Source organism: Emydura macquarii, unplaced genomic scaffold (genome assembly GCF_026122565.2).
Source record: "Emydura macquarii macquarii isolate MOO-44397 ecotype Brisbane River unplaced genomic scaffold, CSIRO-AGI_Emac_v2 contig_1790, whole genome shotgun sequence".
In the NCBI taxonomy this organism is placed as follows: Eukaryota; Metazoa; Chordata; order Testudines; family Chelidae; genus Emydura; species Emydura macquarii.
Genome location: NW_027131927.1, coordinates 6,317,349 through 6,459,444, shown reverse-complemented (window position 1 = coordinate 6,459,444; position 142,096 = coordinate 6,317,349). Strand labels below are relative to the sequence as shown.

At 50.9% G+C, this 142,096-nt stretch overlaps 3 protein-coding genes across 9 annotated transcripts; 2 read left to right on the top strand and 1 right to left on the bottom strand.

The window, feature by feature from the left end:
* Positions 1-24,526: 24,526 nt before the first annotated feature.
* Positions 24,527-25,483, bottom strand: LOC137159074 (forkhead box protein G1-like). The gene has a single exon (XM_067557258.1). The coding sequence runs from the start codon at positions 25,481-25,483 to the stop codon at positions 24,527-24,529; it is 957 nt and encodes a 318-aa protein (XP_067413359.1).
* A 12,012-nt stretch (positions 25,484-37,495) lies between these two features.
* Positions 37,496-64,137, top strand: HIF3A (hypoxia inducible factor 3 subunit alpha). 7 transcript variants are annotated; one of them, XM_067556802.1, is made up of 15 exons: positions 37,496-37,557; positions 51,836-52,029; positions 52,536-52,672; positions 52,988-53,072; positions 53,496-53,605; positions 54,329-54,540; positions 55,179-55,285; positions 55,759-55,906; positions 56,513-56,673; positions 57,241-57,473; positions 57,772-57,849; positions 58,216-58,598; positions 58,927-59,038; positions 59,249-59,345; positions 59,869-64,137. In XM_067556802.1, the coding sequence occupies exons 1-15, from the start codon at positions 37,547-37,549 to the stop codon at positions 60,018-60,020; spliced, it is 2,220 nt and encodes a 739-aa protein (XP_067412903.1). In that variant the 5' UTR covers positions 37,496-37,546; the 3' UTR covers positions 60,021-64,137. The 7 variants fall into 7 exon arrangements, with proteins under 7 accessions (XP_067412903.1, XP_067412898.1, XP_067412902.1 ...); XM_067556797.1 differs by lacking the exon at positions 37,496-37,557 and adding an exon at positions 42,893-42,995; XM_067556801.1 differs by lacking the exon at positions 37,496-37,557 and adding an exon at positions 42,917-42,995 and having other exon boundaries at positions 51,839-52,029.
* A 6,120-nt stretch (positions 64,138-70,257) lies between these two features.
* Positions 70,258-135,556, top strand: PPP5C (protein phosphatase 5 catalytic subunit). Its single transcript, XM_067556796.1, has 13 exons — positions 70,258-70,457; positions 76,305-76,546; positions 78,035-78,182; positions 86,991-87,112; positions 87,532-87,597; positions 90,365-90,463; positions 90,878-90,983; positions 91,586-91,728; positions 92,082-92,169; positions 128,290-128,330; positions 129,847-130,025; positions 131,378-131,459; positions 133,815-135,556. The coding sequence occupies exons 1-13, from the start codon at positions 70,334-70,336 to the stop codon at positions 133,875-133,877; spliced, it is 1,503 nt and encodes a 500-aa protein (XP_067412897.1). The 5' UTR covers positions 70,258-70,333; the 3' UTR covers positions 133,878-135,556.
* Positions 135,557-142,096: the final 6,540 nt, after the last annotated feature.

Sequence of the window (142,096 nt, the reverse complement as noted above, 5' to 3'; positions counted from 1 at the left end):
GTTTAAATTAGCCCATATACATTACTAGGGAATTATATTCCTACTGTACAATTCTCTAGGCTGGTTTAAAAGAATATAGAAAGTTTAGCATTCTATAGTACATTCTATAGCAGTGTTCCATGAAGGATCATGATGGGCATATGGGAAATCCACCAGTACCAACTGTGGAAAGGAAACAATTGTTCATTTCTGAAAAGTTAAGACTCATGGGAGTAAAATACCTTCTAGTTCATGCACGCAGAGTCTATCCGGGGGAATTGCAACGCAGCACTTTGGTGTGCACAGCTGTTCACACACCCCTAGTCTAAGGTGACCACCTGTCCCAAATTGGATGGGACAGTCCCAACATGTAGACTTCAAGTCCTGGTCCCACTCTGGGACAGCATTTGTCCTGGATGCGCCCCAGAGTGCAGGGACACAGGCCGGGGCTGCTCTTGGGCCTTCCAGCCCCCTGCCCAGGGCAAGTGGAGAGCCTGGGGCTCCCCACAGTGGCCTGGACTCCCTAGGCACCTGTTACCACAGCCTGGTTCTAGCTTCTGGCCTGGCCAGGGGTCAGGCCTTCAGGGGAAGAGGAGGGGCAGGGGTAGGGCCACATAGCGGGTGGGTCTTCTTTGCCTGTGTCCCATTTTCACAGTTTGAAAAGGTGGTCACCCTATCTTAGTCCAAACTGCAGGGCAGTGTAGACATGCCCTTAGTTGGCAGAAGAGAATATAATTCTTCAAAAGAGATTATTTTTTTCATGAAGGATCCTGGCATACTGTATTAAACAGTGCCAAAGCAATGAAAAACACGAAGGATTCTTTCTCCAAGAATCAGGCAGCACAGACAATACTGAAGAGGTTTATTCACGATACCAGGAAGTCTGATAAATCAGCTTCAACTTCACGGTGTTACAGTGGTCAATTATAGACGCTTTCTTATCGATTACATAGTATGTTTTAAATTTTTTATCTGTTCACTTATAAATACAGACATTGTCCCATCCGGAGAGAACAACAGTGATAATGGTCGTTACATACATGCAGAGACACTTTAATCACTCTACTTACATCAAGGATGGTAGGAGGGCTACACTCGGGTTGGGGGTAGGGTGGAGGAAGAAAGGGGGGTGGTCCTTACAGATAGGTGGCAGGTGGGACAGAAATTCTAAAAGCAAATGTGCTGTTCTCATTGGAATTAGAATCACTAAGAGGACATCTGGCTTCCCGAGCCATCAGATGCTTACACTAGGCATTGTCCTTGAGGATCAGGTATGCTCGTTAGCCATTTAAATGAGTTTCAACCTACAACTTGTTAACTGAAAACAACCTCAAGTCTTACAGTTCCCTCCTGTTTGACAAATCGAACCCATAAGTGAGATATGATCAATTCTTTAGATACTTTGATATTAATGATCTACTTTAGGATTATACAGGGGAGGCGTTATGGAGGGGCGAGGAAAACAGGGTTGGGGCAAGAGTAGAGAGCATAGTAAAGTTGAAAACAGGTCAAGAAGAGAAGCAGCAGCGGAAGCTATTTGCAGGATAGTCTACCAGGTGATGAGGCTGTAAGACAGGCCAGAAGTTGAATCTTCCAAATGGGTTACAATCTGGGTGGAGAGTTGGACCGTCACATGGCCCATAGCAGTGTTCTTATGAACGGTGGCAAACACAGAGGCAGCAGCAAGGACCACTTTAGCCAGCAGCTCCTTTGCTATTTGGGCAGGGGTATTGTCCAGATATAGATTGCCATACCACCAAGGAAGTGTTGTCATTCCAGTGAAGATGCGGCCGGGCAAATGAATGTCACCCAGAGTGAAGGAGTCTGTAATCTGTAGACACATGGAGGAGTTGGCTAGACACTGTAGCAGGCCGTAGTTGTAATATGATGCAGTGGTGATAAAACACCACTGCGGGGCAGACACTTGAACAGCAGTCTCAGCATCCAGGAGAGGAAGGATGGTAACAACCACAGCAGAAGAAGTATCCAAAGGGCGGAGGATAGAACAAGAGCAAATGATATAGTCAGCAGTTTCTGTACAACAGTCCAAAGTTGTTATGAGCATGCCGCCACTGGGGGAGGGAGACATAAAGCCAGAAAGTCCTATTCGATAGACAGTGTTGTTAGACACATACCCAATAGATTTAAAATAAAAAAAGGAAGGAAAAACATGGGTGGGGATAACAAAAGGGTATGTAAGAAGAAAATCAAAAGAGGGGGTGGATGAGGTTTCAGGGCATAGCGGAGAGGCAACAATTAACTGAGCAGATATATTTGCCAAGTTTGCAAGGGCAGAGGAAGAGAGGGTGTGGGAGGGGGGAAAGCCATGGTGTATATCTAACATATCTTCTTTTAACGTATTGAATAAATCACGAGCTAGCATATCACAAGCACGTCCCTTAGATTGGGATATAGTCAAATTGATTATGATATCGGAGGATTTTTTAATTGTTGTATAGAATCCATCCATGGCTGCATCAATAGCAGTGAAAGAGTATAATAAGCCAGCAATGGTGTATTTTAGGGCCTGGGTAGTCTGGCTTTTAACCCAGGCATCGAAAAATTTATCTGGTGAGTTTATCATGGAATTTGAGCTTCAAATAGTCCCCCAGTGTCACCTAGGATGCCTCGCTTTTGTCTTTTTACTGCATGGGTGCGGACAGTATATTGTAACTTTAACTAGTAACTTTAACTGTTCCTGTAGCCATTGTAAAGAATTAGGGTGGTCGAAACATACATTTTGTAATGATACAGTAAACGTAGACAAATCATATTTAACTTTAACAGAAACCATAATTACATCATGTAGAAGTGTCTTATTAGATCCCAAATGCATAATACCATCAGGAGGGGTGGAGTGGAGCACAGGGCAGGTGGTAGAGGTGATATAACCACATTTTCACCTGAAAAGACAAAATTAGTGCACAGAACGCATATTAGATAAACTTATGTATACAGCTTAATTCTGGTTTTGTGAACCCATGTTGGGATTTCTTGTACCTTCACAGATGTGTCTGTATGGGCCATTACCATATGCGGACCCGAGTATTTTGGTTGGAGTACTCCAGGATTGTATGTTTTTACCATGACCTGATCTCCCTCCTGTATGTCCACCCAGGAGGAGGATTCTGCGGAGTCCTGAGTTTCCTGTCTGTCTTTGGCAGTCAGTCTCAAAGGCTGCAAAACTTCATTTAAACATTTGATGTATTCCCATGCAGTATCAGAAACCAGAGGGAGGGGAGCCGGAATTATACATCCTCCCTGCAAAGACATGGTCATTTCAGTAGAGTCTGAAGGGTGAGACTCCTGTAGTGGGCATTAGGAGTTGCCCTCATCGAGAGGAGAGCCACGGGTAGTTGAACCACCCAGCTAGTTCTTGTGAAAGTAAGGCTCTTGTGATTTTCTTTTTCAGTGTTTGTTTGGCTCGTTTCACTAGCCCAGAGCTCTCAGGGTGATATGGACAGTGAAATTTTTGTTTAATGCCTAGAGCAGAGCAGACTTCCTTCATGATTCGTCCTGTAAAGTGGGTTCCCTGATCTGAGTCCACTGAACATGGTAAGCCCCATCAAGGGCAGAATTCATTGGCCAGCAAGCGGGCCACTGTGCTGACATCATTTTTAGAAGCGGGGAAAGCGTCAATCCATTGGGTAAAATGATCAGTTATGACCAGGCAATATTTTTTTTCCCTCTTACAGGTGGCAGGGGACCTATAAAGTCGATTTGAATCTTTTTCATAGGACCCGTGTGTCGAGGCTGGTGTCTCATTGCCACTTTAAGCTTTTTGCCTTCATTACATTTAGCACATACAAGACACTGCCGACAGTAGTCATGTATGTCTGTTGTCATCTTGGGCCACCACCACTTTCCCTTGATGTGGTACAGCATAGCTTTTGGGTTCTGGTGGGTTGGTAGGTGATAGAGATCACAAAGGTGAGCCACAATTGATTTAGGGGCTACAAATTGCTGATCCTTTGTGAGCCAAGTGTTGGCATTATCAATTTTAAAAGCATTTTCAATCCATGGCCATGTTTCCTCTCTGGTGCATTGTTCTTGTATTTCAGGTGGTGAAATTTGGGTGGCTACCACTTGGAGATTTTCCTGTGGAATTGTTGCAACCTTTTTAACAGCCTCATCTACAGCTGCATTTGCAAGTGAAAGGGGGTCATTGTTTCTGGTATGTGCCTTGATCTTAACCACAGCCAGCTTAGAAGGTTTTTGAACAGCTTCCAATAAGCCTTTAATGTACCCCCCCATTTTTAAGAGGGGTACCAAATGAAGTGAGGTAACCCCTATTAGTCCAAGAATCAAGATAGTCATGAACCACCCCAAATGCATAGCAGCTGTCTGTATAAATGGTAACAGCCTGGCCTTCAGATCACTATCGGAGCTTTCTGAGGGTTGGCCTTTAAACCTGCATCAGCTAAGGTCCGGAACAGCATTTGAAGGGCATGTAAGTGGTCAGAGACAGTGGAGGAAGTAAGCAGTAAATCATCATCATCATACTGCAAACAAGTAGACTTGGTAGAAGCCCGGTCTACTGAAGAGAGGCCTTTGCCATAACCCGGTGAAAGAGGGTGGGAGAATTATGGTGTCCCTGGGGCAAACGAGTCCAGCTGAACTGGGTGGGGCCAAAGGTAAACGCAAACCAGTGTTGTGACTCTGGATGCATGGGGAGGCTCCAAAAGCCATTCGCAATGTCTAACACAGTGAAGATGCAGTAAGAATGATCAAGACCCGAAAGGGCGACTGATGGGTCAGCTACAATGGGGGCAAGTTTATTTGCATATTGATTAATGGTGTGGTAGTTGATGGTAAGGCGCCAGGAGCCATCCGGTTTTTTAACTGGCCAGATAGGAGAGTTGGTGGGGGAGGAACAGGGAACAAGTATGCCTCATTGGAATGAATGAATAATGTCACCTACCGCTTGAGAGGTTATTGTTTGGTAGGTGTGGGAAGTTGACCAGTAACCTGGATGGGTGGGCAGAGATGAGCAGGCACCAAGCCGCAAGATAACATGTCCTCAGCCCAGATGGAAGGAAACCTGGAACATAATTCTTGAAAAGGATTAGAGGTATTCCAGGTGAAAGTCACAGATTTAGCAGTGGCAGTAGAAGAAAGAGACTTGCTGCTGTGAAGGGGAATGGTGTGAGTGTGCATGAGTTTATCAGTAAATGTAACTGTGATCTGAGCGAGATTAAGGGTAGCTGCAAGATTGCGGAGGGCATCCATGCCTAAAACAGTTCTGTCAGCATTTGGAGCTACATAAAAAGATTGAGTCCAGACAAATAGGTTGGATTCTATAAGAACGAGGTGGCTCCTGTAGGCAGTGATGTGCATGCCTCCTCCCCCTGAAATAGGAATGTATTGTTTAGTAATGGGGAGGGGGAGGTCAGTAAGGGAAACGGATGCTCCCATGTCCACAAGAATTGTGCATGGCCAGCCCCTTATCCATGCTTGCAAATGTGGTCTCGAGAGGTTTATATCCGCCTCCATAGCACTGATGAATGAGGGGGCCGCTGAATCCTAGCAGGTCATAGAATTCAAAAGTCTAGCCATTTCTTCCCTGCTCAGGTGTGGGTAGGGGCTGGCAGTGGGCTGAGCTGCCGGCTGGGGTTGGTTACCCGGGGCCATCCGGATTGGGCATCCAGCTGCCCAATGTCCAGCCCACCCACAGATAAAACATGGCAAAGCAGGGGGGCGAAGGGGAGAGTGGAGAAGCGGGGCCAGGACCGGATTGAAAAGGCAGAGTACTGCGGGGATTCAATTGGCCGTGGTCCCGTCCCTGACTAGGGTTTTGGGCTTTATGCCAGCAGGTTTTCTGGGTATGTCCAACACCCCCACAGTTATGACAAGTTATTTTACTTTTTGCTGTTACCACAGAAATGCGGGCAGGTTTTTCTTTCTTATCTTTGGCTTGTCTAGCTTCACATTCAGAAGCCCACAGGCAGATAGATTCATAATCGGAGCCTGGGTTTACTCCCAAATTAAGGGCGGTTTGCAGATGGGAGCTGAAACCTTCCTTCAACATTTTTAAGAATGCCTCATCAGTCTTTTTGGGCTCCGAGATGCCTGCATTACTTGAACACACTTCCCATTTTCGCTCACAGGACTTGATAGCGGGCTCATTCTTGCCTTGCACGGATTCCACTATCAGTCCCCAGTTACCGGCTCCATTGCCCAGGGCATTTTGAACGGCTTCTTTAAAATCAGTACAAGCAAGGGTCATATCAACTTCTGATTTAAACTTAACAGAGGCCCAATTGCCATTTTGATGTTCCTCTAAAAGGACCTTGACCCATGAAAGGTCAGGGCATTTAGCTTTAGTAAGGATATGGAGATCCCTAGGATGTAACGTATATGTTGTAACCATCTGATTTATTTTTTTCCCCAAAATATCAAGTTTGGGTCTTTAGGCTTTAGATCTGGGAGATCCTTTAATAAGCCCTTCATTTCCTCGGTACTGAGAGGAGTATACTTATAAGTATGCTGAGCTGTTCTGTTACCTCCCTGTCCCATCCATTTTTATATTTGTTTTGTGAGCTGTTTCCAATTAATTTCTTTTTGGTTATTTTCATTATCATTGTCTGAACCAAAATCGGTGTGATCCTCCTGTTGCATGACATCAGCAATATGATTTTAACCTTTAAAGCACTGTTCTCCGTTTGGAGTTCATTAAATTTATGGTTCAGAGCTGCCTTTTGGCTCTGTACCGATGTGAAAGCCTTTTGAAGTTCCTCTAACTTTTTTACCTTTCTTTCATATTCACAGTAAAGTATCACAACTCCTTTCTCTAGCTTGCCTTTTGATTGACCAGACCACCACCACAAGCTGTCTTTTACACTTACACCAGTCCATTCATCTTTTACCGTAGCCTCCTGAACCTTTGCATGCTTTTATTTTAGAAATTCAATGGTTTTTCCACCCAATGAGGGCATCATTGATGCACTCTGGAGCAATTTGTACGACATTGTCACCCAGCTTCCTAAAACCCACTTAAATGGTGTTTCAGGGGAATCAGCCCAGCACACCCTTGTACTCAGCACTACTGAAGCACACTCTGGTGCTCAGTACTTGGCGTTGCAGCCTTCGCTGGAGCGATCCCTGCACCCCAAAAACCCTGGCAGTGCAGCCTTCACCGAAGCGATCTCTGCACCCCGAAAACGTGGTCAAAACTACAACCCCAAAACCCAATCCCTGTTCAGTCCTCTTGTCTGTGCCTTATGCGTGGTTCGTTTTATTAAAAAAAGGGTGCAAAGGGGTATCTCAGGGAGACTCAGACCAAGGTGCGCGCCAGAGGTGGTAAGTATAAAAGGTACTCACCTCTGTCCTTGGTCGTGGGAAGCACTCCGAGGATCCCAGTCGCACCCTGATCGCTGTGCCAAATTGTAAAGCACAAAGGATTCTTTCTCCAAGAATCAGGCAGCACAGACAATACTGAAGAGGTTTATTCATGATACCGGGAAGCCTGATAAATCAGCTTCAACTTCACGGTGTTACAGTGGTCAATTATAGACCACTTTTCTTCTCGATTACATAGTATGTTTTAAATTGTTTATCTATTCACTTACAAATACAGACATTGTCTCATCCGGAGAGAACAACAGTGATAATGGTCGTTACATACATGCAGAGACACTTTAATCACTCTACTTACATCAAGGATGCTAGTAGGGCTACACTCGGGGTGGGGATAGGGTGGAGGAAGAAGGGGGTGGTCCTTACAGATAGGTGGCAGATGAGACAGAAATTCTAAAAGCAAATGTGCTGTTCTCATTGGAATTAGAATCACTAAGAGGACATCTGGCTTCCCGAGCCATCAGATACTTACACTAGGCATTGTCCTTGAAGATCAGGTATGCTCGTTAGCCATTTAAATGAGTTTCGACCTACAACTTGTTAGCTGAAAACAACCTCAAGCCTTACAGCAAGCTCAGCTTCCTTGCCTGTTTCTCCAAAAGCAAATGCATTCTGCAGACTCAGTTGAGGAACAAAGCAGGCGTAATCATTTTTCAATATTTTATGAACTAAGTGGAATTAATATTATCATTCTAACAGATACTTACTGTGGCAATTAGAAAATGTGTTGATATTTACAGACGCTGGCACAAATAAATAACATCACCTTCTAAAACTGAGTAGGACATTGTGCTGCTATTGGTTATCTACATCAGTCACTTAAATGCCGCATCCCTATCGTTATAATATCTGAGCACCGCACAGTCTTTAATGTATTTATCCTCACAACACACCATGCGATAGGGAAGTGCTATTACCCCCATTTTGCAGAACTGAAGCGCAGAGACTAAATGACTTACCCAAGCTCACACAATGGCAAAACAGGAAACTGAAAGCAAGGTGCCTCCCATAGCCTAAGCTAGTGCTATAACCACTAGACCACCCTTCCTCTTGGTGGATTTGTGTTAAGCACTGCTAATTTTGGTCTTACAAATATATGCCCTGAAGCCCATTGAAATCTATGGAAAAGCTCCCATGACATTAAATGTGAATACTTCCCTGTGGAATGTGAGCAGCATTTGGCCCTAAATTTCAGTTGTCTACGAAGTACTCACAGCCTCAGCTTATTCATATAGGTTGTATATGTCGTATGGGGATTTAATTCAAATTATAACCAGAATTTTGAAATCTGCAGGAATATTCAAATGTCTCTTTGCCTTCCTACTGGTTTTATTATGATTTTTTGGGGGGGAGGGGCAGGGGGTGTAAAATATCATATATTGAACATTTGATTTTAGAGGGAAAATGGCCTTTGTAGATATCTTTTCCTGTGTGTTTTGCTCTCAAGATAGCTGTTACCAAATAGCTCATTACTGAGTTGGGCTCTGTGACATACAAAATTTATGGTGCCATTTTCAAAAGGGCCTGTGTGACGTAGGGGCTTAAATCCTGTTTTCAGAAGTGACAGAGGCACATGAAGCCTGGATCTTGTAAACCCTTTTCCACATTCTTAACTCGACTGTGGGGTGTAGACCTAGAGAACTCATGGGGCTCCTCATGGACACAAAGCTAAGCTTGTGTGTAAGTGTTTGTAGCGTCAGGGCCTTATCTACCTAAATCCCATGGACTTTCAATGAGTCTTGTGCTTCTAAGGCACTTCGTGCTTTTGAAAAGCTGATTTGAGATTATTAACCCTTTGCATTCTTATTGGTTAAAATCCTGTCAGGTCTCTTAAGTTTTCTCACGCTTGTATGATGCCCTAGTACAAAGCTATGGGCCTGGTCCTGCTTGTTCAATATGAGTTGAAGGCACACAGCACCTCATTGCTGCTGCTCTGCATCTGGAAGGATTGGCCCATATGAGTTATAACCAGAGTTATTAATATGTGCTCTGCCAACATCATGCGATGTTATTTTTTTGTTTCCTAGTGGGAGATGGGATACTTGCTACATTTTTTCTGATAGACATTTGTTGGCCCAATCCTGTTTTCATGAAATACATGAAAGAACAGAGCCACAAACACCCCCACCTCTTCCTACCAAGAGGCACTGTTACATTGTTAAATCAAAAGTTAAAACTCAACTGACCCTTATTGTTTTACCCTTTGAAATGTTCACTTCAGCCTTTTTAAAATATCCATTTACTGCAGAATAATTCAAGTCTGTCTGTACTTTGTATCTATTTATTTTAAGATTGGTAGTAAAACCATGCCACTGGCCATTTTATCTGGTAATTTTACCCACTTTCAATATATTTGTAAAAACCCTATTTTAAGTATAAGAAGCCACACTGTGAAATGTAATTACATATACCTACCTAATTGTGAAAGACACTGGCAAAAACTAAATAATGTTTTCTTTAAAAATAATATGTGAATTCTTCAGCTAGGAGTTGGCATTGAGTGATTGAAGTGTGAATGGCTGAGCAATTGAGGTGGGTGTAGACAGGGAGAGTGATTGAACAATTGGTCTGAGTAAGGGATGTTGAAACAGACAGAGAAAACACCAGCCTCACCTAAAAGGGAGGAAGAAAGGCCCGAAGATAATAACTTTTACCACTCAACTGGCCGAAGAGGAGCTCATCCTGATAACTTTGGAGTCAGCCCACTTTGAAGAACAAAATCTGATCAGGCTTGCAACAGTGTGGGTGATTAAGGATCACACCAAATGCAGATGCAGCATGACAGAGCAAAAAACCCATAGACTTACATAGGGTCTTTTCCCTATAAAATGGGACAGAAAGATGAAGGCTGGAGGTTCGGGTCTACATCACCACACCAGCCAGGAGTACCGGTGCGCATCGGCAGAACCTTGCTCCTCACCCTCGTGCTACAGTCATCTGGCCAGTGACTACCAAGAAGCTGGTAACTATAACATCTGTGAGACCCCTATGTATGTTGTCTGTCTCCCTGTCAGTGTGTGTGAGTGTGAATGAAAGTACCAACTGAAACATGTGTCAACAAAGTATATTTTATTAACAAGAATCTCTGTAATTGTAGAACTGATTCAATGTTGATACTGTTTTCCTAATATTTATGTTATTTATACTATTTCACTAAGTAAAGAACAATATTGATGTTGTTACAGTGTTGATACATTTTTATTGATACTATTTACCAAATTTCTGTATTCACAATAAATGTGGCTTGTGGCCTTATCCCCTGAAAAAAATCCTGTGATATTTGTTATTTGAATAACACATTTTTGTCACCATTAATATATTCACCATAGGGTAAATTCTTCTCTCAGTTATACCAGCGTAAAACTAATCTAATTCCCTTGTAGTTGGTGGAGTTCCTTCATTGCACCTGAGTGCAAATTTAAGCTCACTGTGATTAATGTCAGTCGTAGACACTGAAAAATCAGTCAGTGAGTGATTTAAAAAGCACTTGTGATGGGGGGACGACGGGGGAAGAACTGTTTGAAACTTTCCAAATTCAGATTGCTGCCTGACACATTTTAAAGAAATGTGACATTCTTTACATCCTTTAATCCTTCTCTATATGAACAAAATCTCTTTGTATGGTTCATTTTACTGAGAGGTCTCACCAACTTGTGTCTGTACTGCTAAAAATGGCAACAGACACACAATTTGCTAGGAGCACTTGGCGGCATGGACCACACAGATGCAATTCATACAGACAGAAAAGTAATGAAAGTGTAGGAGGGTAGAGTTAAAGCTGGATAAGTGGTCAGGCCTAAGCTACAGGGAATGGGGTCACGGCATGGGCAAACCTTGCTTCTGTTAATTGGTGTGAATTCTAGCTAGAGTCTGTTATCTTTTTCTTCTTTTCCTCCCTTCCTGGCCATCTGTGCTGAGAATGAGGTTAATAAAATACCTGTTGCTATTTCTGTGCAAGGCCTTTTGGTGGGCAGAAAGCATTATCTTCCTTCTCCCCCCGGCTTGCCTTTACTTCAGAGAATGTTAGTGTAAAATGTATAGTGTAAAATTTAAGGTGATGTGCCTGACCTCTGTATGGTAATCCTGGAAACAACAAACAGGGGTGGGTATAATTATATTCATTATGTAGTTGTTAATATTCATTTTATAGGTGTCAATGTAACTAAATAAGGGTTTATGGGGAGTTGCTGAAAATGTATACATTTACATACTGTTATGGATAAAAGAATTGTAAAGTAACTCCCTCGTTGCTCACTCGTGGCGAGGTGGAACGAGCAGGCAAAAAAGGGTTCCATCTCCCCAATCCATCCCCAGGACAACCTGTTTGATTATTTCTAACATCTGGCATCATGAACAGGATCCCAGGGTAGAGAAGTGTCTGATCACCACGCCTCGCCATGGATATGGGTATGTTGGATGGGCCCTTTACAGTAACCATGGTTAGGGAATATATTAATAAGTTGGTGGGAAAATGGGGGGGACCGTATGCAGGGGCCCCCAGGAGACGTCTGGACTGGCCAGTCATCCAGGGGTGGGTGGAAGCCTCCCTCACGTCCAGGTCTTCCCAGGATAAAAGAAAGGCTATTTTGCTGCAGGCCATTTGTGAGGGTTTGTCTGGGTTATGGGAGGAAAATGCAAATCTTAGGAGCAAGGTTGAAACCTTGCAACAAATCATGGCGGATCAGTGCACAATTAATCATCATAGTGTACTTGCGGTTAGAATGGCTGAGAGCCACATGGAAGAGTTTAACTGCCTTAAGTCAGAGAACCTGGCCCTGAAGGGTCAAGTGGATGCCTTAAAGCAAACTTCTGTTGCCCCATCCCCTGTTTATCCTCCCCTTCCGTCTGGTCCCTCTGCCCTCCCAGCCTATGAGGATAAACTCGGTCCTAATGACCCTACCCCTGTTTGTCCTATCGTGACTCGGACAGTTGTCCATGTTCCCAATGCCTCTCCTGATGCGAATCTTATCTGTTGATCTGGTATCCAAATTCCTGCTGGTCCCCGCCAGGAAGGAGAAGAGGGCCCCACCGTCCATCATGAAGTTACACTCACCTCCTTGACGGACAGTGACTGTGAAAGTTTGTATAGAGAACTGGGTCCCCCGCCACAGGAGTGGGATTTATTTTTGTAATGATTAGCACGGGTAGTGAGCCAGTTGATCCATTATACTGGGCAAGGTTTAGAGCTAGCCTGGGAAACCCTTTTAGGCCCCCTGGCAGCAGATGTGTGTCTCCAGGGCAAGAATTACCAAAACATCATCCTAGATATGGCTAGAATTTTATTTGGGGTGTACTCACAAGCGGCGGATCTGTTGAAACTTGCCCCACTCCCCGGGGAGTATCCCCAAGCTGCTATACAGCATATTCAAGCATGGATCTGTGCCTTTGAGGATCCTCTCCCAGAGGGGTGGCGAATGCCTCCTGGTGTGGGTTTCAGTACATCTTTACTGGACTCTTGGCTTCAGTGCCCAAGCCCACCAGTTCACGACTGGCTTGAGCTACAGGCGGGACCCTTTCGTGCTGACAGCCTAGTTTTGCTGGTGGAAAAGGCTTCCCCCGCTATGCGCCAGCACAGTAATGCTCAAAACACCCCCGTTGAGCCCAATGGACCCTCCAGCAAGGGCACTGCTGCTCAAAGCCATCAGCTGGAGGAGCGCCTAGATGCCCTCCTTAGGGATCGTGGGTCAAAGCCCCAGGGGTCCCGGTCTGGCCCTTCAACCTCCCTGAACCCCAAGGCCGGCCCTGCAATAAACACAGGAGACTGGCCATGCTCAGGATGCCAAGATAATAATTTTGCCCGCAGGGGTGTGTGCTATAAATGTGGACAGGCCCGGCTCCCAGGGGTGGCTGCTATTGACTAGGGAAGCCCTGAGGCCGGTCCACCGAGCTGGCCCCTGTCCATGGATCAGTTCGGCTGCCTGGTAATTCGGGGGCGGGTGAACGGTGGGCCTGAGGGGGAAAAACCTTTTGGATTCCGGATCAAGTTTAAATTTGGCAATCTCATGTGGGGGAGCTACGGGAGGTCAAAATTGGGGAGTCGAACAAACTGGAGTATTCCCTCCTGCCCAGGGAGAACCCTTTGATGCCGCCCCGTGGGTCATTGGACCCAATATCCAACTAAACATAATAGGGGTGCCAAGTTCAAAACATGTGATTATTGATTTGTGTAATTGCCAGCTGTGGTCCATCCCTAACGGACAGGGCCAAGTGCTCCCCATGGGACTGGTGAGCAGTGTAGCAAAAGGACCTAAGCAAGGGGCTTTTCCCTCTGGCTGGGAGGATTTGGCTGCATGGGCAGCTGACAGTCTGGATGCTGGGCAGCTTCAAACATCAGTGAGCATAGTAGGGGGGTCACCTCCGGCAGTCAAGCAGTATCCCATTCCCCGTGCAGCCATCCCAGCCCTCTCTATTACTATAAAAACCCTGGAACAGCGAGGACTCATTGAGCCCGCAGCCTCCTGTGCCAATGTCCCGGTATGGCCCGTACGTAAGCCGGATGGGTCCTGGAAATTCACCATTGACTATCGGGAATTAAATCGGGTTACCGCTCTCCTTATCCCACTGGTAGCCTGCCTCCCTGAAATGATTGCCCGGATCCAACCGGGGGCCCGGTGGTTTTCTGTACTAGATGTCTCGAATGGATTTTGGTCCATTCCACTTGCCCAGGGTAGTCGTTGGAAAACTGCCTTTACCTGGCAGGGGTCTCAATTCCAGTGGTGCGTCTTACCCCAGAGTTATTGTAATGCTCTTCCCCTGTTTCACCAGGAGCTCAAGCAGGTTCTGGAGGCACTAAGACCTGTGAGCCTGCAGTGTATTCAGTATGTAGATGATATTCTCAGGAGGGAGCAGGAAGAAGTTGCCTCAGCTACTCTGGAAATTGTTCAGGGTCTGGGGAAGGCAGGATTAAAACGAAATGGAAGGAAAGCTCAGCTGGTTCAGACGTCAGTAACTTTTCTAGGGGTAACTATTGAACCAGGCAGGCAGTCCATTGACTCAAATCGGGCGGCAGTGATTGGCTAAGTGCCCAGACCCACAGATGCAAAGGCTGTAGCCTCATTCATTGGGCTAACTGGGTTCTGGGTACCCTGCTGCGACCCTTACAAGCCCAGCTCCGAGCCCCAGATTGGGAGTGGACCCCTGAGTGCGAAAAAGCCTCCACGGCATTAAAGCAGCACATTGCCTCTGCCCCCAGCTTGGCCAGCCCTGACCCCAAAAAATCTTTTATTCTGTACCCAGAGGTTTTTGGGGAAGAAATTGGGGTGGTGGCATGTCAGCAGTCAGGATCTGATCTGCGACCGGTGGCTTTGCCTCCTGCCGCTTGTCAGCTGTGAAAGCAAGTATAGTCCCTGTGAAAGAATGGTGTTAGCCTGCTACTGGGCTCTTCAAAAAATAAAATTCTGGGCTGGGTCTCTCTCTTCTTCATTTTTCCCCAAGAGCTCTTTGTGTCATTCCACAACAGAACACAATCAAATGCTGAAAATTCATTTTTCATCAAATGGAATTCTTATTTTCTGGCGAGCCCTAATATTTATATCAGAGTGTGGTATGGATTAAAGGACTTTACACCCCATGAATTTTCATTGTCCAAATAGTTCTGATGAATGGTGAAGTTATGAATGAGTCATGCAGGTCATCCCAAAATTGATCCCGGTAAAGCCTTTATGGCACCAACATGTGACCATGTATTTTGTTTTCTACATTTTAGAGAAAATATTTAAGATTATACATTTAGTATGTTTAGGCTCCAATCCTTCAGTGAGGAAAGTTTAAAAAAACTGGGCTTGTTTAGTCTTGAGAGAAGAAAAGGTGGGACCTGAAAACAGTCTTCAAATAGGTTAAGAGCTGCTATAAAGATGGTGATCAATTGTTCTCCATGTCCATTTAAGACATAATCAGTTTAATCTATAGCAAGGGAGATTTAGGTTAGATATTAGGACAAATTTTCTAATGATAAGGGTCATTAAGCTCAGGAATAGGTTTCCAAGTGAAGTTGTGGAATCCTTGTCCCTGGCAGTTTTTTAAAACAGGTTGGACAAACACCTGTCAAAGATCGTCTAGGTTTACTGGATCCTGCCACAGCACAGAGGGCTGGACTTGATGACTTTCTGAGGTCCCTTCCAGCCCTACATTTCTATGATTCTACAAAACATACAAGAGGATCCCTACTCCTGCAGAGTCCCAGTGACTTTCCAACATGCTGTTCCCATTGCAGATCAGGGTGTTTAACTAGAAGGCCTTAGTTACTAGGTACAGGCCTCCTGAAGTGACAGAAAAAGGAGTGTTAACATGTTTTCATAGTCTGTACACATTCTTTAAAATGTATTTGCTAACAGTCATATTGTTGAGATTTTAGGAGCTAATATCTCTCAATATGCTGGCACTACACATGGATGTTGTCACTGCAAACAGAGCCAGGCTCTCCCTCGGTGGGTGGGATTTTGAAACAATATTTTGCTCTCTCTCCCCTCAGAACATAAATAGCTCTCGTCCACGGGGATGACACCACTGTACAAGGGGTCTGAAGATTTATGGTTAGGAAGATGATGCATTGGGGCACCCACAAACTTATTGACTTATTTTATCTGTTATGTGCATCTAGTTTTATACACTGTAGGACAGTAAAGAATCAAAAGCTGGACAAGTAATCAGGCCTAAGCTACAGGGAATGGAGTCATGGCACAGGAAAAACCTTGTTTCTGTTACTTGGTGTGAAGTTTAGCTAGAGTCTGTTATCTCTCTTCTTTCCCTCCCTTCCTAGCCATTTGCGCAAGGAATGAGACTAACGAATAACTATTCTCCCTTCTGTTCAGGGTCTTTCGTGGGAATACAGCATTAGCTTCTTTCCCTCCCTTGCATACAGTATATTTTAAAGAATGTTAGTAAGTTTCAAGGTGATGTGCCCGCCGTCTGTATGGTAATCCTGTAAACAACAAACAGGGGAGGGTATAATTGTATTCATTATGTAGTTGTTAATATTCATTTTATTGGTGTCAATGTAACCAAATAAGGGTCTATGGGGCGTTGTTGGAAATGTATACATTTACATACTGTTATGGATAAAAGGATTGTAAAGTAACCCCCTCATTGCTCACTCACGGCGTCGAGGTGGAATGAGCAGGCAAAAAAGGGTTCCATCTCCCCAATCCGCCCCCGGGACAACCTGTTTGGTTATTTCTAACATATATATAATTTGTGTTTGTTTATTTCTGGCCAGGGTTCTCAGCCTTTCCCACATGGTGCCACCTTCGTATTTATCTGGGATCCCTCTGCCACGTGGATCCCAGGCAGGATCGGGGCCTGGCTAAGCCACGTGGATCCCATGCAGGGTCAGGGTCTGGCTATGGTCCCGCTCCTGCAGGCACTTCTCACCAAGCGCTGCAGCAGTGCTGGGGCTGCTGGCCGGGGAGGCCTCACTTCAGCAAAGCACCAGTGCACGTGCCTGTGTTGCAATGAGCTTTAAGCACGTGTTTGGCCAAACAGGGATGTTTTGCTGAACCCTGGCCCTGAACCCCTGGGAGTCAGGACTGGGACAACGCTCTCTGCCACACACTCACTCCTGCCTGGGGGCTGGCCTCCCTCCTGGCAGCAAGCTGGGCCTCAGGCCCCATAGACCTTTCCCACCTCCAACTCCTCTCCTCCTCCTGTCCATGCTGCTGGTTTGGCCTGACAGCCTGGTGAGACCGATGACTGGAGGGGCCTTGGATTGGGCCCTAGTGGCCCAGCCCCATAGCCCTGGGATTGGGGCTGCTGTCCTCCTCATGTTCCCTCTCTCCTCCAGTGGGACCCCCGCCCCATTGTGGTGTGTAGGGGTGTGAGGACATGGGGTCTCCCTGGCCTGGCAGAGCCAAGAGCTCCACAGGACACACATCTGAGCTCCTAAATGTCAACAGGCAACTCTGCAGGCAGCTGTTCGGACCCACGTTCAATCAACAGCGGCCTGCGGTTACAGCCAGCTGCCTGCCTGTCTCGCCTGGCTCTCCGGCTCCCTGCGCACCCCAGGCGGCTCCAGGGTACTTTGGATTGTTGCCCTGGGCCCCGGGCGGGTGAGGGGAGCAGGGCAGGCACTAGGGGCCAAGTGTGCTCAGCTTTCCCGCTCGCTTCTCCCGTCCTGTCGCTGCCCACTTTGGACTTGGACAAGAGCCTGATTAGACAGACAGACAGACAGATAGATGGGGGTGCCTCTGTAGCTAGCTAGATTGGATTAAACAAACCCAGTAAAACTCTCTGCAAGTGTCTGACTTCTCTTTGGAGATGCCCCTTTGATGCCCTCGAAGGCAGCGACGAGCCATGTCCTGATCTGGTGCCCGACCTGGCGAGGATCGTGCGCCCTCAGCGCCTTGCCGGTTCGGGCCTCACACGGCTCTTTGCTTGTCCACAGACAGCCGTTCACATGGCAATGGCCAGCCCCTCCGCTGGTGTCCATTTCCCTCGCTGTGCCCCAGCTGTTAGAGCAGCGGCGCTTTGCACCAGCAGAGAACTGGGCCCCAAGCTCAGGGCTGGGGACAGCTCCCCATTAGCTGCCCTCTATGGATGAAGACTGGGTGTCAGCCCTGGCCGGATGGAGGGAGGAAGAGGAGGAGGCTGGGGGAAGGAGAAGTGCGGGGCCAGGAGGCAGGGATGTGGATTGGGTCTGGATCCTTTTTTGTTTTTAGTTGAGAACCCTGGCTACTGAATCTCCCAGTCTCACCCCATTGCCTCCCACCGCCGCACCCCTCTGGGGGAGAAGGGGGCTCGATCTCCATGGCCCTTGGCTGAGGCCTCTCTGCTGGGACTGCCAGCGAGGGGGCCAGTTGGAGCTGGTGGCTGATGTTTCTGACGTGGCCTGCTGGAACTGGGCTGGGGCCACCAAACTCAGCACAGCCAGGGGACACACAGCGGCCAGCAGGGGAGAGAGATGTTCTAGTTGGGGAGTAGCCAATTTTCACTCTCAAATCCACACACGGCTTCAGATTGTCTTGAAAACTGCTGTGTGTCATGGGGGCCTGGGGAAGGTGACTGGTCCAAAACGTGAGGTCAATTGAGCAAAGGGTTTCCAAGATACAGCTCTTCCCCTCCCCCCAGAAAAGTCACATGACAACAAAATTATCCAGTTCTGATAATGTTATTTTGCCTGGGACTCAAACCATGCCTCGGATCCGCCCCAAACTCCTCTTCCCCCGTGGGCTTGATCTCAGTCAGTGACTTACACCCATTGCCCCTTTGGAGAAGCAATACTGAAAATATTAGTCAGGTAAACGTTGGGTCTCAAATGTGGCTCGAGCCACAGGGGCAGAGTCAGCCGGCTGGAATCTCTGCTGGGCCTGAGCTCAGGTTTTCCTAGATTTAAGTGCAGTCTTTCCGCAGCCTGGAAGGTCACGTGGCTCTGCTGGGCAACAATAACCCTCTGTGAATAAAGTTCTTGGGCAGTTAATTCAGTCACTGCCTGGCCCCATGACCCATTTCCCAGCCCTCCAAGCCGTCAGCTCTGCAGATCATAGCATGTTGCAGCCTCATTTTCTTGGGATCATCCCTGACCCTTGAAAAAGTAGAGTGGATTCTTTACAACGGGCAATGTGTGTGCGGGGCAGGGGTACAATCGCTAGGCGAGACTCCTGGCCTTCTCCCTGGAGCAGTGCCCCTTGATGGCCTTCCCTGCACATTTCTAATGGGTTAGGTATAAATGATGAATAGCTAATAATCAAACACTAGCGGCTGTGGAAGTCCTTCCAGTTCCTTTGTTACATGCGCCTGGGAACAGGCCTGTTTGCTGAAGGTAAAAAGAGGTCAGCAAGGTAAATATCTGCTTGGCCCTGCCCCAGAGGTGGCTGCATCTCAGTGCTGGGTGAGTGATCTCTGTATAAACAGCCGCCACACCCCACCCCAGAAATGGATGTCTCTCAGCACTAGGTAAGGGATCCTTGTATAAATAACTCCCATGCCATACACAGATGTGGCTGCATCTCAGTGCTGGGTGAGTGATCCCTGTATAAACAGCTGTTGTGTCCCACCCCAGATGTGCCTGCAGCTCATCGATTCCCACATACGAGGTGTGTCAAGTGCTTTGGGGTTAAATGCGCTGGTGAAATATGAGAGATTATTATTTATTAACAAGCTCAGGATCTCATTTTGACAGGTCCCACCCGGCCTGTCATTCCGTTCACAGCTCTGGCAGACAGCTCACACACTAACGCCAAGGCTCAGGTTCCCCTCTCCTTGTGGGACCAGATATCAGAGACTCTTAAAGAGGCAGCAAAGAGCAATTAATCCTGGTAAATGGGGAGCAGCCCCCAGGGGGATCATTGTTAACAAATGATTTGTCAGGTTGGTCCTGGGCTGTTCGGAGACTATGAAATAATCAAGGATAATAAATAACACAATAAAAAATCACCATCCCCAGGCCGAATCAGGAGCTGTGCACTCAGTTTGTGTCAGGTTAAAGATGGATTTATTCCCACATGGGGTGGGGGCCCCTAAAGAATTAGACTCTGATCCAGCACCCCTTAGAGGGGAAAGGCCCTGTGACCCATTCCCCGCCCCCTGAGCCAGCCAGCCAGCCCCCTGCACCCTGGCGTCAGATTGCAACCTAAAAAATAAAAGTTGGGAACAAAATTTATAAAAAATCAAAAGGCCAGATTCTGCAATGGTGGAAATTGGCATAATCCCATTCACTCCAATGGCACTACACCCGTTTTCATAAAACGGGGAGCTATTGATTTCAGTTGAGCTGAGCATATTTAAACCAGCCGGGGAGCTGGCCCTATGGACTCCAACTGGGTGATGGCGGATTTACAGCAGCTGGGGAAGGATGCGGCTGTGTATTTAGAACCTGATTTAAGAATGCAGCAGCTGCTTAAAAACAAACATTTTCAGCGTAGGATGGTTTTCTATCCAACCAGGCTGTGATTGCAACAACAAAGAGAAGCTGAAAGATTTGCTCTGGTTTTATTGTTGTAAACCTTCACAAAAGGAACTTCAATATTCAGGTGACACTGCAAAACATTTTCAGAAAGTGCTTACGCTGGCGGTTGAAATTTTAAAAATATATATTTTAAAATACCATTTCAAACACAATGCGAAGGTATGGGAGCCCCAAGTGTTTGTTGTGGGTTTTTTTTGCCCTATAACACTGAGAACAAAAAATGTATAGTTTTAAAAGGATAACATCAACTTATAAAAACCATGCTTTTTTTTCTGAGCAAGTTTAGCTACTAATGTCACAAATAACACCCAAGATGTCTGCAACTGAGATTGATTAGAGAAGGAAAAAATGTCCCGGTTTTCAGTTTGTTTGCTTCCAGAGTTGTCTGTCTAGTCAATTTCACCGCTTTACCTTGCATAGTCAGTTTCATCCATTTGTCTGGGTCTTGTATAGCAACAAAACATTAAAAAACAAAACCAGGAAAGAGTTATTTTAAACCCACAAAAATTGGCAGGGGGAGAAATGGGCCCTGAAATAACATGTAATTCATTGCCTGAGAATGCTCGGCAGCCTGGAAAAAAGTTCTGCTAGGAGGAGAGTTTAAAAAGATTGTGACTGTTACCTTAGAAAGAAAAGCGAGACGGGATATGGTAAGTCTATACAACAATGAAAGGTCTAGAGACAGGAGATATAGAGCTTCTGTTCTCCTTGTCTTGCAACAACACAAGGACAAGGGGACATTCTGCTTAACTGAAAGGTGGGAAATTCAAATCTGAGCAAAGCAAATACTTTTTTGCACAGCATGTGATTAGACTGTGCACCTCGCTGCCCCTGAAGCCAAGAGTTCTGCAAGATTCATAGAGGGACTGGACATTTCTATGGATAACAAGAATTGTTAGAACAGGCAGGGCTAAGAACCGAGATAAAACCTCCTGGTTCAGGGTTTAAGCCAATCTCTAACAACTAGTGATCAGGAGAGACCTTCATGGGAGACAGATTATTCCACAGCTGCACCTACAGAGTGCTAATACCTTCTTCTGAAGCAGCTGCTGTGGGCCGTGGGCTATTGAGCTAGATGGGCCCTGGGTGAGGGGTCTGATCCTCTTTGTCAATCCCCAGGTCTGTGTCTGAAACTGACCAGATTCCCAAGCCCATGGTGTCCCTTTAAATTGCCTGGATTGCCCTGCAAAGGGGATGCCACACACAGCTCTCACAATTGCAGAGGGAGGAGAATAATGAGTTGAAACAGATTTCACATTGTCAGCAAAGTGTTTGGAGCCCCCACCCTGTGACCTGAAGATGTGGGGTCCCGATCCTGCAATGGGTTTGACTGCGGATCCAAGGGGTTCCATGCGGGTGCAGGGATCCTCCTGCACAGAGCTTGCTGTATGACTGGGGCCATAAGCTGTGCTGGATATGGCTTTAGGGATAGATCCTGCTCTATTGAAGGCAATGGGAAAGCTCCCACTGATCTTAGTGGCACAGGATTGGGCCCATAGTCCGTATTCATGTCATTGATTTCAGTGGGAGAGGGACTGCACCCAAACATGGGGGGTAATAATGTTTAATAGATTTTTAAAAACCTCCCCAAATACATACAGTCTGCAGCTTTCATCAGTAGCAATGAGCCATATGGTGCGACTGGCTGTAGCTTCATTGTCTCTGAAGGGACAACGCTGATTTACACCACCTGGGGATACACCCCTAGAGATACCTCAGACAAGCACTGTCCAGTTTTCACTGTGCTCCACAGGAGTTTTGTCACCGCCTTCAGGGAAAGCAAGACTGGACTCTCCGTTATTATCTTAGACAGGTAGCACACAAAGAAGACACAGTTTTAAAACCTGCCTGGTAAGAAGCAACAATCTGATCTTCCCCTGAGGAATTATTCTCTAGATTTTCTTCAGTGCATTCTCAGGAGTAGAACCTCAGCACTTCAAACCAAAGCATGACTCACGCCCCGATCCTCCACTGCTTAAAGAATCAGCGCTTTAGGATTTTTACAAAAAACTTAAAATGCAAAGTTTAATGGATCTGAATTTTTCCACCTGTTTGGATTCTGCATTTAAGTCTCCCTTCTAACAAGAAAGATCATCAATGTTGTTATTTTGCAAACTACTTTTCTAAATTTGGAGCAAAATTTTAAGTGACTGTTGCAAAATATGTACAATTTCTTTCCCTTTGTGGCACAAATATTTTGGATGCACTACAAAAAAAAACCAACAACAACAAATCCTTTTTTTGCTCCCCAGGGGATAATATTTTGGTTGAGAAAAACTCTTTTTAAACAAAAAATACAACGTTTTGGTTTATGTTTTCAACATCTGCGAAATGAAGAGGCAGAGGGCTCGATTCTGCAAACGAATTATACATGTGAGTAACTCTTGAACCCCAAGAAGCTCTTCATGGTAACAAATTTACTCACAAGAGTAAGATTTTAGCAGGAGAGGTCACTCGTCTTTTCTGTTCATCTCAATTTAATTTCTTTTACAAATCAGTAAAGTACTTTGAAGCCTCTGGACCAGATGCTCAGCTGTTTTAAATAGGCACAGCACCTTCAGTGGCCCTACACCGATTTATAGTAGTTGGGAGTCCAGCCCTTTTGTTATTCATTTTAAATTATAAACACATAGCCTGAAAGTTGGGGGGAAAATGTGTTTGATTAAAAAACCTCTTTTTGTTTAAAGTACATTCTTTTTAAAGCTTGGATGACACAGTGTATATTTCATCATGTGATTAGCGTTAGCTATTTGGCTCTGTTTAGATTCTCATGCCATTTTAATCTTTGTTTGCAGATCAATTTTATATTCTTTAAAGATTACAAATAAGCCAAAAAACTCAACCACCAACTGATTCAAAACTAGCCTTTTAATTTTGCTATGCGTTCGAACCCTTTTTGCTACGATTCCCCTCAAACACTGTCATTTCTCCAAAGAAGAATGCTCATTTGGGACCTGATTCGGCTCTGGGCCACAAACCTCCCACTGATTTAAATGGCAGATCAAGCCCTTCCCTGATTGTAAACATACCTAAAACTGGTGGGGCTGATTCCCCGGTTACTCACAAATCAGGATTGACTGTGGGCAATGGAGTAACACTAGCACCAACTAGATGAGAATCTGGTCTTACTAGATAGATAATCTGCATACATTTGATGCCTTTAAACAACCATGTCAACAGATAGGAATAAGGCTGATAATTAATATATAAATAATAATTCAGGTGATCATTAAATAACAATTATAATAATTAATAATGTGATTGTTCATAAATAGTAATAATTTAGGAAAGCGATCCTGAAATTCTTATTCTGTCCAAACTCTGCTTTGGAGAGGCAGAATGAAACAAAATCTGTTTTTCGAATCCTGCCGGGGTAACTCTATTTCACTGGGTTCAACAGGACACGCACAGGATTTCTCGTGTGTTAAGTTTCTGCAAGACTGGGGCTTCCAGTGGATTTCTCTTTAATACTGAATGCTTCTAAAGAAATACTTTTAACCAAAAGGGTCCTAAAAAGAGTGCATGAATATTCCCCTCCCCTCCTGCAAAAAACCTTGTATTTCATCTAAAAAAAAAAATCCAGTAATGCAAAGAATTGTATTCCCTTTCAGCGGTCAGTTATTTTTGCAGCCCTTAGATATGAAATAGGCAAGATGATACAGGGCCAGATGCTCACCTGGTGTAAACTGGCGTCGCTTCACTGAAATCTGATTTGCACCAGGCTCAGGATTCTGGCCCTGAGGCAGTTTGGATTTTGACCTCTCCAGACAATGAAAAAAGAAATGTGGAAAATTCCAAGCATGATGTAGAGATGGAAGCAAGCAAACTGCCATGAGAGGCGGGAAGGAAGATGCAAAATGCCACTGATCAGAAGCATCCCTAGCAGCAAGGCCAGGGGAAAATAAGGATCTGGGGGAGAATTTTCAAAAGGCTCCCAAACACCTTAGGGGCTTTTGACAATTTTAGCGCTGCTCCTCGGCTGGTGTAAATCCGCGTTGCTCTGTTGACGTCACTGGCGGCGTGCTGATTTACACCAGCTGTGGGTGTGGCCCCAGCTGGGGGAAACGGAGTCACAGCAATGGAAGCTCTGGCCCTGTTTTGCGCTGGGCCAATTGTTGTCTCAGCCAGTTCCTAAGTGCTCCGGGGAGCAGGTGGAAATTGACCTAGCGCAGGATGGAAACGTAGTCACTGGGACTGATCTTTGGTGGCTGATCACCGTTGGCTGCTTTGGACGCACACTAGGGCCAAATGCCCCTTGCAAGGGCCGGGACCCACCGCAGCAGGAGGACGCGTTCAGGGCAGAGCCGGGTTAAAGGCAGCGCCCTGATTCGGAGAGGCCAGGTAGCCTGGGAACGGGGAGGGCCCGGCTGGGGCTGGCTGGGGCCTCTGGGCCAGGATATAGCTGGCCTGTTCCGCCAGGAGATGGAAGGAGTCGAGGCTGCGGGGCGCTGAGAAGCTGCAGGACAAGGAGGCTAGCGTGGCGACCGGGTGGCGATGTGCCCCGGGGGGGACATCCCCTCCCCCAAAGAGCCCGTCCACCCCAGGGGAGAAGGCCGAGGTGTAGAATCCGGGGCCGCGGTGGCCAGGATAGGGGCCGTAGCTGGCGGGTGGGGCCGGCTGCTGGGGCGGGGTCAGGAAGGGAGGCAGGGGCCAGTACAGTGAGCTGGCAAAGGCCACCCCGGCCCCCCTGCGGAAGGCCACCTTGGCCCGGGTGGCGGGCGCCCTCCTCCGCAGCTTGCCCGTGGTGCCGCCGATGAAGACGTCGTCGCTGGACGGGTGGAGCGTCCAGTAGCTGCCCTTGCCCGGGTCGTCGCAGTGGCGCGGCACCTTGACGAAGCACTTGTTGAGGCTCAGGTTGTGACGGATGGAGTTCTGCCAGCCCTGCCGGTTTTCCCGGTAGTAGGGGAAGTTGCGCATGATGAACTCATAGATGCCGTTGAGCGTCAGCCGCCGGCCGGGGCTCTGCCGGATGGCCATCATGATCAGGGCGTTGTAGCTGAAGGGCGGCTTGTCGTGCTGCTTCACCGCCACTTCCCCCCTTCCCTTCTCCTGCTGTCCTCCTCCAGCCGCTCCTACGCTCCTGTCTTCCCCGGCCTCCCCTGGGCTGCTGGCCGTGGCAGGATCCGGCTCTGCATCCTGAACCCCCCCGGGGGGCTGCGCCGTCCTGTCACTCAGCGCCTCGTCTTGGAGGAGGCTTGTGATGCTGAAGGAAGACTTCAGGGTGAAGCTGGCTCTGCTTAACCCTTCCATTGCTGCAGGAAGGGTCAAGGGATGGCGTCCTGCGTCCCCGGGAGCACCCCGCGGCCAAGGGGCCCATCCAGCCAGCCCCGCGTTCAACCAGAGACGTTCCCTCGACACTTGGTCATTATAACCCTGGGCTCCTTCTCCGCCCAGCCAACCGGGGGGCTTGCTGGCTCGCCGCTGAGCCAATCGTGCCCAGTGGATTTTACTAGCCCTGCCCCCATCTCTTGTCCCATGAACCACCCTCACCAGCGTCATGGGCCTGATTCTCACATCGCAAGCACTGGCCTGACTGGTGACTGTCGGGTTAGATCCTGAGCTTGCCAGTGTCATAGGGTTACACCGGATTTACTCTGAGAGGAGAATCGGCCCCCCCTGATTCCAGTGGAGTTCCTCTGGATTTACACCATCTGGGACAATTTATGGAATCAGCACCATTAGCCTACACAGGAATCTCAGCCCAGGCCAACCAACAGAGTCGCGATCAGAAAAACAGAGCTGACTTTACCCTTCCGATCCATTTCAAATTCAAAATCTACTCCCCCTTCCAGCTGACTTTTCTGGCTGTGCCTCCCGGGATATATTGGTTCAACAATCCCCTCTGCTTAAAACAGAATGAATAATTAATTGTCCGTAATTTGACTCAGATCGCTGATGGATTTTAGACTTGGCTGCAAAATAGAAGGTCTGCATCAGAAATCGCTGGTTGATTGAATTTAATTTCCGATGGTCTGAAATTAATATGTTTAAAAAGGAAATCAAATTATTCTGTTAAGTGACTCTCATGTGCCTTTCGATGGGGATAATTGCTGATTTTTGGACGTTTGAAAACAATTCCCCTTTATTCATAGCTGACATTCCAGGTGAGATTTTTGAAATGTGTGAGGGAGGATTTTAAATAATAATAGTAAAAATGTTTCCATCCATTACTCAGCTCTGTGCACGTTACAAGTCACTTTACAAACAAAGAGGATATTTTGGCACTGAAAAATATGCAAATCATCAAGTATTTCTATTGATTCATTTCAGTTCCCAGACTTTATTAGCTCCAGTAATGTCAGAGTCAATTACGACAGTCAGTGATGTCAGCTGCACTTGATTTCAATGGTGCTGGATTGACCTCAGCCCCAAATAAATTGTATTTATATTTTAGGGAAATCTTTGCCCTACTGAAATTATTGCGGTTTTGCCACTGGCTTTAGCGGGGCAGGAATTTCACTCTAACTAATTACGGCCAATCCTGCTATTAATGGGGATTTTATCTTAATAACAAATGGACATGACTGACCTGGCCTTTAAAATGATTTAATACTGGAAAGACTCTTGCTTTGCAAACTTCATTTGAAAATAAAATATTGGTCCTTTAAAAAGCTCTTTGTCATTTTTTGAAACTCACATTTGTTGTAAAATGACACTTTTTTTTCATAAGAGGAAAAGAAAAAAACCCAAAATGAAACAAGACCTGCCATCCAAACTAATAACTTCTCCAGCAAAGAGAAATTCTGAAGTTCTCCTTTTCGAGATTTTTAACAGAGAAGGAAATAAATTCGCTATCAAAAAGCTTACATAGAAAACAAGACCTGGGAATAGTTTGTTTGGACTGGTTTGAAAGTTTGATTTTGGCGTGCAAAAAAATATCAGATTATTGGGGGGGAAACGACACAGAAAGGAAGAAAGAAATGTGTAGATTGGTGGAAAGAAAATCAGGATTCATTTTCCATTCTTTCCCCGCAGTAATAACAATAATAATACCTAGCTCTCTCAGAGAAAGTAACACACAAGAAATGCAAACTGATTACTTGAGATCAAGGGACCTGATTTTTCAGACCACCATTGTGAGTGACTGAGCCCTCCTGAGTGTTCAGAAGGCTGCGTTCTCACCTCGCCTGGGGGGGAATTCCCTCTCCGAAGCAGTTAGGGAAACTTGTTTCTATTTTCATGTAGTTGCTTCTTAAAAGCAACTTAAAAGCAACTTGGGGCAATTCTGTAACTGGTCCTTGCCATTTAAGGGGGCTTTGAAGTAGGTCTTGAGGGTACGGATAACAGGCCATCAAATAGCAGCCTTATAGTCCCATACTTTTGCTTTGCGTGTGTTGCTGTTTATAGCAGAGTGTGTCAGTGTGGACAGCGCAGGGAGATTATATGGATTCTGTGTCACATACACAAATAGATATAGTTGCTCTCTCCTTGTATGCACGTCCCTGTGTGTACACATTTGGGGGGGGCACCCACACATATTCTTTACAGGCCTTTGAAATATACACAATGTACACACAATTTACCCAGACACACAAATATGCAAATTATATGTACACACACAATAACTCTCTTTATAGTTCTGGGTTTGTTTATACCTAGTGTGTTGTTTGTGGGTATTGTGTATAGAATATAGTGGGTATTGAGGTCAGTGTTGTGTATTATGTGTGTTGTTGGTATTGGGGTCAGTATTTGTGGGTATTGTGTATAGAATATAGTGGATATTATGTATTGTGCACTTACTAAGAACAATTTAATGTGTGTGCTCTGTGTGTATTGCACAGAGCATGTGTGTATTGTGTACAATGTGAACTATATATATTGTGAGTTACTGTGTATTGTGTGTGCTGTGTGTTGTGAACAGTGAGTGTTGTTGTTTATATAGTGTATGTAGTGTGTGCACTGAGTGTAATGTGTTTTGCATAGAGTGTGTCTTATTTTATATGTAGTGTGTATTGTGCCTGTGTACTGCACACAGTGTGTATTGTGTATATCTGTTTTGTGCACCGTGTGTATGTGCCTATGTGTATTGCACACAGCAAGTATTCATTGTGTATGTGTGTATATGTACTGCACACAGCATATGTGTATTGTGTGCATGTGTGTATCTGTATTGCACACACAATGTGTGTATAGTGTGTTGAATGTGCCTATGTGTATCGCACACTGCATGTGTGTATATTGTGAGATAGTGTATTTAGTGTGTGTTGTGAACAGTGTTGTGTATATAGCGCATGTTGTCTTTGCACGGCGTGTGTGCTATGTAGTGTCTGTTTGGTGTGTAGTGTGTGTTGTGTGCAGTGTGTTTGCTCAGGGCAGTGCACAGAGTAGTTCCCCCACAGGGACGGGGACGGACAGGGACAGACAGCTCCCTGCAGCCAGCACCTGGATCCGGGTCCCTGTGCCCACCCTGGGGATGGCACCGATCTTACTGGGGTGGCTGAACCGGGAATCCAGATACGCTTTTGTGTGTAGACAAGGGGCAAGTCCTGGCGGTGCACCCCACCCCCGCCCCCCATCCCCGCTCTTCTCACCTCCCTGTGTGGTCACATCTCTGCTTCCTTGAGTGCTAACAACCCCTCCTCTGTCCCTGCCCCCATGGCCCCCAACCCCTCCCCCTTCCCACATCCTGTCCCTATAGCCCCCACCCCTCACCCATCCCACCTCTCCCTGCACCATCCCTGCCCCCCCATTCCTCTCCCTCCTCCATCCCTGGCCCTATAGCCACCTGTCTCTCCCCAATCCCTCCCATCCCCCTGCTCCCATAGCCCCCCACCCCCCTATAACCAGCCCACACACAACCTCCCATCTCCCTCCCCCCAGATCCCGCCTGTTCCAACCCCTGCCGCTGCCCCCCGCCCCGGTCTGCCCCCCCCCCCCACACTCCCGGGCCTGCGCTAGACTCTCAGCTCAGCTGTCTCTCCTCCCCCCCACTGCAGCCTCACAGCCCAGCCCTCCAGCCCAGCCCCGCCCCCCCACCCCAGGCTGGCTCCCTTTCCCTCCAGCATTTGTTGCAGCTCCAAGTCCTGCTGCCCGCCGCCTCCCCCTCACTGGCTGCCCTGCCACTTCCCCACCCTTCGCGCCAGGCCCAGACACCCAAAAGCGGGCAGGGCTGGACAGAGGCCGGCTGTCTGGAGCCAACCCTGCGACATGGTTACCCAGGGGGGCTGTCCTGGCGCTGCAGGGAGGGGATTCCCCCTGCTAAAAACACAGCCCCTCCCTCCCCACTTCTCCCCCATCTCTGGGGTCCTGAGTCAGGATCCCACCAACCCGGCCCAGCGCCCAGCTCCCACCGACTCCTTGTGAGCCCTGGGAACTGGGCCCTCCACTGGGGCGTGTGGCTGGCCCTGGGCCCTGGCCTGCGCCTGGCTCTGTCTGTCCCTCTCCTGCAAACACAGTGCGTGCTGGCCGGGGCGGAGGGTGCACAGGCAGGGGTGTGCTTAGTGCTGGGTCGGACAGCAGGGGAGAGCCCTCGACTCGGGGTCCATCCCAGCCTGCCCTATAGGCTCCAGCTCGCACTGCAATGGAGAGTGCAAACCACACCTGTTTTGCAGGGTACCCGGCCCACAAGTCCCGGGTTTCCCGGCACGGTCCGGCTTTGAGCCCCAGAACTGCCTGGCCCAGTTGAAACTGCTTTCTGCCCCGTGGAGTGGCTGGGCTTGGCTGCCTGCGCTGGGCGTTGCAACCGGGCCTCTGGCGCATGGGGGTTGCAGCACTGCTCAGGTTTGGCCCCAAGGCCAAAAGTGAGTGGGCGGGGGTGGGAGGGGGAGGGGTCAGCCAGTACTGCTGCTCCTGGCTGCTGCAGTGGGGCCGGCTCCAGCACCAGTCCCAGGCCCGCATGGGGGAGTTGGTTGGGGGAGGGGGGCAGAGAGCCCAGGGGGGAGTGTCCTGCTTTAGCCCCTGGAAATGTTGGGGGGCTGCTGAGGGGTCAGGGAGTCTCAGGGGGAGGGGTAGAATTTGCTCCCTAGGATTCTGAGTCCTTCCTCGCCAATGGCTGGCTGGATCTGATTAGCCAGGAGGGCATAAAATGCCCCATCGGGGATCGGGGCCCCATCGCGCTCGACCCGTCCACACCTGAAGGAAGATGAGGGATCCCCACTGCCCACGTTTTCCCAGGCTTGTCCTGGCAAATTGGGATGCCCCGGATCTCTCAGTCAGCCCCCCACTGACTCCCCCAGCCCTGGGAACTGGAGCCTGCGTTAGGTGAGGAGATGGTGCCCAGGGCTCAGGCGGTACCTGGGGGAAGTGAGGGGCAGGCTGATGTCCTGGTTTTTGTGCCTCAGAGGTGGCAACCCTAGGTCCGCTCGACAGCCCCTGCCTGAAGAGCTAACGATCCCAACAGGCGGGGACAGAAACGTGGTGAGGAGCCCTGCTGGGCAGAGGGGCAGGAGGGCACCGTGATGGGGTTGGCTCGCAGGAGCGCCCTGGCTGGGACAACGCCCAGTGAGGGGGTGCACTCTGGGGCCGCGCCCAGTGGCTGTGACCCCCAACAGCCCTTCGATGCCCGCTGCAGACGCGGGGCTGCGCTGTAAGTCACGTCGGGTCTGCGGCACTGGCTACCCCCGACACGCTGTCGTCGTGATCTGGAGCTAAAAGCGGCGAGGTGCGGGTGGTATGTAAACGGGTGACACGCTGGGTGTGCATTTCCCTGCGGGCCGTGTCACAGAGGTGGGCTGGAAAGATGTTCTCAACATGTGTGTGGGAGGCCGGGTGTAAACCCAGCGTGCCCCAGATGCCGGAACTTGGATTACCTGGCGTGGGTACAGGCAGAGGGCAACGCCAGGATACTGACGGGTAAGGTGAACAAAGCCATCAGCCTAACAAGCTGTGGAGGAAGGAGCTCAGCGGGGGTCCCAATCTGAACCCCGGGAGGCACTTCTGTCTCTTGAGACAGATACAATGGACTCCGGGAGATATAAGGGGAAGCAAAACAACATTCTAGTTATCGTCACTTCCGGGGCAAAAGAGGCCAGAGCTCTTCCGCTGTGGGAAAGGTGGATCCTTCAGCCACGTGAGGCACTGACTGCGGGAGAGAAATTGCCTGGGACAGAGATGAAACCTGGGACGCTTTGGCCATGAGGATGCAGGTTTTGCTTGGAACCGGACCTGTCACTTTTTCTCTTGCTCGGTGTCAATGTCTGCCTGGCTCTTGGAGGCGGCGACCGCACTGAATTCTGCGAGCGTCACAGGGAGAGCGTCTGGACGCTGCAGGGACACGGCTCCGGGGAATCGGCGTTTGCTGCTTGTTACTTGCCAGGCCAGGGTTAGACTGGCAGAGTCCTGAGGAGGTTGCTGGGGAGGTGGCCAGGCCGGCGTGGCAGGGAGCTGACGCACAGTCTAAGTCCAGCAAAGCTCTCACTTGTGGAGGTGGAGGGGTGACCCCCCCGGCCTATAGTTCTGGGGGGCCTGAACACGACGTCACAAAAGCCTATCCCCACCCCACTCCCCTCCCACTGCTGGGGATAGAACTCAGGAGTCCTGGCTCCCAACCCCTCTCCCCCATAACTCACTTTTTGCCCTAGTCCTTGACCCACAACTCTCTATGGCTTTGCTGGGAGGTGCCAATGTGGAGGGGAGGGTTTATCCCTATGGATGGTCCCTCTTAGCCTCCAACTCCTCCCCTGGCTGCGTGTAGATCTCTCTCCTACAACTCTGCCACCTGCTGCGGCCCTGAGACACGGAAACACTAGGATGAGGGGACAATGGCCTGCTGCTGTGTGCTCTGAGCCCAACCGGCCTCGTCTGTCCCTGGATTTCAACGTCTCCGCTCTCGCCAGCCCAAAGCCTTCCAAAGTCATAAATCGCCAGGGTTTTTAATAAAACAGGAACACGTTTTAGGTATTTTCCCCCTCTGGCTTTGGACTCTCCCCTCTGAGAGTCAATACTCGGAAGAATGAAAAGAACGTCCCGGAACATTCAGATGTCTTCCCAGAGCCCAGACACGAGACAACGCGTCACTCTAAGACCGCACAGGCTCCGAAGTGGAGGCAGGGATCCCTTGGCGATGGTTCAGATCAGCGTTAAACATGCTGCGTTGTGGGATATCTCCACAAGGGTAGATGGCATCAGGGAACTTGGCTGTGTGCTGAAGAAGCATGTCCCAGTGATCTTCTCTGAGAGACTTCATGTCCTTCGAGCAAAGGAAGGCCGAAGGAAGAGGAATCTGGAAGAGACCTGCCAGCAAGGTGAGTGGGGCAGGGTGCAGGGTCTGGGTTGTGTGGAATGTTGGTCCACCTTCGATGGGGAGAGGGGTCCGTATAGGTTGGGTGGCCTCCCCCTCAACAGAAGGGGACCAGTCTCCTCGGGGACAGGCTGGCTGGAGTGGTCAGGAGGGGGTTAAACTAATACCAAAAGGGGAGAGTAAAAAGAGGGAAGATGTGAGCACTCCATCAAAATGTGGAGAATCAAATTATTTGAGAAACCAAAGGACCCAGAGAGAAGAAATTCTTGAATTGCTGATACACCAATTCCAGGAGGGTGGGTAACAAACAAGAGGAACTGGAACTGCTCCTTTACGAGCATGCATTGAATCTAGTTGGTATTCCTGAAACCTGGTGTGATGATTCGCAGGGTGGAATGTAAAATCCGGAGTTACAACCTGTTTAGGAAGGATCAAGGGCAAAGGGGAAGGGCACTGTCAAAAATGGCCTTTCCTGTTTCTGAGTCACTGGTAACTCGGAAGACAATGATCATGAATGCTTAGACTCATGGACTCATAGACTTTAAGGTCAGAAGGGACCATTATGATCATGTAGTCTGACCTCCTGCACAATGCAGGCCACAGAATCTCTCCCATCCACTCCTGTAACAGACCCCTGACCTATCACTGAGTTACTGAAGTCCTCAGATCATGGTCTGAAGACTTCACGGTACGGAGAATCCACCAGCAAGTGAGCCATGCCCCATGCTGCAGAGGAAGGCGAAAAACCTCCAGGGCCTCTGCCAATCTGCCCTTGGAGAAAATTCCTTCCTGACCCCAAATATGGCCATCAGCTAAACCCTGAGCATGTGGGCAAACTCACCAGCCAGACACTTGGAAAAAATTCACTGTAGTAACTCAGAACCCACCCCATCTAACATCCCTTCACAGGTCATTGGATATATTTACTGCTAGTAGTCAAAGATCAGTTAATTGCCAAATTAGGCTTGCCATAAACTGATCAAGCTCAGTCTTGAAGCCAGTTAGGTTTCTTGCCCCCACTGCTCCCCTTGGAAGGTTGTTCCAGAACTTTACTCCTCTGATGGTTAGAAACATTCGTCTAATTTCAAGTCTAAACTTCCTGATGACCAGTTTATATCCATTAGTCCTTGTGTCCACATTGGTGCTGAATCAATGCCCTAACAGATAAAGCACAGGATGGGGTAGTAGTAATTAGTGTCACTACAGACCCCAAAGCCTGCTAGGAAACTGGATGCGCCTAACTCTAATATGTAGGGGGAAAATATGTGTGATCCCAGGAGAATTCCATCTGAGTGACGCATGCAGGAGCCTCATGCTGCCAGTACTAAAACATCCTGGGCGTTTCTAGACATTAGAGATGACAATCTCCTAACTCAAGTAGCTCCTACCTGGGCCACTCACAAACAGCTTTCCAGCATGCAAGCCACTCTTGGAGGCTCTGTGTGGAACTGCAGCCGGCCAGCCACACTCACCAGCCTGGGTTATACTGCAGGGTGAACCCAACACACCCCCAGCCCCATATTCCCCTGCCCGCCCCTGGAAATGTGGGTCCTATACTGGCCAGCCCTCTCCTGGACAGTACAGAAAGATTTTAAGTGAGTACAAGTAATGAGGCATAAAAGTCAGAAAATGGTTAAAAGAAAAATAAAGACAAAATGCTCATTAATGCCTAATTTAGCAAACTGTACTGGATTCAAGCAAACTTTCTCACCACATGCTTTCCGCAGCTTACTGACCAAACTCCATAGGTCAGGATCCCTCCCCCAGAGTCCAACAAATGCTTCCTTTGTCTTCATCAGATGCAGTGGATGTGATGGGCAGGGAGAGAGAGATGGAGTCTCTTAGGGGTATTTGTCTCTCCTTTTTATCATTTCAGTCCCCTTCTTGAAAAATTTTCCAGCTGGGCACTAGGAGACAAAGTCTGTGTGGAAGGATGTTCCCTGCTGCTTTTCTTCACCTCTTTGAACTTCCTTTGATTCCTTCCCTGCTTGATGACCCAGTTTACTGCTTACATGCAAATTAAGCAGAGCTTGCACTCCTTTGTTTAGGACAGACCTTTTTGCCAACTTCTGTTTGGGCAGGGCTGTGGGGTTTGGTGCATGTGTTAGTAACACCATACAAGGGACTTTTATAACTTCACATACAATGTTGCCACACAGATTTTACCAGGACAATGTTCAGCAGCTTAAGAGTTTTCAAACGATATTTTACAAGGCATACTTTGTACAACGATGATTACAATAGTGTGTAGGGTGTGAATACAGGGGTGTATTCTGTCACAATCTTGTTTTAACAGATAAAGACAAACTGACCACAGCGCTAAAAATTAATTTTAATTTAGGTGCTAGTGATCATGACTTGATTGCATTTATAATGTGCAAGCACAATAAAGTCCAGATCAATAATATATATACTTGGTGCTTTAATAGGGCCAGTTTCACAAAACTGAAAATAATTATGATCAAATCAGCTGGGAGGAAGAATTTAATCAGAAAAATGTGACTGATAATTGGGAATCATTTAAGAAGACCTTACTAAATGGCCAAAAAACCATAATCTAAGAAGAAGGCTCTGCTGGTTACAAAACCAACCTGGTCTACAGGGGAAGTGAAGGCAGCTATAAAAAAATAAATATATATATATAACAAATGGAAGAAAAGGGAAGTTGATAGTAATTAACATAAATCAGAAGTTTGAAATTGTAGAAAATTGATCAGGGAAGCCAAGGGACATAAACCAACATCTATGGCCAGCAGAGTTAAGGACAATAAGAAGGAGGCTTTTTTTAATACATTAGGAACAAAAACAATCCTGACAATGGACAATGGTAGAATTATCAATAATAATGCAGAAAAGGCAGAAATGTTCTATAAATGTCTGCTTTAGGGGAACAGTAGATATAGTTTCATCATACGGTGGTGATACCACTCTTTCCATGCCATAAGTATCTCTGCAGGATGTTAAACAGAAGCTACTAAAGTTAAACATTTTAAAATCAGCAGGCTCAGATAACTTGCATCCAAGAGCTTTAAAAGAGCTGGCTGAGGACCTCACTGGACTGTTAATGTTTATTTTCAGTAAGTCTTGGAGCACTGGGGAAGTTCCAAAAGACTGGAAGAAAGCTAATGTGCCAATTTTTAAAAAGTATGAACGGGATGACCCAGGGATTTATAAGCCTGTCAGCCTGACATCGATTCTTGGCAAGATAATGGAGTGGCTGATGTGGGATGCAGTTAATAAAGAATTAAAGAAGGGTAATATAATTAATGCCAATCAACATGGGTTTTTTTTGTGAAAAATAGATCATGTCAAACTAATTTGATATCTTTTTTTTTTTTTTTTTTATGAGATTACAAGTTTGGGTGATAAAGGTAACAGAGTTGATGTAATATACTTAGACTTCTGTAAGGTGTTTAATGTGGTATCGCACAACATTTTGATTTAAAAACTAGAAGGATATAAAGTGACCATGGCACACATTAAATAGATTATAAACTGGCTATTTGACAGGTCGCAGAACGTAACTGTGCACAGGGAATCATCATGGAGAGGGTCTCTTTCCAGTGGGGTCCCTCGGGGATCGGTTCTTGGTCCTATACTATTTTAACATCAGTGACCTGGATGAAAACACAAAATCGTCGTTGATAACATTTGCAGATGACACAAAAATTGGGGGAGTGGTAAACAATGAAGAGGACAGGTCACTGAGACAGAGCGATCTGAATAAATGGGTACATCTAGGAACACAGAATGTCAGCTGTGCTTACAGGCCGGGAGACTCTATCCTGGGAAGCAGCGACTCTAAAAAAGATACCGGGGGGAGGGGTTGTGGCTAAGCAGTTGAGCATGAGCTCCCAGTGCCACGCTGTGGCCAAAAGGGCTAATTTGATCCTGGGATATTGTAACCAGCTTAGCTGCCACCCGTGTGCCCCCTCATGGCCAGGGGTGGCCCTGCCCTGCTTTTTATTATCCCTTCCCAGGACCTTTGCCACAGACTCCACCCACTTTGCTCATAGAACCATAGAAGATGAGGGCTGGAAGGGACCCCAGAAGGTATCTAGTCCAATCCCCTGCTCAAAGCAGGACCAACCCAGACTAGATCATCCCGGCCAGGGCTTTGTCAAGATGAGCCTTAAAAACTGCGAAGGATGGAGGTTCCACCACCTCCCTCGGTAACCCATTCCAGTGCTTCACCATCCTCCTAGTGAAAACGTTTTTCCTAATATCTAACCTAGACCTCACCCTTTCAACTTGAGACCATTGCTCCTTGTTCTGTCACCTGCCATCACTGAAAACAGCCTAGCTCCATCCTCCCTGGAACCCTCTTTCAGGTAGCTAAAGGCTGCTATCAAATCCCCCCTCATTCTTCTCTTCTTCAGACTAAACAAGCCTAGTTCCCTCAGCTTCTTCTCATAACCCATGTGCTCCAGCCCCCTCATCATTTTTTTGCCCTCTGCTGGACTCTCTCCAATCTGTCCACATCCTTTTTGTAGTGGGGGGCCCACAATTGGACACAATGCTCCAAATTCGTCCTCACCAATGCCGAACAGAGGGGAATAATTACTTCTCTCGATCTGCTGGCAATGCTCCTACTAATGCAGCCCAATACACCATTAGCCTTTTTGGCAATAAAGGCACATTCCATCACAACCCCCTTCTTGGGGTCTGGGTTTATTCAGGGAAGCTAAACTCAGACATAAAACCCACAGGCCCCCGCAGGGCAGGGCTCTGACCTCAGCACTTGAGAGCGACATCTTTTGATCTGTTTTTTATGAGGTGACCTGCTCTGGGGCTGGGCTTGTGGCTTGGTGCTGACACCCTCGCAGATGTCCTGGAACCAGCTCCCGCATCAGGGCTGCCTGAGGATCTCTTAGATCAAGAATCAGCTGCAGCCTGTTCCTGGACCAGGTGTCTCTGGTTGGCCTGAGCCAGGGTTCAAGACTCCTGCAGGCAGCTCCCTCACTCCTCTGCTTGTTCATGGATGTATAAACAGGGGTATCAGGAGCAGAGGGATTATTTTATCTCTGTGTTTATCACTGGTGCGACCACTGCTGGGATCCTGGGTCCAATTCAGCGACCCACAGTTCAAGGACATTGATGATAAATTGCAGAAGGAACAGAGAAGAGCCGCAAGAATGATGAAAAGGTTAGAAAACCTGCCTTATTGTGATAGACTCCAGGAGCTCAGTCTATTTTAGCTTAACAAAGAGAAGGTGAAGGGGTGGCTCGATCCCCATCGATCAGTGCCTACCCGGGGAACAAATATTTAATAGGGGCTCTTCAGGCTAGCAGAGGAAGGTCTAACATGATCCAATGGCTGGGAGTTGAAGCAGGACAAATTCAGACTGACAATAAGGTGTAAATTTTCAATGGTGAGAGTAATTAACCATTGGAACAAGTTACCAATGGATCGTAGTGGATTCTCCATTGCTGACAATTTTTAAATCATGATGGGATATTTTCATAAGAACTTAAGAATGGCCATAGTGGGTCAGACCAAAGGTCCAGCTAGCCCTGTGTCCTGTCTTCCGACAGTGACCAGTGCCAGGTGCTTCATAGGGAATGAACAGAACAGGGCAATTATCAAATGATCCACCCCTGTCGTCCAGTCCCAGCATCTGGGAGTCAGAGGCTTAGGGATGCCCAGAGATTGGAGTTGCATCTCTGACCATCTTAGCTAATAGTCATTGATGGACCTATCCTCCAGGAACTTATCTAGTTCTTTTTTGAACCATGTTATACTTCTGACCTAAACAACATCCTCTGGCAAGGAGTTCCACAGGTTGACTGTGTATTTGGTGAAGGAATACTTCCTTTTGCTCATTTTAAACCTGCTGCCTATTAATTTCACTGAGTGACCCCTGATTTTTGTGTTAAGTGAAGGGGTAAATAACCTTTCCCTAGTCACTTTCTCCACACCATTCCTGATTTTATAGATCTCTATCATACGCCCCTTAGCTGTCTCTTTCTCTAAACTGAACAATCCTAGTCTTTTTAATCTCTCCTCTCATGGAAGCTGTTCCATACCCTTAATCATTTTTGTTGTCCTTCTCTGTACATTTTCTAATTCTAATATATCTTTTTTGAGATGGGGCAACCAGATCTGCACACAGATGCCACAGATTTATATAGTAGCATTATGATATTTACTATCTTATCATCTATCACTTTCCTAATGGTTCTTAACCTTCTGTTAGGTTTTTGAGTGCCCTGCACATTGAATGGATGGTTTCAGGGAACTATCCACAGTGACTCCAAGATCTCTTTCTTGAGTGGAAACAGCTAATTGAGACCCCATCATTTTATGTGTATAGTTGGGATTATGTTTTCCAACGTGCATTACTTTGCATTTATCAACATTGAATTTAATCTGCCATTTTGTCACCCTGTTTGGTGAGATCCCTTTGTAACTCTTCACAGTCTGTTTTGGATTTAACTATCTTGAGTAGTTTTGTGTCATCTGCAAACGTTGCCACCTCACTATTTACCTCCTTTCCCACATCATAGACTCATTGACTTTAAGGACAGGAGGGACCATTATGATCATCTATTCTGACCTCCTGCACAACGCAAGCCACAGAGCCTCACCCACCCACTCCTATAACAGACCCCTAATCTATGGCTGAGTTCCTGAAGTCCTCAAATCATGGTTTAAAGATTTCAAATTACAGAGAATCCACCAGCAAGTGAGCCATGCCCCATGCTGCAGAGGAAGGCGAAAAACCTCCAGGGCCTCTGCCAATCTGCCCTGGGGGAAAATTCCTTCTTGACCCCAAATATGGCGATCAGTTAAACCCTGAGCATGTGAGCAAGACTCACCAGCCAGACACCCGGCAAGAATTCTCTGTAGTAACTCAGAACCCACCCATCTAACATCCCTTCACAGGCCACTGGGTATATTTACCGCTAGTAGGCAAAGATCAGTTAATTGCCAAATTAGGCTGTCCCATCACACAATCCCCTCCATAAATTTATCAAGCTTAGTTTTGAAGCCAGCTAGGATTTCTGCCCCCTTCCCGCCCCCCCGCTCCACTTGGAAGGCTGTTCCAGAACTTCAATCTGATGGCTAGAAACCTGCGTCTAATTTCAAGTCTAAACTTCCTGATGACCAGTTTATATCCATTAGTCCTTGTGTCCACATTGGTGCTGAATGTAAATAAGTCCTCTCCCTCTGATATATTTATAAAGAGCAGTCATATCTCCCCTCAGCCTTCTTTTGCTTAGGCTAAACAAGCCAAGCTCTTTGAGTCCTCTCTCCTAAGGCAGGTTTTCCATTCCATGGATCATCCTAGCAGCCCTTCTCTGCACCTGTTCCGGTTTGAATTCATCTTCTTAAACATGGGAGATAAGAACTGCACACAGTATTCCAGATGAGGGCTCACCAGCGTCTCGTATAACAGCACTAATACCTCTCTATCTCTACTGGAAATACCTCGCCTGATGCATCCAAGGACCCCATTAGCTTTTTTCATGGCCACATCACATTGGCGGCTCACAGTCATCCTGTGATCAACCAATACGCCCAGGTCCTTCTCCTCCTCTGTCACTTCCATCTGACTTGTCCCCAATTTATAGCAGAAATTCTTGTTATTAATCCCCAAATGCATGACCTTGCACTTTCCACTATTAAATTTCATCCTGTTTCTATTACTCTAGTTTACAAGGTCATCCAGATCTTCTGGTTTGATATCCCAGGCCTGACTCCCTGCCCTGAAGTCGGGGTCCAGTTCTCCAGTCTCGGGGTGGTCAGGCTTGCTATGGTGCAAGGGCTGGTAGCTGCTGCCAGGTGGGGGGACAGCATGAGGCAGCCCCAAGGCCTCAGGCAGGGGAAGAGGGGAAATGCCCTGGCCCCTAGCCCCTGCCCCACTCTGGTGTCCTCCAGCAAAGACTGTGGACATGCTGTTCGTGTGCGGCTGGGGTTCTTGCCTCTTTCAGCTGTCCCCAGGGTGATGATCGCTCAATCCCCCTTCCCGCGTCTGGCTCAATGGGGCTTCTTTTGACCACCCCTTTTACTCAGAGTGAAGTGGGATGTGGCGATGCTGTGTTGTCCCCTGCTGGGCACAGTGGATGATCAGTCTCTGAGTTACTGCAGTAGCCACTGGTGTAGGACTGGGACCCATTGGGGACCTGCACAGCCACGGGGGGAGGAGTCCTCAGGGAGGGAAACTGAGGCACAGGACAGGGAAGTGGCCTATCCTAAAGCCATCTAGAGAGTTAGTGGCTTAGGTACCAAATGTCCTGGTCCTCAGCCCTACTCCTCTCCCTGAGCTGGGGAGAGAACCCAGGAGTTCTGACTCCAAACCTCCTCGCTCTCACCACTAGATCCCCAAATTGTCTGGACTGGGGCCAGGATTTCAGCCTTTGTGTCACTTTCCTGATGCAAGAGTGTCCAATGCCCCTCGGCTGTGCTGTTAATGGGGGTGACATGTTCCCAGGGGGTTCATGGTGCTCTCAGGAGAGTTAGGTGCTGCCAAGCTCCATGATTTGGACTTGCCTGGCTCAGCTCCTTGTGCAGTAGCTGGCTTGGAAGCTAAGGGCTCCGTCCCTGCCCCCTTAGATGCCTCCTTCCTGGCCTCCCGGGGCAGTTACTGACCCACACGGGGGCCTCTTCCCAGTGCGCTTCGGTTCGTTTTGCCCCAGACAACATTTAATTGGCAGTGACACGTTTTCCCTGAAGTTTCCATATAATGAAAATGGCATTTTTTTAGAGAAAACAAGGTTTCCACGAAAAATTTCCACCCCGCTCTAGTTCTGCTCCCAGCTCAGGGAGGGGAGTGAGGTCTGGTACTTAGAGCAGGGAGGCTGGGAGCCAGGACTCCTGGATTCTATCCCCTGCTCTGGGAGAGGAGTGGGGGCTGGCATCCACATGCAATGACAACGCAGGAACAGGGTTAGACCCCAGCTCCGTCCCTATCTCCACTACAGGGCCAGGCCACGCTGGGGTCACCCTGTGTGCACAAGTCATGGGAACATGGTTAAAACATGTGTCGGTCTCCTCTGCGTTGCATGATTCAACCGCGTTGGGGATGACACACTCTTGTCATAGGGCCAGGTTTTCGGATCCACGTTTGTCAGGTGTGGGCCACAGCTCAGACACCTCCGTGTCTTGTGGGCAAGGCAACACTGAAGCGTGTGGCAACTGTGTAGAGGCCATGTGTCCACACACACTTCCAGGGAGGTGGTTAGACTCTGGTGTATGGGTCACATTTTAAAGGTTCCACCAGGGGATTTTGCTTGACCCAGCTGTCCTGACCTGGGAAGGATTCTACTGTAGATAGGACCTTCCTGGGTCAATCTGGTCTCAGTTTACACTGGTGTAAATCCAGAGTGACCCCCGCTAGAGTCACTCCAGATTTATACTTGGGTCACTGAGAACAGAATCTGGCTCCATTTCCACTGATGTTAGTGAGATCACGTAGCATTAATCGATTCTGAATTCCACGGAAGTCTATGGAGCCAGTTTGGATTGACATCAGGGAAACAAATCAGAATTTAGCCCTGCAGTCTGTGGAGTGACACCAGATGGTATAACTGAGATTTCAAATTGGGCCAGGACTCCCTCCTCTTTGCTGAAGTCACTCCAGATTTAACTGGATGTAATGGATCAAAATCTGATCTTGGCTGTGGTTAGCCCCAAAGCACTGCTAGAATAAACATGATTAATAATAGTAACGAAGAGTTGTCTGCCCAGGGAGCTAATCCAGAATCACTCTGCATGTATAATCTTGTTCCTGCCTTGTTCTGGTTTAGCATAATCGACTTTGGAAGTGGATTCAGATAAATCAGAAAAGAGCACTCCTATTCTGGAATAAGAGCATCTACATATGGAGTTATTCAGAAATAAAATACTCCCCTTTAAATTCACATCCTACCTTAATCCGAATTAATTTTTAAGTATAGACAAGCCCTAAGTGCAGTCAGGGGAGAACTCCAAATTTAGTCTGGGAGAGCTGAGATCAGAGTCCAGCACTGTCCCCATTGCAGGTGGGGTTACTCCGGATTGACGCCCTGGAGCTGAGATCAGAGTCCAGCCCTGCCCCCATTGCAGTCAGTCAGGGGTAACTCCGGATTAACACCTGGGAGGAGATCAGAGTCCAGCCCTGCCCCCATTGCAGATGGGGGTGACTCTAGATTGACCCCAGGGAGCTGAGATGAGAATCTGGCCCTGCCCCCATTGCAGGCGGGAGTGACTCCGGATTCACCCAGGGCCGGATCCTCCCGGTTGCAGCCCGGCTCCCGGCGTAGCTCGGTGGGCTCTGTGGACAGCAGCGGGGGGGAAGCCGGACTGACGCCCCCGCCGCCCAATCCCCTCGCGCCGCAGCACAAAGGGCCTGAGTGTGCAAGCCTGCTCCGGGCGGCGGGGACGGGGTCCGGGGGGGGGCGCGGGCTGGGGGAGGGGAGCCAATGGCGCGCCTGGGGGAGGGGCAGGGCGGGGACGGGGAGTGGGTTTCACGGGAGGGAGGTGGCGGTGGGTAGCTGGGGGACGGTCGGACGGACCTGGACCGGAGTCAGACCGGAGCGGAGCAGAGCAGGGGTAGGGCGCGCTGCGGAGCGAGCCATGGAGAGCAGCCTGCAGGGTGCGAGGTAATGGCCCCCCCGCCGGGGTGAGCCCTGAGCCGCCCGGGCCAGGAGACCGGAGCCGGGAGCTCAGGCCCGGGGTGCAGCCATGCCCCTCCCCCCCGGCGCCTTGGGAACTGCGGAGTCAGCAAGATCCCAAGCGGGGCGTCATTTGCTGTGGGGCACGGGGGGGGGGTCAGACTGGGGTCCCCCCACCCCCCCGGATTTTTCATAGGTCTCCGCGCTCCCTCCCCCACCCCGCAGGATTTAATATAATCCGTGCGATGGTCCCGGGGCCGATCCTTCCCCCCCCCCCCCGGGATGTTTCTGAAGTGACCCCCCCCCCCCCCGATTTCAAGAGGTTTGTGCATGGGGGGCTGGCGAGAGACGCTCCCCCGCCCCCCAGTTCTGCTTGGAGGGGGCGATATTCCCAAGCCCCCCCCCCGCCTGCAGGGTTCCGGGGGGCTGCTCTCGATTGCCGGGGGGGGGGGGGGGGGGGCGGTGATTTGATCATGGGAAAGTTTGGCTCCTTGTGACGTCAGCGGGTGACTCTCACGGGGGGTGGGGGGTTAATTCTCGGGCGGGGGGTGCACCCAGCTGAGCGGCAGCCACAGCAGTGCCACGTCCGAGCTGCATTAAGCATGGGGGGGGGGGGGACATGGGAGGAAGACCCCCCCCCATCTCATCTGATCTGCTCACCAGCTTCTGCAGCCAGCCAGGGCCTGGCTCCAGCCCAGGAGGGGGCGGGGCAGGGTGCGTGTGAGCAGGTCCCCCCCCTTGTTTACAATCCTGTGCTGGGTCTCCATGAGCTGCCCCAACTGGGGCAATGGGATTTGAGGCCCTCCCGGAGAGCTGGGGGTGGGGGGGAATCCAGCCTGCTTTACTTTCCCCGGCCTAGAGCCTTCCGGGCAGGGCTCTGATCACCTGTCTAGGGTGAGGGTCGGGCAGGGGCTGCATCTAGACACGCTCGTGCTAAGCTGGAGCTGATTTCTGTGTAGTCCCCCGGGGCTGAAATCCAACCAAACTGCACTTGGGGAGCTTGGACCCGGATCAGAGCTTGCCCTGGAGTTCGGGGGGCCTGGTGCTGGAAGGGAGAAGGCGAGCGGTTTGGCCTTGAGAGAGCAGGCACTCCCTCGAGCAAAGGTGCAGCTCACCTTGGCGGGGTTGATCCCAGCCAGGTGACGGCTCCAGATCAGAACCGCGGGGGTGGGGTGGGTGGGTTGCATCTGGGGCTGGGTGTCTTGTTTCCTGTCTGTTATAGGAATGGGCTGGAGGGTGTGAGGTTTGGAGAGGCTCCCAGCTTTCCTGGATCTCCGGTGTGGGGATCATGGCTCTGCTGCTTACAGAAATGAGAGCAGGTCCGGGGCTTGAGTGGGGGGTGACCGGCTCCAAAGTCTGCCTTCTAGCCGCCCTGACTTCTAACGAGCCGAGTTATCCTCCGCGGGCGGCTGTCGGGCCCACGGCACTGGGCTGTGCCGGGAGTAGGCCGAGCGCCAGGTGGGTGTGTCGGGCTGGCATTTCTTTGGGGTGCGCCGGTTTGCCCTCCGGCCATATCCCCTGCTGGGGTAAAGGGACTTTGGTTCCAGTGGAGCAGGACTGGTCTATACCAGCGGGGAATCTGGCCCCTTCTGAAATCTGGCTGGCGTCTCTGTGACCTTGGCCAGGCTGATGTTTGGGGCATGTGAGAAACCCCTTCCCCACTGGCTGCAGGTGATGAATGGGGCTGAGAACCCCCCGTGGTTGGCGCTTGCTCTGTGCAGCCGCCGGTTTGGTACAAATCCGAAAGCCCGGTGTGCTGTTCTCCTCTGTATTGTCCCCTCTTGCCTGGGGCGGGGATCACTGCGTGCCCAGAGCCTCGCCACCCGTGCAGTCTGTGGGCCTAGGTCGGGGTGGCACATCGTGCCCACACTGCACTAAGATATCCCAATCCTTGGACCCCCCTGCTCCTGTGCCTGGCACCCTTGTCTACCCCCGGGATGCTTCCCTGGCCATCGCTGCACAGCACCCCCTCGCGGCTGGCATACAGCTGGGAGACATTTTCTTGATGCCTTGTGCTCCCGCCCCCCCATGCCGTGTGGTGGGCACAGAGGGTGCTCCTGGCCCACGGTGCTCCTTCGTTGTGGCGCTCTCAGAGCTGGGCATGTATCCCCCCGGGTACAGCTCCCTCCTCATTGGGCGTCCCAGCCTGGCACCCAGCCTGGCCCAGCCCCCGCCTCCCCATGCAACCCAAGCAGCTGACTCTTTCCCTCCTGGGTTCCTCCCCAGAGTAACGCGGCGTCCGGCTGCCCGTGGGCGCTTGCGGGGCAGGGGGTGCGCGCCACGTGCGTGTGTGTGTACATCACGTGGTTCAGCCCTGTGCCAAGACGTGACGTTGCGGGGGAGGGACTGCGCCCTGTGGTGCCGTGCGGAGCAGTCAAGTGCTGCTGATCGGGGCGGCACTGATCCGGGTCGAGTGGAGGGGGCTGGTGACAGGCGCTGGCGTTCGGGGCCGTTGGGGCGACTTGGTGGGATGTTGGCATGGCAGCCGGGCAGAAGCGGCACCTGTGGGGTGAGTGGCTGTGGCGTGACCAGCACCCCTCGCTTATCTCGCCAGCATCTTCCTGCCTTCTCCTCTCCCCTGGCTTCCCTCCTTCACCCATCCCTGCCTTTCCTCATCTGTCCTCTCTGTCTCGCTCACGCGCTTCTCCTCTCCCCTGTGTCCCCTGCCCCACTCGTCGTCCGCTGAAGGCCCCCAGCTTTGCTGTTTAGTAGCTTCCCACCCCGGCGTCAGCGGGCATCTCTCTGCGTCCTGAACTGGGCTTGTGCTGCTGCCCTGGCTGGACTGAAGTGGGTTGTAGTCTCTGAGCCTAACTGGTGGGGGGGCTGGCAGGGGGCATGGTGTGATCGGGTGGGAAGGGGGGAGCAGCGTAGCCAGGATGATCAAGAAGCAACTTCCGGGGGATCTCCCCTGCCCAGTAGCATGCATCTGGGCTGCTGCAGACTGAGCGACAGGCACTGTGCATGAGGTCCTGTCCCCCACCTGTGGCTGTGTCCGGCTCCAGCCTGGGAGGTCGTCTGGATGGTGTCATTTGAGGGGCGCCTTATTCCTCTAGAGTCTAGTCCTTTTCTCCGGCTGGCAGGTGGGTGAGTGGGGTCTAGTGGTTAGAACAGGGGGAACAGGGTCAGTACTCCTGGGTTCTCTTCCCAGCTTGGGAAGGAGTGCGGTCTAGTGGTTAGAGCAAGGTGGGGGCACTGGGTGTCAGGACTCCTGGGTTCTATTCCTGACTGTGCCACCATGTAACTTCGGGGCAGTTCCCATCCCCTGTCTGAGCTGCGATTTCCAGCCATGCAGAGCAGGAGGGCTCCCGGCTGAAAGGCTGCCAGGATCGGGATCGTGTTGCGGTGGTGCGCAGGGCTCTGTGTCTGCGACAGGTGATCAGCAGGCGGCAGGAGTGGGGCTGGAGGCATCGCCGCACGGACAAGCTGCTCCGTGCTTGGGTGGCTGCTTCTGTGGCTAAAATAGAAAAGAAATGGCAGGGAGTCGCCCCAGGATGAGCTGGTGTTGGTGTGCACGGGGTGAGGGGGGTGTATTCTGCCCAGCCAGATCTTTGTGACCCTCCAAGGGAAGGTGCTTTTCCCAAACATGAATAAGCCACCCCCTCTACCTCCGGGGGGTGATGCAGTGTCATCACCCCCCTTTACAGCTGCAGAGCCAGAGGTGGCAGGGGACACCTGAGGTTGCACGGTGAGGAATAGAACCCAGGAGTCCTGGCTCCCAGCCCCCTCTGCTCTCACCACTAGATCCTCCTCCTTTCCCTGATCTGGGGCTAGAATGCAGGAGTCCGGCTTCCTAGGCTTGTATTTATCACCAGACCATCCTGCCAGCCCTCTGCCCAGAGAGCCAAGGCCCTGGCAGGATGGGCTCTAAGAAGTGCCTGTGGCTGTTCTGGTTCCATTTTTCTGTGGGGTGCAGGTGGGGATCTGGAGCTGTGGGGGAGCCAGCTCCTTTCTCGATCCCCTCTCCAGTCTCACAGCTGGGTGGGCGTGGTGGGCAACGCTTCCATGAACCTGGTCAGGCATCCCACTGGCCAGAGCTGGGCCTGGGGGCAGGGAGCTGGGGGGGGGGGGTGAGTGAGGTTGGCAGATGGGAGCAGCAGGGGAGAGTTGGCAGGTCACTGGGGCAGGCTACCCCCCTTGCCCCTGCAGTTCTGTCCTTGGAGCCCAGCGGGGGATCGCTTTGGGGGCATTGGTGCCCCACCCCAGTTGTGTGCCCGGTTACCCTGTGTTACTCTCCTGCCAGTTTGGCTCCCCCCTGGTTCTGAACCCATGCCTCAGACCCCCCTGAACCTCATCCCATATGTCCCATGCTGGGTGTCCCACCCTCGCCTACAGGGGAAAGCCCCATGTGCCCCATGATCCAGCTGGGGGGGGGGGCTCCCTCCAGCTCAGCAAAGGGGCTTGACCCCCCCAAGCCAAGAATGGGCAAACTCGCTAGCCTGATCTGGTCCCTGCCGAGAAGCCTTGGCCTCCCTGCTACGGAGAGCCAGGGGGTGGGTCCCAGCTGGCAGGACGGATCCCCGCCCACCAGCCCCCACCTCCCTTAGAGCAGGGCCGTGGTGCGGGGAGAGCTGGCGGAGGAGGGGAATGGGGGACACAGGCTACAGCCCCCTGGCTCGGAGGCAGCTGCAGCGCCCCACGGCAGCACCACTTTCCAGGCCAAAATTAGCTGGGCGCTGGGAGCAGGAAAACAGGAAAAGGCCTGGCCTGGCCGGCTGCCTCCCCCTCCCCTTGTCAGGCTCACGTAGCTCTGGGCTGTCTGCCAAGGGCGGGGGGCGGGGGGAAGAGAGTGTTCTTCCAACCTGCTTCCCAGCCCTGCATCAGAGCTTCATGGGGAGGCCAGACACCTGCCCCCTAGAGAAGGGATTAACCCCCTCCCCAGAGCAGGACGCACCTTTCTCCCTGCACAAGCTCTCGCGTTCGTGCCTGCCCTGAGCAGTGAATGGTGGGTGACAAATTCAGAGCTGCGCTGTTTATAAGTGGAAGTAACAGCGAGAGATCCGGCCGCGCAGAGGGTGAAAATCAAGGGTGACAAGGGGGCTGCAAGCTGGGTTTGGGATCCAGAAGGCACTGGCTGTGCTTCTGGTTCTGATCTGGTTCCAGGTGTGGCTAGGATCTGATTTTGATCTGGATCTGGCTCAGTTCTGGATCTAGTTCCGATTTGGTTCTGGTTTGGCTCGGAGCTGGTTTTGATCTGGGTCTGACTCAGTTCTGTCTCAGATTCTGGTCTGGCTCAGTTCTGGTGCTGAGCTGAGTCTGGCTCGGATCTTGTTTTGAGCTGGGTCTGGTTGTGACCTGGTTCCGTGCTGGCTCAGCACATTCATTCCCACGCAGTGTTCTTGGCTGGCTGGGCTGTGGAATCGCACCAAGGAGAGGCTGCGTTGCCTGCCAGTGCTCCCTCCCCCTCCCGCCCCCCCCCGGCAGTGCCAGGATGCAGCAGTGTGGCCTGTGGCCATCCCGGCTCGTGCTGTTGACTGGCACCCATGCACGGGCTGCACGGGGCTGGGCGTGGCACGGGCTCGGATGGGAAACCCCGGACAGACACTCTAGCTATCAGCTGTGTGACGTGATGTTGGCAATTCACTCTCAGCCGGCGCTGGCCCCAGTGCCCCGGTGTGGCGCTAGGGAGCGCTGTGCTGCAGGGAGTGGGGCAGGGGGTTCAGTAGGGGATGCTGTCCCCTTGCAGCCAAGGCTGGCCCCAGGGCCCCAGTCTCTTCCTCTCCTGAGCCGTTGGGGGGCATTGCTGTGAAGTTACAGCTGCCAAGTTCCACCCCAGAGGTGGCTGCATTTCAGTGTTGGGCAAGGGATCCCTGTACAAGCAGTCCTTAACATGCTGTGCGCATGCATGCATGTGTGTGTGTGTACCACTGCACAGCTGTGAGTCATAGGTCCTGTATTGCTCCTAGATGATGGGGATTCTCCGGTCTCTCTCAGAGCAGGTCTCTCTCTCCTGCTGTGGCTGGAGTTGATGTGCCTTTTGCCCAGGTGGGGGCGGGGGCAGGTTTCCTCCTTTTACCCCTGGCTGCCCCGGGCACCACCTCTCTCCTTCCACCCATGCGGGGGGGATGTCTCCCTTTGCTCTGAGTCAAGCTATCCTCACCCTTCCCCACTGTCCCCAACTCTGTTAGAGAGGAGGGGGCTGGGCAGGTGTGGAGGGGGGTTGAAGGCAGGGAAGGGACGGGGCCAGTCCCTTGGTGAGGGGGCAATGAGGCTTCCCATCCCCTTAGACCTTGGGAAGCCTCGGGTACAGGGCCCCCTCCCCCACCGCACTGCTCCCCCTCCGACAGAACGCTCCCAGCCCGGAGGCCCCTTTGGGGGGACGAGGGGCTGGGTGCTCAGGCTTTTTGCCCACTCGGGTAGATGGGGGGGCAGGTGAAGGGGGCTGCCCTAGAGCATATTTGGGGGGGTTGGGGAATAGGAGCGACCCCCTGGCTTAGACTGTAAGGGAAGATTTTGCCCGGGGGGGTTAGGCTGTTTTGGGGGGTGATCCTGCCTGGGTGGGTGGGCCTTCTTGGAATGGGACCTGGCGGGGGAGGGGGTTGGTGGTTAGCTGAGTCGTGGGGCTGGAGGCTGACAGCCCCCCCCCCCTCCGCCCTTCCCACAGCTCCCGGCAGCCAGACCTGGCACCCAGCCCGGTGTGCAGAACACGGTGTCCTGGACAGGCTGCCAAGTGCACGTGCGGACACAGCACGAGCGGGAGGGGGGGCGGGGAGCTGTGCCATGGGGATAGGGATCAGAGATCTGTGCTGTGGGGGAAGGGAGAGGATTTGATCAGGGATCTGTGCCGTGGGGAGAGGGAGGGGGTTGATGCGGGGGGGAGGGGGCTGTGCCGTGAGGGGGTTCATGGGGGAGTCTGTGCTGTGGGGGGAGGGAGAGGGCTGATGGGGGGGGTCGTGTGGGGGAGGGGCCAGTGTGATGTGAACGGTCTGTGCTGTCAGGTAAGGGGTGATGTGATTTTGGGGGGATCTGGGGTACCTTCTGGGGGGCAGGTGTCCTCTTGTTGTGGGTGAAGGACCCATGATGGGGGTGTTGGGCAGAGGTGCTGTAGTTCACAGGCAGGTGGTGGACAAGTGAGTTAACTCACCCGAGGAGGATTCCTACTCTGGGTGCTCGCATCTCCGGGGCCCCACACTGGGTGCCGGGCAGGGCACTGCTCCAGGGAAGCTCACAGCTCCAGGATTCACCCCTCAAGCTGAGGAGCAAAGCTGCCTGCTGAGCCCTGGCCTGTACTGGGGGTGTGAAAATTGAGGGGTGTGCGCGTTTGGGGGCTACCTGTTCCTGGACTGCACCACCTGCTGTCCTGTGCTCGGTGCCGTAACTCAGCCATCATAATACGACATGGGGGAATGCTCCCCTCCCCACGAGTTTCCTTCGGGGCAGGCGTCAGGGCACGACTGTGAAGAAGCTCTCAGCCACGCCTCCCTGTGCTGCACCTCCTGCACCAGCCTTGCCAGCACTCCCCTGGCATCCCGCCCCGCGGCACCCGTCGGACAGAGAACTTGGGACATGAGTGAGCGGCTCCCTGATGGCAGGGCTTGGTATGCCGATACCCTCCTGCCCCACGCTGCCCCCCACCGCAGCCTCCTGCTCTGGGCAGTGGGTACCCCAGGTTCTAGCCCCCTTGTGAGGCCCATGCTTTCCCCACTGGAGCATCCCCCATCTTGGGGGCTAATTTCTGCTGCCCCCTCATGCCAGGTTCCACCTCTGGCCGCTAGCCAGGCCCCCAGCAGCCCCTCCCACAGTCATTGCTGGCGGCTAAGCTGCTATTAACCTTCTGGCAAAACCTGTGTTCTCCCGGGCGCCCGGTTCCCAGGGTGGGGTGGGAAGTGGGCAAAGGGCCAAGGACAGAGGCAGAACAGGCTGTTCTCTCCTGGGCTGGGCGGGAGGGGGCTTGGCAGCTGGGCCTCGCAGATTGTGAGAGGGTCCGGCTGGAGGAACGTGATCCAGGCGGGGAGGGAGGGAGGAGGGGGCAGGCCCGTGACGCCAGCGGCGCAGAGACGGGAGATGGTTTGGGTAGGAGCTGGGGATGGGGTGGTACTGGGATATTGGGGTGGGGAGTGTGCTGGGGTGGTGGGATATGGGGGGCACTGGGATGGGTAGGCGGTGGGGTGGGGAGAAAGGAAATGCCCCGTCTCTTTCTTGTGCATAGTTGGCTTAGAGTCCCCTTCCCCATCACACACTGCCCCCCTCCTCTTGGGGTTCCCCCACATCTCACCTTGCCCCCAATCCCATTCCCTGTATTAAGGTCTGTTGGGACCCCCCACGGGAGCAGGCTCTGAGTGACCCTGCAGCTGCTGGGGTGGGGGGGGGGGCATGTTGGGAGCTTCATGGCTGCATGGGGCATTGTGAGGTGATCTAGGGGTGTCCTATCAGCCTGGTGGTGCCCCAACCCCCCTCCCTGTTCCTCTCCCCTGCAGGAATATGCTGAGGGGTGCTGGGAGGCCCTGTCCCCTCTGCCACCCCACATGCAGGAGCTGGGTGAACGGGGTTCAGCATGATGGTGTTTGAGTGTATCCAGAGGTGCGGGGAGCTGCATCCTGCGTGGGTGGGGATGGGGGGCTAGAGCATGGAGCCTTCCTGCCCCTCCAAAGTCACAGCGAGTCAGCAGGACAGCTGGGAATAGAACCTAGGAGTCCTGGCTCCCAGCCTCCCCTGCTCTAACCCCTAGACCCCATTCCCCTCCCAGAGCTGGGGAGAGAACCCGGGTGTCCTGCTTCGCTCTGGGGTGCGTGCACACTGCACGTGGGTGGCGGCGAGCACTGGTGGCCAGAGGGAGGGGCATGAGTCCCCATGGAGCAGGTGCCCTGAGCTGGTGCCATGTCCCCCATCAGCAGGTCTACAACGGAGATCCGCAAAGAGAAGTCGCGGGACGCGGCACGATGCCGGCGGAGCAAGGAGACGGAGGTGTTTTACCAGCTGGCGCATACCCTGCCCTTTGCCCGGGGAGTCAGCGCCCATCTGGACAAGGCCTCCATCATGCGCCTCACCATCAGCTACCTGCGGATGCACAAGCTGGTCACCTCGGGTGAGGCCCCCTCCCTCCCATTTGGGCCGTGTCCGGGATGTTCCCGGCTCCCCACCAGTGCTCAGAAGGATGAGGGGAGGCTCTGCCTGTCTGCCCTCTCAGCACCCTATGGGCTCAAGGGGATCACAGGCTTCAGGGAGCCACGGCGGGGGGGGGGGGGTCAGGAAGGGGATCCCGTCCCCCTGGGCATCATGGGGGAGACTCGGCTGCCTCAGAAGCATCTGGGATAAGCCAGGGCTGGGCATGGGCTGGATGGGCCCATAGGGCTGAGCTGAGTTGATGGGGGAAGGTACCAGGCTGGCTGGGTCCCTAGGGCTGATGTGGGCAGCGGGGGCCTCTTAGCATGGGGGGGAGCTTGCAGGGAGGCTGGACCCTGTCTCCCTCAGACTGGTTTCTAGTGGGTACGCCCAGCCCTGCTAGCACAGCTGCCCTGGGCCCCGTTACAGCCCTGCCCCCTGCCCCAGGGACAGGAGGCCTGCGCTGACCCCTGTGCTTGTGGCCAGCAGGGGCGTGGTGCGGGCAGGCAGAACAGGTGGATGCCTGTTACCTGAAGGCCCTGGATGGCTTCATCATGGTGCTGACCGAGGAGGGTGACATGGCCTACCTGTCGGAGAACGTCAGCAAGCACCTGGGGCTGACCCAGGTGAGTGGGGCCCCACTGCCATGTCGGCCCCTGCGGGCTCCGTCTCCAGCTCCCCAGCCCCCTCTGGCCCCAGCCCCCTCTGGGGTGTCCCATGCCCGCGGCTCAGCAGTCCCCGCTCTGGGGAGAGGTGTGGGGGCAGGGGAGTGCTCTGCTGGGAGGGCTTAATGTTGTCCCCCCCAGCGTGCTGGTCACCCAGCTCCGGCATGCAGGGACCAGGGGCCCGCAGGGGCGGCGCTGAGCATGTGGCTGAGGGGCAGGCCTGGCGTAGGGTGCCCCCCCTCCAACCTTTGCTGTGATTCCCCCCTCGCCCCCCAGCTGGAGCTGATCGGACACAGCGTCTTTGACTTCATCCATCCCTGTGACCAGGAGGAGATGCAGGACATGCTGAGCCCCCGGCAGGGTGAGTGCTCCCCCGCCGTCCCCCCCAGGCTCACCCCCTGCCAGGTGAATGCTCCCCCCAAGTCCCACCAACCCCCCAGGTCTCCCCCACCGGGTGAGTGTTCCCCCCCTCCACACACCAGATCCTCTCACAGGGTGAGTGCCTACTCCCATGTCAATCACCTACCCTAGCCCCCCACTATCCCATACACACCCCGTCTGATCAGCCCCCCTGCTCGAGCCCCAGTCACGAGCACCTGACTTCTCACCCCTCACTGTCACACGCAGCCCCTGTAACCCCCCCACTCTCACCCACTCGTGTGATTACTGTCCCCCCAGTCCCACAGCCTCCACTGTCCCTCCCCACCTCCAGTCACACGCCCCCCATGGGCACCAGCCTCCCCCCGCCACTGTGTGATGCTGCCCTGACCTCTCCCTGCCGCAGGCTTCTCCAAGAAGAAGGAGGTGAAGACGGAGCGCAGCTTCTCCCTGCGCATGAAGAGCACTCTGACCAGCAGGGGGCGCACCGTCAACCTCAAGTCAGCCACCTGGAAGGTGAGGGGTGCGGGGGAGATAGCTGGTACCAGGGGTGTCTAGAACAGCTGGGGGAGAGGGAGGAAGGAACTGGATTCTAGAGCAACCCAAGGTGCAGTGGGAATCAGCTCTGGAACAGTAGTGGAGGGATTGCTATGGAAACTGGGTTCTAGAACAGTACCAGGGAGTTATGGAAACGGGGATCTAGAACCCGGTGTGGGAGGTCGGCATGGATATGTGGTTCTCGAACAGTGGCAGGTCACTATGGAAACAGCGCTAGGCAGTTCTAGAGCCGCACTGGGGTGAAATTGAAATGAGGTTCTAGAATGGGGCAGAGGAGGCTGGCATGGACACGAGCTTCTGGAACAGCGGGTGGAGGGGAAGAGCTGCTATGGAAACGGTTCTGGGACAGCAGTGGGTGGGTTGCTATGGAAACGGTTCTAGAGCACTTGGTGGAGGTTCTGAAATGGTGGAGGAGGTTGGCCTAGATATGGACTTCTGAAACAGCTGTGGGTGGGTTGCTATGGAAACATTTCTAAAAAAGAAATGGGAGTTGCTATGTCAACAGGGTTCTAGAGCAGCAGCAGCGGAGGGTTTGCTGTGGGACAGTGGCTTTGGAACAGCGGTGAGTGGGTTGCCTTGGAGACAGGGTTCTAGACAGTGTGGTGTCCAGGGCGGAGCCTTGTGAGGTCTCAGGGGCGGAGTCAGGAGCAAGAGGCTCTGATTGGCCACCCCTCCCCCCAGGTGCTGCACTGTGCCGGCCACATGCGGTCCTACACGCCAGCGCAGGAGGGGCCGGAGGAGTCGGAGGGGGGATATGCGGAGCCCCCCCTGCGCTGCCTGGTGCTGATCTGCGAGGCCATCCCCCACCCCGCCAACATCGAGACCCCCCTGGACAGCGGCACCTTCCTCAGCCAGCACAACATGGCCATGAAATTCACCTACTGCGATGAGAGGTGAGGGGGTGTGGCTTCCTGGGACCCCGCCCTCTCCAGAGGCCCCACCCTTACAGTGTCCCGTCCCATCCCTGCCCCTCCCCTGCCACATGGGGGTCCCTCCCCCATGAAGAACCCCTCCCCACCTTTCCTTCCCCTTTGCTTCTCTGCACCACCCCCATGAGAGCACAGCCCTGCCCCTAGGCACCCCTCCCTTTCCACACCTTGACCCCACAAGGGATTCCTGCCCCACCCCCACTGCTTCCCCCCCACCTTGCTCTCCTGGAGCGGTTTCTTCCCTAGGGTCCCCTCTGTTCACCCCATACTGCTATTGCCCCTCCCAAGGGGCCACTCTGCTCATCTCTGTCCATCCCCTCCCCCACAGAGCCCCCCTCCTATCTCACCGTCACAGCCCCCCCACTCCGAGCCCTCCTAACTCTCTGACGCTGTGATGGCTCTGGGGGTGACAGCTGTTCCAGGTCCAGCCGATCTCTCCTCCATGGGGGGGGGGTGTATTGGGGCACCACCCCCGTGCTGGGGTTGGAGGGATTACTCAGAGCTAGGTGAGATCTGGCCATGGTGAGGGGGAGGGGTCGATGCTGGAGTGGGGGAGGGGTGTCTTGCTGACTGGACTCCTTCCGCCCCCGTCTCCTGGGCAGGATCGCGGAGGTGGCAGGGTACACGCCCGACGAGCTGCTGGGCTGCTCCATCTACGAGTACATCCATGCCCTGGACTCCGACTCCGTCAGCAAGAGCATCCACACTTGTAAGTGACCCTCTCGACCTCCTCCTCCCCATCTCTGCGGATTCCCCCCGCCCCCCAGCTTCCCAGCAGAGACAGACAGAGACTCCGGATCACCCTGCTCCAAGCCCCCCCTCCCTCCCCTGCTGCTGCTGCTGCTAAGGGAGACTCCCTTTACCTATGAGCAGTACTGGGGCTATGACATGTGGCTGAGCAGTTCCCATTGCATCCAGCAGGGGGCGAGAGTGAACATTGCATTCTATGGGAGACGGTGTGCTGGAGCCGACCAATGGGCTCATCCCGCTTGGTGCATGCACCCCTCAGTCAGACCACGGCTGTGCAAGAGTTTCCTTCTCCACTGCACCCCTCCCATCCATCCGTGCATGCCTTCTCTCTCTCACTCCGTCCGTCCCTCCTCTCTCTCTCTCTTTCTGTCTGTGTCCGACCCGTCACGCCCTGCCCATGGGCGGCTCTGACCCCTGTGCTCTTTGCCACAGTGTTGAGCAAAGGGCAGGTGATGACGGGCCAGTACCGCTTCCTGGCCAAGAGCGGGGGCTACCTGTGGGCCCAGACCCAGGCCACCGTCATCTCCAACAGCAAGAACTCCCAGCCTGAGAGCGTCGTCTGCGTCCACTTTGTCCTCAGGTGGGAGGGGCTGGGATTTCGGGGAGGGGCCCGTCTATTGGCGGGCTGGGGGTGTCGTGGCTCGGGGCCCCTGAAAACGTGCAGCGGCTCAGCCTGGCCCCCGCTGGCTCTGCCCAGGTTGGGGGGTGAGGCTGGGACTGGGGAGGCTGGTGGGTCTGACCCAGAGACCAGCTGGGCTTGGCTCAGTGGGTGGGAGGGGCATCCTAGGACTGGCTAAGCTCAGTCGGGGGGCAGGGGACGCAGGAACCAGGTCAGGGTGAGGGGTGGGGATGACACGGGCCTCAGCTCGGTCCATGTCCTCTGGCTGAGCTGGCAGGAGCCGAGCTGTAGCAATCCCACGGCTACCAAGGACTTCCAGGCCATTCCGTGGCTGGTGATTTGTGGCCACTCGGCCTCCCCCGAGACAGAACCCCAATCACCCTCTGCCAGTGGAGCTGAAGGAGAATCCCCATCAGCTGCCGGCAGTATAGGGGACTTGATACACAGCAGAGCACTTCCAACAGCACCGTGCAGGGGACAGCGGTGGAACTGGTGTGAGCTTCTGGCTCCTGACACTACAGGGTCCTTTTGCCTCCCCCTCACTCTTCCCCTCCCCTTCCATTACAGCCAGGTGGAGGAGACGGGCATGGTGCTGTCACTGGAGCAGACTGAACGCCAGGGTGAGGGGCGGCGCCTGCCCCCAGAGCCCAACCCTGCCTGCCAGGCCAATGGGAGCCCCGAGGAACCCAAGTCGGACATCGGGGAGACCGTCCTCAACCTTGGCTTCGGTACGAAGCACGGGGAAGGGATCCTGTCTGCTCCAGTTGGTTACTGGTTTATTTGGGGACACTGGGATGAGGAGTTGGTTGCTGAAGGGAGTGAGATATGGGGCTGAGGGGTCAGTGGGGCATGTGGTGGATATGCTGGGTGTCTTGGATGCCAGGGAAGTGAGCTATGTGGGGTGGTGGAGGTGCAGTATGGGGCGGGGGCGTTCGTTGGGTGCGGATTGGAGTCTCAGTGGGGTATGAAGAGGTGGGTTGGTGGGGTCTGAGGTGGATGTCAGTGGGTATGGGGTGGCATAAGTGGGGCACAGGGCAAGGCATCAGGCGCTGGGTGACTGGGATGTGAGGTGGTGTGGTATGGGACATCAGAGGTGGGGTGGGGGGGCGCAGGGTAGGGAAGCAGAGGTGGGGCACAGAGCATCAGGGTTGTGGGGCATGGAGCGGAGTGGTAGGGGGTGGTGGGGTGTGGTGGGGCATTCGGGTGTCTCCCGGTGCTGGGGCAGGAAGGGAGGGGCTGGAGGTGTGGGAGGGCCACTCCCCCCACCCCCTGTGACCCACGCTCCCCCCCCCCAGAGCGGCATGGCCCCCGGCTCCTGGCCTTCCTGCGCCCGGCCCACGTGAGTGAGGCCGAGCTGCAGCGCGACCCACGTCGGTTCTGCAGCCCCGACCTGCAGCGGCTGCTGGGGCCCATCTTCGACCCGCCCGGAGCCCGCGCCAACGGGGGGGGGCCCCTGCCGGCACGGTCTGCCCCCCGCCCCCCCGAGCCCGACCTGCTGCCCCAGGACTCCACCGAGAGCACCACCCCAGTAAGGAGCCTGCTGTGGGGCAATGAGAAGGCCAGTGGGGGGGAAAGATGGGGTGCAGGAATGGGGGCAGAGCCTGCATCACGGGGTGGGGAAGAGATTGTGTCTGGGGATAGTGAGGGGAAATGGGGGGCAGTGGGGGAATGGGAGAGGGGCTGTGTCTGTGTGGGGAGGGGCTGGGGACAGTGAGGGAATGGGAGCAGTGAAGGACAGGGGCAGGGGTTGTACTAATGGGGGCCAGGTGCTATGAAGAGGGGGCTCCCGTTTGGCCCGTGCTCCCCCCTCCATCCCTTCCCCCCAGGCCGAGATGCTCTTCGACGTGCAGAACGTGCAGAAGCTCTTCGCCTCCACCCAGGAGGCTGTGGAGACGGCGCTGAAGGTACGGGTGGGGGGCGGGGAGGGGAGGGATGGGAGACAGCGACCCCTATTGCCCAGGGCCTCTGGACGCAGCCAGGGAGTCGCTCATGAGACTCAGACCCAGTTACTGGCTCCTGGATCCCCACATGTGATCCCACCTCAGTCCTTGTACATGCAACCTCTGTGCCTCATCCCAGAGGTGGCTGCATCTCCATGCTGGGCAAGGGATCCCAGTATAAACAGCTGCTATGATGCCCCTCAGAGGTAGCTGCATCTCTGTGCTAAGTGAGGGATCCTGGTATAAACAGCTGCTGTGCCCCACCCCAGAAGTGACTGCATCTTGGTGTTGGGTGCGGGCTCCCTTGCCAACGCTGTGATCCCCCTGCAGGATTACGAAGGGCTCGACCTGGAGATGCTGGCTCCGTACATATCGATGGACGACGATTTCCAGCTGAGCAGCACCGAGCAGCCCCCCTGGCTGGCTGAGAAGCGGGGCGATCCTGCAGTGGGCAGGGGAACGGGCCCCCCGCCGCCCCCTGCCTCGCCCCCGCCACGTCCCCGCTCCAGCAGCTTCCATGGGGTGTCTACCCGCCCCCCCGACCTGCCTGGCCTGCCCCGCTGGGGCAGCGAGACCAGCCTGAGCCAGCCCCGGTTCCTGCAGCCCCTGGGCGAGGAGCCTATGGATCTGGAGGGGCCTGGGTCACCACCGACAGCAACCCTGGGAGGCAGCCGCAGGGATCACCCTGCCTCACCCCTTGGGGCTAGGAAGAGGTGAGAGCATGGGACAGAGGGGCTGGGGTGGGGCATGGGCCATGTAGCCCGGTATAGCCCCATCCCTGTCAGCGAGATCAGAGCCATGTGCCCAGCTAGCCTGGTAGCGACCCCGTCCAAATTTTAACTGTAGTCAATTCCTGCAGCAAGGAGGCCCCCAGGTGAATTCTTTGCTTCCTTTGGTCCCTGAGACATTTTTCTGCCTTGTAGCTGCCTTGCCTGGATCCCCCTTGTTCCTGCACCGGGGGTGAGGGACAGGGCGGGCCCATCTGGCCAGCTTCATGCCAACCAGCTCCTTACACGCCCCTCTTCCCCCCACACCACATAGGGCCCTGGAGCTGAGCCTCGAGGAGGAAGGGGCCGACTTCTTAGAGGCGGCACCCCTGAAACGTGCCCATGGCTCCGAGCCTGATGGCTTCCTGCTGCCCTCCCTCAGCCTGGTACGTCTGATGATCTGTGACTGGGGGAGGCTGGTCTGAGAGATTCAGGGACCTGGGGCTGGCCAGGGGCATCAGGGAAAGGGTGGGGTGGAAGGAAGGGATCAGGTTGGAATGTTTGGGAGAGGGGCTGGGTGGGGGCAGGCGGGGGAAATGGGGAGACGGGGCTGTGTGATTTCCTGTCCTCTCAGCTGCACCCACTGCCCCTCACAGGGTTTCCTGCTGAGCGTGGAGGAGGGGCTGGATGCTGGGGACCCCCGGGGCGGCACAGCGCTAGGGAGGAAGCTGCTGACTCTGGAGGAGCCAATGGGTGAGTGCTGCATGGCGAGGGGTCTGGGCTCCGTCTGAGTCACGGCAGGGGAGGCCAGGGCGTCTGGGGGGCAGGGAGGTGGATCTCCCCACCCACAGCACATCTTGTCCCCCCAGGAGGCACCTTGCTGCATGTTCCCCCTGGGGGTGGGGTTCCTTCCTGAGCCCCTGCTGGGGAACTGCTCCTGCCCCAATGCGTGAGGGCAGAGACCTGCTGCCCTAGAGAAGGTCATGGCAGACGCTGCTCTCGCCCCCTGCCTCTGGGGCTATGGGAGAATTAATGTAGCAGTGCAGGGCATACAGAGCGGAGCAGTTCTGGCTGCAGCCAGCAGAGGGCATCAGCACATTTACTGGTTAGCTCCTTGCATTCCTTGGCTGGGCTCTTTGTTGCTCCTGTCTTGTTAACCAGCGAAACTCCCTGCCACATGAGATTAATTTTCACCCTTTTATTTTCTGTCCTCTCCTAACCCCCCTTCCCTCGTCCTGTTGTCTTTCACCCCCCCCCCCCACCCTGCCCCCTCCAGCCCTGCTGGGCGACATGCTGCCCTTCGTGGTGGATGGTCCCGTGCTCTCCCAGCTGGCCCTCTTCGACAGCGAGGATGATTCCTTGGAGCAGAGCGGCGGGCACTTCCAGCCGGGCGAGGAGCTCCTGGGGGAGCTGGACCAGGCCACCTGATGGGCCGGGCCCCTACTCAATGCTCCCACTCTGCAGATGGGACAAACCGAACCAAACCCGACCCCTGTCTGTCCGGGGGAAGGCACCTGCCTCTCCCCGCCACCCCCCAACCAGCAACACTCACCTGCTCGCCTTCCCCTCTGGGGCTCTGAGAATGCTACCTACCTCAGCCATGCCCCCCACGGGCATTCTGTTCCTTAGGCCCCCCCCAAAAATACTGGGGTGTGAGTGGGAGGGGAGCTCACCAGCCCTGCAATGCAGCGTGGGGAGGAGCGAATCTCCCTTTAATGCTGGCTGCCCCTGAATGGTGCTGGGGGGGGGGATGCTGCCCCCTGGGGGCGACTCTGGGGATTGCAATAGAAGCCAACCAAATGGGGGTGGGGGCAATTCCCCACTGTGCCCAGGAGGGCGTCTGGACCAGAGAACCGGACTGCCGTGCTGGCTGGATCTCGGCCCCGAAGGGGGATCTCGATAGCCAGGGGATGTTGGCAGGGTTGGTGAGAGGGGAGCGCGGGGGGTGGTTCAGCACTGAGCTGGAAGGGGGAGAGGTTGGGAGTGGCTCTCCCTATGTTCCGCTCCCCCCACCCCACCCGGCCCCCCTCTTTCCCTACCCTAGCTGGGACCACCCTGAGGGGCTGGGGGCAGCTCATTCCTCGCCCTCCATCCTTACCCAGAATCCTCCTGGTGCCTCTTGCCGCATTTACCTCAGTAAGGCCGTCCCCTCTTGCCCCTGGAGGGAGGGAGCACAACGGGGGCCGCGGAACGACACCTCATCTATCACTGACTGGCAGCTATTTACCCCTGGCAGATTTGGCCCCAGGACCCTAAATCTTTGTTTTTTTTAGTGGCCAAAACTGTGGCTTTGGTAGCCATAGTGCAAGCGCTGCAGACGCTGGGGCCAGGTAAGCCGGGGCAAGCTCCCTCTCCATCCTTCAGCTGAACAGGATTGTGTTTCCGGAGCCCGATGGCTCCTACCACCAACTGCCCTGTCTGAGCCTCGTGGCCTCAAACGGCCTGGAGCCATGGCTCCCTCGCTCTGCCTCAAGAGGGGCCCTTTTTCTGGGGGGATCCTGGAATTGGGGAGATCCATCTTGCACCTCAGGGTGTCCCTTTGGAGTGCCAGCATGTTATGGCAAAGGGGGGGTGTTAATTCATAGAGGAGCAGAGAATTTCCTTTTAAAATGGGGGTTTTTAAGCTTGGTTTCTGCTCCCCGGCTGCTCTAGCATGGGGGTGATTTGGGAGACAGCTAGTGTCAGGGGCCAGCCTGGGTCCAATTCTGCTCACACTTACACTGGAGGGGGGAGCAATGCCAGCTGAGCACGCCCCCACCCTGCAGATACCACGAACCCCTGAGCTGTGCCGGTTCCCGTCCTCCTGCCCCACACGCTGCCATTTCTGCCAGCCGCTCTGCACAAGCAGGGTGGGTGATGGTGAACCAGGTGTGATGGGGCCTGCTGGGGCTGCAGGATTGGGACCCGAGTCAGGACAGAATCGGGCCCTCAGTTGACTACATTGAGAGATGAGGGACATGGACAGGGAAAATCATCCTGTTCCGATCCCCGTGAAATCCCACAGCAGGGTTTCCAGACCGCTCTGCACCCCCTGCCCACCACTTGTCTTTCCTTCCCCTAGCTGCGTGGAGCCTGGTCTCCCTCAGCCAGGGGAAGAAGTTACTCAGCAGTGAGCCCTGTCCTGGTTTAACAGTTTCTCTATCCCGACGGGCTGTTTTTCTAAAAGCTTGGCTTTAATTCAAACAGGGATGAATTGATCAGAGCAGAGGTTTTCCCCCTGTGGGCCACAGACCCCTGGGAAGCCACAGACTATGACTAAGATTTCCAAAGGGGGCCAAAGTGCCATTCGAAATGGCTGAGGAGTCCACAAATGAAAAAAGGTTGCAAACCACTGATCTAGATGCTGGCAGCAGCCCCGCCTGGCCTCAGAGCCTCTGGATATGTCAGGGTTGTTTTTACCGGTACTGTTATACTAGTGCAATCACTCACGTGGATGCAATTACACTGGGGTAAAGTTAGACCCCGATAGCTGATTTCCCTTCCAATTCAGGAATAAGCTATCCCGGGATAAGCCCTTTTATCCTGGGACGACTGAGTCTACCCTAGGGGCCATTGTACTGCATTCACTACCCCGGTGTAGTGAAGGCGGAGCAATTATTGTGTGAAATAATCCTGTTTTCCCACCGAGCCAATATCACTTCTGCAGGCCTTGGCCCTGCCGCCATTTGGGTTACCATAGGTGAAAATTTAACTCCATAGATGCCCTTTTCAAAGCCACTTAGTGGGAACGTTTCACAATTATTTGAATTCCTTGAACTAAAGTTGGGGTTTTTTGTTTTCTTTACCAAAGCAAAACATGGGGACTTGCTTTAACAGAAAATCTCTGGTTTGGGATTAAATTGGATTTGCATACCCGGGGTGGGTGGCGGCAGGACAGGGGAGGACATTTCCATCCTGGCTGCTTGTGCAAAACCTGCATTCCCGGCTGGGACCAGTGGTGCGTCGCACTTGTTGGGCACTGGGATTGATGGTTGCATGAGGCATAATGGTGAATCAAGCCGAGTTTTTCCTTAATGGCTGGTTCCCCGCCCCCAGCTGCCCCATTTACACAATGATGGAAACACCTCTTCTACCTCTCCCTTCCTACCGTATTTCCCTGGGGGCCTGCCCCCCGGCATTCACTTTCCCGCTGCCAATTTTGGATAGCAGCTGCTGTAGGGTTGTCAATGTTGGTTGGATGTATTCTTGGAGGGTTCATCACATGACGTAATCTTTCATTCCTGGAGATCAGGCAATGCTGGAGGGCTGGCAACCCATGGGTGAGGGAGGGGAGGAGGGGGCTGAACCGAGCCCCTCCTGGGGCGCCATGTTTCAACGCTGACTGTTAATTGGGTTGCGAATGCGACACGCACACATGCAACACACATGCAACACACGCACAATCTATAGATGGGCTCCGCCCACCCAGGCAGCTGTTCAGAGCCGCACATGGCAACACGCACAGACCGACAGCCTTCTCCAAGCCAGGGGAGGGATGTGCCCAGGGTGCGGGGCAGGGACGTGCTCCTCTTTTCTGGCCACGGCCCTGCCCCGCCCTCCTGGCACCGGCGTTTGGGTTTTGTTTCGTTGATTTCATTTTCCGAGACTGTGGTGCTCATTTTCTTCTTGTCGTTATTATTGTAGGATTAGCGTTTTCCCTCTTGTGGGGTTGTTCTAGGCACACACCCCACCAAAGCCTGGTGCTCCCAACCCCCTGCTGTTGGGGGCGTCTGATATCCCCTTCCCACCCACCTGTCGCCCATAGGGCTCCTCCATTAGCAACACATCTGATACATGGTGATGGGGATCCAAGTTACCCCCCAATCCCTGGGTGCTTATCCTACCCCATGGCAGCTACTCCAGACTGGGGAAACTCTTCTTTAGGAGCACCCAGGTTTTAATTATGGAGGGGGGACCAGAAATACTGTGACTTAGATGTACTTGGATCCCCTCTTGCCCTCCTGTGATATGGGGGGGGGTCTGGGTCTGTGGGAGCTGGTGGATACCCCAATACAACTGGGAGACCCCCTCCCCCCCAATTGTGCATTAGATCCAGCCCTGAGCTGAACAATCGCTGGGGGGAGGGGCTCTTGGCCTTGTGTATCTTGGCTCCTCACAGCCCCATTCCCACCCCGGCTCCCTACCTCAACCTTTGCCCTTGCTATGGGCCAGGAAGCCCAGGGTCTAGTGCCCTGGTATGGGAAGAGAGGGGGGCTGATTCTGACCTTGCTGGCACCATGTAACTCAGGTGCGACCCCACTGAAGTGTGTTGGGTTGGAAGTGGTGTAAATCAGGCGGTACCATTGAAATCAGTGGAGTTAGGCCAGGTGGCCCTGATGAGAGATCAGGACTGGCCACCCAGAGGAGGGCTAGCTGGCGATGGGGGGCGTGGGGGACATCCCCAGGCGGGGGAGGGGGGGTAGCTGGCACCAGGCATTGGGCCATGTGTATTTTTTTCTTTTGTCTCCTCTCCCTGTGTGCGTCCGGTTTCTGTCAGGGCCGGGACTCTCCCCCTGTGCCCTTGGACCTAGCGCTGTTGTGAGACATAAACACGTCTGGTAACGAACCGTCTTGCCTCATCACTGGTTGCAGGGGCGGAGCTGGGGGGAGTGTGTGTATGGGGGGGGGGGGCCCTGTGCCTAGCCTGCCAGGAAAGGGGAGCCCTAGGGGCCTGCAGGTGGAGGTTGCCAGACACCTCCATGTGCTGGGTTGGCTTAAATCGGCCCTGTGAGAATTGTCAGTTCTCCAGCACTAACCACTAGATCCCACTCTCCTCCCACAGCTGGGGATAGAACCCAGGAGTGCTGGCTCCTAGGCCCACACAGTGACCGAGATCAGGACCCTGTCGCGCTGGGCGCTGCTGAGACATACTGTGAGATTGGTGCCCTGTTGGGCCGGGTGCTGCCCGGACAGATCTCTGCGCTCCCAGTCTAAGTTGATCAGACAAACTGGAGCTGGGAGGGATATTATCCCCTCTCCCATGGGTGTCACAAGTAGAAGCCAGTGGTGTTTGCAAGGCGCTTAGACACTACAGCGCTGGGAGCCAGAGAAGCACCATACTGGACAGGCTGGCGTCCGGGGGCCTGGCAGGGTGGGAAGGTCTCCCCGCCCCCCCATGCATGTTACCCAGTGAGTCCATCATGTGTGGTCTCCCAGTGCCCCTCGTGTGTGTGGGGGGGGGGAAGGGGAGGGCAGGGTTTCTTTGCTCTGTGGCTCAGCTCACGGACAGGTTCTCCCACAGCCCATCATAAAGGGCTGGAAGTGTCACCGGCAATCTCCCTCTTCCCCCTTGGGCTGGGGTCACCTGCTACCTGTGAGCTGACACCGGGGCTCAAAACCTGCAACTTCTTATCTGACAGTGTCAGGCGCTGGTGCAGGCATGACTAGAGCCAGCTACAGCTAGAGCCAGCCCGTCAGCCTCTCAGCCCTGCTCAGCTTCTGCATGTGGGCTATGTCTGCCAGCCAGGGCGGTGCCAGCCTGGGGATGGAGGAGATGCACCTGCAGCACAAGGTCCCCTGGTGCCTCAGTGGGAGCCAGGGGAGCACCCCCTATTGAACTCCCTGCAGCACAGCGCCCCCTGGGGCTGCACTGGGGCTATGGGATTCTGGCCCAGTGCACCTGGGGTGGGAAGGGAGCAGGCATGTGTGGAACTGAGTGGGGGGGAACAGGGACAGGAGGGTGAGTTCTTTGCTTCTCTCCCCATTGGGCTGGGCCTGGCCATCGATGCTCTTCCCAGGCCCCTCAGGAGCTTTCGGGTGTTGGCTACACAGGCCAGAGGGAATGGCTGGGCCAGCAGAATCCGGGCCAGAGCAGCCATCACAGCAGCACATGGAGACAGGAGTGGTTCTGCCTCCAGCACTGCTCTAGAATATGCACACTGGGACACACCCCCCAGAGATACACGCCCAGAGACTCACAAAGCTATACACACACAGACAGCGCTTCGCCAATGTCTAGCGACATACAGAGATACACAAACAGCTACACAGATAGCTAGGCACACTCAAAAGACACAAAGCCAGAACTAGATACACGCACACAAAGACAGACAGACAGATGTCTAGAGACACAGATACAGACACACACAGCGAGCTGTACAGTGCAGCCTTTTATTTTTATTTAAAGTCAATTTAGTAGCATTATATAGGTTGGGCTTTGGCAGCTACTGTCTTGAGTTCAAAAGAGTTAATCGGACCTATGACAGATATCTGGACGGACAGACTGACACACTCTCTCTCTCTCTCTCTCTCTCTCTCTCTCTCTCTCTCAGAGCAGTAGATGTTCCACAATTCCAAGATTGCAACTGACTTTCCCTTACAAGCTTGTTATTTTCCCCTTGCTCAAATGCCCCAAAACCCCAACCCAAACACACACACACGAGTTGGCCTTGGAATTGGTCAGGTACCTGCAGGGGTAAGTGAGGATGTTTTTCTACTAATCTCGAAATGGTTCTGCCAGGGGCTCCCTGACTCAGGTCGCCGCAGCCAGAAACCTGGGAGCGGCAAGGATAAAAGCTGGCCAACTTTGCCTTTTTTGCCCCTTTGTAGCAAAATAAGACCAGAAAGAGTCAAAGCCACTTACCAGCGCCCAAGGGCTGCTTTGGGAAGGTTAATGTGACACTTCAAGACACAGTCACATAGCCACATCACTGTACACATGATGGGGCCGATTGTGGACACGTGCACACAGTCACACGCATGTGCTCTGCCACACACACACAACTTTCTCACACACATGATCACACCCACACATGATCTACCATGCACATGCGGTATCACACACGGAGACACGTACTCCTGCTCTGTCACATGCAGATACGCATGCTCTATCACACACATGCTCTATGTCACACACACGATCAGACACACACTGTCACACAGATACATGTTCTATCACACGCAATCACACACATGGTCTTTCACACGCAATCACACACATGCGCACTCTAGCACAGAGATACGCTCCATCACATGCAATCACACATGGTCTATCACAAACACACAAGCCATCTTACACGATCACATCACACACACAATCACACACACTCACACTATCACAGATACACTCCATCACACACAGTCATGCACAATCACACATGCCCATGCTGTGTCACAGATACGCTCTATCACACACGTTCCATCAGTCACACCCCTACTGGCTCCCGGGGCCCAGCTGGGCCATGCATGCCCTGGGCATAGGTGCCCTCTGGTGGAAGCAGTTCCTACAGCTGAGTTCCGGCTGCTGGGCCCTAAGCGACCCTCGTGTTCACATCCAGCAACTGAACACACTTCTCCCCTCCCCCCATCTCTCTCCCAGCAACAATTCTTTCCTTTCATCCCCTTAGTTCTGGCTTCTCCCAGTGGGGTTTGTACAAAGACGCCTGTCGCCAGGCCCCGGTTCCAGCCGGGAAGGAATGCTGCGGGGCCAGGACGGATGGGACGCCATGCTGACGTTCCATTGCAGGGCAGAGGGGCCCATGAGGTTGAGGGGGTTGCTTGTGTTGAGGACACCGGGGACAACTGGAGGGCGCCTGGGCAGGGTACAGCCTGCAGAGGAGTCTGTGCACGGCATCAGTAAAGCGCAGGGCAATGGTGCAAGCACCCGGACTCCTGGGTTCCAATCACAGCTCTGAGACCGACTCATGCTAGGTCTCCTGCCAAGGCCCAGTACCCCATTCCCAGTTACTCAGATCCCTCAGGGCCTGCCTGACCCCGGCATCCCTTTCCCAGTTACCCAGAATTCCCTGGGACGCTGCCTGTCCCCAGCGCACCATTACCTGTTATCCAGAATTCCCCGAGACCCTGCCTATCCTCGGTGCCCCATTACGTGTTACCCAGAATCCCCCAGGACATTGCCCGTCCCCAGTGCCCCATTCATGGTTATCCAGAATCTCCCGAGACTCTGCCTATCCTTGGCACCCCATTCCCTATTACCCAGAATCCCCCAGGGCCCTGCCTGTCCCCAGTGCCCCATTCCATTACCCAGTATCTCCCAGAGCCCTGCCCATCCCCAGTGCCCCCTTCACGGTTACCCAGAATCCCCCAGGGCCCTGCCCATCCCCAGTGCCCCATTCATGGTTACCCAGAATCCCCCAGGGCCCTGCCTGTCCCCAGCTACCCAGAATTCCCCAGTGCCCTGCCCATCCCCAGCACCCCATTCCGTTACTCAGAATCCCTCAGGGCCCTGCCCATCCCCAGTGCCCCCTTCACGGTTACCCAGAATCCCCCAGGGCCCTGCCCATCCCCAGCACCCCATTCCCTGTTACTCAGAATCCCTCAGGGCCCTGCCCATCCCCAGTGCCCCATTCATGGTTACCCAGAATTCCCCAGGGCCCTGCCCGTCCCCAGCTACCCAGAATCCCTCAGGGCCCTGCCTGTCCCCAGCACCTCGTTCCCGGTAACCAAGAATCTGCCATTGTAGTGTTTTAGAGACTTACTTACTTCTTTAAATGAAAGCTGGAATTCTGGAGAAGGGGTGAGTAGCTTCAGAGGAGTGCCAGTGTAGCATATGGCATGTACCAGCTGTTTGTTTCCATGTACCACCTCCTTTCCCTCTTCCTCGCCTCGTCCCTACCCCAAATCTGACACATCTCCTCCTTCCTTAGGCTCATCCCATAAACCCTCAGTGTATCTTGCTGCCTTCAAAAGAGCATAAAAAATCCTTGCTCTGTGCATTATTTTCAGGGTGCACGAGCCACAGAGAAGCTAATGAGGAGCAGCTGCCAGACCCACTAAGGACTAGTCTACACTTAAAATGTACAGTGGCACAGCTGTATCGGCATACCTGTGCCGCTGCAAGAGTGCTTGTGCAGCCATGTTCTGTCGACGGGAGAGAGCTCTCCTGCCGACATAATAAAACTACCTAAATGAGAGGCGGTAGCTTTGTTAGTGGGACAGTGTCTCTTATCGACATAGCGCTGTCCACACAAGTGCTTATGCCAGCAAAATGTATGTTGCTCAGGGGTGGAGGGGTTCACACCTCTGAGCAACAAAAGTTTTGCTGGCATAAGCGCTAGTGTAGACCAGGCCTCCCTCTGTGCCGCTGGCTTAGGCCTGGTCTGCATACAGAGTTAAATCAACTCAAGACACCTTACACTGACCTAACTATGGAAGTGTCGACACTAAAATTTCGCTCCTGCTGACACAACTGTCCTGCTATGCTGATTTAATAATGCCAGCTCCACAAGAGACGTAGTGTCATGGCTGATATAGAGTTAGGTCGATGCAGGGTCAGTCTAGACTGTGTCACTTACACTGCCTGTCTCTGGCTTTCAGAAGCCGTCTCCCAATGCCCCACATTGGCAGTACAATTGGAACCAGCTCTCCTGGTGAGGACGTGCACCGCTGACACAAGGAGCGAAGTGCAGACATGCACCAGCGCTGTCATTACTGTGAGGACTGTATGCCAACGTAAGTTAGGGCAACTTAATTTTGTAGTGTAGACATGGCCTTAGTCATGCTTCTGACTGCCGGGTGCATCTGAAAGTGCCCTTTGGGCACCCATTGCACAGACCTCACCCCTCTCTCCTTGGGGCACTCACACAATGTAATCATGGATAACCACCAGCTTTGCAAATCTTCTGGGGTCTCAGCTCCCATTTGATCCGAGATGGTTCCCAAATGACTCAAGCTACCGAAAACACTACCCTCAGCACCTTCCTGGGAAGGTGGGTGAAGATGCAGGTCTGCCCTGAGCACACGATTGCAGGTTGCCCTTGCACAGGCAAAGGGGTCTACTCCAAATGATTATGTGTGGGGAAAGCCTGGAAAGAGCCTAACACCTGCCGTCAGTTGGCCTCCCACAGCCCCAGGGGCAGCCCCAGTGCTGTCTAGCAGTGTGGCCTACAGCATGCTGAGCACTGGACTGAGACTCAGGGCCCCTGGATTCCGTTCCTGGCTCCACGGCTTGGTGACCTTGGGCAAGTCATTTCCTCTCCTTGGGCCTCAGTTTCCCCACCTGGAAAATAGTGCTGATGATATTGACTTCCTCTGCCAAGTGCTTTGAGATGTGCCCGTGAAAAGCACTTTTTCCAGAACAGACGCTCTGGGGGAATCATCCCATGCAGCATTCAGCACGGCCCCACATCCTCACCAGAGCCCCCAGGCTGGGGGCCTCATTGGGGGAGCACAGCCCCAGGTCCCACCCTGCGGCAGCTCAGCGCCTATGGCACTCATCAAAGCCAGGCGCTTTGGGATGGGGCTGCGCTCTGGATCTCTCTGCATCGGAGGTCCTGTGGCACCAGGGCCGCGTGCCCCAGGATAGGGCCCTGTGAGAGTGGCACCCCCATACTGCCTCACAGATTTCCCCTGGTGCTGTCCAGCCATAGCAGACCACACCCTAGTCCCCCAATGCTGCCCATTCATGTGCCCCCACCTTGATGTCACCCAATCACGTGCCCCCCACCTTGATGCTGCCCACCCTATCACGCCTTCTCCCCTTGGTGTTGCCCAATCGTGCCCCTCCCCCCAGGCGATGCCCAATCGTGTCCCGCCTGGCGCTGCCCAACGGAGCCTTCGGGCATGGCCACTCTAGGCCCCTTCCTCTGACTCTATGGTGCGGGATCGCCCTTTCCTCGCTCCTCCGCCTCTCTATGGCTGGGCCCCGAGCCCCGCCCCTTCGCTGGCCGAGGGGCCGGCGCCTCAGTACGCGCGCGCGCGTTTGCGACTGCCTCGCGGCCCCGCCCCTGGTCGTTTGCGGCAGCGTAGCGCTTGGCGGCCCGGGGCTTGCCTCGCGGTTGCTAGGGTCGCTTTACGGCCCGGCGATGGCGGAGGGAGAGCGGGCGGAGCACGGCGGCGGCGGCCCCGGGCGGCCCCCCCGGGAGGGGGAGGCGGGGATGTTGGAGCGGGCGGAAGCCCTCAAGAGCCGGGCCAACGAGTACTTCAAAGGTAGCGGGGGGCTGCCAGATAAGGAGCTATTGGTGGGAGCCGGCGCCAGGAGGGGCTGCCAGATAGGGAGCCATGGGGGACAAGCCGTGAGGGGGAGGGAGCTGGCACACAGGGAGCCACTGTAGGGAGGGGCAAGGGAAGGAGCAGCTAGGGGGACCTGGCTGTGTGTGGGGGATGGTGGAGAGAGGGTCCTGCCAGCTAGGAGCCGGGTGAGGAGGGGCTACGGAGAGGGAGTCTTGTGTGGAGAGCAGAGTCGGAGGCAGCCTGGGCTAGTGGCTAGAGCAGGGGAGAGGGAGTCGGGGCTCCTGGGGTCTAGTAATAGCTTCCAAGGCTAGATGGGCTCACTGTGATCTCACATCTAATCTGATGCCTCATATAGCCCAGGCCAGAGACCTGCCCCGAAATAATTCTCCGAGCAGATCTTTTAGAAACCCACCCGTCCTGATTTAAACATGATTGGTGATGGAGAATCGACCACGACCCTTAGTAACTTGTTCCAAAGGTGGTTTACCCTCACCGTTAGAGGTGTGTCTTATGTGGGATTGATGGAAGTGGGAGGGCTGTGGGGTCTATACATTAGAGCAGGGGACTCACTCCTGGCTCTGCCACTGGCCTGTGGGGTGACCGTGGGCAGGATGAGTCCCTGCTCTGTGCTTCAGTTTCCCTGTCTGTAAAATGGGGGATAATGATACTGACCTGCTCTGTACAGTGTTCTGAGATTTACTGATGCAAAGCACTAGAAAGAAGTAGGGCTGATCACCGTTATTATTATTTGTTACATTCAGGGAAGCAGTGGATGCACACAGCCCTATTCACTCAGCCCCCGTGCCTCTTCCACCATCTGGAACTCTGTTTGTGGGTGTGCCAACAGAAAGGGCATTATAGTTTAAGAGCTAATGCTTTGCCCTTCTGTTGCTCTTTATCCAGTATCTCCAAACACTTTGCAAGGATTGGTTATTTAGCTGCTACATTCCCCTTGGCATCCTAATTTCACAGCTAGGGAAACTGAGGTAAAGGAAAGGGGGAGGTGACTTGTTCAGGTCACGCAAGCAGTCTGTAGCAGAGATGGGAATAGAACCCAGGAGTTCTGACTCCCAAGTTCCCTCTTCTAACCACACAGGTCTGCTCTACATTGGAAAGTTTTAGGGGTATAATTGTGGCTTGGGGAGTGATTTTTTTTTAACTGACACAGTTACACCAATACAAGCTGTCATGTAGAAGCAGTTCTATCAGGATCACATAGGGGAATAAACTATACTGGTCTAAGCACATTGAAACTGATGTAACAGAGTCCACACATTGGGGTTGTACTGCTGTAACTGTGCTGGTACATTTAAAGTGTAGATGTGCCCCGATACCCATCACTGGGGTATTAAATCCAAGTAAGAGATGCTGAGCTAGCAAAAGGCCTCAGATGTGTGTGTTTGTAGTGTATGTAGGGGGAGGGGAACATGTTCAGTTGAAGTGACTAACATAATGATCTGTTGACAGGGTTAGTGTTAGAGGAGACGGTGATCTGTCAGAGAGTTTGTCTACATATGGAGCTGTTCTAGAATAACTCCATGGTTGAATCAGTTCAAAATAAGCCGGTACAAACTCTGTATGTGGACACTCTTATTTCCATTCAAACCAGTCTTATTTCCGTTGATCTTAAATTGGTTAAGAATAATTTAAATTAACCAGAAACAAGCCCCTCTTAAATCAAGTGTCCACACAGCAATATGCACTGGTTTAACTAAATTGGTTTAAAATCCACTATAAATGAAACCAATTCAACTTTCTTGTGCAGACAAGTCCTTGTTCCAGAATAAGACCATCTAAACACAAAATTATTCTGGAGTGGCTATTCTGTTTTAAATTCATATTCTACCTTATTCTGAAGCATCTTTCTTGTGTAGACAAGTCCTTATTCTGGAATAAGAGTGCCTTTTTCCAAATCAGCTTAATCCATTTTGAAAATGGATGAAGCCAAACCAGAGCAAGGCCCTCTTGTTCCTGGGTAAATGTGTGAATACATGGAGTTACTCCTGAATGGCTGTTCTGCTTTAAATTCACACCCTACCTAATTCCGGTGTAACTTTCATGTGTAGACAAGTCCTGAGGTGAAGGAATTACTGTCTGATGCAGCAGAGGGCATATTCCCTCAGGGGAGGATTTATGGAGCAGAGTTTAATAGTGAGTGAGATTAAATAAATTATTGGAGCAAGCAACTGGCAGGAAAGCAAAGACCTTGCGGATGAACGTCATAGATAGGGCACTGGTTCCCATGTTCCCACCTCGTGGATTGGTTCTGAATGCTTCAGAAGCAGCCTGGCCTCCTCTGGGAGGTATGTGCAAACAGAGGTGGTTTCTCTGAGTTAAACACAGAGAGACTGGCTGTGCCCTGCCAGCTGGGAGCTGCCTTAAGAAATACATTAATAGGGTCATTGCTTTGCTTAACTTCCTTCTGCAGTAGGAGGAGTTCATGTACTATCCAAGAGCGCTACCCTCTTGGAAGAGGCCCTGTATGAGCTCGTTAAGACCCCTTGTCTTTAGGCCGGAGTTTCTTTCTGACCATGGTAATGTCTGGCTGGCCTTATGCTAAAGAGACCCCATCTCAACATCCCAGCTCTTAGAGCTTTCCAGCAGGAGATAGCCTCCTTCCTTGCTGTTTGTCAGTCATTTCTTTATTGCTTTAACCCTCCTCTCTGCAGGCAGCCCTTCATTCATGTCCCAACCCCCAGACACCACTCTTACCTCTAGGTATGATCCCTCCAGGCCAGGATGAGGACTATGAGGAAGTCTGCACTTCATGTTCTGGAATTTAAACAAAAGCTGGCACCGCCACCAACTCTAGGAACACAGGATGCGGCAGACTGGATCAGATCTGATGGCTGATAATTCCGGTATCCCATCTCTTCCCAGCTCTCAGTACTAGTTGCTTCAAAGGAAGGTGCAATGATGGAATTACCTGATCAGAGCAGAAGGGTTCTTCCCCATCAGTTAGCGATTGGCTCTTGCCCTGAAACAAGAGGGCTCATAGCACTTCTAAAAGTGCTTTGTCTCATATCTAACTGAGGGGTGGAGAGAAGAAATAGGGAAGTATCTCTGTCTAGAAGCTGTCACCTGGCTCAGTGTCTGGTGGGATGAAGTGATCAGTTATCTCTTTACTAGAGTTGAAGCACCTATACTGCACACACAAAGTTTCACGTGTTGCAAGTGGTCCTGTTGAGTTGAGTGGAGTTGCTCTAATGTTTCAAGTTAATCATGTGTAGAGGAAGGATGGCTAAGTGATCATGGCACTCTAGTTTGGGACTGTGGAGACCCAGATTTAATTCCCTGCTCTGCCACAGATTTCCTGTGTAACCTTGGAAAGTCACTTCCCCTCTCTGTGCCAGTGGGGATAACAGCACAGCTGTGCCTAGTTGGAGTGTGGTGAGAATAAATACACTAAGGCTTGTGAAGTGCTTTAAATTCTATGGATAAGAAGTTCCATATAAGAGAACGGTATTATCAAATGCTGAGAGGATCAGATCCCTAGCTTCTAAGTGACTGCTGTGTAATGTGTAGCTGTATTGTCTAGTGTTTAAAGCACTGTTGAGGGGGAAATAAATCATTTTATGTTTAAAATGTGATGGTGTAATAGATTTTCAGTCCCAAAGGGATACATTATATTATCCAGATTCATATTTTAGGTTTGATTAAACTTCAAGTCTGTGACTTGCAGTGAATCTGCCACTAGGGGCTTCCTTCATAGCCCTTTAAAAATATCTGGTATTAATTCCGGGGGGCTTCAGTGCTAAGAGGTGTCAATAAGATTGCAGTGATTTCAAAGAAAAGGAAAAAACCGGTCAAGGGGCTGGAGGGACTGGCTGGGGAAAGCAAAACTTTTCTAGTTTGGCCAAATGATGACTGGTGGGGGGCGGTACAGAATTACCTAGGGCTCGTCTACACTGCTGGCAAAATTTGGCTGCAATCAACAGCTTGTGTAACTCCCATCAACTTCATAACTTCTGTTTAGCATGCCGTCTTCGCTACGCCGATGGGAAGTGTGTAGCTGTCGATCCAGTGCTACATATTTTGGGGAGGTGGTTTCATTAGATTGATTTCTGAATCGATTGAGCGTGTCTTCATTGCTGCTCAATTGAACTGGAAAAATCGATTAACGGCGGCGACTTTGCCACCATCAGTTTAGACATAGCCTTTGTAGCGTCCATGGCAGCGAACGTTACTGCAATACAAGGAGATGAAACAAAGCAAGGGGTGAGTATCAGGGAGAAGATTCCTGGCTTTGACAATTAATCTTAACAGGATCTCAATCTCAGGAAGGGAAGGAAATTGTATCGGGTCTAGACATAGTGAAAGGCTAGTCTGGGCCTGAGCCCTGTGCTGGATTCAGTGGGATCTAGTAGCTTGTGGCTTTCACTGATTTCAGTGACTTTTGGGATGATCAGTGACCTCATTTAAAGGTGATTGGTGGTGGGGGGTGTCCAGGCTGGGGATCTGTCCGTGTCAGGTTGCTCTGTGTAGAACGGGGCATCAAATAGCAAGCCCCTGGCCTGGCAGCCAGCAAGCGAGTTTACAGCAGCTGCTGTACCCTGCAGGAAAGCAATAGCCAGCCAGGGCTCCATGGGGGAGGTGGGGCTGAATACCTAGTCCCCAGCAAGGGATATGGTCTTCAGGCTTTTTGTCTAGCTCTAGGTTGCCCAGGATCTGCAGGGTGTTTTGAGGGGCTTCAGCATGATCTCTCCAGGCAGAAGCACTCAGCATGGGGGTGGTTTGATTGGGCTGAGCAGTCATGCTGCATGTTTTCTCTGTATGCTGTCCCAGCTCTATGTAAATAGTTGGTTCAGCAGATCTCAGTAGCACTACCCAGAAAGACCACAGGCTTTGGTTGGTGGCAGAAATGCTCGGCCAGGTTTATGGTCTACAAAGCATGTTATCAGCGTCCCACACACTGCACAGGTACACTGCATGTCTGCTCATGACAAGGTACCAGCACGTTCAACGTCAGGTTGTCCCCTAAGCCAGTACAAAGAATCAAGGGGTATTTCTGGGGTGAAACAAACAAATTATGTACCACCTTCCGTGCTTTATGATGTCTGTTTGTTACCTCCCATTGTACCTTGCTCCTGATGTCTTGGACAAAACATCCCTGTTCATCACTCCTATCAAACCATCTTATCTTGTGCTCGATTGGGGCAGACCTGTGCTAGCCTTCTGGAATGTGTTTACACGAATAGCCGGTGCCTCGTTCTTCTTAGGACTGCCTGTGTCTTAGTCACACTTGCCAGGCCTTTGTCAAGTGCATGTACTGGACAGCGAACTTGTACGCAAGCGTCTACTCGATGACAGGGCCTGACGTTGGCTCCTGGCATAGCCTGGCTTTGCTGCCTGTGGGTCAGGCCGCAGGTCTTGCCCCAGGCCCTGTGCTCCAGGCTCTCTCTCTTTACTACACTGTGCCTCAGAATGCCTGTCTGAGGGGGCTGGGGTGGATGAAGGCTTCCTGGGTTCTGCCTTCCCCTCTGGGCCTCTGATGTAGCATTGTGGGGCTGGGCCAATCCTGCCCCGCTGTTGAATGCAGCTCAGCTTCTGTGTGGGGAGTGTCCCAGGGCCACATTCTGCCAAAGCCACTGGGCTGGGGGGCAAACCAGCCTCTTGGGAAGGCTTGAGCTCTGGAGGGGTGCCGGGGAGCTTATGAGGTTGATGCTTACCATGGACTCCTAGGTGCTGCCTTTACAGTGCCTTTACAGTGCCTTACCTGGCAGGGAAAGGGGCCCTGCTGGCTCACCGGGGTGGGGGAAGGTCACTGGTTGGTCCCAGTCATCCTGGAGCCCACTGACCCCCCGTCTCTGCTCCACTCTCCAGGCAAGGATTATGAGAATGCCGTGAAGTATTACAGCGAGGCCATTGACCTGAACCCCACCAACGCCATCTACTATGGGAACCGCAGCCTGGCCTACTTGCGCACGGAGTGCTATGGCTATGCCCTGTCTGACGCCACCAAGGCCATCGAGCTGGACAAAAAGTACATCAAAGGCTACTACCGGCGGGCTACCAGCAACATGGCCCTGGGCAAGTTCAAGGCAGCCCTGCGCGACTATGAGACGGTGAGTGCAAGCGGGGCGCTCTCCTGCGCTCGCAGGGAATCCAGGGCCAGCGCCGCAGTTCCCTCCGGTGTTGCAATGCTTGGGCTTGACTTCTGCCTTTGGTAGCGGCAGCCACCCCAAAGTTGGTAAGGTCACCTGGGTGCAGCTGAGAGCAGAATGAGCCTTGGAGGGCATCTGTACCCAGAAGGTTGATGGGTCGAAATGGGGTGGGGGACAGGTAGGACTAGGATACCACTGAACAAAGAGATATTCAGCCCCCGTCCTAGGGAATGTTTCCCATCCGTCAGGCCTGCTAGACTGGAGAATTGTCTCTCTGGGGAAAGATAGAGATCCCACTGCTTGGGAAACAAAGATGTGGTGATGTCCGAAAACCAGCCCCCTAACTTCCTCCCTCTGCCTCGTGGGTCTACATCCCACCTGCTCGCTGTGCTGGTGCTAGCACATTTCACTCCTGCCAGGCCATGCAGCTGAGAGCAGGGCGCTGCGTAGAATTCTGCGCCTGCCAAGCTCCCCATCTTATCTCCCAGCTGGGCTCGGTGCTGTGCAATGCAGAGCCTGGGGTTGCATTTCACCCCTTGCAGCACTTTTAACTAGGCTTGCTCACTGCAGCACAGTGGCTTGCTGTAGCATCCGGTTTTGATGCCCCTGACCCGTTGGCTGAAATCGTGTTTTCCCCCTTTGGCGACCGGAGTTGGAAATCTGGAATCAGTCACCGTGGGATTTAAACTCCTCTCCAAGCCATTACGATTCATTTCAATATCAGTATTGCTGTCCTTTCGAAGCCTAGATCAGTGACAGACTGCACCCAGGCTCCATCGGCACTGCCCTAAAGGCCCTTGACTCCGTCAGGGGCCTGCCCCTGCTTTGCTGAGCAGGGCGGCTGGTCTAGAAAGGATGTGGCAGATCCTAGTACTGGCTGCATTGCCATGCTGGAGACATGGGCTTGGGGATATCTGTGCGGTCTCCCAGGGGGACACTGGGCAAGTAGAACATTAGGGTGCGTGGGATTAGTGAGGGGTTGGCTAATTGTACCCCATGGGCATTGATAGCTTGGGCTCGGTGATTCTTTCACAAAGGCGGCACCTGGCTTAGGCTGAGAGAGAAAGGAGAGGCCCCTCCATGACCTTCCCCCAAGCAACGTTATAGTACCCCTAGGTAGGACACAGGCCCAACCTCCTCCAAACAATAATGATTGTTTCTATTAAGGGGTTCTCACCATGCTTTCAGTGGGTGAGGCTAAGTGATGTGCCCAGTGCCACAGAGCTAGGAGTAGAACCCAGGAGTCCTGACCCACGCTGCCCTGCTCTAACCATTAGACTCCACTCCCAGAGCCAGGACTAGAACCCGGGGTCCTGCCTCCCAGCCTAATGCCAAGCATCACACTTCCCCGTGCCCTTCCTTGGCATCCCCCTCTGTCTGCCTGCCCCTCCGTTTCTCCGTCCTGCCTGACACTGGCCTTTGATGGGCTCTGTCCTCTCCCCCTCCCAGGTGGTGAAGGTGAAGCCAAATGACAAAGATGCCAAGATGAAGTATCAGGAGTGCAACAAGATTGTGAAGCAGAAGGCGTTTGAACGCGCCATCGCCAGTGACGAGCACAAGCGCTCTGTGGTCGACTCCCTGGACATAGAGAGCATGAGTGAGTTCGGGACAGGGCTGCGGGCCTGGCTTCACTGGAGCGCTGGGGGAGGAACCGGCTAGTTCGGGGGGCCATGAGCTCTCAGGCGGTGCAAGGAGCTAATGGACTCCTTGGATGTCTAAACGGGGATAGTGGGTAGAGATGGGGGGGATTTTCCCTCTGTACCCAGCCTTGGTGAGCCAGCTGCTGGATTCCACATCCAGCTCTGCATTTTGAAAAGGATGTTGCAAAATTGTCGAGGGTGCGGAAAAGAGCCAGTAAAACAATGTGCAGGTTGGAGAAATGCCTGATATTGAGAGACTGCTGGAGCTCGATCTGTGTAGCTGATTCAGGAGACGATTGAGAGGTGACTCGATTGCGGTGTCTAAGCTCCTTCATGGGGAGAAAATCCTGGGGCAGTGAAGGGCTCTGCCATCTGCAGGGAAAGGCAGAACAGGAACCGATGGCTGGAAGGTGAAGCTGGACAAATTCCAGCAGGAATAAGGCCCACCTGTTTAACAGTGCGGGTGAACAACCACTAGAACAAACTGCTCAGGGAAGTGGTGGGTTCTCCGTCTCTTGGTGTTTCCCAGTCCATCCTGGCTGCCTTTCTGGAGACACTTTAGTCAAACGCAAGTGATGAGGCTCAGAACTGGGGTCGCTGGGGGAAATTCTCTGACCTGTGCTATACAGGAGGTCAGACTGGGTGGTCTAATGGCCTCTTCAGGCCTTAGATAACAAGCAGGGGAGCAGACCATGGTTGAAAGGCTGAAGGATCCGCTGGCTCTGTGCTGAGCTGCGGTTGCTGGTCTGAAGCTGGCTCTTAGTGGGCTAGTGCCCACACTGCATCGTGTCTCCTCGGTGCCTGGCGCCCTATTGCTTTCACCTGCGGTGATGTAAACTATTCAGGGACGAGACAGGCCCCTGGGTCAGACTTATTTTAATGAGGCTGTTGTGTTATGGGGCACAGACGTGCTTGTGGCTGAAGCTCAGGACTGGGGAGTCAGGACTCTTGGGTTCGATTCCTGAGCCTGCTGCTGACTCACTGCGACCCTGGGCGGATCCCGTCCCCTCTCTGGGCCTCAGTTTCCCTATACCTATTCTCTGAATATCCCAGAGTGCTTTTCAGACATTAGCGAAAGCCTCCCAGCTCCCTGAGACAAATGTATGTGGGAAAGTGAGGCACAAACAGGGGAGGTGGCTTGGTCTTGGTCAACCAGTCAGTAGTAGCACTGGGAATAGAATCCAGGAGTTGCAGCCCTGTCACCTTCTGTAAGCATCATGCCCCACTTCTTTCCAGAGCTGGGAACAGAACCCAATTCCCTGACTCCCCAGTCCTCTATTTTAACCAGTCCACCATTCCCCCAAAGCTGAGCAGGGCAGGAGTTGGCGCTCATTGTTACCTGGATTGGAATGATAGGAAGGTGCCGGTGTCAGAAATAGCCACGGCCGGGGCTAGATATTTCTGAGACTCCTGAGAGCAAAGACTTTGTGTTTGCGGCTCCGGCAGGATGCAGGGGCAGCTTCCCCGAGAGCTCTCTCCTGGTTGCTGGGACTAATGCAGTGTGGAAAGTGCTGCCAGAGCTTCCCAAATAGGTGAGGAACAGAGCACGGGGTGGAGATGGAAATAGCAAAAATATATTGGCACTGGCCCTGCTGCTTCCCTGGCCGCTTCCCTGACCAGGACGGCCTCTCTTCATCAGTCTCCGGATGTGTCTCTGGTACCAGCTCTGCTCTGGCCCTGCCGCTACACCACTGGGGGGTAGATGCTTTGCTGCAGTGATGGAAGGGGTTTTCCATGGCTGTAGTTAATCCACCCTCTTGAGAGCTGGTGGCTAGACTGACCGAAGAATGGTGTCAGTAGTGTCTACATTGGGGTGTGAAAAATTCACACCTGGGAGCGACACAGCTAGCTTGATATTTTAGGTGTGTCCAGGCCTGAGCTGAAGCCTCGTTTCTTGCCCCTTGCTGTTAATGATATGTATTGCAGTAGTGCCCGGCAGGAGGATGGCCTAGTGGTTAGGGACGCTAACCTGAGACTTGAGAGATCTGGGTTTGGTTTCCTGTTCTGCCACAGACTTGCTTGGTGACCGACAATTCACATTGCCTCTCTGTGCAGATAACAGCCCTGCTCTGCCTCCCAGGGAATGTGTGAGCATAAACCCATTAAGATTGTGAGGCAATGGGGGCCTGAAAAGTACCTGAGATAGACAGGCCTCTCCTGAGGCTGGTTCCCTTGTTTGACTAGTTCTGCGCACACATGCAGTGAGAGGGAGCGCCTCTGAGAGCTTGCAGTGCAAATACACAGGCAGGAGGAAGGAATTATCATCGACCTCCTACAGAGGAAGAACTGATACACAGCAGGATTAATTGAATCGGCCAGGACCATGCAGGGAATCTGGACGGAGCTGGGAATTGAACCCTGAACCTCCTGAGTTCCAGTCCAAACTCTTGTGCAGCATGCAGTCTGCTGTTAAACAGCTGCTGTGTTCTACCCCCATGGCGGGCTACCAAACAGCACAGAAGTGGGGGGAAATGAAGAGAGAAAGATATTGCTTCATAGTCAGTGAAAGATACTTGTGTGACAGCTCTGGAGAGGGATGTCCTCTTAGTTGCAGGATAGCCCCCATCTTGGCAGCTGGTGGGAAGCCGGCATGTATATTGCAAACGCTGCAGCTCGCCTTGGCACGCACAATGAAAATCCATCCCTCTTTCAGGTGCCTTCCTGCACGTCCCTGTCCGCTGGTAACACTGCCAGCATCTTAGGGCAGCAGTTTTCAACCTTTACAGAATACAGTACTACACTTTTCAGGAGTCTAATTTGTCTTGCGTACCCCCAAGTTTCACCTCACTTAAAATCTACTTGCTTACAAAATCAGACATAAAAATGCAGAAGTGTCACAGCACGCTAACACTGACAAATTGCTGACTTCATCATTTTTACCATATCATTATAAAATCAATCAATTGGAATATAAATATTGTCGTTACATTTCAGTGTATAGTATATAGAGCAGTATAAATAGGTCACTGTATGAAATTTTAGTTTGTACTGGCTTCGCTAGTGTTTTTATGTAGCCCGTTGTAAACGTAGGCAAGTATCTCGATGAGTTGATGTACCCCCTGGAAGACCTCTGCGTACCCCCAGTTGAGAACTATGCTCTGGGAAGACGAGAGCAAGCCCTGGGGATTGGGCAGGCGGAGCTGCGGGCAGGAGAGAGGGGGCCCAGGAGGGCAGGGAGCTGGCCTGGTCCCTTCCTTCTCCTGGGACTCACCTGCCGCCTGCAGAGCCGGGTTGGGAGCTGATCACAGCCATGCTGCTCTGGCTCACTCAGCAGCTAAGTGCCGCATGGCAGTGGGCAGCACCTGCTTGGCCCCCACTCTTCCGGCACCCCTGGGGTGGTAACCAGACTTTTGGTGTCCGCTCAGTGTTTCTGGCCAAACACTATCAGGTGTCCTTTTTGACCGGACTTTCCAGTCAAATGCTGGACACCTGCAACGCTAGCTCTGCTGTGAGCAGACCCAAATGCATTGAGTTCAAGGCTTCTTCCTCCTAGCCAGTTCAAAGGACAGGGTTCTGCCCCAAGTGGCAGTTCAAACACTCGTCACCAAGTCGATGAGCGGAAGAGGCTTCTGTGTTCACGATCTCCAATGTTTATCGATCTTAGAGTCACAGCAAATAGAGACCAAAAAAGGGCAGTGAGATCTTCCCTTGGGGCCAATCCAGGGTTCTTGCTCATTGGTTTCCACCACATCCTTTCATAGGAACCATGGGGCATCCCACAGAGAGAAGGCCACTGGCCAAGGGACTGCTCTTTCATTCCTTGTTTTGCTGAGTCAAGGTTTCATTGGTGACTCAAAGGGACTGTGGCTGCAGGGCATCCCCAATAGCTGCACGTGTCCTCTCCCTGCTCTACATGATGCCGTGCGTGGATTGCGGCCTGTGAGCGAGGGAAACTGCCAAACTTACAGTCAGAAAAGCGGTTCTGCATCAGCAGCCCCTTCTTGCTTGGTAGATCTAGTGCCACAGCCCCACCTGCTGGCTGCTGCCTGGTAGGAGCCAGCACAACCACGAGAGAGTGAGCTGTGCTCGGTGCTGCTTCCTGCAGCCTGCACAGAGCCGGCAGTCACCTTCTGGCTGCCCTTTCTTGCCGGGGGCGGCGCCGGAGGGAGCCCATTTTCAGTGTTTGGAGCCGGAGTGCTGCATGGTAGCGAAATCCTCCTTCTGGCTCTTAAACTGAGCCTATGAAGTGGTGTGGTCGAGAGGGACGCCGTTGCCATGCTGTTCAATTTCTGTCATGGTGTTTTAATGAGAGGATCCTCCAGCCTAGCCTAAGAGCTTGTCACTTAGAGGGGGTGGGACTTGTGAAGGCTGACCTCGGATGCCTGGCTTTCTGTTTGCCTTCAAGAGGAAGAGGAGTTGGGACCTGGCATGTGTCTGATTCCCGGCACGCCATAAAGCTACAGAATGGGACTAGCTGAGAGCTCTGGCGGGGATGAGCACTGGCCTGTATCCTGCAGGGGATCCCTCAGCTTGCTAACAGTGAAGCATGGCAAACGCTGCAAGTGACGCACCGTGCCTGGTTGGCTGGGAATTCGGCACAGTCATGCTCACAAAGACAAGGAAGGGGTGGCTGCAGTAGTTAACTAAAGGATGGTGCAATGCACCCCTGGACGTAGGAGCAGGGTGACTTTATAACATGCTTGCCTTGTAAGTACCTAGCCTTTAAATGATGCCCCCTCTAGCATGTGGATTTGCTTTGTTAGGAGACTATGATCTAGTCTTGCTGCCTGTTCCATGGATATCTTGCCGTAACTGCCTACTGCAAAGATTCACATCTCATGAACGCAACTACCAAAAGTTGCAGCTCTGGGCCTCGTGCAATAGCTAGATGGCCTCTGTGTCGCCTCTGCTTTGTGTAGTTTTAATCCATGATCTCACACTGATTGCACACACCACCGCCTTGTGTGTGTCATCAGCACGAGACTGCAGGGATGTGGCTGGAGAGGAATGTATGTGTGGGATTCCAAATTAGCCAAGTGATTTGGGAAAGGATTGTGATGGAGTGGTGTTACTCTGACCACAGATGATGCTGATTCATCATGACTAAAACCCAGGACTGGAAGCTGGCATACCCAAGTTGTAGTAACAGGTGCAGGAGCTCCACGTTACTGTAATATAGTATCTATTTTACAGTAACCTGCCAGTGATCAACCCCTCCCATTATGCCAGACAATGCAATCCACAGTGATACAGTCCATGCCTCCCAGAGCTTGCAATCTAAATAGATAAGGTAGGCAGAAAGGAAGGCTCGTTGTCCCTGTTTTACAGATGAAGAGCTGAGTCCCAGAGAGATTAAGGATAAATCTTTCAAAAGTGCCTTACTCTCATTTATAAAAGATCCAAAGTCAACGAGACTCGGGAGCCTCAGACCTTTAGGGCCAGGTTTTCAGAGAGGTCTAGGCACCTAAAGAGGCAGATTGGCACCTAGTGGGATTTTCAGAGGCACCTAAGCAGGTTTCAATGAAATCAATGGAAGTTAGGCACCTCATCTGCCCAGGCACTGTGGAAATCCCTTAGTTAAGCACCTATCTGCATCTTTAGGCTCCCAAACATCTTTGAAAACCTGGCTCTAGGTAACTGAGAAGCCCAGTTCCTGCTGATTTAATCGAAACCTGCTTAGTCACTTCTGGAAATTCTTGCTTCAGGCCACCCAGCGAGTCCATGGCAGAGGCAGGAACTAAACCCATCACTGCCAAGTCCCGGTCAGGTGTTGTAACCCTCCTCCCTGGTTTCTGTCCAGCACCAGAGGGGCCTGCATCATCTGTGGCAGGGATGCAGGCTTTCCGCTGGCTTTCCAACTCTGGTGGTGCAGACCAGACACAGGATTGTTAGCCCGGTGGAGTCAGTGCTGGTCCAGGCTTATGCAAAGGGCTTTGCCAGAAGAGCATTGTGGGGTGTTTTCTGTCAGTGACTACGGATCAAATTTGCTTCATTTATAAGGGCAAAAGGCTCCCTCTTCGCCAGGATGTTTCCAGTGCCTTAGGAAGAGGCCTAGGTAGCCTGGTGGCCTAGGATCAAAGCCATTTGTTTCAGACAGCACATGTGGTGTGGCTAGGCTTTGCTCTTCTTTTTTTGGGTGAATCACCCAAATAATTTTTCCTCATAACTTTCCAGCTTCCGGGCTATTTGTAGACATTGTGGGGGCTTAGATTTGGAAGAGCTGGGCTGTTAACTGGTCAGCCTGGCCCGTTTCCACCCAACCAGTCAGCATGGCGAGAGAGGAAAGTGTGTCCTCTTCCGACTAGGGTACGCCAGATTTATACAGTCTGTGACTTCTTATTCTCCTTGACAGTGTCCTTCCTAGGGTGGCTTCGGAGGGGAAGGGGGTAGATTTGACCGTGAAGGCTGTGGCGTATTGGCCATAGAGGGTGATGTCTGGCTGGAGGAGCAGAGGATTCAAACCTTGGTTGCTTGGGGGTCTGTGCTGCTGAGAGGTAGGGTACAGCTGAGAGTAAGGGGGTGCTATGGTGGCTTTAAGACACATTTGTGCCCTCCCAATCTTGGGGTGCTCCAGAGGCTAGAGAGGCTCTCCCAGCATATCTTAGATAACCCTGGGGGCCTGTAAGTCAGTGGTTCTCACCCTTTCCAGATTACTGTTCCCCTTTCAGGAGTCTGATTTGTCTTGCACACCTCAAGTTTCACCTCACTTAAAAACCACTTGCTTACAAAATCAGACATTATAATACACAAGTGTCACAGCAAACTAGCACTGACAAATTGCTGACTTTCTCATTTACCATATAATTATAAAATAAATCGAATGAATAGAAATATTGTACTTACATTTCAGGGTATAGTCTATAGAGCAGTATAAACAAGTCATTGTCTATGAATTTGCAGTGGGGAAGGTCTAGGTTGGATATTAGGAAAAACGTTTTCCCTAGAAGGGTGGTGAAGCACTGGAATGGGTTATGGGTTACCTAGGAAGGAGATGGAATCTCCATCCTTGGAGGTTTTTAAAGTGCGGCTTGACAAAGCCCTGGCTGGGATGATTTAGTTGGGGTTGGTCCTGCTTTGAGCAGGGGGTTGGATTAGATGACTCCTGAGGTCCCTCCAAACCTTAATCTTCTATGATTCTATGAAATTTTAGTTAGTACTGACTTTGCTAGTGCTTTTTATCTAGCCTGTTGTAAAACTAGGCAAATATCTAGATGAGTTGATGTACCCCCTGGAAGAACTCTGCGTATCCCTCGGAGTACACGTACCCCTGGTTGAGAACCACTGATCTAAGTCACAACAGCCTCCAGGGCCTGCCCTTTGGGCCATAGCACTATGGGTTATGCTTGGCTTGTCCCAACCCTAACACACTCCTTGTGCAAGGGCTTGTGAGAGACGCATCTGTGGACAGCCTTTCAGCTGTCTTCCAGAGTGCCAGCACCAGGGAGAATCCTGGCCTGGCTGGATCTGGGGGTTTGGGGCCTCTTCACACCACTTTGGCTCTTCTGTGTAAAGGGGCTGGACGGAGCTGCTGATTTCACCCCTTTTCACTTCCTTACTTTTGAGCATGTGTCTGTGATAGATAGCCTGAAATGTCTGCCTCTGACTTCGTGGTTCTCTGATTCAGACCTGACTCCACAAACTGTGGCTAACACCCCTCCTCTAAATGAACACTGTCATGCAGGTCAATAAAAAGTCACTGATTTGTGTAAATCCAGAACACTCTGTTTGGAACAGTACTGGCATTCCTGTCTTGCTGTGCTGACTGAATGAACTGGGTTGAATGAAGGCGCTACGATCATGCAAATAATAATATGGGGAAAGGCCAACAAGTAGCTAGGAGGTCGCTGTTAATAGCTAGGCTGTTCCAAATGGTGTCTATAAATAGCCCTTCAGCTGGAAAATTACAAGGAAAAATGATTTTGTGACTCGAGTCGTAGCAAAGCATCCTATTGGGTGCTGAAATCTCCTGAAATTCTGACTCTTTAGGTTAACAGATTAATCAGTATTAATGGTAGGGGAGGTATCATTAGGTCATCTAGTCTGACCTCCTGTATAGCACAGGCCATAGAAATCCATCCTGCTCTCCATACTGAGCCCTTTAACTTGTGATGGGCTAAGCGTCTCTTCCAGAAAGGCAGCCGGTCTTGGTCTGAAGCCAGTGAGAGATGGAGAATCCACTCCTTCTTGTGGGAGTTGGTGCCAGTGGTTAATTGCCCTCACACTTTAACATTTGGAAAAAGAGGAGAGGAGACCTTAAAAAGTCTGGGTGTCGGCCCTGTTACAAATATCTCCAGTGTTAATTTCAGCTCAGCAGGACTCTGTACTTGAAGCCCAATAGGAATCGGTTCTTCCTAACTGAGAGCAGCTCCAGAGCCCCAAACATGTACCTAATCTGCTTCTCTGTGTGTCCCAGGTCAGCTTCCTTTGCTGTGCTCCCCTGGACAAATCAAGTTTTTTGTTCAGTGGCTTGTCCTTCCCTTCAGTTGAATGACTTTGGTTCCGGGACCTGTTTGAGCTGATGGGGCTTCATCCCATGATGTGCTGAGTGCCCCCTGGAGTGAGAATCAAGGGGACTCTGCCCCTGGCAGGATCAGGTCCCTAACGTCACTGCCTTTGGAAGCCTTTGCTCTAAGCACTTGGAGCTGATGCATGAAGGAGAGGATTCCCGTGCAGCTGTGGACATGTGGGGTGCAGCTGGGTGGAAGCGGGCAGCCCATGTAAGCAGCAGAGGCGTGTGGGGCAGTGCCCACGGGGCTCTGGATTGTTATGTGCCTTCCTGTTGCTAACAAGTGATTCTGCTCTCCTCCCGTCTTTACGTCTGCCAGCCATCGAGGATGAATACAGTGGCCCAAAGTTGGACAACGGGACGGTGACGGTAGCATTCATGAAGGAGTTAATGCAATGGTACAAGGATCAAAAGAAACTCCACAGAAAATGTGCCTATCAGGTAATTGCCTGCCTGCCCTGGCATAAGGCGGGAGGTTCATGCGTGGAATCCTTCACCCCTTCCTCGGAAGTTGCTGGCATCCTCCTTCCCAGCTGTGGTGCAAGGACTGCTGCCCTGTCGCCAGGAGTCCCGAGTGTAAATGGAGCCAGCCTGCAGCCAGTGTCACCCTGTAACACAGAGGGGGCCACAAAGACTACACGTCCCAGCGTGCAGTGCTTCCCTGCCATCGAGGTGGTGCATTGCATGCTGGGATCTGACCCGTCCACGCTGTGTGACTGGCCTCCTGTTTGCAAGCCCAAGGACTCTCCCAGCGAGAGGCTGGCGAATGCCGGGGACCTGTTGAGTCTGGAGACAGGGCTGTATCGTTCATTTCCTCCCTGTCCTGCCCTTGCTAACTCTTCCCTTTTTCCCTTGGGCAGATCTTGGTGCAGGTGAAGGAGGTGCTCTTCAAACTCCCCACTCTAGTAGAAACCACATTAAAAGAGGTGGGTATCCCTCTCCGCGGCCAGTGGGGTGGCAGCAAGATTCTGGGCTGCATTTCTTATCACCGGGGGACAGGTTTGGATCTCAAACCCACAGTGCTTGGTGAACAGAGGCTACGGTGCCTTCATATCTCTCCCTATACAGACTGCTTGGGGGCCAGAACACCTCTGGTGTAACTCACGCCATGGCGTTTCTGCACTGCCTGTGAGCAGCTGTGCAACCCAGAATAGCCATAGCACTCTGTGCCATCTCTCCTCCCACCTCTGGCCTTCCCTATACTGGGACTTGCATAGTTCAGCTGCACAGGGCCCTGGGCTGGTGGAGATCCCTTCTGGGCCAGCTCAGAGGCTTGGACGGCCCCTCTACTCTGCTGCAGCTGTGGCATTCTGGCATGGGCATAGGAGGGGAAATCCCTCCCCTGGTGTCCACCCTTTATCTCCATCTGTCCAATCAGCTGTTTAATTGCTGTCAGGGCTGAAGTGGGAGGCTCTGAAGTGTGTCTTCTGTAAGAAGTTGTAATCCACCCACCACCCATTGCTATAGTACCCAGGACCAAAGGGGCGAGGTTGATTGAAATAAGCCAGTGTCTTCCTGTTAAGCTAAGTACTTTCCTCGTTGCCACAGCATAGTTCTGTGCTGCGCTGCCAGGGCTCATGATGAGAGATCCCATGAGCCTTTTCATCAGCGTCAGGGTTGTTATAATTGATGTCGGGGCAGAATCTGGCACATGCAATTCCAAACTGCCTCCCTAAATTCCTGTGTGCAGTGTAGTTGTAGCCGTGTCGGTCCTAGGATATTAGAGACGTGAGGTGGTTCAGTAAAAGATATTACCTCACCTACCTTGTCTCCCTAAATTCCTGCCAGTCAAATTGGACCCAGTATTTTCTTTGTGTCCTCAGTGTGTGTGGTGTTACTGTGCCCTGTTAACCAGCTGGCATGTCCAACCCCAGAGTTGGTTGCATTTCATCACTGATGTATTAATTTAGATGGAGCATATAGGCCCAACGAGTCAAAAGTGTTAACCTGGCACTGCAACTGTCCACCATTAAACAGAGTTAAGCAGTGTGCAAGGTTTGGTACCCAGAGAGCTCAGCCTGCTTAGCACCATGGCAAATGCATTGTTAAACATTTAACCTTTTATTACAGACAATAAGGAAAAACAGGTTGAGCATTTGAAATGTAAAGTATTAAGTCAGGCTTTCATTTTAGCAACATCCCTTGTTCCCTTTCCCTTTAGCTGGAGAGAGTTTTTAGAAACTCCCTGTCGGTGACAGTCTTTTAGATGCTAAAAGATGGGCATTATTGTCCTTTTTGGGGAAAAGAGAGAGATAGTTGAGATGTGCTTGAGTGGTTGCTGCTGTTAGTCTGAATGATGAGATGAGACAAACAGCCACAAGAGGGCAGAGTAGAGAACTGGAAAGACAGAAAATGCATCTTCTGTCTCATGGCTTGACTTTCACTTGTAGCCTCACATCTGGAAAAACACAGGCCCAGCCCCCTGTCTGATCAGCCACTCTGAGACCTGGCAAACTCGTACCAGCATCAGGGTGCTTAGGGCCTTGCTTTGAGTTGCCTCTTTCTAGTCCCACACTTACAGCAGTGTTACAAAATCCACAGTCTTGGCTGGCTAAGCCAGACTCTTATTAGACAGAAGGCAAAAGGAGAGAGAGAAGAAATGAGATAAGGAAGGAGAAGACACATAGGAAGGAGGGAGACTTTGTCTCCCATCCCAGGTGGGATTTAGCCAGAGCGGCTGGAGGCTCCCTCTCTCTGGCCTGGTCTGGTCAGAACATCTCTCTGGACTGGGATGAAGAAGTTCCCGGGTCTCAGAAGATGCTGGGAATGACAGCCATAATGGTGAAGTTTGCCCCTTCCCCTTCTCTTGTGTTTGTCAGCCAGCATCATGGTGTTGTAGATTCCAAGGCTAGAAGGGATTGCTATGGTCATCTAGCCTGACTTCCTGTGTAACACAAGCCAGAGAGCTTCTCCACAGCAATTCCTAGAGTAGAAAACATGCACTCTTGTTTTAAAAATTGTCGGTGATGGAGAATCCATCACGACCCTCGGCAAATTGTTCCGATGGCTGCCAGCTTTCTCCTCCCCCAAAGTTCCTTTTGGAGGACCCCGAAAGGGTGTGATGGGTGAAACAGCCCATCCTCTCATCATTTGTCCACCAATTAAGCCTATTTTCCAACATACCAATTTTGATTAATTGAGTTCCACTTTTTTATCAGGCACTATCTTACCTTAGTTGTTGAATTATATCAGTAGGCCTTTGTGTTTAGACTAATTCAGTCTTTTTATCTCCCCTTGGCATCTTTTCCCATCAGCATTTATTGTTATAAGTTAATGTGACACTTTATTGTGAACTTATACTCACTCCTTAGAGTTGAGCTCACAATTAGGGTAAATTTGTAGGCCCAATTATTACAACAGTGAGCAATCCCTGTTTAAACACCTGCCATGTCCCATCCCAGAAGTCACTGGGTGAATGATCACTGTATAAACAGCTGCCACGTCCCATCCCTGGCATGGTCGTGCTGGTTGAGAGACCCCAATATAAACAGCTGCCCTGTCCCACTCCAAAGGGGGCTGTGTGCCCACAATGGGCTGAAGCCATTCATATTCATAGCATTTGCAAAGTCTTTTGGGATCCTGCAGGGAGAGAAATGCTCTGTCTGCCTTGGTTTTTACTTTTCGTCTGCCTTGGTTTTTACTTTTCTTCTGTCTCCTTTTGATCTTCTCCTCTCTCGGCCTCTCTTCTTCCAGACTGAGAAGATCACTGTGTGCGGAGACACCCACGGGCAGTATTATGACTTGCTGAATATATTTGAACTGAACGGGCTGCCGTCTGAAACGAATCCATATGTATCCTTGGCAGGTTCCCCCTTTCATCCAGCATGTGATGTGTGTGGATGGAGGCGCTCTCTAAGAACAGGAGGTGATGGAGCTAGGAGACAGACCTGGGTTCTGTTCCAGCTCTGGGATGTATTGCCTCCCTTCCCTGTGCCTCAGTTTCCCCATTTGTACAGTGCTGGGACCGCCATTTGAGATCTCGGCATGGAAAGCACTCGAGGTTATGCTCCCATAGTGACCCATTCTTGATTCCCATCTTGGGGCGGATCGTTCCTTTGTCGATGCTGAGAACAGAGGTGCTTAACCAGCTTGAGCCTTTTGTGCTGTGTCTCCATGTTGGCACACGATTACTTAAGATGGGTGGGAGTGATCTTTATTCCAGTGTGATGCCTGGGCCTGTTTTCCTGAGCGCAGGCCCCTCGGCAGATATTCAACGGGGATTTTGTCGACCGTGGCTCCTTCTCTGTGGAAGTGATATTAACGTTGTTCGGTTTCAAGCTGCTGTATCCTGATCATTTCCACTTACTACGAGGTAAGCACAGTCCCATCCCACCTCTGGGGCAGGCAAAGCCACTGGAGAGCCCAGCTTTGTACTCAAGTCAGGGCAAGAACTCCCCAAACTATCTCCCTCTGTTGTCTGTTTTCCTGGCTTCTCCATATCTACCTGCTGTCTCTGGGATTCACCAGCTGTGCAGGATCATGGGAACCACCATGGAAACATGCAACTTCCTGGATGTTGGGTGATTCTCTAAATTAGTAAACATCCCTTGTTAATGCTGGCTAGATCTGTTGGCAGTGAACTGCCCGTTTGTGAAGCCTGGGAATGGCGAGCTGTCAAACCGCACCTGTCTCTTAGAACTGGGCATGACCCAGTAGCGACTGGAGACCTGGCCATTTCCTACTGACGCTTGGGGATCAGCCGCACACATCTTTAGTAATGCATTAACCCTTTCACCCCTGTTCTGGCAGCTCTATGCTGCTGTGTATTGCTCAGATCCCATCGCTTCCTCTACCCTGGTGAAGGGGTGACAGCCAGTTCTGAGCCCCTTGGTCAGAAGTTGGGCTGCTCTCCTCTCGCCAGTGGTCCCCCGTTGATTGATTTTTTTTTTCTTCCCCCACCTCTTTTGCCCCCAGGGAATCATGAGACAGACAACATGAACCAGATCTACGGGTTCGAGGGGGAGGTGAAAGCCAAATACACAGCCCAGATGTTTGCGCTCTTCAGCGAGGTCTTTGAGTGGCTGCCCCTGGCGCAGTGCATCAATGGCAAAGTGTTGGTGAGAGCAGAGTGCAGCACCTGGGGGGAAGAGGGGCATGTGTCAGGACCGGCAGTGGGCCTGGAGAGTTGCCCAGGGCCCTGCGCATAATCCTGGCCACCTCCATGGCTTGGTTCTAACTGTAGCCCCACCATTGCTGCCCACCTTCCTCGGAGCTGGTCTGGGAGGGCACTGAGAGTGTGCATGTGTGTGTGTATTTGTGTGGAGAGCGAGAGAGAGAGAAACCGTACATATAGCCTTCCCAGCTGTTCTGCCCCATTGGGGGTGTGGAAAGTAAAGGCCAGTTCGTTGCTATGGCCTGACCTATCCAAGCGTCCGCTCCCCACCCTGACCTGTGCTGTGCTCCATGCTAGATAATGCACGGCGGGCTCTTCAGTGAAGATGGGGTCACGTTGGATGACATCCGGAAGATCGAGAGGAATCGGCAGCCTCCGGATTCAGGTCAGGACAGGAAGGCAGGCCCTGCGCGGGGTGCAGTGGTGTCTGTGGCTGGGCCTTTCCCAGTGCAGGGGGTTGCACTGGTGGGATGGGGTGGGGTGGGATGGTCCCCGATCCCGGCACAGAGCCTGGCCCGCGGAGAGAGATGGGAAGCCCCCATTCGGTTTCCCTGGATTGCGCTATATAGTGGAGTCGTTTGCAGCAGCTGCTTTTGTGAAGCATCTGTCCCTATAGTACATGGGCACCTTCATTGGGGCAAAGCCGTGTCGCCCCAGTGACTACTATGGCTCTGTGCTGATTTACATCAGCTGGGGAGCTGGCCCACAATACTATCTGGGGCTGGGTGTGACCTTACCCCAGCCCCCGTCTCTGGCCTGGCCCCAGCTTGGCCATCTCACACCAGAGCCTCCTCCCCTGCTGCTTTTTACACCCCAGGGACTGGGCTCAAAGGATTCCAGGGCTTATCAGAGGTGTGCTGGGGTCAGATGATGGAGTGTGGTATGGAAAATACTGAGTCCGTTCCCTTGAACTCAATCAAAAGGTGTAAATCTGGAGGAAGTAGCACGTGCTATTGAAAGGGGTACAGCTGAGGAGTGTAAAGGAATTAATTTTTGGTCAGATAACATGGCCCCAGATAACAAAGCAGCTGAGGGAAACGCAGCAGCTGGAGTCATTAAAACAAGGCTGAATAATCTGTTAGAAAACACGGGCTGGGAAATGACTTGTCTGGCAGTGAATGGAATGTGATCACGTATGTGGGAGACATTAATTTACTCACTTCTACGTGGAACTCCATGGCTTGCTCGCTAGGTGGAGCATTTTACTTTGGAAACTGGTGTGAGTTACTGTTGAGCTCTGTAGTAACGCACTGGGCCACACTGATTTACTGCTGTCAACGCACTGGCTTGGGTGGAGTCACCCAACAGCTTCCTTGAGGCCCCAGTTCTTATGACGTAGCCTGCATGGGAGTCAGAGGGCCGTACGGTTACAGCTGGCTAGAAATGTAAGTACTGAGTGGCAGCGAGCCGCTATTGTAGACTGTCATGATACCGCAGGCTATCAAGATTTCATCCTACCCCCAGCTAAGGAGAGCCAGGCCGAGTCAGTGCTTGGATGGGAGACAAAGGGAAGGGGAATCCTGCTGTGGGGTGGGCGCTAAGTAGCTTCCCTCCCTCCCCCCTGAGTCAGTATGGGAGCAGTGCTGTAGGAGGCGCCGTGCTGCAGGAAGTGGGGTGGGTGCTAGGTAGCTGCTCCTGAGTCAATACGGAAGCAGGGCTGTAGGGGGACAAAACAAACGGTGACTGAGCATTTTCCCCAGACTCGGGCTGTTTACCGTGGGTGTCCTGTCTCCACTCCTGCTCTGGTAACTGTTCCGCCTGCAGTTTCCATTAGCTGTGCTATTCCAGCCACCCTTGCTGTGTGCTGTTAAACAGCTGCTTTTCCTCCAGCTGGCTGCTTTCATTGCTGAGTGACAGACCCTTGCCTGTTGTTTTTCGTACCTGCCAGTGGCTGGGTGGGCTTAGAACGTGCTCCCTGAGCCTGTGTCCCATGTAGCTGCTTTCTCCTCCTTCAGACCCATCTGGAGCTTTGTTCCTTTTTCTTAACTTTTCCTCCCAGTGACCTCATGCTTTAAAAGCACATTCGGTCCCACCTTGGTCCTTCACCCTCCTGTGGTCTCAGCCCTGCCATTTCCTACATTTAGCCTCCGTGCACAGGCCTGTCTCTAAAGTATGACCTGTACCCGTGATCCTAAGTCCCAGGGAGTCCCTCTGCCTAGCTAACGTTTTGTCTGGTCCCCATCACCGGAGTGTCTGAGCACCCCACAATACTTACCGTATTTATCCTCATATGCCTCCTGTCGGACAGGGCAGTGCTGTTATCCCATGTTGGAGAGGGGATGAGCTGCTTACTACAGTCTGTGACAGTAATGAATTGAACATGTATCCCAAGTACTAGGCTAGTGCTCTAACCACTGGGCCCTCCTTCCCCTCCACCAAGATGGTCAGGGACATAACCCTGACCCCATGATTGCCAGCAGCCAGGAGGGGAAGATGGGTGCATCTCTCCAACTGTCCTGTTCTCTACACTCCCTGTGAAGCATCTCGCGTTGGCCACTGTCAGAGACAGGACACTGGGCTAGATGGACCATTGGTCTGAGCCAGTACTGTATGTAGAGCCCTGCGTGTTTCTGATCCATATCCGTATCGGACCCGTGATCCTTTTATATATATCCACACCTGCATCAGCACCCGATCTGACTGGGCTTCTTAGAAGGAGTGGCTGTGTGCGTGTGTGTGTACCGTATAAGAAAGCTATATGGCTTAATAAATGCACACACTTTTGTTATTGCTATCATTATCATTTTAGACATCAATCTTATTATATAGCAACAAATAGCAGAACAAATAGCCTTTTACGTATAAAATAATAAAATAAACGTCTCCAGTTAATAATGCTCAAAATCACAAACTGAACTAGACAATAAAAAAAAGTCAGCCGCCTATTTAGCTTGTGACTCATCACACTTAGAGCTCAGCATTCCCAGTTTCTTTGCACCGGCCACCAGCTCTTTGGCTTAGGGTTTGTTCATGCGTTGAGGAAATTAGCAGAGAGTTCCCATCCAGGTTCCTGCTCCTGTCACTCGGGGTTTGCAGTCTTCTCCCAACAGCTGGGGTGTCAGGGGCTGAGAAGGGAGCCGTCGCCATCTTGGTGTGTAACTCAGTCTGCAGACTTCCTGCTCAACACTTCTTGCTGTGGTCTGCAGTGTTCCATTGATTTAAAGCCCCGCTGAGGTTCAATCAGTCAGCTGTTTGTTGCATGTGGTACAGCATGTTACCCAGGACGGTGAGGAAAAAATGCCATGAGTATTAGTTCCTCTGGCAGGTTGCTTGGATCACAAAAGCCCCTGACTAAGTTAGGCGATTATCAGCATTGCCTACTGTGAGTTGCTGATAAAGAGGGAACTGAAGCCAAGAATATTCTAAATAGTTCAGATAGTGTAAGGGACTGGGAGTCTATTCTCCCTGGAGAAGCATTCAAGGGCTATTGCAGGGATACAGAGCATCCTCTGCGCCTCCTAAAGGGCTGTGATGGGGAGCGAGGAGCAATTCCCTACATCCAGCTCACTTTCCCTGCTTGGGCTATGCTGTGAGGCGAGCATCAGGAGTTGCTGTTCTCTTGCCCTCCCCTTACACAGCCCAGGTGGGGAAAGTGATCTGGATGCAGGGAACTCTTGGCATTGCTCCTCACTTCCCCCTCCCCTCACAACCCGCCAGGGGGGCACAGAAGAGCATTTGATGGGGAGACATGAACAGCAATGCCAGGTGCTCCATGACTCCAGGTCAGTTTCCCCACATGGGTGCAGGAGGGAGGTGCAGGGGTTAGCGGTGAAGGGGACACAGTCCAGGGTTGAGGGGTGGAGGATGGGGGTGCAGGTGCTTTCCAGCCATCCAGCCAGTGCTTAATTTTTGCTACATATTAAGTACTGCAGGGCTATCTACCAGCCCTGAATTGCAGGACTTCGTCTTAGACGCCTTCTTCGGGACAGCTGATTTTCTTTGAAATATTACTGTATAAAAAATTTAATCATCCACAGTTTCTGGCTTAAGTGATGTATGATTCTCATTAATTATGTGACCAGAGACTGAGAAGGGTCCCTCAGAGGGTGCACTGGATGCAGGGATGGAATGCACAAACTGTGCAACTCGACTGAGAAGGGGAAAGTTGTGCCTGTGTTGTCTCCACCACTCCAGCAGTTGCACATCTTCATTCTTTGTCAGCTTCAGGCTGATATACTTGAACACTTCATCATCGTCACTTCCACACTTGCTATCCGAATCCTCAAACTCTGTAGGTGACCATTTGTCTCCTTTGGTGATGGTTTCTGTGTAGATATGATGAAAGAAGCATAAGATTCATTTTAGAAATATTTTTCTCCTGCAATGAGACAAGCTTCTTGGTCTCTTGATAAACTTCCTGTCTCTCCTCTTCAATGAAAATTTTCATCCCCTTAATTCATGGGTGCAGGAAAACTGCTACTCTGTGCATAGACTTGATTGCAAACTTCTCGATGAGACTTTGCAAGGCTTTGGATTTGAGTTGACTTAGACTATCTACATCGGTGGTAGAAGGATAGAGATGCTTTTTCAGCCTTTCATGCCAAATGGGCACCCAGCCCCCTAATCATTTACATTGCCCTCCATTGGACTCTCTCCAATTTGTCCACATCCTTCCTGTAGTGGGGGGCCCAAAATTGGACACTACACCAAATGTGGCCTCACAAATGCCAAATAGAGAGGAATAATCACTTCCCTCGATCTGCTGGCAATGCTCCTACTAATGCAGCCCAATATGCTATTAGCCTTCTTGGCAACCAGGGCACACTGTTAACTCATATCCAGCTTCTTGTCCAGTGTAACCCCCAGGTTACACATCAGGTCCTTTTCTGTGAAACTGCTGCCTAGCCCGTCAGTCCCCAGTCTGTAGCTGTGCATGGGATTCTTCTGTCCTAAGTGCAGGACTCTGGACTTGTCCTTGTTGAATTTCATCATTTCTTTTGGCCGAATTCTTCAATTTGTCTAGGTCGCTCTGTATCTTATCCCTACCCTCCAGTGTATCTACCACTCCGCCCAGCAGCTTAGTGTCATCTGCAAACTTGCTGAGGGTGCAATCCACCCCATCCTCCAGATCATTAATGAAGATGTTGAACAAAACCAGCCCCAGCACTGACCCCTGGGGCACTCCACTTGTTACCGGCTGCCAATTAGACATCGAGCCATTGATCACTACCCGTTGAGCCCGATGATCTAGCCAGCTCTCTATGCACCTTATAGTCCATTCATCCCACCCATACTACTTTAACTTGCTGGCAAGTATACTGTGGGAGACCGTATCAAAAACTTTGCTGAAGTCAAGGTATATCACGTCCACTGCTTTCCCCACATCCATAGAGCCAATCAAGTTGGTCAGGTATGACTTGCCCTTGGTGAATCCATGCTGACTGTTCCTGATCACCTTCCTCTCCTCCAAGTGCTTCAAAACTGGATTCCTTGAGGACCTGCTCCATGATTTTTCCAGGGACTGAGGTGAGCTGACTGGTCTGTAATTCCCCAGTTCCTCCTCCTTCCCTTTCTTGAAGATGGGCACTATATTTGCCTTTTTCCAATCATGCGGGACCTCCCACAGTTGCCACGAGTTTTCAAAGATAATGGCCAATGGCTCTGCAATCACATCAGCCAACTCCCTCAGCACCCTCGGACACATTGCATCCAGCCCCATGGACTTGTGCATGTCCAGCCTTTCTAAATAGTCCTGAACCTGTTCTTTCAGCACTGAGGGCTGCTCACCTCCTCCCCATTCTGTGCTGCCCAGTGCAGTAGTCTGGGAGCTGACCATGTCTGTGAAGACAGAGGCAAAAAAAGCATTGAGTACTTCAGCTTTTTCCACATCCTCTGTCACTAGGTTGCCTCCCCCATTCTGTAAGGGGCCCACACTTTCCCTGACCACCTTCTTGTTGCTAACATACCTGTAGAAACTCTTCTCATGTCCCTTGCTAGCTGCAACTCCAGGTGTGCTTCAGCCTTACTGATTTCACCCTTGCATGCTCGAGCAGCATCTTTATACTCCTCCCTAGTCATCTGTCCAAGCTTCGATTGCTTGTAAGCTTCCTTTTTGTGTTCAAGCTCACTGAAGATTTCTCTGTTAAGCCAAGCTGGTCACCTGCCATATTTGCTATTCTTTCTACACATTGGAATGGTTTGTTCCTGTGCTCTCAATAAGATTTATTTAAAATACAGCCAGCGCTCCTGGACTCCTTTCCCCCTCATATTAGCTTCCCAAGGGATCCTGGCCATCTGCTGCCTGAGGGAGTCAAAGTCTGCTTTTCTGAAGTCCAGGGTCCATATACTGCTGCTCTCCTTTCTTCCTTTTGTCAGGATCATGAACTCGACCATCTCATGGTCACTGCTACCCAAGTTACCACCCTCTTCTACTTCCCCTACCAAATCTTCCCTGTTTGTGAGCAGCAGGTCAAGAGGAGCACGGCCCCTAGTTGGTTGCTCCAGCACTTGCATCAGAAAGTTGTCCGTAACACTCTTCAAAAACTTCCTGGATTGTCTGTATCGCTCTTCCAGCAGATGTCAGGGTGATTGAAGACCCCCATGAGACCCAGGGTATGTCATCTGGAAACTTCCATTAGCTGTCTGAAGAAAAACTTGTCTACCTCATCCTCTTGGTGTGGTGATCTACAACAGATGCCCACCGCAACATCACCCTTGTTGCTCTCGCCTCTATTCTTAACCCAGAGGCTCTCAACAGGCTTTTCTCCAGTTTCATCAGGAGCTCGGCGCAATCATGCTGCTCTCTTACACACACTGCAACTCCTCCACCTTTTTTCCCTTTCCTGTCCTTCCTGAACAGTTTATACCCATCCATGACAGTGCTCCAATCGTGTGAGTTACCCCACCAAGTCTCTGTTATTCCAATCACATCAGAGTTCCTTGACTGTGTGACTTCCAATTCTTCCTGCTTGTTTTCCAGGCTTCTTGCATTCATGTACAAGCAGCTGAGATAACCAACCGATTGCCCCATCTTCTCAGTAGGAATCAGGAGTCCTCCTCTGTTACGCCCTCCTACTTGTGCTTCCTCCCAGTGTCCCACCTCCCCACTTACCTCTGGGCCTAGGTCTCCATTCCCTGGCGAACCTAGTTTAAAGCCCTCCTCACTAGGTTAGCAAGCTTGTCTGCAAAGATACTCTTCCCTGTCTTTGTTAGGTGGATCCCGTCTCTTCCTAGCAATCGTTTTCCCTGGAACAACATCCCATGGTCGAAGAAAACAGAACCTTCTCTCCAATACTATCTGCATAACCATGAATTTGCTTCCACAATCCGATGGTCTCTACCTGGCCTTTTCCTTCAAAGGGAGGATGGACAAGAAGAAGATGACCATTTATGCTTCAAACTCCTTTATCCTTCTTCTCTGAGCCACATCGTCTGCAGTGATCCACTCAAGGTCATTCTTGGCAGTATCATTGGTGTCCACGTGGAGAAGTAGGAAGGGGTAGCGATCCGAGGGCTTGAGGAGTCTTGGCAGATTCTCTGTCACACCCTGAATTCTAGCTCCAGGCAAGCACTTCTTGTTGAGTTTCCTAGTTGGGACTACAGATGGATGACTCCGACTCCCTTAGGAGGGAGTCCCTGACCACTGTGACCCATCCGTGCCCAGGGCAGCCACCTGAAAATGCCAAGGTCAGGGCAGGCTGTAAAAGGAGAGCAGATTCTCCCCGCACTGGTGGGTGGCACTGAAGCCAGACTTCCCAACCAGCCACACACTGCTCTTCTGAATCCCCACAGAAGCCAGTATACAAATGCGCACAACCCCCTTTACTGCATTCTAGTTCCTCTGGCTCCCAGTCAGCCACTAGGTCCAGTAAAGAGACCAGTTATTTAAACTCTATGCTCTTTACTAAAAAGGTTCCCTCTGACCCCAAGGGGTCAGCCACAGTACCAGTCCAATATAAGTTTGGATTTTACCTAAAATACCACGCTGCCAGCCAATCCTTTAATAACTAAAACTAAAGGTTTATTGTAAAAAGAAAGAAATAAACCATGAGAGAAATGTTAAAAGATTAGAGCAATCAGATACATACAAATGATGAAAAGTCCATATACATCAGGTTTCTGGAAGAAATGTGGAGTTGCAGGCTTGTATAGTTCCCTCTGGTTCACATCCAGTACCTGGATGGGTCTAAGTCCTTCGGTTCAGTTGCAAAATGAATTGATCCAGAGGTAGGTGTGTGTCTGCAGCTGGACAGGAACATAGACAAAATGGTTTCTGTGGTTTGATCTTATATACCCTCTATCCCTGGCCATGCGGCCTCTGGAGAGTTACAAGAACTAAAATGGAGTCTGGAGTCACATGGGCCAATCCTGGTAACTCTTCAGGTATGACTTTTAGTTTCCTCCTGGGCCCCTTGCATCTGTGAGTGTCTTAATGGGCCATTAAGCAGGCTATTGTCTTGCTGCCTCTCTGTCTGGGGTGTGTCCCAGGCAGCCCAAGTTAACATACAGAATTATCAACTACATCCATAACTTTCATTTTACATATAATACGTATCTTACTCAGCACAATATATTCTTTCTAACAGTGCCTGATATGGTATATCTTACATGAATCGTTATGATTTTGTCATATTAATGTTAACCAATATGACAAATGCCCCCCCTCCAGTCCAACCAGTGTGACAATCACTACCACCCATCTCCTCCTCTTGGGAGTGGTGGTTGTGGAACTCCCATCCCTAGGACAATGCATCCCATGCCTTCCGATCGGTTACTGCTTTCTCTTTCTGGTTTCTCAGTTTGGTAGCATGCTCAAGTTCAGTCTTTATAATGTGCACTGAGCAGTTTATTTGCACATAGGACTTGTTCGCTCCCCAGTCCATAACCAAAAGCATCTGGCTGGTAATACTGTGTATATCAAATTGTCTGAGTGCTTGAATAATAGCTGATCCGAGGTTCTCTTTAGTTTTTGATTTCCTGCTGTCAAACTGAGTCGCACAAAGCACCCGCTCCACCATTCCCAACAGTTGCAGCTCTATGTAATGAATAGTTACTCCCAAATAGGCAACCTTTCTGTAATCCTCTATCCACAGATCCAGGGTAACTCCGTCCACCCGCTGTGCCAAGACTGGTTTTCAGCTCTGTGCAGATTTGTGTTCTTTTATTCTTCTGCCAGACTAATGTTGTGGCATGTGGTATTGCATACATTCATCTACTTGACCGTATTTATTGGCATCCATATTAATCAAACATTGAGAGTATGGAAGGAATCCCTCACTGCTGACTATCTGTTGCTACAAACTTCAATAATTCCTGAGTCACAGTTGTCTTCACGTATCATGAGTAAGGTTAAGATTTTGTCACGGTTATTTTTAGGAAAAGTTACAGACAGGTAATGGACAAGACACAAATTCATGGAAGCCATGACCTGTCCATGACTTTTCCTAAAAATAACAGGGCGGCAGCTGGGAGCTGTCCGGGGGCAGGGGTAGGAGGTGACACAGGTGGGAGCTGGGGAGGCGGAAGGGGAGGAGCAGGTGCAGCAGTTGGGAGCTGAGGGGATCCAGGCTGGGTCCCCCGCTATGGCTTAGGGGGATGGGTTGTGAGGTCCCTTAGCCAAGACTGGGAGCTGTGGGGTCCCCCCACAGCAGCTGGGAAGCTCCAGGGAACCCTGCCATCAGCTGCCAGGTGGTGGGGCAGCGGAGGGATCCCAGAGCTCTGACATCCCCCCGCTGCCCACGGCTTGGAGCTGCTGGGTCCCAGTGCTTCAGGCTCCGGGGCCCCCCTGTGGTGGCTTGGGGTGGGGAGGGCCCCCACCACTCCTCATGGCTGAGGGCAGCAGGGTTCCTCTACCGCCCACAGTGGCTGATTTCAGGTGGTGGGGATTCCAGCCATCAGCTGCCCCAGGTGATAGAGGGATCCTGAGCTCAGAGCCGCCGTGAGCAGCGGAAGGATCCTGGAGCTCCAAGGTCCCCCTGCTGCCTGCGGCTCAGAGCTGTGGGGCCGCTTCCTGCACTGGCTTAGGTCTCTAGGGTTCCCCTGCGGTGGCTGAGACCCCTGTCCCCTGCCAGCGTCGGTGACTCCGAGCCCCGGAGTCCCTGCTGCCCATGCGTGCTGACAGTGGCAGGGCTAGGGGCTTGGAGCCGCGGGGCCCCTTCTGCCTGCTCCTGTTGCCCACCAGTGGTGGTGGCTACAAGCTGCACGGTTCCTGCTGTCTGTCCTGGCTCCACAGTGGGGTCACTACTACTGCCTGGGGCTTGGAGATTCTTTTTTTAGCAGTACTTGTCCAGGTCACGTGTGCGCAGCTCCCGTCTCACAGCATCGTTGGTGTGTCTTCTGGTGCATGCGTGAACCAACCCCCTCAGTTCTTTCTCAACCATCCATGGTCCAAGATGGAGCGTTAATAGTTGCGAAGATTTCTTGTCCTACCTAAAATAATAGTAGAAAATTAATTAGCTTAGTCATAATTTAGCTAGTTTTAGTCAGTTATTTACTTACCTTAAAAAAACAAACAAACAAAAAACCCCACATTGACAGTTCCAGTTTTAGACTTTCTTTTATTCTCTTTTAATAGAATAAGATTGGGATATTAGACATGCTGGGTTCCCCAGGCTTCAAAAGTTGCACCTGCCAGCCTCAGATTGTCACTCACAATGTGTATGCTGTCTAGGGGAAACCCATGGGCCACAAAACTGCATTCATGGCAGGAATTTGAAAGCCAGAGCCAGGAGAGACAGAGACCTGAGGCTAAAGCTTATTATTATGGAAAAATCCTTCAGACCCTTCTCTGACCTGGGACCAGACAAGCCTCCCACAAAGAGCACTGAGAGCATTCCCAGGAAGAAAGTCTCTTTGCCTCCAGATACCACGGCGTCAAAGAAAAGACGTTCACCCAAGAGACTGTCCCCTACACAAAATACCAAAAAGGCAACAGGTCCCTCAGGTACAATTCGGTCCGTGGCACCCAAGGACTTGAAACGTCCGGGTGAAGAGTCGAGAACTAAACAAAAACAGCCATCCTGTGACACGGCACCGAAAAAGGATATGGTGCAGAAACCGTTGGACCAACGGTCAGCTGTACTGACTACGGCATCATCAGAGCCTGTGGCACTGTGCGCAGCACCAAAAAAAGATATGATGCGGAGACAGACCACGGCACTGAAGTCAGCACCAGAATTGGTAACGGCACCAAGAACTGCTGAGGTGCTGATGTCGGCGCTGATCATCACCACAGAGCCGATGAGAAGCCCGGCCCCGACAACGGTACTGTCATTGAAGAAAAAGCACAAACGCCACCAAACAGTAACATCGTCTCCACATTCACCTATAGGGCAATCACCAATACATTTTGCCCATGACGAAGCCTTTCCCCCAGTGCATCCATCAGCATAGATGACAGTGAGCTAGAGGAAGCTCACTTTTCATTGGAACGCTCCTTCCTCACCAGACCATCGTTAGAGACACCTGAGTATACGCCTGGAGGGGGAACCAGGGTGTATCCATGGTATGGGCCCCCATGATTCAGACCTCATATGCCATACCACATGTGATGGCACGATTGGGATACCTGATCTGCCTACTCCAAGACATACAGCAGACCGACCAGCTCTCATATGAGCAGAGCGAAATCATCCAGACAATCACACCCAACTACATCAACTAAGGCAGTGGAAGAACTACAAGTAGTGGAAACAAGTGCAGAACAGGAAACATCTCCTCCCCCACGTGATTCATTTTCCTCACCAGATAAAGCTGTAATTCCACCCACACCGGTAGACGACCCTAAACAATGTAATGACCTATTCAAAAGGGTTGCACAAAAGCATGAAATTCTCCTGGAAAAGGTCACAGAATTTTGTTGGAGAAAATAAATGGGTTTCTATGGGATACACCTAACCCTCCCACCAACAATCAAAAAAGTAAGTGTCTAGGTCCCCCTTCTGCATCTGTCATTGGTGGATAAATACCAAAACTCAGAATAAAGCAAAACAAGGAACAATTTATTCAGGGGGCAAATAACAAATGAGGGGCCACTTGGGAATTTAACAAGGTGGAGCTTAACTCCAGATTCTTTCCCCACTTAAAGCTAAGCTACCCAGGCCCAAAGTTAGTAAGAACTACTTAAGGTCTTTATTCACCCTCCTGAGGCGTTGTTCACAACTCCCAGGATGATGAGCCAGGAACTCAGGATCTGATGATGGACTCAGGAACCACTGCAGGTAAGCATGCTGATCTTCTTGTGAGGGGGCTATCTGTGATATTCTTCCTAGAGGTTTCTCTTCTTCTCTCGGCGACTCCTGCGCATGACAACACCTTGCTGCGTCTAGGGTGGAGAGCCCCGAGCTGTCTGGCTCGCTACAATTTATAGAGTCCTGTTGCTAGGCAGATGACACTCCTTCCCACCTTTCCTTTCCTGCCTTTTTCCACTGGGGAACCACTGGGGAAGAAGACCTCCAAGATGGAGTCCTAGTTGTTCTTTCGCCATTTCAAGATGGCGATCAGCTTAAACATTTTACTTAATTAACATAATAATTCCCAAACGGGATTTTACCCATAAGGAATAGGGAACATAACTTGGGGATATTCTCAACCCAGCAATCTCAACACAAATTGCTAAAAATTCTACATACCACAACTTCATAAAAATTTGCACTCTCCATGGACATGGCATTGATGGAACCAGCTAACACTATATGGCAGACACCATTTCCCCTACTAATAAAAGGAATGATGGAAAATATTATATCCCGGCCAAGGGGATGGAGTTCCCATTCACTCATCCACCTCCAAACTCACTAGTCACAGATGTGGTGAACCCACAGGGGAAAGCAAACAAATTATAAGTCAACACCACAAGATACAGACTGGAAGAAGCTTGATCTGTTAGGAAGAAAAGTCTACTCCTCTTCCATTCTGCTGATGAGAGTATCAAATTACTCCGCCCTGCTTTCCAATTACAACCACAGCAATTATGGAAAAACTGTCTCAATTTTACAAACGAGAACAAAAGAGAGCAATTTAAATCATTATTTACCGAAGGGCAACTTGTAGTGAGAACTTCTCTACAGGCCTCCCTGGACGTAGCTGATGCGGTGGCCAGAACTACAGCCATAGTAATGCACAGGGCCTCTTGGCTTCATGCAGCACGTCTTCCCAGACAGCTACAAACAAAAATAGAAGACCTCCCATTTAACAAGGCTCAACTTTTTTCCGAAAAGACAGACAAAGTACTACACTCGATGAAAGATTCCAGGGCTACATTATGAACTGTGGGCATTTACACACCTGCAACAAAGAGGAAGCAATATAGATTCCAATCATATACCCGCAGATACCCATCTCATCAACAGTACAGACACTACGAGTCACAAAGAGGAAAGCAGAGAACACAGATACAGACAACCTCAACAAACACCTCCGGGGTCGCAATCTGCATTATCCAAACAGCAGTTTTGAGAGTTTGGTCGAGAGTCTGAGAAACCCCACTCAACAAACAGTGCCAACGTCATCCAGGACAAACTTCAAATTTCACCTTCGACAGTTCTATCTCAAATGGTCAATAATTGAATCAGACAAATGGGTAATAGAAATCATCAATTCAGGATACACTATCCCATTTATATCCATCCCTCCCACCCACAACCCTTCCCTGTCCCTCTTCAGAGACCCAACTCACATGCAGTTATTGCACCAAGAAATAAATCATCTCATACAAATAGGGGCAACAGAACATGTACTTCCACAACACAGAGGGAAAGGGTTTTATTCCCATTACTTTGTAATACAAAAAAAAATGGAGGATGGAGACCCATTCTAGACTTGAGAGCACTGAACAAATTTGTGAGATGACAAAAATTCAAGATAGTCACGCTATCCACCATAATACCGGCACTGCAACAAGGGGACTGGTTCTCAGCCCTCGACCTGTAACATGCTTATTTTCATATTACAATCCACCCCACGCATAGACGCTTCCTAAGATTTACTGTGTCCAGCAACCACTGCCAATACAAGGTACTGCCATTTGGCCTCTCTACAGCCCTGAGGGTTTTCTCCAAGGTGCTCACAGTAGTTGTAGCACATCTAAGGAGACAGGGAATTACAATTTTCTCATACCTAGATGACTGTCTAATAAATGCAACCAGCAAAACCCTGGCAAGACAAGCCACAAGCAAACTATAACACAATTCCAACAACTAGGACTCAAGATAATTCTTTATTTAACTCCGTTATCCTTTTGGCCTTCACAACATCCCCTGGGAATGAGTTCAACAGGCTGACTGTGCTTTGTGTAAAGTATTTCCTTATGTTTGTTTTAAACCAGCGGCCTATTAATTTCATCAGGGGACCCTGGTTCTTCTGTTAGGTGAGGGGGTAAATAACACCAACTGTGTCATTTTCTCCACACCAGTCATGATAGAAGTCTATCATATCCTCCTTAGTCATCCCTTTTCTAAGATGAACAGTCCCAGTCTTTTTAATCCTCATATGGAAGCTGTTCCATCCACTAATCATTTTCGTTGTCCTTCTCTGTACTTTTTCCGATTCTAATACATCTTTCCTGAGATGGGGCAACCAGACCTGCAGCAGGATTCAAGGTGTGGGCGTGCCCTGGGTTTGTATAGTGGCATTATGATATTGTCTGTCTTCTGATCTATCCCTTTCCTAATGGTTCCTAATCTTCTGTTAGCTTTTTTTTTTTTTTTTTGACTGCCTTGCACATTGAGCAGATCGTATAATTATAGCTCTGGAAGGGATCTTGAGAGGTCATCTAGTCCAGTCCCCGGCACTCATGGCAGGACTAAGTAATATCTAGACCATCCCTGACAGGTGTTTGTCTAACCTGCTCTTACAAATCTCCAGTGATGGAGATTCCACAAGCTCCTGAGGCAATTTACTCCAGTGATAAACTTCCTAACTGTCAGGGTGGTTTTTCCTAATGTACAACCTAAATCTCCCTTGCCGCAGTTTAAGCCCATTGCTTCTTGTCCTGTCCTCAGAGGTTAAGAAGAACAATTTTTCTCCTTCCCCTTGTAACAACCTTTTATGTTTTTGAAAGCTGTTATCATGCCCCCCTCAGTCTGCTCTTCTCCAGGCTAAACTAACCCAGTTCTTTCAGTCTTGCTTCATAGGTCACGTTTTCTAGACCTTTAATCGTTTTTGTTGCTCTTCTCTGGATTTTCTCCAATTTGTCCACATCTTTCTTGAAATGTGGTGCCCAGAACTGGACACAATACTCCAGTTGAGGCCTAATCAGTGCAGAGTACAGCGGAAGAATCACTACTCGTGTCTTACACCACTCCTGCTAATACATCCCAGAATCATGTTTGCTTTTTTTGCAACAGCATTACACTGTTGACTCATATTTAGCTTGTGATCCACTGTGACCCCCAGATCCCTTTCTGCAGTACTCCTTCCTAGGCAATCATTTCCCATTTTGTACACGTGCAACTGATTGGTCCTTCCGAAGTGGAGCATTTTGCATTTGTCCTTATTGAATTTCATCCTATTTACCTCAGACCAATTCTCCAGTTTGTCCAGATCGTTCTGAATTATAATCCTATCCTCCAAAGCACTTCCCAGCTTGATATTGTATGCAAACTATTGTATTTACTCTCTATGCCATTATCGAAATCACTGATGAAAATATTGAACAGAACCGGACACAGAACTGATCCCTGCAGAACCCCACTCGTTATGCCCTTCCAGGATGACTGTGAACCATTGATAACTACCCTCTGGGAATGGTTCTCCGAACACTTTTGCACCCATCTTATAGTAGCTCCATCTAGGTTGTATTTCCCTAGTTTGTTTAAGAGACGGTCATGTGGGACAGTATCAAAAGTATCAAGATATACCACATCTACTGCCTCCCCTCTATGCACAAGGCTTGTTACCCTGTCAAAGAAAGCTAGCAGGTTGGTTTGACATGATTTATTCTTGACAAATCCATGCGGACTTTTACGTATTACCTTATTATCTTCTAGATGTTTGCAAATTGGTTGCTGAATTATTTGCTCCATTATCATTCTGGGTACAGAAATGAAGCTGACTGGTCTGTAATTCCCTGGGTTGTCCTTATTTCCCGTTTTGTAGATGGGTACTAGATTTGCCCTTTTCCAGTCTTCTGGAATCTCTCCTGTCTTCCAAGACTTTTCAAAGAGAATCGCTAATGGCTCAGATATCTCCTCAGTCAGCTCCTTGAGTATTCTTGGATGCATTTCATCAGGCCCTGGTGACTTGAAGACATCTAAATTGTCTAAGAAATTTTTAACTTGGTCTTTCCCTATTTTAGCTTCTGATCCAGCTTCATTTTCACTGGCATTCATTATGTTAGATGTCCAATTTCCACCAAACATCTTGGTGAAAACCAAAACAAAGAAGTCATTTAGCACCCCTGCCATTTCCGCATTTTCTGTTATTGTTTTCCCCCCTCATTGAGTAACAGGCCTACCCTATCCTTGGTCTTCCTCTTGCTTCTAATGTATTTGTAGAATGTTCCTTGTTACCCTTTGTCTCTAGCCAGTTTAATCTCGATTTGCACCCTGGTCTTTCTAATTTTGTCCCTGCATGCTTGTGTTACTTGTTTATATTCATCTTTTGTAATTTGACCTAGTTTCCACTTTTTGTAGGACTCTTTTTTGACTTTTTTTTACTTTTAGATCACTTAAGATCTCCTGGTTAAGTCAAGGTGGTCACTTGCCATACTTTCTGTCTTTCTTACGCAATGGGATAGATAGATGTTCTAGATGTTTTCAGAGAACTAATCACAATGACTCCAAGATCTCTTTCTTGAGTAGTAACAACTAATTTATACCCCCTACATTTTGTTATGGATAGTTGGGATTATTTTTTTCAATGTGCATTACTTTATGCTTATCAACGTTTCATTTCATTTGCCATTTTGTTTCCCAGTCACCCATTTTTCTGAAGTCCCTTTGTAACTTTGGACTTGACTACCTTGAATAACTTAGAATGATCTGCAAATTTTGCCATCTCACTATTTAAGGCATTCTCAATGTCTAAGTACACTATATCCATTGGATCACCTTTGTCCACATGCTTGTTGACACCCTCAAAGAATTCTAGTAGATTGGTGAGGCATGATTTCCGTTTACAAAAGCTGTGTTGACTCTTCCTCTACATGTCGTGTTCTCTCTGTCTGATAATTCTGCTCTTTACTATAGGTTTAACCAATTTTCCTGGAAATTTGTCCTGAAGTTAGGCTTACCGGCCTGTAAATGCCAGGATTACTTCTAGAGCCTTTTTGAAAAATAGGTGTTACATTAGGTGTTACATTAGCTATCCTCCAGTCATCTGGTTCAGAGACTGTTTTAAACGATAGGTTACATACCACAGTTAATAGTTTTACAGTTACATATTTGAGTTCTGTCAGAACTCTTGGGTGATACCATCTGATCCCGGTGACTTATTACTGTTCAAGTTATCAATTTGTTCCAAAACCTCCTTTATCAGCACCTCAGTTTGGGACAGTTCTTCGGATTTATTGCCTAAAAAGAATGGCTCAGGTGTTGGAAACTCCCTCACATCCTCCGCAGCAAAGACTAATGTAAAGAATTCATCTAGCTTCTCCGCAATGTTCTTATCTTCCTTGAATGCTTCCTTAGCACCTCGATTGTCTAGTAGCCCCACTGAGTGTTCGGCCCACTTCCTGCTTCTGATATATAGAAAAAACATTTTGCTGTTTGTTTTTGTCTTTTTCTAATTGCTCTTTGAATTCTTTCTTGGCCTGCCTAATTATCCTTTTACACTGGACTTGCCATAGTTTATGCTCCTTTCTGTTTTTCTCATTAGGAGTTGACTTCCAAAAAGGTTGCCTTTTTGCTTCTAACGGCCCTTTTTACTCTGCTGTCTAACCATGATAGCCTTTTTTGGTTCTTCTGCTGTTTTTTATTTATTTATTTATTTTTATTTGGGGTTTACATCTAGCTTGAGCCTCCTATTACAGTGTTTTTAAATAGTTTAAGCAGCTTTCAGGCATTCTCTCTTGTGACTGTTCCTTTTTTAGGCAGTTCCCCTTTTTGAAGTTAAATACTACTGTGATGGGTTTTTTTTGGTATTTCCCTTCTACAAGGATGTTAATTGTTGATTCTGGACACTTTATGATCAGTGTGAATACCAGTGAGACACAGTACGCCCGATTTGCAGATGAATAAGGTTTAATGTGCAAGGTTTTCTATAAATATACTAATTAGATACAAAGCTTAAAATTAACTACAAAATATCATACTCACTAAGCCTGGAGAGCTAAGCAGTTACTCAGAAGACTGTATACAGGAACGGCTTTCTTCGGGGGCCCACCAGAGAGTCAGAGGATCCTGTGGTCCAACCAGCAGCACCTCCCACAGAGTCAGGTGTTGATGGAGTGCTCCCCTCTGTCTAAGTGACTACTGTACCCTTCCATAAACAGCCTTCACCTAATTATCTTTCATTATCATATATGCTAATTACCTACATTGGGTTTCCACCCTTAACTACATTCCATTCTCACCGTAATAATTGGGGTCCTTAAAACAACATCTGGTGATAGGAGGGGCGGAGTAAAAGTATGCCCCTTGGCAATAAAACAGTGTACCCCCAGACGTTCAAGGATAACTTGTTGTTCCCATCACCGTTATCTATGTGCAGCTGCAAGCATATAGTATCTGTATTTTGTCTTATGTTCCTGCTATGCAGAAACTGAGACATATATGAGATTATTCAGTCTCTGCCAACTGAAAGATGTCATGCTACAGGGGTCAGAATAGCCAAGCAAGCAACTGAATCTATGCTAGGCCTGTAGGACAGTGGTCAAGCAACTCAAATTGTACTGGGCTTCCACCATTCCCCTCCTTGGTGGCTGTCATAACTTAATAGGCCACCACGATGACTCCTTGATGCACACCTCCGACTATGGCTCAAGGCACCCCAGTCAGGGTCCGAACAATTAGTGTCTTCTCGTCATCAGGGTATATCGCAGAGCGCCACCTCACTCATGTGTGGGAGTCTTTTAGGCCATTGAGTCGCTTTAGGGATCTTCTAGTCCACCAAAAGAGTCCCACTGCAGCCATCAGAGAAACTATCTGCAATACACACATGAGCACAATGGGATGCAGGGCTAGATTTAAATTCCCAGTGGCAGTGGGGGACCATCCCAATAGGGTTTTCCACCAACTGTGCTTTGTGGCAGCTTTTGCAGCCTCTAGGACTTCGATTATTTTAGTCCCATCATATTCGACTGTCAAATGTACAGTCTTCAATTGTTCCTGAATGTGTGTAAGCAGGGTTATCATGTTTGAGTGTGTTAGCATGCGTTGTACCAAATCAGTATTGACTCCCAGTATCACAGGTTGAGCATATTCTACAACATTAATATCTACTATTAATAACTGAAATATATTTTTTGATACTTCATAAACTACATCACGCAATTCCAATACAGCAACATTGCAATAACATTTGTTTTGGGCAGGATTAACATCTTTTTTATAAATTCCATTAATTACAACTTGGGTATATTACGTGCATACACAAACACAACCTTGTCCAACGTACACAATGGTAGAATTAATGCTATTATTGGGTAACAAAGCATATTGACAATTCCATACATCCAATTCATCTTTCTTACAAGGGTATGTAAATTGTGTCAGTGGTTCTTCACAAATATATCCCAATTCTGATCCCAACATGGGTTCACGTGTGCAGCTTTGTAAACTAACCAATCGAGTTTCATTTCCTTCTTTCAATCCCCATGTCAGGTGTTCAATAGGCCATAACACTCCACTTTTTACATTGAGGCCTGAGGGGACTACTCTGTGTATGTCTGTGATGCGGCAGCAGATATTGTCATTAAATATGCTGTAGTCACTTGAGCTTGGGCATGTATTCTGAAATTTAACATTTTCCACCAATGACTTAAGGCCCTTTCTTGGCTGGTAGCATCATCCCAAATCAATTTCTTTATTTTATCAGGCAGGACTCCACTGAGTCCTTGTCAGATGAGACCTTGGCCTATTACTTGAACCCAAAGCTGTGCTTGTATGCAACCTAAAGCTTTGGAGGTAGCATTTATCATAATTTTTGTGAGGTTTAATAGGCTCAGGCGTGCTTTTTCATTATTAATTTCTCAGGGTACTAATATATCTCCAAGTGACTTTTCTCCGTATCCCAAGGCTTAATGTGTGTGTACTATGGGTTCTGATAGGGCTCCAAGGCTTCTGCCTAGGATGCTTAACTTATATGTCAAAACTTCTTCATTAATTGCATTCAACACTCCTGCTGATGCTCCTATACCTCCCAAAATATCTCCTCCAATGTCTCGCTTGGAACGTGCATGTGTGTTACCCAGGTGTCCATCCAGTGCAGCCATTCTTGTACTAGGGGTGTTACAAACGGTGCGCAATGGGGATGTAGGGTGGGATATATTAATATTTTGTACGCCTACATCTACTTTCACAAGCTGTACCTTTGGGGTCTCCGGCACTTGGCTCTTATAATTTTCTTTTAACACCAAGTCCCCAACATTGTATTCTCTGGGCTTGGGAGCACAATGTACAACTACATTGAGATAGGTGTTTATGTACATCACTACACTTGCAGAGGGATTCATTAAAATCCATTGTGGATAGTATACCTTCAGTTCAGTAACTGGTGTCTTTCCCTTTATTAGGTGGAATATTCCCATGTGGTAATAGTTAAATCGGCTTTGTTGTAAATTAATTCAGACCGATTTGACACCATAACAGTGTGTTGCTCTGTTTCTCTCTGGTCCAATTCACTCTGTGTAAATAAACCAAATCATCTGGGCCAGCTTCTTCTTGGGGGGTATTCATTTTGGTGACATTAATTGTGAGTTGCCCCTCAAAATTACAAAAGGTCATTATCTTAAGCTCCAAAGCATCTTCCCCCAGCCACATGGTAGTTGGCAGGGGTACCATCCCACAACATCTGTCTGAGATTGAACCATCTTTCCCATTCACACCAACATAGCACAGCAAATACACACAGCACAACAATAACAAGAACACCATACAACTCTTCTTCACATTGCATGTCTTGATCTTGTATTTCTGTGTACCATCTTGGATCTGTGTAATAACTATCTACAAACAAAACACAAAACAAAAACGGGATCTATAGACCCCAATTAGTATAAATTATTTACAGCATATATTTAATTTCCATATCTGTTGTTATCCAGTGGCCTGCAAAATCATATGGCATAATAGAGGAATTATACTGTGATATTCTATAATTCCCTTTGCCTGTAAACTCTATTGGTTTTGCATTAGGAAGGGCCGGCTCTATCAAAGAGAAAGGGCAATTACTCTCAGAACCCTCAATTATCCGTGCATATGGGGCCTGGTTGGAAGCCGTAGGTGGTTGGACTTCCACATTTCTATTCATTAAAGCTGTGGTCCATTTAGCCAATCTAGGACTGGATACATGCCCTTCTTTAATTTTCCCAGACACTATGTACTTAAGAGGGGTGTGGGTCATTCGCAAAATAATTGGGGCAGAACCAGTAAGATATTGCCAGTACCCCAAGGCCCATACCAATGCCAACATTTCTTTTTCACAAGGGATAAAGGTGATCTCTGGCCCTTCCAGTACTCGAGAGGCAAATGACACTGGCTTTTCACCAGAATTCCCCTCCTGGCTTAAAATAGCTCCTATTCCCTCTGGGGAATGAACTAACTGCAACACAAATGTATGTGTTATCCGGGTATGCTAGTGCAGGGGTGGAGATTACCACTTGCTTCAATTCTAATAGGGTCTGATCCTGTTCTGGGCCCCACTTCTAGGGTACTTCCATCCTCAGTAGTTGATACAGTGGCTGTGCCTTTAAGGCAAAATTCTCCACATGGTTGCGGAGCCATCCTGTAAAACCTAAGAAGGAAAGCAAAGCAGAGACATCAATGGGTGCTGGCAGTTTACAAATTAATTCCACTCTCTGCTGATGAGGAGTAATTCCTTCTTGTCCCAACACTGAACCTGAGTATCGGACCTCTTGCTGACACAATTGGACTTTTTCCAAATTGAGCAAGCAGGCTTCCAAATTAATCAGGAAGATTACTTCATCGAGCAAAAGCCTCTGAGTTTCTCAGGTTACAGTCCAAATGAGAACGTCATCCACATAAGAGATAACATTCATTGGTGCTGTGCACTTATCCCATAATTTAATAACATGGGCATGGCAAATCTTGGGGGAACAGTGTAGCCCTTATGGAACACGCGTGAAAGTGAGTTGACAGTTCCTGTAGATCAGCGGTTCTCAACCTTTTTTTCCCCGAGTACCACTCGGGTCAGGTACAGTCAGGTCAAGTACCGCTTCACCTGACTGTACCTGGCCCGAGTAGAACTCGGTAAATAAGCGGGGGGAACACTCTTGGCGGCGGCGGGGTTCCGTGGAGGGATCAATACCCTCCGCCGAAACCGTACCGCCGTTTGACCGTTTTCGGCGGCGGGGTGGGTGGGACTTTCGGCAGCACTGGGCTTTCTCGGCGGTGGCGGGGAGGAGGATTCGGCGGCGGCAGGGTTTCTCGGCGGCGGCGGGGAGGAGGATTCGGTGGCGGCATGGTTTCTCCGCGCGGCGGGGGGAGGATTCGGCGGCGGCAGGGTTTCTCGACAGCTGCGGGGGGGGGGGGGGGGCGGCAGCAGGGTTTCTCGGCGGCAGCGGCGGGGTTTCTCGGCGGCGGCAAGGGGGGGGGATTCGGCGGCGGCAGGGTTTCTCGGCGGCGGCAAGGGGGGGATTCGGCGGCGGCAGGGTTTCTCGGCAGCAGCGGGGGGGGGGAGGATTCGGCGGCAGAATCGGCGGCGAGGTTTGCCTCGCGTACCACCGAGCCGTCTTCCGCGTATCACTGGTGGTACGCGTACCACCGGTTGAGAACCGCTGCTGTAGATAAAAGCAAATTTATACCAGCAATCAGGATGCAGAGGAATTGCAAAGAATGCATTTGATAAATCCAGTACTGAAAACCATTTAGCGCCCATACCTATTGCAGCCATCACTTCTGGTAACTTAGCCACCACAGGGGCTGTCTTGGGTGTACATGTATTCAAAGCCCTGTAATCTACTGTAAATCACCAGGTTTTCCCGTCCACTTTATGGACTGGCCATATGGGGGAGTTGTTTATGCTATTAGTTTCCACTAGAAAAGAAAGCAGTAATTGTGGGTAACAATCCTTCCCCAGCCTCCTTTGGGTATTTGCACTGCTTCTGGGGTGGTGGATCAGGTCCTACAATAAGAACACAGGCATTCACCCGGCCACAATCCAATTTATTCTTCGCCCATGCTTGTGGGTGTGCTTGTACTATATTAGTAACATCCAGGGAATACTGCTCTGCTGTAACTGAGAGTGGCTCTGGTGCTTTAAGAGCTGCCACCCTGTGCATAGCTGCAACAACTCTAGGAATTCCCAATCCAATCCACAGTACCCAATTAGCTAAATCAACAACAGCCTGCATCTTAAGCATACAATTTATGCCCAAAATATCTGCTTCTCCAGCATGTGCCCAACCAAAAATTCCTGTCCATGTTTTCCTTACAGTGGTGTAAGTAAGGAGATAAGAGAGGGGCATATCTATGCTGGAACCTTCAAAACCCTCTAACCTGTGCCGGTAATTTCCCTTTAACTTAACCATTGCAGGAACTAAGGGTCATCAATCAATGAAATAGTAGCACCAGTATTTACAAGCATATGCTGTCCGAACACCCCTGTTCAAAATCCACCCATATAGTGGGTCGTCCCCATTTATCAGATGTTAAAGGTGTCGCATATATCAGGGGATTCAGGGACGCCGACCCCACCTCCTGAGGGGAAGCCCTCGAAGGCATAGGGCTGACAACTGCTGAGGTGCTGATGTCGGCGCCGATCATCACCACAGAGCCGATGAGAAGCCCGGCCTCAACAACAGCACCGTCATTGAAGAAAAAGCACAAATGCCACCAAACAGTAACATCGTCTCCACATTCACCTATAGGGCAATCACCAATACATTTTGCTCATGACGAAGCCTTTCCCCCAGTGCATCCATCAGCATAGATGACAGTGAGTTAGAGGAAGCTCACTTTTCATTGGAACGTTCCTTCCTCACCAGACCATCATTAGAGACACCTGAGTATACGCCTGGATGGGGAGCCAGGGTGTATCCATGGTATGAGCCCCTATGGTTCAGACCTCACATGCCATACCACATGTGATGGCACATTGGGATGCCTGATCTGCCTACTCCAAGACATACAGCAGACTGACCAGCTCTCATATGAGCAGAGCGAAATCATCCAGAGAATCACACCCAACTACATCAACTAAGGCAGTGGAAGAACTACAAGTAGTGGAAACAAGTGCAGAACAGGAAACATCTCCTCCCCCATGTGATTCATTTTCCTCACCCGATGAAGCTGTAATTCCAACCACACCCACATCGGTAGACGATCCTAAACAATGTAATGACCTATTCAAAAGGGTTGAACAACACTTGAAATTCTCCTGGAAAAAGCTCACAGAATCTTGTTGGAGAAAATAAATGGGTTTCTATGGGTTACACCTGACCCTCCCACCAACAATCAAAAAAGTAAGTGTCTAGGTCCCCCTTCTGCATCTATCATTGGTGGATAAATACCAAAACTCAGAATAAAGCAAAACAAGGAACAATTTATTCAGGGGGCAAATAACAAATGAGGGGCCACTTGGGAATTTAACAAGGTGGAGCTTAACTCCAGATTCTTTCCCAACTTAAAGCTAAACTACCCAGGCCCAAAGTTAGTAAGAACTACTTAAGGTCTTTATTCACCCTCCTGAGGCGTTGTTCACAACTCCCAGGATGATGAGCCAGGAACTCAGGATCTGACGATGGACTCAGGAACCACTGCAGGTAAGTATGGTGATCTTCTTGTGAGGGGGCTATCCGTGATACTCTTCCTAGAGGTTTCACTTCTTCTCTCAACGACAACTGTGCGTGACGACACCTTGCTGCCTCTAGGGTGGAGAACCCCGAGCTGTCTGGCTCGCTACAATTTATAGAGTCCTGTTGCTAGGCAGATCGCACTCCTTCTCACCTTTTCTTTCCTGCCTTTTTCCCAGATTTTTTCCTTAATTAACACAATAATTCCCACACAGAGGAGTTTACCCATAAGGAATAGGGAACATAACATGGGGGTATTCTCAACCCAGCAATCTCACCACAAATTGCTAAAAATTCTACATACCGCAACTTCATAAAAAATTGCGCTCCCCATGGACGAGGCATAAATGGAACCAGCTAACACTATATGTCAGACACCATTGCCGCTACTAATAAAAGGAATTATGGAAAATATTATATCGCAGCCAAGGGGATGGAGTTCCCATTCACTCATCCACCTCCAAACTCACTAGTCACAGATGTGGTGAAACCCACAGGGGAAAGCAAACAAATTATAAGTCAACACCACAAGATAAAGACTGGAAAAAGCTTGATCTGTTAGGAAGAAAAGTCTACTCTTCCATTCTGCTGATGAGAGTGTCAAATTACTCCGCCCTGCTTTCCAATTACAACCACAGCAATTATGGAAATTTACAAACAAGAGAACAAAAGAGAGGAATTTAAATCATTACTAACCGAAGGGCAACTTGTAGTGAGAACTTCTCTACAAGCCTCCCTAGACATAGCTGATGCGGTGGCCAGAACTACAGCCACAGCCATAGTAATGCGCAGGGCCTCTTGGCTTCATGCAGCACGTCTTCCCAGACAGCTACAAACAAAAATAGAAGACCTCCCATTTAACAAGGCTCAACTTTTTTCCGAAAAGACAGACACAGTACTACACTCAATGAAAGATTCCAGGGCTACATTATGAACTGTGGGCATTTACACACCTGCAACAACGAGGAAGCAATATAGATTCCAATCATATACCCGCAGATACCCATCTCATCAACAGTATAGACAATACGAGTCACAAAGAAGAAAGCAGAGAACACAGAGACACAGACAATCTCAACAAACACCTTCGGGGTCTCAATCTGCATCATCCAAACAGCAGTTTTGAGAGTTTGGTCGAGAGTCTGAGAAACCCCACTCAACAAACAGTGCCAACGTCATCCAGGACAAACTTCAAATTTCACCTTCGACAGTCCTATCTCAAATGGTCAATTATTGAATCAGACAAATGGGTAATAGAAATCTTCAATTCAGGATACACTATCCCATTTATATCCATCCCTCTCACCCACAACCTTTCCCTGTCCCTCTTCAGAGACCCAACTCACATGCAGTTATTGCACCAAGAAATAAATCATCTCATACAAATAGGGGCAACAGAACATGTACCTCCACAACACAGAGGGAAAGGGTTTTATTCCCATTACTTTGTAATACAAAAAAAAATGGAGGATGGAGACCCATTCTAGACTTGAGAGCACTGAACAAATTTGTGAGATGACAAAAATTCAAGATAGTCACGCTATCCACCATAATACCGGCACTGCAACAAGGGGACTGGTTCTCAGCCCTCGACCTGTAACATGCTTATTTTCATATTACAATCCACCCCACGCATAGACGCTTCCTAAGATTTACTGTGTCCAGCAACCACTGCCAATATAAGGTACTGCCATTTGGCCTCTCTACAGCCCTGAGGGTTTTCTCCAAGGTGCTCGCAGTAGTTGTAGCACATCTAAGGAGACAGGGAATTACAATTTTCTCATACCTGGATGACTGTCTAATAAATGCAACCAGCAAAACCCTGGCAAGACAAGCCACAAGCAAACTATAACACAATTCCAACAACTAGGACTCAAGATAATTCTTTATTTAACTCCGTTATCCTTTTGGCCTTCACAACATCCCCTGGGAATGAGTTCAACAGGCTGACTGTGCTTTGTGTAAAGTATTTCCTTATGTTTGTTTTAAACCAGCGGCCTATTAATTTCATCAGGGGACCCTGGTTCTTCTGTTAGGTGAGGGGGTAAATAACACCAACTGTGTCATTTTCTCCACACCAGTCATGATAGAAGTCTATCATATCCTCCTTAGTCATCCCTTTTCTAAGATGAACAGTCCCAGTCTTTTTAATCCTCATATGGAAGCTGTTCCATCCACTAATCATTTTCGTTGTCCTTCTCTGTACTTTTTCCGATTCTAATACATCTTTCCTGAGATGGGGCAACCAGACCTGCAGCAGGATTCAAGGTGTGGGCGTGCCCTGGGTTTGTATAGTGGCATTATGATATTGTCTGTCTTCTGATCTATCCCTTTCCTAATGGCTCCTAATCTTCTGTTAGCTTTTTTTTTTTTTTTTTTTGACTGCCTTGCACATTGAGCAGATCATAGAATTATAGCTCTGGAAGGGATCTTGAGAGGTCATCTAGTCCAGTCCCCGGCACTCATGGCAGGACTAAGTAATATCTAGACCATCCCTGACAGATGTTTGTCTAACCTTCTCTTACAAATCTCCAGTGATGGAGATTCCACAAGCTCCTGAGGCAATTTACTCCAGTGATAAACTTCCTAACTGTCAGGGTGGTTTTTCCTAATGTACAACCTAAATCTCCCTTGCTGCAGTTTAAGCCCATTGCTTCTTGTCCTGTCCTCAGAGGTTAAGAAGAACATTTTTTCTCCCTCCCTCTTGTAACAACCTTTTATGTTTTTGAAAGCTGTTATCATGTCCCCCTCAGTCTGCTCTTCTCCAGGCTAAACTAACCCAGTTCTTTCAGTCTTGCTTCATAGGTCACATTTTCTAGACCTTTAATCATTTTTGTTGCTCTTCTCTGGATTTTCTCCAATTTGTCCACATCTTTCTTGAAATGTGGTGCCCAGAACTGGACACAAGACTCCAGTTGAGGCCTAATCAGTGCAGAGTACAGCGGAAGAATCACTACTCGTGTCTTACAACACTCCTGCTAATACATCCCAGAATCATGTTTGCTTTTTTTTGCAACAGCATTACACTGTTGACTCATATTTAGCTTGTGATCCACTGTGACCCCCAGATCCCTTTCTGCAGTACTCCTTCCTAGGCAATCATTTCCCATTTTGTACACGTGCAACTGATTGGTCCTTCCGAAGTGGAGCATTTTGCATTTGTCCTTATTGAATTTCATCCTATTTACCTCAGACCAATTCTCCAGTTTGTCCAGATCGTTCTGAATTATAATCCTATCCTCCAAAGCACTTGCCAGCTTGATATTGTATGCAAACTATTGTATTTACTCTCTATGCCATTATCGAAATCACTGATGAAAATATTGAACAGAACCGGACACAGAACTGATCCCTGCAGAACCCCACTCGTTATGCCCTTCCAGGATGACTGTGAACCATTGATAACTACCCTCTGGGAATGGTTTTTCAACCAGTTTTGCACCCACCTTATAGTAGCTCCATCTAGGTTGTATTTCCCTAGTTTGTTTAAGGGACGGTCATGTGGGACAGTATCAAAAGTATCAAGATATACCACATCTACTGCCTCCCCTCTATGCACAAGGCTTGTTACCCTGTCAAAGAAAGCTAGCAGGTTGGTTTGACATGATTTGTTCTTGACAAATCCATGCGGACTTTTACTTATTACCTTATTATCTTCTAGATGTTTGCAAATTGATTGCTGAATTATTTGCTCCATTATCATTCTGGGTACAGAAATGAAGCTGACTGGTCTGTAATTCCCTGGGTTGTCCTTATTTCCCGTTTTGTAGATGGGTACTAGATTTGCCCTTTTCCAGTCTTCTGGAATCTCTCCTGTCTTCCAAGACTTTTCAAAGAGAATCGCTAATGGCTCAGCTATCTCCTCAGTCAGCTCCTTGAGTATTCTAGGATGCATTTCATCAGGCCCTGGTGACTTGAAGACATCTAAATTGTCTAAGAAATTTTTAACTTGGTCTTTCCCTAATTTAGCTTCTGATCCAGTTTCATTTTCACTGGCATTCATTATGTTAGATGTCCAATTTCCACCAAATATCTTGGTGAAAACCAAAACAAAGAAGACATTTAGCACCCCTGCCATTTTCTCATTTTCTGTTATTGTTTTCCCCTCTCATTGAGTAACAGGCCTACCCTATCCTTGGTCTTCCTCTTGCTTCTAATGTATTTGTAGAATGGTCCTTGTAATCCTTTATGTCTCAAGCCAGTTTAATCTCGTTTTGCACCTGGTCTTTCTAATTTTGTCCCTGCACGCTTGTGTTACTTGTTTATATTCATCGTTTGTAATATGACCTAGTTTGCACTTCTTGTAGGACTCTTTCTTGACTTTTTTTTTGACTTTTAGATCATTTAAGATTTGGTTAAGCCAAGGTGGTCACTTGCCATACTTTCTGTCTTTCTTATGCAATGGGATAGATAGCTGTTGTAGATGTTTTCAGAGAACTAATCACGATGACTCCAAGATCTCTTTCTTGAGTAGTAACAGCTAACTTAGACCTCAGTGTTTTGTATGGATAGTTGGGATTATTTTATGCAATGTGCATTGCTTTGTGCTTATCAACATTTCATTTCATTTGCCATTTTGTTTCCCAGTCACCCATTTGTCTGAAATCCCTTTGTAACTTTGGACTTGACTATCTTGAATAACTTAGAATGATCTGCAAATTTTGCCATCTCACTATTTACCCCCTTTTCTAGATCATTTATGAATATGTTGAACAGTACCAGTCCCACTGCAGATCCTTGGGGGACCCTGCTATTTACCTCTCTCCACTGTGAAAACTGACATTTATTCCTACCTTGTTTCTTATCTTTTAACTAGTTCCCGATCCAGGAGAGGACCTTTCCTCTTATCCCATGACCACTTACTTTGCTTAAGAGCCTTTGGTGAGGGACCTTGTCAAAGGCTTTCTCAATGTCTAAGTACACTATATCCATTGGATCACCCTTGTCCATATGCTTGTTGACACCCTCAAATAATTCTAGTAGATTGGTGAGGCATGATTTCCCTTTACAAAAGCTGTGTTGACTCTTCCTCTACATGTTGTGTTCTCTCTGTCTGATAATTCTGCTCTTTACTATAGGTTCAACCAATTTTCCTGAAAATTAGGAAATTTGTCCTGAAGTTAGGCTTACCAGCCTGTAAATGCCAGGATTACTTCTGGAGCCTTTTTTAAAAATAGGTGTTACATTAGCTATCCTCCAGTCATCTGGTTCAGAGACTGTTTTAAGCGATAGGTTACATACTACAGTTAATAGTTTTACAGTTACATATTTGAGTTCTGTGAGAACTCTTGGGTGATACCATCTGGTCCCGGTGACTTATTACTGTTTAAGTTATCAATTTGTTCCAAAACCTCCTTTATCAGCACCTCAATTTGGGACAGTTCCTCAGATTTATCGCCTAAAAAGAATGGCTCAGGTGTTGGAAACTCCCTCACATCCTCCGCAGCGAAGACCAATGTAAAGAATTCATCTAGCTTCTCCGCAATGTTCTTATCTTCCTTGAATGCTTCTTTAGCACCTTGATTGTCTAGTGGCTCCACTGAGTGTTCGGCCCACTTCCTGCTTCTGATATATAGAAAAAACTTTTTGTTGTTAGTTTTCGTGTCTTTTTCTAATTGCTCTTTGAATTCTTTCTTGGCCTGCCTAATTATCCTTTTACACTGGACTTGCCATAGTTTATGCTCCTTTCTGTTTTTCTCATTAGGAGTTGACTTCCAAAAAGGTTGCCTTTTTGCTTCTAACGGCCCTTTTTACTCTGCTGTCTAACAATGATAGCCTTTTTTGGTCCTTCTGCTGTTTGTTTGTTTGTTTGTTTGTTTATTTATTATTTGGAGTTTACATTTAGTTTGACCCTCCTATTACAGTGTTTTTAAATAGTTTAAGCAGCTTTCAGGCATTCTCTCTTGTGACTGTTCCTTTTTTAGGTAGTTCCCCTTTTTGAAGTTAAATGCTACTGTGATGTGTGGTTTTTTGGTTTTTCCCTTCTACAAGGATGTTAATTGTTGATTCTGGACACTTTGTGATCAGTGTAAATACCTGTGAGACACAGTACACACATTTGCAGATGAATAAGGTTTAATGTGCAAGGTTTTCTATAAATATACTAGTTAAATACAAAGCCTAAAATTAACTACAGTATGTCATACTCACTAAGCCTGGAGAGCTAAGCAGTTACTCAGAAGGCTGTATACAGGAACGGCTTTCTTCGGGGGCCCACCAGGGAGTCAGTCGATCCTCTGGTCCAACCAGCAGCACCTCCCACGGAGTCAGGTGTTGATGGAGTGCTCCCCTTTATCTAAGTGGTGACTACTGTACCCTTCCATAAACAGCCTTCACCTAATTATCTTTCATTATCATATATGCTAATTACCTACATTGGGTTTCCACCCTTAACTACATTCCATTCTCACCATAATAATTGGGGTCCTTAAAACAACATCTGGTGATAGGAGGGGCGAAGTAAAAGTATGCCCCTTGGCAATAAAACAGTGTACCCCCAGACGTTCAAGGATAACTTGTTGTTCCCATCACCGTTATCTATGTGCAGCTGCAAGCATATAGTATCTGTATTTTGTCTTATGTTCCTGCTATGCAGAAACTGAGACATCTATGAGGTTATTCAGTCTCTGCCAACTGAAAGATGTCATGCTACAGGGGTCAGAATAGCCAAGCAAGCAATTGAATCTATGCTAGGCCTGTAGGACAGTGGTCAAGCAACTCAAATTGTACTGGGCTTCCACCATTCCCCTCCTTGGTGGCTGTCATAACTTAATAGGCCACCACGATGATTCCTTGATGCACACCTCCGACTATGGCTCAAGGCACCCCAGTCAGGGTCTGAACGATTAGTGTCTTCTCATCGGCAGGGTATATCGCAGAGCGCCGCCTCACTCATGTGCGGGAGTCTTTTAGGCCATTGAGTCGCTTTAGGGATCTTCTAGTCCACCAAAAGAGTCCCACTGCAGCCATCAGAGAAACTATCTGCAATACACACATGAGCACAATGGGATGCAGGGCTAGATTTAAAATCCCAGTGGCAGTGGGGGACCATCCCAATAGGGTTTTCCACCAACTGTGCTTTGTGGCAGCTTTTGCAGCATCTAGGACTTCGATTATTTTAGTCCCATCATATTCGACTGTCAAATTTACAGTCTTCAATTGTTCCTGAATGTGTGTAAGCAGGGTTATCATGTTTGAATGTGTTAGCGTGCGTTGTACCAAATCAGTATTGACTCCCAGTATCACAGGTTGAGCATATTCTACAACATTAATATCTACTATTCATAACTGAAATATATTCTTTGATACTTCATAAACTACATCACGCAATTCCAATACAGCAACATTGCAATAACATTTGTTTTGGGCAGGATTAACATCTTTTTTTATAAATTCCGTTAATTACAACTTGGGTATATTGCATGCATACACAAACACAACCTTGTCCAATGTGCACAATGGTAGAATTAATGCTATTATTGGGTAACAAAGTATATTGTTCGGTCCGCTTCCTGCTTCTGATATACAGAAAAAACTTTTTGCTGTTAGTTTTTGTGTCTTTTTCTAATTGCTCTTTGAATTCTTTCTTGGCCTGCCTAATTATCCTTTTACACTGGACTTGCCATAATTTATGCTCCTTTCTATTTTTCGCACTAGGAGTTGACTTCCAAAAAGATTGCCCTTTTGCTTCTAACGGCTCTTTTTACTTTGCTGTTTATCCATGGTGGCCTTTTTTGGTCCTTGTGCTGTGTGTGTTTATTTATTTTTTATTTGGGGTTTACATTTAGTTTGACCCTCCTATTACAGTTGTTTTAAATAGTTTAAGCAGCTTTCAGACATTTCTCTCTTGTGACTGTTCCTTTTTTAGGTAGTTCCCCTTTTCGAAGTTAAATGTGACTGTAATGTGGTTTTTTTTGGTATTTCCCTTCTACAAGGATGTTATTGTAATATATTTTATGATTGCTCTTACTGAATGGTTCAGCTATATTTGCCTTTTGGACTAGATCTTGTGCTTTATTTAGGACTAAATCAGGAATTGCCTCTCCTTTTGTAGAGTTCAGGGCTAGCTGTTGTAAGAAACGGTCATTAATTGTATTTAGAAATTTTATCTCTGCATCCCATCCTGAAGTGACATGTACCCAGCGCATATGGGGATAATTGGAATCCCTCATTATTTGTTGTTTTTTGTAGCCTCTCTAACGCAGTGAGCATTTCACAGTCAATATCACCATCCAGTTCAGGTGGTTGGTGTATATTCCAGCTGCTATGCTCTTTTTATTCAAGTATGGCATTTCCGTCTGTATAGATTCTGTAGTATAGTCTGATTCATTTAAGATTTTTTCTATGTTTAACTCTGTGCTTTCTTTCACATACAGTGCCACTCCCCCACCAGCGGGACTTAGTTCATCTTTCTTTTATATTTTGTAGCCTGGTATTACCGTGTCCCATTAATTATCATTGTTCCATCAGCTTTCTGTGATGCCTGTTATATTGTTATCCTCATTTAATGCCAGGCACTCTAGTTCACCCTTCTTAGTATTTAGACTTCTAGCATTTGTATAGAAGCACTTATAAAATGTGTCAGTATTTAGCTGTATGCCTGCCTGTGTAATTGAATGGGGCTCTTCTTGTTTGACTGTTTCTCTTCTATTTCTGCCTATACTTTACTAGCTTCTACCCTCTCCTCTTTACTAGGCTAGAGTATCCCCTTTAATAAATCCTCCCCTAGGGAAGTCTTTGTCTGAACTGTGTGCTCCTCTGCACGTCAGCTTTTCCCCTGCCCTTAGTTTAAAATCTTTTGTATGACCTTTCTAATTGTACATGCCAGCAATCTAGTTCTGTTTGGCTTCAGGGGTTCTCAAACTGGGGGTTGCGACCCCTCAGGAGGTCGTGAAGTTGTTATGTGGGGGTCGGAAGCTGCCCAGCTCTGCAGGCAGTGCTTCCACCAGCAGCAGTGCAGAAGTAAGGGTGGCAATGGTGCGCTAAGTCTGCTGTGAAAAGTGATATTGACAAAGTTTCTTTGCACCCCCAGTATTCATCAGTCACTATTTAAAAAAAATGAACAAACAAAACTTTTCTGCTTATAACAATTCAGTAAAGTGTGTTTTAGTCTTAATTTAAAAGCGGTGAGAAAAGGTAAATTCATTTTAAACAATAGGGTCATAAATTTAGCATTTAAAATAGTATTAAATATAAAAAAAAATAATTTACCGGGGGGCGGGGGGAGGGAGGGAGGGAGGTTCACACTCAGAGGCTTGCTGTGTGAAGGGGGTCGCCAGTACAAAAAGTTTGAGAACCACTGGCTTAGATGGAGCCCATCCTTCCTGTGTAGATTTCTCCTTTCCCTAAAGTTCCTCGGTTCCTAATAAACCTCAATCCCTCCTCCATATACCACTGTCTCATCCACCTGTTAAGACCCTGCAGTCTTGCCTGTCTGTCTGACCCCACACATGGAACTGGAAGCATTTCAGAGAATGCTACCATGAAGGTCCTGGACATTAATCTCTTACCTACCAGCTTAAATTTGGCGTCCAAGACTTCTCTCCTATCTTTCCCTGTCATTTGTACTACATGCACCATAACCACTGGCTCATATCCAGCACTATACATGAATCTGTCTAGATATCTCAGGAGGTCCACAATCTTCTCTTCCAGCAGCCAGTTCACCATGTGGTTCTTCCAGTCATCACAAACCCAGCTATGGGTATTTCTAATACTCGAATCCCCCACTGCTATGACCTGGCTCTTCTGAATAAGTGGTGCCCTGTCCAGAAAGGTCTCTTCATGTGAGAGGAGACTGTGACATCACTTAGAAGGAGGGTCCCAACAATGGGATCACTCCAGCTTTTTGGGGAGCATGTGCTGCCTCAGCTGGCCCTGGCCCAGAGACCCCATGGTAAGGATGCAACCAGCAGCCATGGGTAGGGTGTCTGTCTGGATCTCCAGGAGACTGTGGTGCCTGGGGACCAACACTTACATTTGCGTCCCCTTCCTCCCCCCTGTGGGGTCGGTGGGGAGTGGCAGTGATGGGCAGATGCCCCCAGGTCGCCCGGCGAGAGGAGGGGAGGGGCGTGACAGGCTGTGCCCTGGAGCCCCGCCTTCGGCTGCCTGGCCCCTGCATGGCCAGGGTCCCTGCAGCTCCCTCCTTGCGCCCAGCACAGGGGCAGGAGGGGCTGGGAGGACACTTGCTGCCCCCGCAGCAGAAGCCCTCAGCTGCCAGCAGGCCTGACCTGGGGTCAGTGTGGCCACCGGGGATGTTAAAGCCCAGCACCTGCAACCACGGGGAACGACTCCTCCTCCAAGAGCCTGGCCGGTTCCCCTCCGTACGCCACTGGATTCTGGCACCTCTAGTGTGGCCCGGAGGAATGAGTCACTGGTTGGATGTCGAGCTTATGAGTTCAGATCTTTGGCTTTGCCCTGGCTTGTTGTGTTGGGGGTGGATCACATCAGCTGTTCCCTTTCTCACACCTCCCTCCAGTAGTTCCAGCCAATGCTGCCTTTACCAGGGTCCCTGCATGGGCTTCTGTGTCCTAGGCAAGCGAGGGGGCCAGAGCGGATGATCACAGTGGGCCTTTCTATGAATCACCACCCTATCTAAGCCGCCAAGGGGTAGAGGTGTTTACTTCTATTCCACCTGCCAGCTCCAGAAACATGGACTTCATCCATCCTGGCTACTTCCCCCACCCCATTAGTGCCTGAGCACCTCACAGCGTCTTCACAACCCCTGCGATGTTAGCTCCCCAGCTGTGCAATGGGGGTGAGGCTAGAGAGACAGGGACTTGCCCAGGGGCAGCAGCAGAGGTGGGAGTAGAACCCCGGTCTCCAGAGTCCATGTGCAGTGCCCTGGCCCTCTCTTCCCAACCTGCTGGGGCGTCAGCACCACCCCTGCTGCCACAAGACAGTAAACGTAGGTCTGGGGCCCTGCTGGATGTCCTCAAGACTCAGCCAATGCAGCAGCAGGATTTTTAATCTCTTGGTTGCTGCTGCCGTCTGAGCCCCTGGCATCCCTCCTCACATCAGCTGAGTCCGTCTGGTTCCAAATTGCGCTTGGCACGGCATGTCTGACTCTGCTTTTGAATTGCGTTGCATTGTGAAGCTCCCTGTCAGCGCTGGAGGGCATTGCTTTCTCCACAGCCATGCTAACAGAGGGGAGCGAATGCTTGTACTGCAGCTTGTGGTGGCCAGGAGCAATGTGCCAGGAGCATTTTCAGCGCTCCCTGAAGCATTAAACTAACCGATTGATGGGCCCTGCCACAGGTGTTAAAGATGGGCAAGACCTGTTGGGTCATCTGTCCATCTCCCTTCCTACCTATGGTCCGATCCAGTGCACTGGTAGGGTGGGACATCAGCTCTGTTATGTCAGGAGGCGTGATATTGAGTTAAGTCTGGGTCTCTGTAGTCTACGTTGATCTATTGTCCTGGACCTCAGAGCTAGATGAACCCAGTGCTGTCTCTGGTGCGGCAGGAAGTGGGTATAGGATTAGATGGACCAGTAATTTCCTCTAACACAGCAGGGATACCGGGCTGGTGGGCCCGGGGAATGAGCCGGGGAGGGTGGGGGGGCTGATTATGTCACAGTGGATGGATTGGCCCTGAGGGGGGCACTCCCCTGGCATACCCCACTTGGAATGACACGCACTCTCTCCTTGTTGGCAGGTCCCATGTGTGACTTGCTCTGGTCCGACCCGCAGCCTCAGGTGAGTGTGCCGGTGAAATCCCCCATACCGTGTGGGCGGCTCAGTGTGCACGTGGTGTTGTGTTGTCTCCAGGCTAGTTCAGCTCCCGGTGCTTGCCGTGTGCCGGGCTGTTGTGCTCTGCCCTCCGCCTGCACGTGGGTGGCGGTGTCAGGCCGAGCAGGTCACTGCTTGTGTTGGAGGGTCCATGTGGGCTGACTCAGAGCCGCCTCTGCTGGCTCTCGCTGGGGTGGGACATGCAGGGCGCTATGTGGAGCCCTCCCACCACCCGGCAGCTGACAGTTCTCCATCCCAGCTGACAGCTCGCGGGCTGGGGTGGGGGAACCCATCTGCTGCACTGCTTGATGCTGGCCCGGGGTCAGCCCCTTTGACAGTGACTGGGATGGGGTAAGTTGGGTGAGGCTCAGCTCAGTTGTGCCCCACGGGCTTTGCCGTTTCCACAGGCACAAGCTCATTAGCAGTGAGGCTGAGGGACGGCTGCACTGTGGAGACTGGATCCCGTCAGCCCGAGAGGCCTATGGGTGGAGGGTGAATAGGAGATTCCCCAGGGCTGTCAGTAGCACCTGTCGCCAGCACAAAGCTCTGGCAGGACAGGAGGGAGGAAAGCTGCACCTGTGAGGTGGGAAAGGAGCCTGTGGGTCAAGTGTCCACACTGCATCGTGAGCCCAGGCCTGTGCGACCCCCGCTGGGCATCTGCACTGCAGTGTGATCCTGGGCGTAACCACTGCAGCACCCGGTCTCAGCCTGTGCTATCACGTCTGCACGGCGCGGCGCAGGCCTTCTGACTCCAGCCTGTGGCTTGTGTGGCGTCCAAGCTGCAAAGGGGGACAGGGCTTGGACCTGAGTTGCAGCAGGACTCTGGCTCGGATCCACCCCCAGCAGCTCCTAGGAGCCGGGTCCTGAGTGCTTGATGCCATGAATCAGGCTGATTTTGAGTGTGGACAGAAGGCAGGCTTGGGCTCAAACATGAGTCGGAGCCTGGGTGCAGTGTGGACAGACCCACAAAGGGGGAGGGGTGGGTTGTTCCCAGGAGTCTCTTTCACCCTGCGGGGACAGATTATAAGAAGGGACGGATGGGAGGCCAGTGGTAGGTGTGCTGGTACTCGTAGCTTTACATGGACGGCGATAGCTTCTCATCAGAGCTCCCATGATGGTCTGCTGCCCCATGGGGAGCAGGGTTGGTACTAGGACCCCCGGGGCTCGGCCGGTCCCTCGTCTGCAAGTGATCAGATTGGAACAGCTGGGTTAGCCAGGGGATCCCACGTGGGGTGAGTGATCAGCCAGTGGGGCCACAGACCCCTGGCTAAACCTCGTGCTATGATGGGCTCCTTGCCCCCTCCCTAGTCTAGCAGCAGCCAGAGGTGGTGGGAAGCTTCCTGGATGGAAGTTCGGAGAGGGTGGGCGGAGTCTCTGTTCCCCACACTGTGTAGAGACCCCTCCCCTCACTCGGCAACATGACACAGCTGCACATCAGGACACGTTCAGTGACTATTGGTCGCCCCTCCCCTCACCTTTCCAGAACGGCCGGTCGGTCAGCAAGCGCGGCGTGAGCTGTCAGTTTGGGCCAGACGTCACCAAAAGCTTCCTGGAGCAGAACCATTTAGAATACATCATCCGGAGCCACGAGGTCAAGCCCGAAGGCTACGAGGTGACGCACGATGGCAAGTGCATCACCGTCTTCTCGGCACCCAACTACTGGTGAGAGCTCCGGGCAGGGCTTTGGGGAACCCCTGGGTGGCTAAGCCACAGAGGAAGCTAGGGAGTGATCAGGGAGCATCTCTGTTTTCTCCGGAGCCTGGCCTGTGTTGGGGAGAGGTCCCTGCCACATGTCCAGCCTGCTTAGATTATGAAGTCACCACTTAGATCATGAAGTCTCAGCCCCCTGGGACAGAGGAGATCCAGGGGTCACTGCACACTCCCTCCTGCTGAGACACTGCCACCTCTGAGGGGTTCATACTCATCCACTGCTGAGATGCAGCCACCTCTGGGGCATGGCACCTGTTTAACAGCAATAGCCCAACTCTGCAAGGTTAGGGCAGGAAGTAAAGAGTCCTGGGGCCTGGGGGAATTTGTGCCTGCCCCTTGTAATGGCAGGAGCTGGAGTTTTCTTAACGGCCCCCAAGAAGTCAGGATCTCAGGTTTAAATCTTGTCCACGCTTCCTGCACCCCCTGACTGCCAGGGGAGAGTGCCTCCCACTGAGCTCCTGGCAGTTTCTGGGTTTTGGCTGGAGGTCTCAAGTCGTGGTACCACACTGACTCTGACTTATCCTGGCTTCGAGGGTGAGATCCAGGGGGTGACAGCGCAGGCCTCCCGGCTGGCCCTTTCTGGGCAGGAGCACAGCCAGCAGAGGTTTGGAAGCCAGCTTGGTTAGCGTCATTGGCATTTGCTGCTTCCACCACCAGGGAGGGCAGGGTGCTTGGGAAAGGGGAACAGTGCCACTGACAAGCAGCTAACGGCTGTGTGTGCATGCTGCAAAAGGTAGTTTGAGCTAGTGGTTAGAGCAGAGGCTGCAAGTCAGGACTCCTGGGTTCTATTCCTAGAGCTGGGAGGGGAGTGGGATCTAGTGGTTAGAACAGGAGGGGCTGGGAGTCAGGACCCCCTGGTTCTGAACCTGCTCTGGCCAGGGGAGTGTGCCATCTAGTGGTTAGAACAGGGGAGGCTGGGAGTCCAGATTCCTAGGTCTGTCTCTGGTGCTGGGACGGGAGTGGGGTCTAGTGGTCAGAGCAGGGGAGGCTGGAAGTCAGGAGTCCTGGGTTCTATCTTCAACTCAGCAAGTGCTTGGGCACATTACTTCTCTGTGCCTCAGTTTCTCCATGTGTGCACTGGGGTCACAGCCCTGCTGGTGAAGCATCTGAGGTCTCAATGAGAGTCTCACTCTGGAGCTGCCCTCCTGAAGCAGGTGCTGCAGACAGGTCTGGTTTTGTCCCACGCAGCATCCGGGGGCGGTCTGGCCACGCTGCGTGAAAGTCAGGGAGGTCTCTTTGGGTGGGGGCTGAAATCTCCCTCCCTTGGCTGGATGTGACCAGCTCTCCATGCATTCTCTCCCCAGCGACCAGATGGGGAATAAAGGTTCATACATCCACCTGCGAGGGTCGGACCTGCGCCCCGAATTCCACCAGTTCACAGCCGTGGTGAGTGATTGGATCGTCCTGTCAGAGCTGCCAGACACTAACTGCACCTGCCCCCTGGGCCTGCCAGCCTGGGGCAACTCCCTCTGGCCTTCACGCTGCCCGGGGCCCAGCCTGCTTCCATGGCTAGGCAGACGATCCCAGTCCTTCACCTGCCTCTTGGTTGGAGGAACCAGGGCTCCCTGCCCGTCCAGACCCAGCTCCTGGCATCAGGCCGCCTGATGTAGGCAGGGGGTGCAGTTGTGACATCTCTGAACTTGTCCTTGAGCTCTGGGGTGTGCTTGTCCTGCCCCCACTGCCCTGCTGTGTGCAGACAGAGGCCTCGTTTGGAGCTACAGCTGGGCCCTATAGGCCACCCTGCCACTTTTGAGGGGGCAGTAACCTCTTCCTGATTATCCCCCAAACCCAAACGGGGCCTCCCCAGCAGGTGTGAAGCTGCATAGGAGGAAGATCCGGCTTGTGCTCGGAGTGCACTGCGCTGTGGCTATTCTCTGCTCCCCCAGGGCCCAGAGAGGGTGGATTGGGGGCGTGGGCAAAGTGTCCTTTGCTGTGGCTGTTCTCTGCCCCCAGGGCCCATTGAGGCAGAGTGTGAGTTAATTTCAGCAGCCTCAGAGCTGTTCTTACACCAGGGCCCAGAATATGGGGCACGCAGAGGGGCCTTAAAGCCACTCCTTGTCCCTCTCCCCAGTGACAGGGACGGGGGAGCTGGGAATTGGGCCCAGTGTCACTGGAATGAGGCTGGATCCTGGAAAACGTCCCCAGATGTGCCCACAATGTCCCTCCGAATCCCACAGCTGATGGAGTCTGCCTCACTCTGAGGCTTTGGACATGGGCGCTTGGCAGCCAGGTACCAGCCCTCAATTGCCTGCGCAAGAAGGCTAGCCACGCCTCTGGGAAGCTGACTCAGCTGTGTGGGAGGAGGAATTGCACTGACATTTCATCAGATGTTTACCCTCCCTGCTCGCTCCCTGCTTTCTCCTGCCTCTGCTCCTCACTGCCTAAATGCATGAAGTCATCTGCCTTGGGTGGGGTCCGTTATCCCAGCCAGGGTATCTGTGGGCTAAAGGTTTCCCAGCCCGGCTCATGTGCTGAGGGAGGGGGGAGATAAAAGCTGGGAAACTATTAAACCCCCTCCTGGGGCTCAGTGGGGCCTGGAGGGTCTTAAAGAGATACAGTCCAATTCTCAGCCAGTGCTTCCTCAAAGAGCAATGGGAGGAAGAAGTGTCCCGATACAGAGGGGGAGGGAGGGCAGGCTCCTAGCAGGTATGTTTGCAGAGGGGCCTAGTGAGTCAGGGCCCACTTTGAGACCCCCCTAAAGGGTCTGATTTCCAGAAGCTGCAGGAGCCCGGCCCTGTCTAATAGAGCTGGGCAATTTTGTAGGGTGAGTATTTATTTGCTGAAAAACGCAGTTTCATGTGGCCTGAAGCTGTGCATGAATTCAGGTCAAACGGGGCTTCTAGTTTTGGCCAGAAAAAGTAACAGCTAAAAACATTCCAAAAAAGTTGACTCGTTTAGAAATGTAGAGTTAAACTCAAAAGGGTAAAAACCCGAATCATTTTGGAATATTTTTTCTGTTTTTTGTTTTGGTCGACCTGAACAGAAATGGTTTGGGATTTTTCTGGTTCAGCCACCAAACCGGGAAATCAATTCTTGGCTCCGCTCTAGTCGCCAGTCGAGAGTCACGATCACGCTGTCCGCAGCGGCCCTCCATGTTCTATTTCTACCAGCTGTCTGGGCAACCCTTTTTCCCCACAGTGCCCCCTGGAGCCCTGCTTGGGCACTGGCATCTGCACTGTGCCCCCTTGCTCTGCACTGGGGCTTGGTGAGCCTCAGTAATAATTAATTTATCCGTCTGCAGTGTCTGAGATCCCAAAGTGCTTACTGTGTCAGCAGGCCTGCCCCACACCATCACTTCCCCCAGCACAGAGACACAGCTGAGCCCCCACCCTGCTCCCTGCGGCACAGCGCCCCCTAGCACCGCACTGGGATATTGGTGCCAGCACTGAATGCCAGTGCAGAGCACCCTCTGCCGAGGCCCCGCCCCACTCCCTGTGGCACAGCGCCCCCTAGTGCTGCCCTGGGATATTGATGCCAGCACTGAGTGCCAGGCAGAGCACCCCCTGCCGAGGCCACGCCCTGCTCCCTGCGACACAGCGCCCCCTAGCACTGCTCTGGGGCAATGCTTCAGAGAGGGGTACACCACCTCACCAGCACTTTCATTACCATCACAGTCTCCCCACAGCCTCTTGCCCCTCTGCTCCTCGAGTGGGCAGGGGCCTCTGCAGACACCACAGGAGGGTGGGACAGTGCTGCCACCTGAGCCCTCAGGAATTAACCTGGCTGCCTCTTCTCTTTCAGCCTCACCCGAACGTCAAACCAATGGCCTACGCCAACACCCTCCTGCAGCTGGGGATGATGTAACCTCCCCCCACCACCACCCCCCGCCTGGAGGACCCCCATGCTAGGTGGAGACGGTTCCTCGGCCTGTTTAATTTCTTCCCCCATCAGCCCGCGCTGCCCAGCCGCCGGAGTGTCCATCACAGGGGGGTCGCCGTGGATCTCTTCTCCCCCACTGAGACCATTTGTAGTGTTGCCGTGAGCTGGCGTCACACAGCCAAGAGGCAGAGCGCTAGCAAGGAGTATTTTTTTTAATATATTGGAAAGATTGTATTTATTCCCAGGGCTCGTTCCTTCCCAGCTCTCCCGGTTTCTCTCTGACTCCAGCCTGGAACAGAGAGGCCGCTGGCCCGCTGGTTCTGTCCGCAGCCCGATTTCCTGGCAGACGTTACTGGCCTGGAGGGTGGAGCGTGGAGGCCTAGCTCCCTTCCCCAAGTGCTGTGGCTCTGAGGCATCTCTCACAGGTGGTCTCTGGGCTTGGGGATTTCAGGAGAAGTCGCAGGTTGGGATCAGGTGGGGTCATAGGTTGGGATCAGGTCACAAGCAGAAGCAAGTTGTGGGGCAGGGGGTAGGTTCCATCCTTAGTCATCCTTTCCCTTAGCGTCAGAAACTCACTGTGGGCAGGCAGGGATGGCTGGGCTCCACTTTCACCAGCCTGCGTGGTGAGAGCTCAGCCCAGCAGGGATCCCTGGTCACATCCCCGCAAGCATTCTACACCGGGTGGACGTGGGCGTGGGCCAGTTTCACAGGTGCTCTCTAAGGCCAGGATCTGGGCCAAGTGCCCCGGCTGCTGGTCTCATAGATGCTGTCTGGGGCTGGGATCTCTGGCTACTAGGATCTGGGCCATGGGACCTCCAGCCCCCAGTCTCCCAGGAGGTGTCTAATACCAGGATCTGGGCCCAGCTTTTCTGGTTTCAGAGGGTCTGTCCACACACCAAAGAAACACCAGAGGCTGGCCCATGCCAGCCCGCTCAGGCTGTGGGGCTGTTTCATGGCTCTGTAGACTTGCAGGCTGGGGCTGGAGCCCAGGCTCTAGGACTTTGCCAGGTGAGAGGGTCCCAGAGCTCAGCAATGCAACAGTCCTGCAGCCTGAGAAAGGCAGCGTGGGCCAGCTGTGGGTTTTCTTTGCTCTGTAGATGTACCCATAGGTGCTCTAATTCTCTGGGCTCATGATCCTTGGCTGCCAGTCTGACAGACGCGCTCTCACCCTGGGGTGCCCCTCTTCCAGGTCCCCTGGGAGCAATCTGATGTGAGGCCGGTAGCTCCCCGTCCTCCCCCTGAGACGTGCCTCCTCCCCGGACATCTGCCTCCAGCTCTCCACCCCCTCCACAACAAATAAGCAATAGGTGTGTGGGTGATGGGCTCACAGAGGCCAGCCTCGAAATCCTGATCTTGCCAGGGGTGTGTGTGTGGGGTGGGTGTTTGTGTGTAACTGGGGGGGGAGGGTTGGCAGCAGACTGGATTTCTCGGGGTGTTTTACCCCCACCCATGCCCTGGCCTCTCAGCCTGGGGAGCATCGTGCACCCCCTCGTGGAAGAGCGGCCGGTCTTCTGTGCCACATATGCAAACCAACAGCAAATGAGTCCAGAGCACTTGGGTGTCCCTGTGCTCACCACCAAAGCCAGGAGCCCCCTACACACCTCTCGAGCTATTCTACTGTCTGTAATTAAAGATGTTCAAATAAAGTAATTATTGTAAGCCTTGCGGACTAGCTGGCCACTCCTGTGTCCTGGGCCTGTCCCCCTCCCCCCACAAGCACATCACTTGCCCCAGGTGTCCTTAGCTCCCCTCCTGTTTTCTCCTTCCAGTTCTGCAGCAGGAGAGCATGTGAAAGCTACACCCCAGGGGCGTATGCAACCGGCCATCAGTGCCCTCAGCTGGAGGGGGAGCAGCAAATGCACACCAGCTCTGAGCTCCTGGAGTAACCACGCATCATTCCTCGGGCCAGTCGCTTTGGGGTGGGATCTCCCACTAGGCAGAGCAGGAGATCAGCTTTGTCTCCAACCGCACCTGGATCCGAAGCAGCAGCTCAGCCTCGTAAAGGGGGCTTTGTCTTTGCAGCGGTAGGTCTCGGGGCAGCATTCTCTCCATTTCAGAGATGGAGAAACTGAGGCACAGAGATGGGAAAGGAGCATGCCTGTGGTCTCTCTCACAGCAGCAGAGCTGGGAATGGAACCCAGGGTGCCTGGGTCCCAGCGCTGTGCTCTAACCACTATGTGATGCTGCCGCCATCTGCTCACTGAGCTAACACTTTGTCCCATCCATGAGGGCCTCCTGAGTGCCTGTCAGCCCTCCCCAAGGCCTCCCACCCCCCGTGAGTTGGCCTGGCACGGGCTGCTAAGGCCTCACAGTCTACATGGGACATTGTCCCATGGAGCTACTGCAGAATGAGTCTACTGCCCTAGTTTTGCCAGACAATTTCCCCAAGCCCCTAGTAGACAGTTTCTCCAGGCCTACACAACCCATGACTCCATGCCCACCAGCTCAGTGGGCCCATCCCCCTGCCCTTGACTGCAGAAAGTGCATGGAGAAATGGCGGGCTGGCAGCGGGCTCCTTGCGGTAATAATCCTACTCTGCTGGTGATCAGGGGCTTGGGGTTCCCAACCTACCCCTGTCACTCACCATGTGATGAGGCCATTCGTTGTGCTCTGTATCCCTCCTCCGTGCATTCTGGAGCGCTCAGTCCCCTGCTGCTTCCTTCTCCAAATGTTCCCAGCAGGGAACGTCCCAGAGGGACCCCGCGACTCTGTTACCTACAGGTGTTAGCAAGAGACAGCGAGGCGGCTGTCCCCAACCCCACACTCTGCTTCCTGCACAGCTTTAAAAGCAGCTAGCGAGTTTGTTTAGAGAAGGGCTGGATGCCAGCTAGCTCTTCGGCAGGGCTGCTGGCATCTCTCAGAGGGAGTAAAAGCTGCACTGGGGTGGCTTGGATTTGCTGATGCTCCAGCTTTGGAAGCAAGAGCCGCTGCTCAACTGTGCAGTAGAAAGAGACCGTCTCCTTTCACACTGGGCGTTAAATTTACCCACCTGCAAGACGTGGCCAGGAAGGAGTTGGTTTGAAGCCGTCAGCTGTTGCATTGATTCCTTCCCAGCAAGATGCATGAACCTTGTGTGTCCCCCTCTGGCCAATGCTCACCTCTGCCTTCTGCACCTGGGCCCCATGTGTGTGTTGCAGGATGGCACTCAGCGCTCATGATCAGCTGCTGTGAAAGGACTGGGAGGCTCAGGGGAATTGGTGATGGAGCTTTTCCTTGCTGGGGCTGACTTGCAATTGAGTTGAGATCCAGTCCCAGCCCCATTTACAGCCCTAGAGAGGAGACGTGATTGTACAAAGGGTCACAGAGTGCAAGAGGGAGCAGTTCCCCAAGGCCGTTTCGGTGCACAGGTGTCTGACAGAGGTTATGGCTGTAAAGGTCTGGTTTTAATGTGCAACATGCTCCGCGCCCTCGACAGATCAGCAAGGACAGAATCAGAACCATAGAAGATGAGGGTTGGAAGGGACCTCAGGAGGTATCTAGTCCAACTCCTGCTCAAAGCAGGACCAACCCCAACTAAATCATCCCAGCCAGGGCTTTGTCAAACCGCAAATTAAAAACCCTAAGGATGGAGATTCCACCACCTCCCTAGATAACCCATTCCAGTGCTTCACCCCCCTCCTAGGGAAAAAGTTTTTCCTAATATCCAACCTAGACCTCCCCCTCTGCAACTTGAGACCATTGCTCCTAGTTCTGTCATCTGCCACCACTGAGAACAGCCTAGCTCCATCCTCCCTGGAACCCCCTTTCAGGTTCAGGTTTCAGGTTCAGGTTGAATGCTGCTATCAAATCTCCCCTCATTCTTCTCTTTTGCAGACTAAACAAGCCCAGTTCCTTCAGCCTCTCCTCATAAATCTTGTGCTCCAGACCCCTAATCATTTTTGTCGTCCTCCGCTGGACTCTCTCCAACTTGTCCACATCCTTTTTGTAGTGGGGGCCCCAAAACTGGACACAATACTCCAAATGCGGCCTCTCTAATGCTGAATAGAGGGGAACAATCACTTCCCTCGAACTGCTGGCACTGCTCCTACTAATGCAACCCAATATGCTATTAGTCTTCTTGGCAACCAGGGCACACTGCTGACTCATATCCAGCTTCTTGTCCACTGTAACCCGCAGGTCCTTTTCTGCCAAACTGCAGCCTAGCCCGTCGGTCCCTGGTCTGTAGTTGTGCATGGGATTCTTCTGTCCTAAGTGCAGGACTCTGCACTTGTCCTTGTTGAACCTCATCAGATTTCTTTTGGCCCAATCCTCCAATTTGTCTAGGTCACTCTGAATCCTATCCCTGCCCTCCAGCATATCTAGCACTCCCCCTTTCCCTCCATACGATCAGTGTTATGGAGGGACAGGCCGGATCCTGCTGCCATGTACAATTGCAGAGGAATTTTGCAGTCAAATATGAGCCAGCTCACTCATCTTGGCTGAATTGTTACACAGAATGGGTGGTATCTAGATGGTGGGTAGGAACCAGACAGTGCAGGGCCTTTCTCAGAAGTTGGATGTCTCTTTGCAACTGGGTTACGAGACTCTTTTCTCCACTGTGGGGGATTTGAGGCAGGTGAGGTTATGGGTGCTCACTAGAGCCTCAGGCATTCTTCAATGGGCTGTGTTCCTTTTCCATTTCGGTGGTGGCCCTCTGCACCCAGGGACTGGCCCACAGATGCTGTGAAGAAGGCCAGTGTTGGAGTCCTTAGGAAAAAAGATGTGCCGGGATGCACAGAGACGCTGGCTACCTGCACTGTGAGGCAGGGCTGCCATGGCCCATGGCAGTGCCAACTTAGCCATTTGTCACTAGATCTGGCAGCTTTTTAGTCCTGCATGAGATGTTTCAGGCCTTGCTGCAGCACATCACTTGCCACCAAACCCGGTGGCAATCTGGTGACTTTTGCTAGCTCTGGTGACAAAAATCACCCAATTGGCAACAGTGGACAGAAGATAGAACTGGGGGGGGGGGGGGGGGGCGGGAAGGGGTTAGGTGAGTCAAAGGGGCATGGGGTTAAGCCCGGGAGAGAGAGTGGAGGTTAGGGGTAAGGGGATGGACGGGTGGATATTGGGGACAAGGGGTGTAAGATTCCCCAGCAGTCCAGCCTGGGATGCCTTTAAACTGCTTTTCTGGAGAACAGCAACTTCTGCAGGCTCTGCTCACGCACAGCCAGGAGCATGTAAAATCCTTCCCAGCTGAATACATGCCTGCTCTCCCAGCCAACCAGGAATACATACAGGGCAACACTGGCATCGTCCCGGCCCCAGCCCTGCACCCTGGGAACCCAGATGTCTTGTACTGTCCAGCACATTACTGACCAATGCAAGCTCATATCTAGGCCGACATTCCAGCAAAGGAGAATGTTTATGCACTGGCCTTTTATCTCAAGCAAAGGTTTCCCAAGCTGTTCAGACATGCACACTGGTTTAGATAAAGCAATAAACCAAGTTTATTAACTAGAGAAAGCTAGCTCTTCAGTGATTATAGGTGGCAAGGTATAAAGTCAGAATTGGTTACAAAAGAAAGAAAAGGATAAACACGCAATCTAATGCCCAAACTTTATCAAGCTAAATAAGATTTGAAACAAAGATCATTCTCACCACACCAGATGCTGCAGGCAAGTCTCAGTTCACAGTTCTCGGTTCACAGGCTGGGTTTCCTTTCACCCTGGGACCACCCCCTCCGTTCAATGTTCATCAGGTATTCATGGATGTTATGAGCAGCACAATATACGGTGGAGAGCAGAAGTGGTTAGCAGCATTTCCCCTCCTTTATACTCTGACCTGTTGTATAGGAAAAGTCATTGTGGGGGTGTCAGGCGGTTCCATCATGTATTTGAGCTGCCAACTCTCCTTCAGATACTTTAAACTGAAATGCTAAAATGCTAATACTTTCATTTATACCTTCCTCCCCTGCTGGTGAATGTCCGATTAAATAGGTAATGGCTCTTTAGCACCTTGCTGGCACGCAGGTGTGTATTTGTCTGTGAGCAGTTGGCTTATGGTGTTACCCAGAATTACAGTGTGTTTCAGTAACAATCACACAGCGCAATCTCACATGCAGGGCTGTTACACACAGTTCAGCAGGATAATGATACTCAGCAGATTATGAGTTTTCAAAGGCTCCCTCACAAGGCATGCTGTGTACCACATAGATTAGCCATATAAAAGTAGTGATTGTGGGGTATGGGAAAGGCAGAGTGGGCTCTTGGGGTTAGATGTGGGGGGATCGTAGAGGTTGAGGTGGGGGTTATAGATTGCCAGGGAGCCAAGGGCTCTGTGATTGTGGGGAGCGGGCTCAGGGAGTCCTGTCAGCCAGAGGAGGGGGTTGGCAGTGGGCAGGGGAGCTCTGAGGGATGGCTGTTGGTGCCAAGTGGCTCTTGTTATGGGGAGGCAGTGCTGGGCTGCTGCTGGCCGCTGGCCCCAGAGAGCGTGGCTGTGGGGTGCAGCCCTTACCCCTCCTCACTCCGGGGCTTCCTGGACCTAGAGGTGCACCTCCCAGTGTGAGGAGCTCAGCCTGGGGGGAAGGTGCCTGGTGGGAACAGGAGGAGAGATGGCAGCAGACTCCAGGGGGGGTCCATTGGGAGGCATCTCCGGGAGAGATGGCAGCTGGGTGACTGAGCTGCCGTCCTGCCAGCGTGGCTGGGAGGAAGAGGAGAAGAAGCTTAGAGAAGGTGAAGGGGTGAATCGAACCGCATCTATCAGTGCCTACCTGGAGACCAGATCTTTAATAACAGGCTCTTCCGACTAGCAGAGACAGGTCTACCGCGCCAATGGCTGCACGCTGACACTAGACAAATGCCAGTGTTTAGCAGGGAGTGTATTAACCATTGGACCAGCCTACCACAGGTGGGTGGGGATTCTGCAGCCCAGACCCCCGTTTAAATCAAGGTGGGATGTAAAAGCTCTGCGCTAGGAATTATTTGGGGGCAGGTCTCTGGCCCGTGTTACCCAGTAGGTCTGACAGGATGGCCACAACAGTCCCTTCTGGCCTTGCACTCTAGTGTTCCTTCCACACTGCACTAAAACACCCGTGGCTGGCCCAGGGCAGCTGGCTTGAGCTGCAGGGCAATGAAATTGCAGCGCAGATGTTTGGGCTCGGGCTGGGTTCTGGGACCCCGCAGAGGGGGAAGGATGGTGGCTCAGGAATCAGCTGTCGCTAAATGCCTTTCCAACCACCCAAAATGGTGCCAGGATGTGCTTCCAGAACTCGCCAGCGTGGCTTGCGCATGGGTGAAGGCAGGTATAAGCAAATCTGTAGCAAGGCCCGCGTAAGGTCTCCCTCGAGGGCTACTGATCACGCAGCTGCTGCTGGTCTTTGTGTTGGCGAAGGGGCTTGGAGACACTAAAACAAGAGGCACAGACGATCTAGCTGGGCTCCATGCGATGGGGACTTGGTTAGAGCTGGGCAAAACTTTTTGACTGAAACTATTTTTTTGGTGAAAAATGCTGAGTTGACGACACCAGAATGTTTCACTGAATTATTGGTTTCAGGATGATGGAGGGCCAATGCTCCCAAAATGCTGGATGTCTTTGAACTGAAATGTTTGGGTTTTGCAGTTTGAAGTGACTTTTCAATGCGTAATTTCTTTCTTTTATCTTTAAAAAAGGTGGGGACTGGTCAAAATCAAAATGAAACATTTAAAATGTGGCCAAGTGAAACGTGGCATTTGATTCAATGCTGGGTTTTTTCAACTTTTCAATTCATTGAAAATTTTCAGTTTTGGTTTGACTCAAAATGAATTCTTTCCCCCTGACTTTTCAAAACTGCCACTGAACCGAAAAAATCCATCAGTTGCCCAACACTGGCCTGATCCCCCACACCCATGCTCAGGTGCTGCCATGACAATGGCCTTCACATTTAGTTCTTCAGCACAGCTCCAGAAAACAGCTGGCTCCTGGCTCCGGAACTCCATGCCCACAATAAACATGGCCGCTTCACCCGCTAGCCTTCTCCCAACTAGCTCCTGGCTTCAGGATGCCATGCCCACAACAAACATGGCTGCCTCACCCTCTAACCTGCCTCGTAACCTAGCTCCAGGCTTCATGATGCCACGCCCACAACGAATACGGTCACCTCACTCTCTAACCTGCCTCTTGGGTATCTCCCCCTTGGCAGGTGGGGGAGTCTTAGTCCCTTCCCCCCACCCCTCTGTCATTCCTTTTGTTATAGTTAATCACATCCCCAAAAAGTGACACTAAAAGAACATAATCAAGCTTGCAAA

What these genes read in the sequence shown, in the direction of transcription:
- LOC137159074 (XM_067557258.1), bottom strand. Translation starts at nt 25,483, where the DNA reads ATGGAAGGGTTAAGCAGAGCCAGCTTCACCCTGAAGTCTTCCTTCAGC.
- HIF3A (XM_067556797.1), top strand. Translation starts at nt 42,970, where the DNA reads ATGGAGAGCAGCCTGCAGGGTGCGAG. An exon ending in TGCGTCCACTTTGTCCTCAG is followed by an intron (nt 55,907 to 56,512) that starts GTGGGAGGGGCT and finishes CTTCCATTACAG; the next exon opens with CCAGGTGGAGGAGACGGGCA. An exon ending in CTGTGGAGACGGCGCTGAAG is followed by an intron (nt 57,850 to 58,215) that starts GTACGGGTGGGG and finishes ATCCCCCTGCAG; the next exon opens with GATTACGAAGGGCTCGACCT.
- PPP5C (XM_067556796.1), top strand. Translation starts at nt 70,334, where the DNA reads ATGGCGGAGGGAGAGCGGGCGGAGCACGGCGGCGGCGGCCCCGGGCGG. An exon ending in GGCCAACGAGTACTTCAAAG is followed by an intron (nt 70,458 to 76,304) that starts GTAGCGGGGGGC and finishes TCCACTCTCCAG; the next exon opens with GCAAGGATTATGAGAATGCC. An exon ending in TCGGCAGCCTCCGGATTCAG is followed by an intron (nt 92,170 to 128,289) that starts GTCAGGACAGGA and finishes CCTTGTTGGCAG; the next exon opens with GTCCCATGTGTGACTTGCTC.